The 121,896-nt window shown below is 37.6% G+C and overlaps 6 protein-coding genes and 3 long non-coding RNA genes across 27 annotated transcripts in view; 4 read left to right on the top strand and 5 right to left on the bottom strand.

The window, feature by feature from the left end:
- Positions 1–275: 275 nt before the first annotated feature.
- Positions 276–62,168, bottom strand: lrp5 (low density lipoprotein receptor-related protein 5). Of its 2 annotated transcripts, none has more exons than XM_082159501.1 (24): positions 61,951–62,168; positions 53,289–53,489; positions 51,813–52,032; positions 46,509–46,706; positions 43,194–43,390; positions 41,327–41,458; positions 38,530–38,926; positions 38,271–38,442; positions 20,488–20,704; positions 18,366–18,655; positions 16,282–16,508; positions 14,648–14,832; positions 14,219–14,542; positions 13,056–13,279; positions 12,202–12,404; positions 9,626–9,816; positions 7,981–8,190; positions 5,841–5,966; positions 5,482–5,718; positions 4,660–4,770; positions 4,312–4,545; positions 4,066–4,208; positions 3,788–3,885; positions 276–2,511 (listed from the first exon to the last, which is right to left on the bottom strand). In XM_082159501.1, exons 1-24 carry the CDS (start codon positions 62,030–62,032, stop codon positions 2,250–2,252), a joined length of 4,881 nt encoding a protein of 1,626 aa, XP_082015627.1. In that variant the 5' UTR covers positions 62,033–62,168; the 3' UTR covers positions 276–2,249. The 2 variants fall into 2 exon arrangements, with proteins under 2 accessions (XP_082015627.1, XP_082015628.1); XM_082159502.1 differs by having other exon boundaries at positions 13,083–13,279.
- Positions 62,169–67,532: 5,364 nt separating this feature from the next.
- On the bottom strand, positions 67,533–74,862 carry cUnh11orf24 (chromosome Un C11orf24 homolog). Its single transcript, XM_082160342.1, has 5 exons — positions 74,615–74,862; positions 74,043–74,083; positions 73,294–73,470; positions 69,576–69,710; positions 67,533–69,071 (listed from the first exon to the last, which is right to left on the bottom strand). The coding sequence occupies exons 3-5, from the start codon at positions 73,439–73,441 to the stop codon at positions 68,224–68,226; spliced, it is 1,131 nt and encodes a 376-aa protein (XP_082016468.1). The 5' UTR covers positions 73,442–73,470; positions 74,043–74,083; positions 74,615–74,862; the 3' UTR covers positions 67,533–68,223.
- Positions 74,863–75,190: 328 nt separating this feature from the next.
- ap3s2 (adaptor related protein complex 3 subunit sigma 2) lies at positions 75,191–79,997 on the top strand. Its single transcript, XM_082160241.1, has 6 exons — positions 75,191–75,358; positions 75,833–75,924; positions 76,073–76,184; positions 76,555–76,626; positions 77,439–77,546; positions 79,491–79,997. Exons 1-6 carry the CDS (start codon positions 75,290–75,292, stop codon positions 79,614–79,616), a joined length of 579 nt encoding a protein of 192 aa, XP_082016367.1. The 5' UTR covers positions 75,191–75,289; the 3' UTR covers positions 79,617–79,997.
- A 1,974-nt stretch (positions 79,998–81,971) lies between these two features.
- LOC309490019 (aminopeptidase N-like) lies at positions 81,972–97,009 on the top strand. Its single transcript, XM_082158965.1, has 40 exons — positions 81,972–82,599; positions 82,682–82,824; positions 83,684–83,820; positions 83,940–84,066; positions 84,261–84,415; positions 84,530–84,643; positions 84,746–84,889; positions 84,989–85,054; positions 85,147–85,212; positions 85,302–85,477; positions 85,641–85,717; positions 86,274–86,407; positions 86,535–86,590; positions 86,675–86,822; positions 86,911–86,999; positions 87,105–87,215; positions 87,887–88,054; positions 88,138–88,278; positions 88,376–88,457; positions 88,549–88,689; positions 90,112–90,659; positions 91,110–91,252; positions 91,658–91,791; positions 91,929–92,055; positions 92,144–92,298; positions 92,393–92,506; positions 93,287–93,430; positions 93,523–93,588; positions 93,694–93,759; positions 93,921–94,093; positions 94,191–94,267; positions 94,406–94,539; positions 94,708–94,763; positions 94,919–95,066; positions 95,165–95,256; positions 95,405–95,515; positions 95,659–95,826; positions 95,902–96,042; positions 96,151–96,232; positions 96,365–97,009. Exons 1-40 carry the CDS (start codon positions 82,010–82,012, stop codon positions 96,515–96,517), a joined length of 5,697 nt encoding a protein of 1,898 aa, XP_082015091.1. The 5' UTR covers positions 81,972–82,009; the 3' UTR covers positions 96,518–97,009.
- LOC309490914 lies at positions 88,762–89,833 on the bottom strand. The gene is made up of 2 exons (XR_014202878.1): positions 89,773–89,833; positions 88,762–89,476 (listed from the first exon to the last, which is right to left on the bottom strand). It is a non-coding gene; the product is annotated as an uncharacterized lncRNA (long non-coding RNA).
- A 908-nt stretch (positions 97,010–97,917) lies between the features above and the next one.
- Positions 97,918–121,896, top strand: part of LOC309490893 (major histocompatibility complex class I-related gene protein-like) — a 66,469-nt gene continuing 42,490 nt past the window's right edge. The window contains exons 1-6 of one of the 6 annotated variants that reach the window (XM_082160229.1): positions 98,007–99,026; positions 100,528–100,776; positions 101,454–101,732; positions 102,099–102,377; positions 115,807–115,908; positions 116,165–116,639. In XM_082160229.1, coding sequence (XP_082016355.1) covers positions 98,957–99,026; positions 100,528–100,776; positions 101,454–101,732; positions 102,099–102,377; positions 115,807–115,908; positions 116,165–116,214 — 1,029 coding nt within the window. In that variant the 5' untranslated portion in view covers positions 98,007–98,956 and the 3' untranslated portion in view covers positions 116,215–116,639. Of the gene's footprint in view, positions 99,027–100,527; positions 100,777–101,453; positions 101,733–102,098; positions 102,378–102,457; positions 103,515–115,806; positions 115,909–116,164; positions 116,640–121,896 lie in introns of those variants that run through there. The other 5 variants (XM_082160234.1, XM_082160232.1, XM_082160231.1 and 2 more) reach the window with 5 other exon arrangements.
- On the bottom strand, positions 102,981–105,050 carry LOC309490913. The gene is made up of 2 exons (XR_014202877.1): positions 104,640–105,050; positions 102,981–104,554 (listed from the first exon to the last, which is right to left on the bottom strand). It is a non-coding gene; the product is annotated as an uncharacterized lncRNA (long non-coding RNA).
- The window catches only part of LOC309490890 (class I histocompatibility antigen, F10 alpha chain-like), a 69,172-nt gene continuing 66,147 nt past the window's right edge, over positions 118,872–121,896 (top strand). For 4 of the 13 annotated variants that reach the window (XM_082160208.1, XM_082160204.1, XM_082160202.1 and 1 more), the window contains exons 1-2: positions 119,076–119,248; positions 120,700–120,939. In XM_082160208.1, the coding sequence (XP_082016334.1) occupies positions 119,125–119,248; positions 120,700–120,939 (364 nt within the window). In that variant the 5' untranslated portion in view covers positions 119,076–119,124. Of the gene's footprint in view, positions 119,249–120,699; positions 120,940–121,896 lie in introns of all 13 variants that reach the window. The other 9 variants (XM_082160217.1, XM_082160203.1, XM_082160207.1 and 6 more) reach the window with 7 other exon arrangements.
- The window catches only part of LOC309490910, a 9,181-nt gene continuing 8,231 nt past the window's right edge, over positions 120,947–121,896 (bottom strand). The window contains exon 3 of the long non-coding RNA XR_014202874.1: positions 120,947–121,869. This is a non-coding gene — a long non-coding RNA (uncharacterized lncRNA). The remainder of the gene's footprint in view (positions 121,870–121,896) is intronic.

Here is a 121,896-nt window from a genome sequence, read left to right as displayed (position 1 = left end):
TACACTGCAAAATGTTATATGATCAATAAGGTATGACAACATATGTTGTTACACTGCTTGCTCATCAAAATAAGTTAAGCAATCTTTTTAAACTTTTTTTATGTTATACAAGATTCAACTAATAAAAATAAAAAAAGTCAGTTTAAGTTAAAATGACTCAAACATCCAAGTTGATTGTACTTAATTTAAGGCAGCAACTTTTTTTTTTTTTTTTTACAGCTTATGAGACATAATACTGCATTAACAATCACCATGTTAAAGAAGACAATATTGCATTTCTTAAAATAGAACCTTTATTATATATAAAAATGCTTTTGATACAAAAATTGTCACAAGTGTGCATTATATGAGGCATTTTTGTACACAAAACAAAGACATTGGTGGTGCACCGATGAGCAAAAAGCTCTTCGAGAGTGGATGGTACGATCTAGACAGATTCAGTCAAAGCGCTGACCTGCCAAAGTGGTATAAAAATCCTAATAATCTCCATTCAGTCACATTCACAATGAATAGTGTTAACTTGAGGGCAATTTAATGAGATCCATAACTCTGGAAAATAATTTGCATCACCTGTTAAACTGGTCTTTGCTGAGTTTTCTAGATTGACTATTTCCTTTCATCTAATATTTGCCTTAAAAGACATTGCTATAGGCCTATGTCTTTTTGTATGGCTATCTGTAAAAGCAACTAATGTAATCAGTCTGTGAAACTCATAATCTTGTAGTTTTTTCTAGATCTAGAATTCTAGTTATGCACATGTCATTTCATGTAAGTGCTCAATTTGGCAAAGAGAAAAAAGTACATTTTAAACACACATACATGGCATTTCAATGTGTGCTACAAGACGTTTTAACCTAAAAAACATTATCTCCATCGAATTAGCATTATAAAGAGGGAAATACAGTTTGATTCAACTTTACCATAAATCGGAAAATTGCATGTCATGAATTAAAAAAAAGCAGTTTGTTACCATAATATTACAGTAAAATTAACCACATATCCTTGTTCAAATCATAGCTTAGTTTTACTGTTGTATTATTATTACTATAATTATTATTTTTTAGTTTTTTACTAAACACCTACAATGAGTTCAGTCCATGAGATCTGATAAATCCATGTAGCTCACTACAAAGCAGGTGACTTTGCGCTTCTTTAAAGGAATAGTTCACTAAAACATGAACATTTTGTCATCATTTACTCACACTCATGCTGTCCCAAACCCTTACGACTTTCCTTCTTTTGTAGAAAACAAAATGAGATATTTATCAGAATGTCCAAGCTGCTCTTTTTCATATAATGAAAGTGAATGGTGACCACTGCTGCCAAAAAAAATAGTTAATAATTACTTAAATTTCACAAAGCTATCGTTTGGTATGATGCTTTTACGGTACTTCTTGGTCCCCATCCACTTTCATTATGGAAAAGAGCAGCTTGGACATTCTGCTAAACATCGTCTTTAATGTTTCACGGGGGGAAATATGTCACACAGGTTTGGAATGACAAGATTTTTAGTTGAACTATCCCTTTAAGACAAGACTTTTAAACAAGACTCCTTCAAAGCAAAGGCATTTCACATGTATGTTTTTCTATAAGAGATTAATAACAATTTTACAATGGTCTATGGTCAGTTCTCATTATATAAACAAAACATTTTAGCTGGCTTGTTTTCATTTGTCATTATTTACAGTAAAAGATTTATGTACAATAGCAGCAAACACACTTTTGGTAAACAGGACAAACCAAACATATGCTTGGAATAGTATCATATTCACATAGAACATAATCAAAACAACACCTCATTGCCATTACGAAAAACATTAATTATTTACTTAATTACACATATGTACAACTCCTCTGCAGCGGATGATTTTGGTGTTATATCGACGATTTGGTTCGCAATTAAATTTCTTTATAATTGGTATTATGAAAAAAAAGATGGTTAAATCATAACCATCCTGAAACAGTGACACGGTTGCATTTCAGTTCATATTCTTACATATTGAAGATCTTGTAGTGAATGGGGGGTGGGGGGATAAAAACAATGTCATAATATAATTAACTCGTGCAAGCCTCGTCCTGTCACGACCGCTGTTCACGTAACTCTGGGTGAAAATATCCGGAAAACGTTTCCTGTTCCTCCCAAAAAGCTGAAATGTTTCTTGAACAAAGCGTGTGGAAAATTAAATAAAATCTTTGTTTCTTCTTTAACTATTTAAAACTATGTACAGAGCGTGGCGGTTTGCCGGGTGTCATGAGGAGTCTGTGCAGGGCGAGGGGGGCGGGGGGCACAGGTGGAAGTAGCTGCGTTCGGTGGAGGGCGAGGGAGGGCAGCTCTCCTCCGCTGACATGTACTGGCTGCGGGGCGTGGGGGGCGGGGGGTAGGGGTCAGAGTCTGAATTGAGGTCCATGTAGTACTTATTGCTTTTCCAGCGGCTGGTGGTGTAGTCACTGTCACACACGTCTGTGCTGCAGGGGGTGGTGGGGGGCGCGACCCCTCGCATCAAATATGGCCTGTCAAGGGGAAAGATTCACAGATCAGTCACTGGAGGAGACGTTTGAGTTATGTGTCCATCAGCAGAGTCATCTATTCAGCCATCCTTTTATCTATCTATCTATCTATCTATCTATCTATCTAATAATTATGTCTGTCTATTTATCTAATAATTGTCTGTCTGTCTGTCTATCTATCCACATATCTACTCATCCATCCACTCATCTAATCATCCATGTACTCATCTACTCATCTCATCCATCCATCCATCCATCCATATATCTACTCATCCATCCACTCATCTATCCATCCATCCACTCATCTATCCATCCATCTACACATCTAATCAGCCATCCACTCATCCCATCCATCCACTCACTCACTCATCCATCCATCCACTCACTCACTCACTCACTCATCCATCCATCCATCCATCCACTCACTCACTCATCCATCCATCCATCCATCCACTCACTCACTCATCCATCCATCCATCCACTCACTCACTCACTCATCCATCCACTCACTCACTCATCCATCCATCCATCCACTCACTCATCCATCCATCCACTCACTCATCCATCCATCCACTCACTCATCCATCCATCCACTCACTCATCCATCCATCCACTCACTCATCCATCCATCCACTCACTCATCCATCCATCCACTCACTCATCCATCCATCCACTCACTCATCCATCCATCCACTCACTCATCCATCCATCCACTCACTCATCCATCCATCCATCCACTCATCCATCCATCCACTCACTCATCCATCCATCCACTCACTCATCCATCCATCCACTCACTCATCCATCCATCCACTCACTCATCCATCCATCCACTCACTCATCCATCCATCCACTCACTCATCCATCCATCCACTCACTCATCCATCCATCCACTCACTCATCCATCCATCCACTCACTCATCCATCCATCCATCCACTCACTCATCCATCCATCCATCCACTCACTCATCCATCCATCCATCCACTCACTCATCCATCCACTCACTCATCCATCCACTCACTCATCCATCCACTCACTCATCCATCCACTCACTCATCCATCCACTCACTCATCCATCCACTCACTCATCCATCCACTCACTCATCCATCCACTCACTCACTCATCCATCCACTCACTCACTCATCCATCCACTCACTCATCCATCCACTCACTCATCCATCCACTCACTCATCCATCCACTCACTCATCCATCCACTCACTCATCCATCCACTCACTCATCCATCCATCCATCCAGGATCTCTGTACTAAATCCCACCTGTAAGACCTGGTTGTGGAAGGGCTGTTGGACGAATAGAAGACTTCTGCGTTGTAAAGTGAGCGATCTGTTGCTGGTGATGGAGGAGGGTTGAGCATCTACACAGATCAGAAAAGAAAAGAAAAATCAATTTTCTGGCATTAACAACAATAAACCAGACAATATAAAATATATGAATGAGCATTTCATTTAAAATACATTTTTTTTTCCTAGATAGAATTAAATAAATAAACACTGGTCCTTTCTTATAAACAATAAACTGATGAATATTACAGTACCTGCGGATAGAAAGCTCCTTTTGTGCTGGAAGAGCTACTGGATGAAGCTCCTGTCACATGGTTTCTGTCGTAGAGAGGCGCCCCACTGCTGCTGCTGCCCATGAGACTCACTGAGCTCATCATGGACTTCCCACAGGAAATACCTGTGCCACAGCGAGACAGACTCGTCACCCACAAGACTCATCACAGGCAGAGAAACCATTCACCTTAAGAGACCGCAGAAGCTATCAAACAGTAGACCTTTACCTGTAAAAGTACCGTGCTGTGAATTTGTGGGTGCGATGAAGTTGAGGGGCACGTGAGGGGTCCCGCTGATGTACTCGTGGGGGAAGCCTCCGTTGGGGCCCTTGTAATGGCGACACACAACTCTCTGACACACAAAACACATGCCTCCCATCACAAAGACAGAGAGGATGATGCCGATGACGGGGCCGATGGTGCTGGTGTGACGCGGGAGGTCGTTGGGGGGCGGAGGGAAATCTGCGAATAAGCCAAACGGATGTTTTCGTCTTGCAGGAATCGTTTCAATCACCAAGTTATGCATGCATGGTCAAACACCATATGTTTTTTTTTGGTATGATATGGTCAACGTACCACAGAAAAGCTCATCAGATTTGTCTGTGCAGTCTGCGAAGGAGTCACACTGCTGTTTCTTCAGGATACACTGGTTGTTGCCACAACGGAACTGATTAGGCATACAAATGGCTGATGGGGGAAAAAAGGGAGAGGACAGATCAGAGACTGACAATTAAAACAGCTTCAGTGTATAAATAAAAAAACAGAGGCAGCATAAATGTATGAATGGAACAAATCAGTGTTTCCTATAGGAATTTGCAACAAAAGTCAAACTCTTTCTTTGACTATACATTGTCATATGAACAAGACAGTTATTTTTTTTTTTTTTACACTATCCCCGGTTTCACAGACAAGGCTTAAGCCTAGTTCCAGACCAGAATGCATGTTTGAGCTGTTTCAACTGAAAGCAACTTGCAGCGACATACCTTAAAATATGTCAGTGCCATTGTTTTGTCTCAAGATGCATAATGTTTTTCTAAGGCACATTTATAAAAGCTACTTAAATGTCCTAATTGAACAAAGGCCTAATCCTGGCTTAATCTGTGAAACCAGGCCTATAACGTTTTTTTCAACCCAAAATCGAGTTGGACATTAAAAAAATTCTGTTAATTAAATGACTCAAGTGAATCATTTGAGCCTCTCCAGTGATGATTCAGTGATTTGTTTTGACTGGTGAGTTGTTTCAGAATAACTGTAATGATTCACACAGCAAACTATTTATTTATATGACCTGATTTAATTTGAAAGTAATTCAAAAGGCAAGTTAAATTGTATTTGCACATCCCTTTGTAAAGGAGAGCTGCTTGTCTTGCTCTTTTGCTGCGGAAAAGTTGAACGTACTTTCGCAATCCAGTTCATCAGAGCCGTCTGCGCAGTCTGGCTCTCCGTTGCAGCGCAGCTGAGAGTCCACGCACTGGCCTTTGTCGCACTGGAACTGGAGTTCGGAGCAGATGGGGCAGTTCATCTCGTCGCTGTGGTCTGCGCACTCGGCGATGCCGTCGCAGCGCCACGCCATGGGGATGCAGTCGATCTCACCAGTAGCACAGGTGAACTGCTCGCTAGAGCACGTGGGAGGCTCTGATGGAGGTTGTGAGTAAAAATGCAATTAGCGCAGATACATAAAAACGATTTGTGCATTTTTGGTTTCATGCCACAGATATATGTGTGTGTGTATATGTATATATATATATAAAATGTACCTCCACAGCTGAGTAGATTTTGAAGCAGCACCAGGTGCATGGGACAAGAGCAGCGTGGTGTCCCGTCGCCCTTAGCGATGCAGATGTGGGAGCAGCCTCCGTTATCACGGGAACAAGGGTGGGATGCTGTTAAGGAGATTAAAGGACAAATTATACTCTTTAATAATAGGAACTCTGAAGTCATGTGGACATTAACCCTCTGGGGACCAAAAACGCGCCCACGCGTTTTGCTCGTTTTTTTTTTTAGCAATGAAAAATAAACACAAAATGCTCTGTTAATTTTGATCTTTCATTTTCGTGTAATACATCAATCGATCCTGTTCAGTTTCTATTTTTTTTCTGTATACTCACAATACAAATAAAGTGTTTTGCTTTTTGACAAATAAAGAAAAACTAACATGATGCTATTTCTGCCTTCTCTCTGTCAGTAAACTCCCATTTGAAACGCGTTCGAAAATTATCTATAACTCCGCGAAAATTCAGTCAAACAGGCAAACAGACCCACGGGCATAAAGCTTGAGATCGCAGCTTTTAAATGAAGTAATTTATATAAAAAACAAATATTATCAGCTTCTGTAATCTGTATAAAAAGAGAGCGACTCCAGTCGAGCTCATTAGGAGCCATTCAAAAGTAATGTGACCACTCCCCGGAGAGCGCGTGCTATTCAAACGCAAATTCTGAGAACCATTTCAGTCTGTGAAACGCCCCCACATCAGCTGTAAACAAAGAGGCATAATATAGCCTACCTTATGGAGAAAATTTTCCGTGCTGATATGAGGAGCAGATCCCGCTGAGGAGTGAGGTAGGCTAAGTTATCCTTTCTCAAGTGTTAATGTGGAATAACGTTATGGAATAACGTTGTAGGCTTATGTAAACAAAAAGATGAATCGCGTTTCTATAATATGAATCGCGCGTCTATTTGTAAAGAGTGTTTAGCCTAAATATGAATCGCGCGTCTGTGTGTGAAAGAATAAACTGCTTTTACAGTTACAGTTACTGCGTTACAGTCAGGCGAAGTATGAAAGACAACATTTTGTTGACTAGATTTGGGTACAGTTTTTACTGTAGAATATACTGTCACATCAAATAAGCTTTTCTGAATATATATAAAATACTATTTTGTCAAAAATAAAGTCATAGACTAAGATGTTCCAATGTTGGCTATATTCAAACTAATGAATACATATGATAAAATGTAGGCCTATAATCTTTTTTTTTTTTTTTTTTACAAAGAAAGAGTACTTTTTTGCAGAAATATTGCTGAAATTGTAATTATTGTTGTAATTGTAACCTTTTTAATAAAATAGCAAAACATATTTACAAGATAGATGTAAGCAAAATCTTAAATGGTCAATATAAGTCTTCTTCAAAATATATATTTTGTCTTTGCATTGTGGCTCAGTCAGTGTCACACCTGAATGAATGGCTAATTATGCAGAGTCATTATGCAGAGTGGGTGGGACTAAGGTGTAAACTACTCCTCCCCCTCGCATATTGGCTTTCCAAGCAAAACCTGTTTTACACCATTTAAATCAATGTATTTTTTTTTGTGAACGATAAAGCAAGACTATTTTCACATAATTTTGAAGCTAGAACTGAAAGGGACAACATCCATTAGTCAAAAGTCTTGTGGGCACATATTTTGTATGAGTTTTGTGGTCTTATTTCAGCAACTTTCATTTTTATTTTTTTAAATAACCACGCATAAACATTATTCTCTTAAAAATACAAACATCTACATACATGTTGCTCGCATATTATGGTAGGCCTGTTTGTGCTATATAGAGTGAATTTACACCTTTGCCATTAACATGTTTATAAATAACTGAAAAAAGCACAAATGTCAGAGCATGTCAGAACATCTCAAGGGCCCCAAAAACAGCTTGGTCCCCAGAGGGTTAACTACATAATTATAATGATTTTTGAAATGCAGGTTAAAACAATTACTTACACACACAAGTGTTTTGCTGGCATATGTGCATATATATACATATATATGATATGATAAAGTATGATGAATACTTTAATATTAATACAGCATTCTTAAATAATTCATATTTTAATGATCTAAATATTAAATTAATATATTAATACACATATACATATATATATATATATATATAGAAACTGTGAATTTACCAAACTCCTCTGGTTCCATGTACTCCACCGCATGGATGCTGGTCAGGTACTGGAGTCGCCCCTGAATGCGGGTCCTCTTCTCTCCGGTCAGCTTGTCCACGCGCTCGATCATCTGCTGCTGTTTGTCGATCCAGTACAGGTGATCGCCCAGCACTGTCAGACCGACAGGCTGAAGGATGTTGGAGTCCTGAAGAACGATCCGATTGGCCCCTGGAAAGCAAACAAAGAGATCCGCAGAGTCATAATTCAGGTTTTTCCCTGTGTCGCGCTATAAATCATATCTTTTCAGCCTTCGTGTTGGTCATTTGGCTGCAGAGGGATTCTGTTGCGCAAGGAGATTAGCCGTGGCTTAAGGTGTGATCATCTGTCTCATGCTAACATCAAACATCAGGGCTCAGCATCTGGAGAGACTTTGCTTACTGGCAGCTCATTGGAAATAAGTAAGAGAAATCAGACAAGTCAGTGATTTTCGGTGACGAACGCACTTAAATAACCTCAGAAGAATGAACTATGTTACAGTCCATCAAATTCTTTATTAGAGTTTTGTCAATGTATAGACCATGTTTAGACAACACAGACTATACTGTTTTGATTAGTTTAGACTAGGTGGTATTGAACATATACAGCGTAAATCTAGATTGAACCTGGCCTGTGCTCTCTGTCTGTATTTGTTTGGTTTCCATAGCTGTCATTTGACATGTTTAGAGGATCAAATCTGATTGGAGAGGTCAGAAACTTGTCCTTATTTCACATGGTGTTCCAGAATACTTCAGAACTGATCGCAATCAATTTGCCCGCGGGCATTGCAATAAAAGAAAGGAAACAAAAACATTCTGAGCCTGAGATTCAGTGACATGGTTACGTAGTGAGGGAAAAGACATACTTTTTCTGGCAACGCTCTGACATAAAAATAAATGACTAACATCGAGTTGTATGGGAACATTTCGTTTTTCAAGTCTTAAATCATGACATTTGGTACAATATTACAACCACGACAATGTTTGTTTTTTATAATTGTACAAAACTCAACTTTCACTCAAATGCTGATAATCAGGCACAATAAAGTGTTCATTTTGTATTATTATCTATACATTTTTATATATTTTGAATTGGCTTTTATTTTATTTTTTATATCCATGTTTATTTTTTCCCTTTTTTATTATTCTAAAATATTTAGCCATTTATATATTAGCTATATTTAGTTAAGTTTTAGTTTAATTAAATTTAAGTACTTAACCTTAAACCTTTTTTTATGTGATTTGATTTCAGCTTTATTTTAATATTTTAATAGTTCTAGTTTTAGTTACCAATAACAACACTGATTGTTACAACAGTTTATTGGCTGATTTTAGTGATTTTTTTATATTTATTGTACTGGCTGATATTAGACATTTACAGTAATTAGCTTATAAAAAAAAAATTCTGATAAAATAGTGTAGATATTTTAATATTGGATAATTATTTAATACAACATAAAATAATTAATGGCTTATCACTATTGGCCAGATTTGTTATATCAGTGCTTCCCTACTTACATTATATAAAAATTAATATAACTGTAAAAAAAAAAAAAATTATATATATAGTTTTTTTGTTTTATATTATAATTGTATTAGATAACTGTTCAAAATATAATCGTATTTACCAGACAGATCACTGCTCTCAATTCGTTTCAGGTCTGCATCCACCCAGAACAGCTTGCCCAGCTTGTTGTCCAAAGCCAGAGCCACGGGGCGGATCAAACCTGTCGTGAACAGGGATTCACGCTCAGTCCCATCCAAAGACGCACCTTCGATTTTAGCCGAACGATCCTGGACAGTAGTGAAATACATGTAGCTGTGGGAAAAAAAAAGGTTTGGAAGTTACATACCATTTTCCAAATAAAGAAAATGTAGTAAAGGCAAAGTGATTTTAATTGGATTCTATAAACAACATCTTTCAACATGTTTCAACATCTAATAAAAGTGTTTGTAGTAATTTATGTTATTGGATTGAATAACCAACATACGATCTGTAGGCTTGGATAAATGCTCATTTGTTGAACAGAAAGAACAACTTTGATAGGGCCATGTTGTTTTGACTGGGTGGGAGAATTGTATATCTTCACACTTCACAAAAGCCCTTTAGCCCTAATGTTATGTCTAGACGAGTTTGTGATAACTCTCAAAGGTGCGTTTGCTCCTTTGTTTTCAGTTGCTGTCTGAGAAACACAATTTGCATCTGTTAGCAATTTGGGTTCGGCTTAAAAAAAAACCTGAACAGCAATATCGATATCGACGCCAATTCAGTGTCTGAGTGTCATTACAAATGAGAAAATAGCACAGCTTAAAAAAAAACGTTACTTCTGGGAAAAGTTTGGGGGCGATATACATTTTATTTGATACATTTCCAATGCTAAGAAGGGGACAGAAGAAATGAATAAACCCCAACATTGGTTTGGCTGATGGATCTGAAGATGCCTTCTCTGAGTCAGAGCACTATGGAGTATACTGCACTCACTAAACATCTGCCAAAGCCTGACTTCAGTGTGGGGAATGTAGCATATCACATATTACATTTCCCACCTGCATGTTAAACAAAACCTTATGCTAACATCTTTGAAGATGTTTTGATCCTGAACGATCTGAAAAACTAGGTAAAACAATGCTTCATTAATTTTACGACATTTTGAGTCGTCATCGGATCTGGTTTTGACAGCATTTTGGATCCAGATCCACCGATTAACATTTCTTTAATCTGTGCTTTTAACACCAAGTTGATTATCAATTATATAAAACACAAAACAAACCATAAAAGGCCAGTATTAGCATTAGCTGAAATAAAAATATAAATTAGATTAAAAACTTGTTTTAATTATATATTATTTAACTATATATTAACTTAAATTTAATTATATATTAAAACAAAAATGTTACTTTTTTATACTGAAATAAGTTGAAGTACTAAAATAACTAGTGCTGGGCAAAGATTAATCGCATCCAAAATAAAAGTTTGTGTTTGCATAATATATGTGTGTGTACTGTGTATAATTATTTTGTATATATAAATACACACATATGCATGTATTTATTTAAGAAATATTTGCATGTATATACTGTATATGTATTTATACATAATTTATATTATATATAAATATAAATAATTTATATATAAATAAATAAAAATCTTAAATATATACATGCATATGTGTGTGTTTACATATACAAAATAATTATACACCGTACACACACATATATTATGCAAACACAAATAATTTTATTTTGGATGCGATTAATCTTTTGCACAGCACTAAAAAAAACTAAATCTTTACACGACACCGAACAAAACTGCGTTTTGGCTGTTCGTTTACATGACAACTGCATTTTAGGGGCCAGAAAACGGGTTTCAAAGTGCAAGTTTTTAAAACCATATCATTTTTGTCTCCTTGTAAACTAAAAAAAAGGATTTGTGAAAACGGTGACGTCATGCGTATGCATATTACGTGTTCAGTCTATAGTGTTCCTTTACAAAGTGACATCGCCAACTACTGGCCTGGCAGCAGAATACAGCTCTCGCGGATCCGTGTGAGCGGGGTTTGTCTGTACGCGAAAAACGCTAAGTATATCGTTGTCATGTAAACGTACGCTTAAAAATAAATGAAAACTAAATAGAAGTATATTTTTAAAAAAGGGGAAAAAAAGACAAAAGCACATCAAATTACTAAAACGTGAACTAAAATTAAAACACTAACAGGCATGACAAAACTCTCTATGGGAGAAGTCCCCTACACCCCACCAAGATGAGGTTGAGACATAAATAGAAAACCCACTGATGACGGTCACACTAACAATGGGACACACACAATTACAGTGCATGCAGCCAACGCCTGTGCTTGGTCGAGCCGCTAGCGAACGCCGCAGCACGAGGACCACAGAGGGCCATCTGTTCCACATATTTGGCTATTGGAGAGGCCTGGATGGAATCAAGAGTTTTCCGACAATACGAAAGCAATGGCAAAGTGCGCCGTCATTAGGGTATCCAGTTCTATGCTGTAATTTCAAGTCCGCCGGCCATATATCAATAAACAATTGATAAGGTGTTGTTATGTTTATGAAAAGGAGCCAAACCAAAGCTGAAAAACAAAATCTGGCCCTGAGGTTTTGGACTGGATGAGCAATTAAATTGAATGCAGGTTGTAATAATCATGCCCTATACTTTTATTCTGCTAATTAATAATCGCACCCTTTCTCAGCGTTCACCACAATAGCACGTGGCTTGTCCACATCATCCTTCAGGACCTCTCCGATAACGTCGCCGTCCATGCGATGGATGTTGATGGTGTTGGTGCTCTCGCAGGTCCAGTAGACGGTGCGACTGTAGGAGTCCAGACTCAGGTCATGAGGCTGCTTCGGGTGAAGATTGGTTGGGGTCATCACCGTGGACGTCTGATAAATCAGATGACATCTTTTTAAATTAGGACCGTCAACATATGGTGTGCCGATTAATTTAATTGATCACAAATAATTGCCTATCAGTATGGTAAAACAGAGTCGCAAAATGAAGATAATACAAAAGTGGATCAGATATTAAGAAATGGTTTTAAATTATAATAATAATAATGAATATATTATAAATAATTTTTTTAATCATTTTTATATTAAGAACAACAACATTTATTATCAGCATAATAATAATGAAAATATTTATCATTAAAAACTGATCCAAAAAGTGGATGAACGGTTTTAAATAGTAAATATTATTATCATCTATCACATAATAAGAATAGTTAATATATTTATATTATTAATAATATTTACATGATTAATAATAACATTTGTTATCATCAACAATTTTTTTAAAACTAATTTAATTAATTAATTAATTAATTCGATTTAAAAATGATACATTTTTGTATTATCTTCATTTTGGGACAGTGATGATAATGATGATGAAGATGATAATAATAATAATAAAAAAATTCTATAATAATTGTTTTAACTAAATGTTTTAATGTAAAAAAATATGTAAATAACATATTAAATAATAAATATTTGTTGCAATCAGAGCAGTTCAGGTGAGTATTATAATCAAGTTACATCAATGTTCTTTGATTGAACTGTCACCTGAGTGCCATCATCCCTGGCCCTGCGGATGTTTTGTCGGCCATCCACCCAGTAGACCAGGCGTTCCAAAGGGTCAAAGCTGATGGCTCGCAAATTCTTCATAACGTGGATTGGTAGAATCATGTCTGGACTCTGTTCTCCCAGTACCATTCGACTGATGGAGCTCTTCTGGCTGAAGAGCAGGAAGCTAGAGGGCGCTGGTGAGCAAAACAACAGGGAGGCGAGAATAAGGAATGAAACCTAAGTTTTAAGAGCACAGGTCAACAATGGACAATTCAAAGCCAGCTTCATTCCTCTGATCAGAAGGTCAGCTAAACGCAATCATACTAACTAAACGCAATCAGCCTTTCCCTCCAGGCAATGAAAGAATGAAGAAACAAGAGGGACTAAAAAAGTAGAAACACACTAGCATTGCCAAGACCTCTGCACTCTTGGCCAAATGCTCTCACCGGGCTCCCTGGCGTGCTTGTTTAATCCAAGTTCAGTCATTTTTAAGCTTATAAGGAATTAAATGCATATGACTGAGTTTTGCATGGCTGGGAGCCATTGTTTTCTAATGCCATTTCAATCTGCCAACTGCATCTTAAAACCCATGACTCACTTTAATGTCAAGTAAAACCTTGTGAACTTTATGGCTGAAAGACCATAGATTACTTAAGCCCTGATGGCTGCTAAAATATAAAACATATAAAAACAGTGCATTTTAATCAGGGTTCAATAATAAGGACAATATTATTAAATAATAATCAGTAGTACTAGTAGTATACATAAATATTTGATGAATAACAATGATATACAAATAATAACAATGTATACATAAAAACATTGTATAAATAAGAATAATCAATTATTATTATTTAATTATTTATTTAATAACATTTTCCTTATTGTTGAACCCTGATGAAAATGCATTGATTGGATTTTATGCAATAATATTTATATTAATTATAAAATATTGAATAATAAATAATTATTACTATTAATAATAATACATTTAGCAAAAAAATTGGCAAGGCAAAAAAAATCTTAATTACCTGCCCAAATTGTTGCAAAAATAATTAGAAGCCAAATTATTGATACAATGATACAAATCTAGCAACACTGAACACTTGATATGTCTCGTTTAAAAAACTCACAGCTGCAGTTGCGTCCGTTTGCCTCCAGGGTGTAGTGGGAAGCGCAGCGGCACTGGGCTCCAGAGGGGGATGCTAGGCAGAGGTGGGCGCACTGGCCGTTGTTCTGCGAGCACTCGTTGGCACCATCTTGTCTAGAGGAGTGGAAAACCAGAATGTCCATGACATACTCCAGGTGCCCCTGCACCACGGTTCGGTTCAAGCCACTGCGCTTGTCAGCCCGCTCAATACTGCGCAGGTTCCAGTCGGTCCAGTAGATGTAGTCGCGATACTGGGTCAAGCCAAAAGGATGAGGAAGATCGTCGGCCACTATCTCCCTCTGCAAACCTGAGGAGGACAATGCTTTAATAGTTTAATAAAGGAGGTAGGATGGTGTAATACGGTCTATGATTCAAGAGGCATTTATGGTTTTCAAAAGCTATGATTTGTCACCTTTCATGTTTGTAGACTCAATCATGCAGGTGTCCAGGTCTGTCCAGTAGAGACGCTGGTCGATGTAGTCAATCGTAAGCCCGTTGGCTCGGCCCACTTTGTCTACTAAAGTCACGATGTTACTACCGTCCATGTGAGCGCGGGCTATCCTGGGTCGACCTCCCCATTCAGTCCAGTACATGTACCTGCAAACCCAAATCATTTACTTGACTGCGTATCTGACAAAACTAGAATAAACTTCATCAGCCATCACACTGACAAATTTGATTTATTCTGATCAGCTGTCCCTGGGCAGGTTGATATTAACAAGAACATTACACATTATACACATTCTATAAATCATAAATATTACATATACTAAATATTACATATTACTAAATATAAAATAATAAATATATAAATAATGTTATTAATTTATTAGTCATAAATATAATTATAAATATATAAACAATATAAATAATATTATTTATTTATTTAAATTAAAAACACTTAACAAATCATTTTATTTAGCAAATAAAATTAAATATAAAATACAAAAATATGAGCACTATTAATTTATTAGTAATTTTTATTTGCTAAATAATAGTTAAATATATATATATTTAACATTTAAACATTAATAAAAATGATTAAATATTAATTAATTTTATTAAATATCATTATTAGATAATGAAGTTATTAATGTTTATTTATACATATTTAAAAATATTACTTATTTAATATAGAAATGTTTAATCTAGCTACAGATACAAATCAAATATAACATTAAAAAATATATAATAATAAAAAATAAATAAATAATATATACTATTAATTTGTTAGTCATTTTATTAGCTATATAATTATGAACTATATTTATTAACCATACCTTAATTAATAAACATTAACTTATTTATTAATTTAATAATTTATTTAAAAACTATAAATTAATAAACAATAAAATGAATAATATTGATCAAACAACTAAATAGATAAATATTGAATCTAACAAAAGCAAAGAAACGGAAAAGGAATAGCAGGGCTAATCTGCCTGCGTCAAACAACACAAATGTTACTTTCCCCTCAAAGGGTAAGTAAGCAGTGAAATGCACACGAGACCAATCCCTCAACCCACTCATTACACCACTGGGCTAAGAGTCAACTGAGTCAACACCTCTCAGTGTTAAGGTAAGAAGAGACAATGCTGAAGAATGTGTCGGCTAATAGAGGCAGTCGTGCCTCAGAAGCCACAGGAATGCCTGCTGGGCACTGGAAGACATGACTTCATTCCTCTGAGCCACACGCAGGGGCTGCGGCATGTTGGCACTTGTCTTCTGCCACACATACAACTTGATGCCCTGAGGAAGCACTGTAATACCAATAAGCGTGTCTGTGTTTGAGTATGAGAGTTAAATCAGATATTTAAGTAGTGGTAATTATCGATTAGCATACTTCCAGAGGGCAAAAAAAAATGTAGGAAGCCTATGGTTAACCATCACAGACGGATGGGTGAACACTGTGTATGCAGTGCAGTGAATGTGCAGGATGGCAGACACTAGGTTGAAAGAAGTACTAGGCAATGAATTTAAAGGGCACAATTGTAGCCACAAGAGTCCGAGTCAGAGCAGGACAGACTTTAAAGTCAGCGATCTTACCCATTGGCAGGGTCCAGAGCAAGAGAACGAGGGTTATCCAGGTCTTTGCAGACCAGCACTTGTCGGTACTGGCCGTCCAGACGGGCCACTTCAATTCGGTTGGTGCCGGTATCCGCCCAGTAGAGGTTTCGACCCATCCAGTCCACAGCCATTCCCTCAGGATAGTCCAGGCCAAACTCAATGACTGGTTCAACCAAACTGCCATTCATGAAGGCTCTGCTGATAGTCTGAAGAAGAAAAGTGACTAAAAGTGACTAAATGCTAAAGCTAAAAGCATTAATAACAGCCAATTCCTTATAAAACACGATGTTTTCAATTTCCACTCTATTGATTAGTGAGGTTTATGCTAGATTAGATGCATCTTCTATCAACAACCATATTCTATCATAAACATTCTTATGGTTTTTTTGTTACACAAGGCAAGTTTCTTAAATACATTTAAGAAAAAAATATTTGTTTAGTTAAAAATTAACTAAAAATCACAACAATATTCAAATAGAAACGACCAAAATAAAAAAACATATACATATATAAATAGGGGCTTTTGCACTGGAGGAACCTTTTCATAGTTCCTAGAACTATTGGCAGAAGTACCTAGCCTAGAAATCTAGACGCACCCTAGCGGTAGCACATTTTATTTTGCAGCCAGTGTCGTCTAGCAACTCTCCGTTGGCTTGCAAGCTGGAAAAAACAAACTCTAGTCAGGCCAATCACATCATGCATAACGACGCCAGAGTTGTGACGGTTCCGGGTGAATTCACGGCTACTTGAAAAAGAAGATGGCTGCTGCAGCTGGCGAACAGCGGTCTTTCGAATCGGCTTTGGCCGGGACTCTGGAAGACTTGGAGTTAAGCTTTTCTTTGAGAAAAGAACAAAGAACGGCACTGAAGTCTTTCTTAAAAAAGGAAGATGTGTTCGGAGTTTTGCCGACCGGATACGGCAAAAGTTTAATCTATCAACTAGCTCCGCTGGTGGGAAAACGCTCTGGTTGGTTGTAGCGCTATCCTATTGCGTGCAGAGGGAATTTGAAAGACAACCGTTTATCCCCCCCCTCGGATTGAGCCCTGCCTATGGTGTGTTCCCAGACCCAACACCTTGATGTGGGTCTGGCTTGTCAGGCTAAGAAGAACCCACTTTTAGGTGTGTGTGTTCACACCACAGGAACTGGGAAGGATTTTAGTTCTCGGAAATCCTTTTCAGGGGAACTAAATCAGCTCCTACTTCAGAGTAGAGTCTAACCCAGCACGATAGGAACTATCAGTGACGTAAGTGTATGCTGATGGGCTGAACTGAACGAAGACGAATAAATTAAAGGAGAATGTGAGCGCTGTGGGCTCTGGCATTCTCAGCACCGTCAAAACAAAAGTGAATCCAGAGTCACTTCAGAGTTCATACTGGCGGTGCGAATGCAACCAGGAAAAAGGCCCTAGGGGAACATTTAGTTATTGGGGAAGCACCCTGGTGGCTAATTCCTAGAAAAACCCGGTGCGAAAGCTCCTTATAACACAAGTGTAACATTCGAAAAACATTTAGTCCAACAGGCTGTAGTGCGGTTAGCTGCTAATGCTTTAATGCTGCATTATAAAAGACACTTTAAAACATTTTAAAAGGTTTTCTTGTCTCAACAGCCTAAAAATCCAGCTATAGAATTTCTATGCTGGTCCAACATTGTTTTTGTTTTCACCAGCACAACAATGTTTCTGAATATTTTCTTATATTCATTCTTATACAAGGATAGACAACAGCCTTTCTGAAAAACCGCAAAACAAATATAATATTCACAAAATTCAAAAAGACCGGCTTCTTAAGATCTTTTGAGGTGAAACACCTTGGACGTCTTTCCCTCTGACGCTTTATATCTGAGCTCAACAGCTGCTTTGGGTTAGAAGCTGATGAAATCGTTTTATCATCCTCCACTGATACAGAGAACTTTGTATAATCCTGGGTTTTAAAATGACTTTGATTTTAATGTACAATCACACGCTCAAAATGTCAGAATCACTCACTGCCACAACGTTCTGTTTTAAAACGAGATGAGGCACACTGAATTACCAAGTTAAAATCATGATGAAAGTAGTCCATACCTTGGTGCTGACATCAGTCCAGTAGATCCTATTTTCTAAAACATCAAAGTCCAGTGCGGAGGCCTCCTTGACCCCGGTGAGCGGGATGGGCACGTCATTGCTGTTGGTGCCCAGAGAGATGCTGCGTATGTCAGCGCGGTTGGTGAAGAGCAAGAAAGCTTCTGGAACCACACAAGTCCGCAGGTCACTCAGCAACTCCAAGCCCATGGGGCAGGCGCAGGTCAGACCCTGAGGCCGATGGAAGCACAGGTGACTGCAGCCGCCGTTGTTTTCCGCACAGCCGTTAGTGCCTGAACACACACAAATGGAGATCTACGCATCAGCTTGATGGACATGCATTGATCTCATAGTGATATACTGAAGCTGTTTGAAGCACTTCTGTTAGCTGAGGCAGGAAGTCTTTCTTTTTTAAATAGATTATATATAAATTAAATAAATATTACACAATATTGCCTTCAATATCAAATAATAAACAATTATATTTATTAAAATTAGTATTTATTAATGTTAGTATCATTTATATTTTAGTATTTATATTTTAGTATTATTCTGCAAAAAATTATACAAATTTTATTCATAAGTTTAAATTAAACAAATATTTTTATTGTTAATTATTTGAAAGTTTCTATATATATTAGGGATGGGAATTCGATAAAATTTTCTTAGTCGATCGTTGGGAGAATTAACGATCGACTATCGATTATTCATTAATATTTTTATATTGAAATTCATTATTTCTTTAACTTTTTATAAATTAAAAATGCAATGAAAATACAAAAATACAGTTTGTTTGTCCTCGATGAGATCTTTATTACAAGAAGATCAACTTGTGGCAGTGAAACTGGACGTTCGGTAGACTTGAAGATTCCTGCGGTGCTCTAAACCAGCGGAACCTGCAGCTGCGAGCCGGCGTTCTTAAACAGAGACCCATGGCCACTTCATCCGTTTTCTGTGATCGGATAGCTATCCGGTCGTGAAAAGACCAAATCTAAATGCCCTCCGAAACGCATTCGAGACGGATTTAAATCCGATCGCTCAAACCACTTTATACTTTATATCTGAGACGCATTCCAGACGAAACTGGACAAGAGTAAATGCATCTGGTTGTTGAAACCACATATGTAAATTTGACTTATCCCAAAAATGATAAGAAATAAACGTGTGAGAGCGTGTTATAGGCTATATGTCATGTTATATCCAGATATGACGACGCTACTTCAACACGCATCACCACAGATGAGCATCTATTCATCAAGCCAACGTGCAAACTATCGCAAATCAAAGTCAAACTCATTCATCAACACACAATCATCTTCATTAAAAGTAAAGAACCGAAATGATCTTACCAGGGCTGTTGCCGCAATATCTTGTTGCGGTCTTTGATTTAGAGATTTTCGCTGATGATCAATAAAATGCAGCTCATATCAGTTGCTTTCGATGACGTGCAACAATTTAAATATGCATATAGCGCGGGAATTCAAGATCGGATTTATATCCGTTTTGCAAAAACATATTTATGTGACCAGGTGTAAATGGAATTGTTTTGATAAATCAGATAGCTATCCGATCTGAGAAAACGCATGAAGTTCCCATAGAACTTCTGCACCAGTCTACTGATTTCTGTTGAGAAAGATAAGCATGTTGACATGATCTGGGATCAGACGCGACCGCAACCTGATGACAGCCAGTCCAGCCGCCGAAAACACCCGCTCTGAGGGGACTGACGTTGCCGGGATGCGCAGGTACCTCCGCGCTAAAATTAATTCCATTGCTTCAAGACTCACACTACGCAACCCAACCTGCATTAGTTTAATCGATAACAAATAAACGTGATCTACGAAATTCTTAACGATCAATTATCGATCGTCGATTAATCATGCCCATCCCTAATATATATATATATATATATATATATATTATATACACACACGCGCATACAAAATACTGAAATATAAACATTCAAATAATAAACAAAAATATTATTATATATATTTTTTTTTTTTTTACTTTATTATATAAAGAATATTATTAATATAATCACTGTCCTGAATTTCCATGTACCTTTCAGGAAGACCATTAAACCATTTCAAGTCAGCATATTTTTAAAAGCGAGAGATCTTACCAGAGGTCTCTGAGACTTTTGTGGCTTTGAGACCCATGAGGTCAGGAAGTTGCTCGACGATGACCTCACGGGTGGAGTTGGCAATGTGAACTCTTTCGATGCTCCTCCGCTGCCAGTCAGTCCAGTAGATATACTCTCCCAGCAGCGTAAAACCAAAGATATGAGGTAGTTTGTCCTCTAGAATGGTCATCCTATTAGTGCCATCTACATTTATGACCTGTGAATAAAAAAAAAAGAATACATTTGGTTTCGTCACCTGTCACCATTCACTTTCACTGTACTATCCCTTTAAAAACATTGACAGTTGTATGTGTGGTCAGATCAAACGATTTCAATTAACAGCACAAAACAGGAAACAAACTAACAAATCAGCCTGAATCTGTTTACGCTCGCCAAACAGCTGTACACCACATGCAGCATTGGACAGATCTCCAAATACTCAGATATTTGAACTGCCATAATTGCAGTATCCTAATCCAAACCAGCTAGGATTTCCCAATTGTGGAAAAAAAAAAATCCCCAACCAAATATGTAACTGCCAAAAGAGTAGCTATTTTAAGTCATTACAGAGTACGCAAGCTTGAGCATGACTCTTTGAATCTCTACATTTAGTGCGTGTTTTTTTTTTCACTAAAGAAAGGCTACACAATCATTCCTATTCCAGTGAATGTGACAAAATAAGATTCTAGTCACAAGGGTTGCATTACAGCGAGGAAAATAACGCAAACTGATATAGGGAGTGGAGCCAGGACATGCCTGAATCTTTAAAAAAAAAAAAAAAAAAAAAAGAGAGAGAGAGAGAAAGCAAGAGAAAGTGACAGATGGGAGGTTGAAACCAAGTGGGTTGCTGGGAATTGGGTTTGTTTCTGAAAAGGTTGCAATTACTGTTTCTGGAAACAGTCCTGACATTACTACTTCTCAAAATAGACGGCTTTCCATTTTTCACATTTAGCAAACGGGTGTCAGTTGCAGTAAATGCTACCCACCTAATCAAATGCATTCTGGAAAAAACTGTCGAAAACTGAAACGAGAAAAACCTCGAAAGCTACCGACTTTCTCCAGGCTTATTACGAAGGATCTGAGTTCAAACACTTGCAATGTCTTTTTCCAATAACCGAAACCACCATTTCACCACTTCACTGAACTAATATTATGAGTTGATAAAAGCGTTCATTTTTGATAATACATATAATGCACTCAATATGAAGTCATTACTGGAAAGCATCCATGCTTTTTATGTTGCAAAAGTTGTTGGGAGTTTTTGACATCCTATACCTGTGCAATCAGACACTAAGAAATGCTAAGTTTTTTTTGTTTTTTTTTACTATTTTAAAACCGCCTGCAGCCAGATGTCTTTGTTTGCAGAATGAAACCCATGACAGTTTACTCTATCATGTCTTCTCCCTGAATGATGAATGAGATTATAAACGCTCAAACGAGCAGGTCAAGATTGAGTGACGGGCGTATTAATGCAGCATATTGTTCCTGGGTAAAGTAGCTCTTCGAACAAAGACTTCCTGTGCGCTGTCTTTCCCAACCCAGAGTTCTTCCTGTGAGGACCGGTGGAGGGGGTTTTGGGATTGGGGCGGTTGCCAGCGGCTGCCAGGGAGGGGTGTCCACCTGATTTATTTCTGTAATGCAGGCCTGCGGAGTGGCTGCCTTTCCTCCGTGAAGAAAGTAAGAAGAGAGATGGAAAAGAAATAAGTGCACATTATTTTAAATTAGCACCTTCCTTTCTTAGTAATTTTGGCAATATGGTGGAATCTCGTGGGGGTTGGAAGGGAAGCTAGTACATTTGCCACCCCCGAGAAGGCAAATACCATGTTGGAAGTAGCATAAGAACTCAGTACAAGTATTATTTTAGCAGAAGGAAGTATGTATTCTCAGGGCTTGACAGTGCAAGAGTTTCACTCACTTGTGAAACTTCATGTAAAATGCATTTACCTTAAAAAGTTTATGAAATTTTAATTTATATAAATATAAACTTAAATATCTTAAATGGTATAACAAGCATCTTAATGAACACATTGTAGATTGCAGCCGGAGAAAGTAAAGCATAGACATACCAAAATAAGAGCCTCTTTGGGCTTGTTTATAATTAATAGTCCTGCATTATTAATAAAGTTTGTTTGTTTGTTATATTCCCTAAAATTGTTAACTTGGGAGAACGTGCTACTTGGAAAAAAAGCAAGCATGAAGCTCTGATATTGTGCAAAATCCAGATAACCTATTACATTTACAAATTTTTTAATTTAGAGCAGAGCGAACTACATTAAGTACTGTGTAACCCAGAGAGGCGCTACAACTGTATCCCATGATGCAACACACTTCCATTTCGAGAGTGACAAATGCACGGAAAATAAAATTCTCTCTCTTTACTTAAAGGGTGAGTTCACCCAAAAATTCAAATGATCTCAAAATGTACTCACCCTCAAGCCATGCTAGGTATATAGGACTTTCTTCTTTCAGCCAAACACAATCAGAGTTATATGGCTCTTCCAAGCTTTATAATGGGAGTGGATAGTAACTGAGATTTTGAAGCCCAAAAAAACACATCCATCCATCATAAAAGTAATCCATACATCATAAAAGTAATCCATACAGCTCCAGGGGATTAATAAAGGCCTTCTGAAGCAAAGCGATGTGTTTTTGTAAGAAAAATATCCATATTTATAACTTTAAAAACTATAAATCACTGGCTTCCGGTAACAGCCGTACGCGAGTCTAGTTCCGGCAGAAGAGTGACCTATGACCCGACGCATGACGTATTGACGAACACGGAAGTGCAGAGGATAGGATGGCTTGAGGGTGAGTAAATTCTGCGATAATTTTCTTGTTTGGGTGAATTAACCCTTTAAACATTCTTAAAACATTTTTAAACAATACCAGATTTGAAATGTAAAATAGTCATATTTATTTCTGAGATATGTAATGAGGTCAAGCAGAATCAAAAGAAAAAACATGAAACGTAAAATTGTTATGTGAAACATTTGTTCCACAATGAATACTACTTTTTAAATAAAAAGTAATGGTAGACAGTCTATTCTGAACAGTATGCAGCATGCACTATGAACACTCTGTCTCGGTCAGAGAAGGTGGTCTTGTGGATGGATTGAGGTGTTTTAATACTTGGAAAAGTCAAACTTATTGTGAAAACCTCCTCTTTCCTCACAGTTTGAGACAGCGGAGGCACTGACACTCTGGAGGAATGCTAACAGACACAGACAGTGGGCTGAAACCACAATGGTGCATTTTTCTTACACTCCTCCTAACACATAGACGTCTCGAGGGTTTAAACCGGGCGCCTTCCTGCGGGATGCAGACTTTTCTCAACCCTGGAGAAAGGTTAAAGGCCTACAGCAGTTCATGAAGGAGAGAAGCACGAGGTGATGGGCCAGGCGCGGGACTTTTGACGCATCTTAAGAGTTGCATCTGATACTAGAACTATAACACAGTACCACCACAATACTTTTTTTTCCCAAAGGAGGTGATATGAACATGCATTTCAAGCTGCCTCCTGTCTTCTGAAAAGGCCACGACAGGGTTTTCAACGGAGGAGGGGCCCCAGACTACAAAAGTGTTTGGTTTTTCCCACCTCCTTCACAAAGCCGTCGACACATGACGTGACAAAATGGTGTTTCTATGGCACCAATGCAGAGCGGAGACACAAAACACACCCATGGACCTTCATGGAGGCCCATCAGGCATCTTGTGTGGTTCACTAAATTACTGTTTTTACTGTATTTTAGATCAAATAAATGCAGCCTTGGTGAGACTTCTTTCAAAAAGAAATTGTAACAAATCGAAATGGATACACAATCTTATTCAGTTTATATGGTCTTAAACACGTAACATATTCGTTTCTTAAGCTTGAGAACAAAAAAAAAAAAAGAGGCTTGGTCCAGTTTTCCCATGGCTGCCTTAGAGTGAGGTAGGAATTCTTTCCACTTGTGTAATCAGGAGTTTTATTGGATGGCATACCTTGCCGACATCTGTTTCCCCTTTGCTGCGCGGCATTGGACATTGTTCCTCTTGCACTGACCCCTCCTGTCCAGTCCACCACTGCATCCCAGCAGCATTCCTCAAATCCCGTTCTATGAAATCAAACTTGCTCACTTGTTTCAGCGGGAGTTGAGTGAAAGGGAAAGGGTGGAGTGCTACAAAACTAATTCGCTGATCTCTGGCAAAACCATATATGTTCGCTCAAGAGATCAAGTTTGCAGCTGATCGATCTGGAACCCCAGAAAAGTTCCTGGAGTATTTAAAGGGGGATGGTAGAGTGAAATGAGGGGAAACCGTCGGGGGGAAGGTGAGGCCTATAGAAACGCATGGCTGCCAGTGCACACAGAGGCTGTGTGTGTTTAAGGAGCGGCCAGCTGCCGAACCCCCTTTAGACCCCAGCAAACCCAGGAAGGTCTCTGAGGTCACACAAACACACAAAAGCAAATGCTGAGGGGACTGAAGGCTTTAGATACAATGAAAACTAGTAGTACACAGAACACTTACAGAGAAGCTAAATGTGCTTGTGGTGTAGGATATAAACTAAAGCAAAAATAATGAACATATTGGCAATAATACTGTTTTTACTGTATTTTTGATAAAATAAATGCAGCACTGGTGAGCATGAGACTTCTTTCAAAACATAAAAATAAAATCCCCCCCAAAATGACAATTTTTTTTACTTTTGAACGGTAGTGTATACATATATGCTCAAATTAATTCTATTATAATAAAATTAAACAAAAATAAATGTGGTAGTTAAAAAATATTCCGTTTTTCACATTACTAATTTCATGGCCTGGCTAATAAATTGTACCACAAAAACTTGCACTTTGATGGTCCTCCCATCAGCGGGAGTCTTTCTTTTTGCTTACAAAAATGCTATTCAATTTTCAGAGACAATTAGACATGGCCATCAAAACTGAAAGAAGGGTGTGTCTTTTTTTTTTCTTTGACGGCCTTTTTTCCACTTCACTGAGAATTATGCACCAAGGATAGAGAGTGCGAACCCTAATTTTGATGAAGGAAAACAAAGCGTACACAACAAAGCCCCCCAAAAATCTCATCAATAACGACAAAAAGTCAAGATGCTGGGGTTTGTTTCTTCAAAGCCAGATTGTAAAAAGTGTCCTGGCACCAGGGTGCCAAGCAAATTCAATATGAAGGCGAGTGAGGTGACAGCATGGCCTCCGAAAACACAGAGCTATTGAAAGAGAGAGAGAGAGAGAGAGAGAGAGAGAGAGAGAGAGAGAGAGAGAGAGAGAGAGAGAGAGAGAGAGAGAGAGAGAGAGAGAGAGAGAGAGAGAGAGAGAGAGAGAGAGAGAGAGAGACGAGAGAGAGAGAGGGAGAGAGAGAGAGAGAGAGAGAGAGAGAGAGAGGGGAGAGAGAGAGAGAGAGAGAGAGAGAGAGAAACACAGATAGACAGACAGATATAGAGAAACAGACAGTAAGAGACAGGCCTCCAAAAACACAGAGCTATTGAGAGAGAGAGAGAGAGAGAGAGAGAGAGAGAGAGGCAGAGAGAGAGAGAGAGAGAGAGAGAGAGAGAGAGAGAGAGAGAGAGAGAGAGAGAGAGAGAGAGAGAAACACAGATAGACAGACAGATATAGAGAAACAGACAGTAAGATAGACAGATAGATAGATAGATAGATAGATACACAGACAGACAGACAGATAGATAAATAGACAGATAGATAGAAATAGAGAGACAGACACAGACAGACAGACAGACAGATATAGAGAAACACGGACAGACAGACAGATAGAGAGAGAAACAGACAGTAAGATAGACAGATAGATAGATAGATAGATACACAGACAGACAGACAGATAGATAAATAGACAGATAGATAGAAATAGAGAGACAGACACAGACAGACAGACAGACAGATAGATATAGAGAAACAGACAGACAGATATAGAGAAACACGGACAGACAGACAGATAGAGAGAGAAACAGACAGACAGATAGACAGATAGATAGATAGATAGATAGATAGATAGATAGATAGAAATAGAGAAACAGACAGATAGACAGACAGACAGGATAGATAGAGAAACACGGACGGACAGACAGACATACAGACAGAAAGAAATAGAGAAATAGAGAGACAGACACAGACAGACCGATAGATAAATAGACAGAGATAGAAATAGAGAGACAGACACAGACAGACAGACAGATAGATAGGTATAGAGAAACAGACAGACAGATAGACAGATATAGAGAAACACGGACAGACAGACAGACAGACAGATAGAGAGAAACGGACAGACAGACAGATAGATAGAAAGAAATAGAGAAATAGAGAGACAGACCGATAGATAAATAGACAGATAGATAGAAATAGAGAGACAAAAACTCGTATTCCAAAATATTCCATTGGAGGGGGAAAGAAAATGATGATTTCTTGATAAACTCAATTTTGACAAGAGAGAGACATCTGTTTTCTTTGTTGTGTAAAGGACTAAAGTGCGTGTTCATGCATCAAAACGATCGGACGCTGAATGTGAAACCTTGTAACAGAACATACACATCTGCACTTGGATGCCAAACCCTGAGGAGTCACCTGCCAGATTTTTTCAATTACCCAGTCAAGAATAAAATCCTGCAAAATAACCTCCCCTTTCTGCGTGAGCTTTGAAACATCATACGATTTCACCTGAGGTTTGGCGGCTCTTCTGACAGGCCGACTCAGCTGTGGATGATATTATCTTTTTATCTGTTGTTTGCTTGTCTGGGCCAAGGACAGCACTGCCTTAATTCAAACAGAATGATCGGCCACTCTGCTTCTCTCTCTTTTAAAAAAAAAAACAAACAAAAAAAGAGAAAAAAAGTCTCGCCATTCTGCTCGGCGCTGCGTCTGCACTTCCTCCGACTTTGAATGAGCTCGGGGAGACAAGCGCTGAGAAAGTTCCTGATGAGAAATGCTGGCGGATCAAAAAGTGAATGAAAGATGCGACTTGACGGTTATGAAATTGCAAAAATATTGACTCATGTTCCTGCAGGTCATCCGCTTACTGGCGACTCCCACGGGCTACTGGAGTCCTGAGAGGGACGTTATCATTCCCATGGCCTTAACTGACAGCATTCAACAGAAACCAGCATGTTAAACAGTTGGTCTCGGATATTTATTATAAGAGCCACATTTGAGACATCGTCTTGAGAGATAAAAGTGATATTAAAATGATATTCTAAATACTTTTTCTTGCCATATAAGATGTTCTAACAGTCTGGAGACAAAAACAAAAAGACAAATGTAAATAATAAATATATGCACATACTCTATATATACACACAGTATATACTGTATATACACACACACACACACGCACATATACACACATATATATAATACAGAAGTTTAAATAAATTAACATCCTATTTTTATTGAGTGTGTGACACTTTCCAATTTGGGCTTCATGTTTTTAAATCTTGCAGGCACCATCTCCGAATTTAAGGAGACACGTAGACCAACCTCACAAAATTGTTTGTATCCTGTTTACACGATTCATAAACAGGCCAACATAAGTAAATGCTATTATTTTCAGATGCCTAACGCTTCTTTGAGAGAAAAAAAAAAACCCTCACACACCCAGACTCGGGGAGTGGAGCTCTTATGTTTTGACAAAGAGCAGTAAGATGAGAAGGTCAGACAGTCGAGAGGAAAGTATTCGTCTTACCAAAACTGTCACAAATGCGACATTTAAGTTCATAGACCGCAATAAGGCCGTTGAAACAATAAAAGTGACTCATTCTCTTTGGCGAAAATAAATTGGTAACACTTTAGTTTAGGGTCAGATTCTCAATATTAACTAGTTGCTTAGTTATTAGCATGCATATTACTAGGATATTGACTGTTCATTAGTACTTATAAAGCACATATTAATGCCTTATTCTGCATGACCTTATTCTACATCCCTAATCCTACCCAATACCTAAACTTTCTAATTATTAATAACCAGTAATTAGGATTTTAAGGAGGCAAAAGTTATAGTTACTAGTGAGAATTGGACACTAATTTAAAGTGTGACCAATAAATTATATGAATATAAAGATCAAATTTACGTGTTACAGTGAACATGGTGTAAAGCATCGATCCATCTCAATATGAAAATTAACACACCAAAAAATACATACACACAATATTCTTTTATTAATATAGTATTAATATTAATTTGCATTGCATATGATTTTATATTAAAATATATGATATATTATTAGTTAGTATAATTATTACTTATATACATAAATTACATATTAATTTATCATATATTTATAATATCATTATTAGATTATATGCAACACAAATTAATTTGTTATCCAACATACAATTCCTGTCTGTAAACTTAAAGCCTGACGTAGCAGTGTGTGTTTCGGAGATGGTTTGGTCACGTGACTCAGCATCATTTCCACAAACTCCCGCTGAAATCAATGGATTCATAATGTTCTTTGACTCGTGTAAACTTTAAATGTTCCCATGCTGATTTTTCTACAGTAGTACGCCGTTCTGCCTGGGACAGCCAAAGGTTTGTCTAACCCGAGCAGAAAGCTACAAGTCTCAATTGGCTGTAAATTCAGAAACAATGTGTTTTCTCTGGGGTACATATGGGATGCATTGTGAGCAGACAGCAGAGTCGACAGCTGCCGGTGACTGCTTACCACAACACTGCTGCTGCTGTGTTTTTGGGACTGCTGCTGTATTATGTTAATAATCCGTGAACATCTCCAGAACAGGAGCGGAGAGCTGGGCGACTTCCCCCTTCACCACCCTCCCGCTGACAGATGTTGGACAGTGGCGAACATCCCTCAGGAAATGAGATGGATTGCGGTGACAATAACCAAGCTACAGGACAGGAATGACTAGGACAGCTGAGTGAAACCAGGCCAAGGGTGGCAGACGTTACACTTTCACAAGTCTCACTTGTAATGTGAGAGACAGGGAAAGAGTAACCGGTTATATGAAGCACCCATATAACATTTCTAGGCAAATAATGATAACTGACAATAAACAGCATTTTATGGTCAGTAAGACAACTGATTCATGCCATACTTTTTGCATTTGAACCCTTTTAGTGTTTTGCCTGAAAGCTCAGAAACTGGACTTTACAATGCTTACAAGCAAAGCAATCTGACCAAATCTAAAATACTGCTTTTAATTGTGAATTTCCTATTACAAAATATGATAATCATAACATCAAAGAATTGCAATTGTATATTGTTAGAAAGGGCCTATCTAGTATACAATATAAGCATATTGAAAAGTCAAAAAGTGCATGTTTACAGGTGGATTTATGCAACACACTGTAATGCAATAGTTAATAAGTTAATATGATAATCCCACCCCATGATACATCTGATTGGTCCAGTGTTTTAAAACTGACAATAAATTGTTTGCTCTAATTGTATCAAAAATTATTTCTTAAGCTGCAAACAATTTTTTGACAAGATACGCCATACGGACGAAACACAAAAAAATCATCCTGCTCCAAATATTTTGTGTTTTTCCTTATTACTACATGAAACAAACAGAATATTGGAAATCGCATATTGTAGAACAGATGATTCAGAAGCCAAAACACAATGCAATGTGCATAGATATGGGAATAAATATCAAATGTTATGTTTTTTAAAACTATTTAAGCACACATAAAACACTATATATGCAGACACAATTTATTCATTTACATCATAATGAATAAGAGCCATCTCAAGCTTTTCTGCAGGCTGTCAAAGCCCTGGTCGCCTGTAAAAAAATATTACATTTGAGCGTTTTTGTTTTCTCAAACCATTTCTAAAAAAAATTGCATTAGTGAAAGAATTGCTGGATTGTGTGCGCAGAGCTGGCCACAGGAGATGGAAAATATTACGAAAGTCAGGTGTCTTTTATACCCCTATAATTCAAGTGAAACCGTGTATCCTTGGAGCCTGGAACATCAAAGTTTAAGACCTCATGGTGAAACAGCCAGCAACAGCAACAAACTGTTACCAGGCAATTAACTATAGTGCTGTTTGGCTTGGACTACCACTGGCTGGATTTGCAATTCTGTTACATTTGAGCAGATTCTAGCGAGAAAACGAAAGCAGAGACCACTCATCGTACCTACATGGTGGGCATCGATTCCATGTTACGGTTTTGTGGGCAATATTCAATTACAGACTAAGTTAAAGACATACACACAAGGTCAATATAGTGCCAAGTTACAATCCTAGTTAAATCCTTTTTACAATCCTAGTTAAATCATCATTTATACTAATATATATTTATTTATTATTATTATTATTATTATTTTAGGGCTGTTCACGTTAACGCATGCAATTAATTCAATCCTTATCACGTGAAATTAATCTAATGCAAATAAATAACTGAAGCACGTGTAATTGCGTCATTAACGTATTTACAAGCAGTTACAAAGGTGCACTCACCTGTAACCCTGGTAGGTGGAGATTTCTATTCTAACCCTTTAACCCGATTTTGCTTCTCCGTTTGCGATCAGATCATTTTAAACCGCTAAACTCCGGGAAAGTTTTCAATCCAATGATCCAGTAAGCGAATTAATTTAAACAATCAGTCCAAAACAGTGCAAATGTAAAGAAAATTGTCATAGTGTGTGATTACTTCTGAAGCCTAACGCGTAGCACTGTGTGAAATACAGACTAAACAGAACATCAAAACACAGCTGTATAGCCAGATGATACGCTAACTACGTTGCTCGGCTGGATAAAGCAAACCAGCGTCTCACTAGTAAAGTATTGATGGATGAGGATTGCAATCAAAGCAAAGATGACTGCAGTGACGTACATACATCCACATACATACATATACATATGTTATCATTAACTAAAACTATTAGAAATTGTGTTTGGTAACGTTTTTTTCTGAAAAACATACGCTTAAATGTTGCCTGGGCAAGTTTAAGTTGAAATCCTAAAATTACTAAAACTGAAAAAAATGACTAAAAAGCACACAACAATATTACTAAAACTTAATGTGAATTTAAAAAAAATGCTAAAACAGTACACAGTGTACTACTAATAACAACTATATGACTACTTCGGTTTCTTACATCTGAAATGAGCTATAAAATCGCTTATTTCGGATGTAGTATAATAATATAGTATACAAATATAACATGTCAACTTCCTGCCTGGGAAGGAAGTTCTCTGGCAGTCTGCCAGACCTGTGTGGGACATCCATCACCTGTACGAACTCCATGTAAACGGAGATGCATTTGAAGCTCACAGCCTCTTCAAAACAGCTTATTCTACCACTACCGTCCAAATCAAAACAGCCCTCACTCTGATGGGCCTTGGATGTGCCGCTAACTCAGACAAAAGAACTATCATTAGCATGGCCAATGTTTTAGCGAGAGGCCCCTCGCTGGAAAAACCCTGTGCAAATCAAGTTTCACGGCTCCCGCCGGCCACAATGTGCCAGGGCCATTGGAGCAAACGCTTTGGGGGACTTTAGAGAAAAGCATTATTGATCCTCTTCACACTTATGTTTTTTTGCCAGCATCCATCAGTAGACGAGCCCTCGGCCACCTCACATCGTTCTGCTGCAAATAAAAGCCCTCTTTCAAGCTGTTGCTTTTCATTGTCACGGTGTTGCCATACTGAAGGGCCATCAAAATGCACTTCAAGATCCATTGTAGTCAAATAGCTTTATTGAGAGGAAAATTAAGACTTTTAGGGAAGAGAAAAGGGGGAAAACGTAGCTATTAAGACTTAACAGGCTATTTAAGCAAGGCAAATAGACAATACAGAACTGAATAAAAGTGTTTTGCAAAGGAACTAGTATACAATAATTTCATTTATCATTATAGACTGCAAAAGAAATGGACAACACATTTTAGGTTTAGGTATGTGCAAAACTACATAGTTTCCTTAAGACTGATCAGTCCACTAGCCGTTTTAGGCAACTCACCGACTAGTTGACAGATATAAGAGTTTTAGGCTCACCTGATACCATTAAAAATGTATATTAAAATAAATAAACTAATCGAACCTACTCTCTGATATCCTCTTCAAACAGTTTTCCTCAACAATCTCTGTCTCCTCGCATCTCTGCTTGAGACGACCCTAAAAAAAAGCCCTCCTGTTTTGCGCAAGTTCTGCTTCACTCTGTTCTACATATTTGCCTTTATGGGAACCCAGAAGGCACCCATGGCACTGCACAATCAGGGTCACAAAAGACTCTGTGAAAGCAGAATCTACATAACTGCCCCACAAAGCAAGGAACTTACTAAACCGAGGACGGCACATCAGTCAAATGAGTTATCTTAAACATCTCTGCACCGAGGGGGTGAATTGAGGGGGTCTGCGGCGACATCTAAAGGGTTCAAAGGGGTGGGGTGAAGAAGGGGGAGAGTTTGACTGCACAGTAAATAGGCGAAAACACACGGAGAGAGCGACAGAAATGAAAGCCCCACAATTCCCATACGGTTTAAGAAAAAACCTTCCAGTGCAAAGTGCCAATAATCAAGCCTCCTTTTCAGGCTTGCAGGACCTGAGATGAAAGAGGATGCTCTTGGCACACAAAATGATCCTTCGGTCGTTAAAGAGAACATGCCATGAACCTGAAACACCAGTTGGAGATCTGTATCGTGAAGGTGAGGATATTACAGGTGGTCGACTGCGAACGCAAAGGTCCCTGGATGTGCTTCAGTGTAGTCAAACGTAAGGATAAAAACCTTTTTATCAAAAGCATCATACCTTCAAAAGCATCATAAAAGTGGTTCATAATACTAATGCGTTACATACCAAGTCTTCTGTAGTCAATAGCTTTGTGTGAGGATATTTAAGTCAATATTATTTGCCGACTATCTTCAGTGAGCTGTTAACTGCTGGGTGATCGGGTCACTGAGTGAAGTGAAGATAGATTTGAAGATAGCTGCATTCATGAACACACAAGGAGAAGCTCGGATGTCCGTTTGAAAGTGTATGATTGTAGCAGTGACGCTTTAAAAGGGGATGAATCACCAAAAATAAAACCAAAAATAAAATAAATAAATAATGGATTCAATCCTAATTGATTCAATAGTTTCAGTTAATTGTAATGCAAATATAAGTCTGTTTCCCACACACAGATATCAAATGGTTTGAAGACGAGTGCACGAGTCATATGGACTACTTTTATGGTGCTTTTGCATCTTTTTCGATGCTCTATAGATTGAATGGCAAATGCATGGAAAAGAGTGACTGTCAAGTGTATTCTGTTATGTTTTTTTGTAATAAATATATACATTTTTGTATTCTCACCATTATTTCAGAAAAAGGAAGAAAACGGGAAGAAGAGACTAAAAAGAATGACATGAGGGTAAATGATGACAGAATACACATTTTTGGGGGGAATTATCCCTATAAGGCCAATTATGGCAGCCATATATTACAGAAAAACATAACACTATTTTAACAGAAACATTACTCTGTCAAACCTAAAAACCATGTCCCGAAAACAGGTTGAAGAAACTGCTACATTGTCCTTTCACAATCATGAAAAATTAACAATGGAAATGTCCCTAGCCCCAAATGCAATTCAACTTTTCATGGAGGAAGAAAAAAAAAAAAGGCCTTTTCAGACATGGCCTATCACCAGCCGTGTTAAAGGGGGGGGAAAAAGCAAGAAGGCAAGAGGGAGGGAGGAGGGCCCGAAAGCCTCCATTCCTCTATTTATAACCATTCAGGCAGTGAACAGCCACATTCCAAATGCCAGAAGGCACTTTTCAAAACTCCTCATTTAAAACTTAATGTTGTTTTCAGCTCCTAAAAAAGAACCGCCCTCCCTCATACCCACCATCAACCAAAAGGAGCCAAGCGGGTAAAAAAAAAAGAAAAAAAAAAGGCAAACAGTAACATGTAAATGTGACTCTGTTCGGAGGCAGTCCAGAATCGGCCCTTTCAAAACAAAAAGGGCAGCTGAAATGAGGTAAGCGAGCATCAGTATGCAAAAAAGATAATCTTTAATGAGAAATTACTGATGGCCGGGCTGTCCTGCAACTCTGGCGATTAGCACTTCAAGGGCTTTTCTTCCTTTCAGAGGGTAAGTGGGCCAGCTAAAGAATGGCCTCCGCCTCCATTAAGGTGAATCTGAAGAACCCTTGTGAGAAAAGAGAACAGAACACACTTGTCAGCTGCTAGGAGCCTGGGGAATGTGGCGCAGCCACCCAAAAAGTGCATCTGGTGCAGGGGTGGGGTGGCGTGCGTGGATTGAGGAGGACCTCCGCGAGGTTTTGCGTCTATTCTGTGCGGCTTTTGTTCTGGAGTAGGCAGGGGGTCAGTTCTGAACACATGACCACAGGGCTTCCCTCCTCAGCCAGACAGGAGAAAGAGTGTGTCCCGAATCTCCCTTCAAAACACTTTCAAAGGAACATAAAAATCCTGAATGAGGACTCTTTAATATCTCAATTGTTTCTCCTACACGTTAATGACATTAAATGGGGAGCAAATGAATGAAGTCTTCTGCTAAACAGATTTTTCTCCTCAGAAAACAACCCTGTCCCCTCTAGAGTATCACTAGAACAGTGTCTCAAACTGTGCTCAGACCTGCCAAGATATTGAAGTCTGCAAACAAAAGTCAGAAATATCAGTATGACCTCAAACAATTTAAATTAAACTTAAATTAACTGAGAAGAAACATTTGAGGAAAAGTTGATCCTCAAATGATAAATAACTGAGCAATAAAGAGCAACAAACGAGCAATAATAATGCTCCTCTGGGGTGACGATCCCAAAAGGAAAGAACAATCACAAATGAGATTTATTTAATGTCTCAACTGTTTCTCAGTTACAGCAATGAGATTAAACAGACTTTTACTCCTCAGTCCCCAGGAATCTCAACAATGTCTCATGCAGCACTCTGTAAAAATTCTCTGCTAAATTCTGTACAATTGTCTCATTTGTTTAAAAAAAAAGTTTTTTGATATTTATCTTGAGTAACATTTAAGAAAAAGTTGATAATGAAATGCTTATGCATAACAAATTAATAAAAGAGTAACGTGAGCAATAACAGCGCTCCCCTGGGTGACTGTGCTCATTAATATCTCAATCGTTTTTTCATAATTTACAGCGATGAGATTAAATGGAGACATTTGCTTGCATCTCCTACTTCAAAGAAGAAAGGCCACAGTAATCTTACAAGTCTCCTCTAGAGTTTCAGAGAAGATCTCAACAATGTCTCACACTGCAATCAGATCTACCAAGATACCTGCATTTATTTAAGTAAATAAATATCGTATTTGTGTTTATTTTTATTTCTCCCAAAAAAGCAAGGAAGAAACATCCGAGACAAGATTGTAACTTCAATGAAATATAACTCAACTCTTCATTAAATCTGAGCAACACAATGTTCCCGGGGTGATGGGGAGTGACCAATCCATCTGAATTTCAAATTCATCCAAATGTCGATTCTCAAAAAAAGGGCTTTCTGTTGCTCAATGGCGGAACTGATTATAAAACCTAGGCTGCAAATTAACAAAAAACACCTACTACTCTCTTTCCTGTGGAGAATACGATGAAACTGTCAGTCAAGTATACAAGCTTCAGCTAAAACAGCGTGTTTTAAAAAAAATAAGATTTATTTTTGCCTTTGATATGGGAGAGTGTAGAAGTCTGACATGGAAGTGAATTGGGAGAGAGAGAGAGAGAGAGAGAGAGAGAGAGAGGGGGACGGGATCCGGAAAGGACCAAGACTCAAACCTGGGCTGCCCGAAGCGCAACCATGCTATATGTTGCCTACGAGGCTATGGGCTCCGAAAAAAATATAAACCACTGGATAGGGAAAAATATTTGTTTTTTTATAGGACACAGATTTAAAGAGTGCCAGTGCTCAGTAGTCCTTCATTGGGATGATTTGGAGAGGATTATTCTAGAAGGTGTTGCACGTGGACTTCAATGAGCATCTGGCCTTTTACCGAACTCGATCTGTCAGCAGGAGTGCCCTAATCCTCAACTCATTCAGCTTAGCTTTAACACAGGAAAACACCACCTAGCTCCTCCCTTAGACGGCCACAGAAAACACCTCCGCATCTCAAAGAGAGTAAAGCAGAGTGCACGCAAACAGGGACTCGCGCAGTGTCTGTGGTGGTTTTTAGGCCACCCTTGCCCTGCTGTTCACCCTCGGCCCGCCTGTCCTACTGCCCCTTCTCTTTAAACGCCACAGCAGGGAACCTGGCAGACTGAAAAAAGCCCTGGGTTACGAACAGGTTAGCTGTGATGGCATTTTGCTAGCTGTGACAGTCAGCAAAACGTCCAAAGCAGGCTGCTCGCTGGGAGTTCAGTGTATCAATAAATAATACCTACCCTTTAAAGGCACAGTTTGAGTGCGCTTACATAAACTTGCCACACACCTAGGTTAACAGGTTTATGGGCTTACATAACATGTAATTGACTGTACTGTTATTGAATGGCAAATTCCAGATTGATTTATAATGCACTCCATTTGTTAAATTTGTTAATGTGAGTTAATACATTAGGTTTCCTCAACTAACAAACAACAATTTTATTAATCTAGGTTATTATTAACTTCACATTCAAACACATTTTTAACATTTCAAATTGTAAAAAAAATAACATTAGATATATTATGAATATTATGAAAATTTTAAAATATAAATTAACAGTGAACAATAGATTATTTATAAATTAGCACTAAATAAATGCTGTAAAATTGTTAATTGTAAGTTTATGATACCTAATGCATTAACTATTGTTAATAAATTAAATATTAATGGAATCCATAAGAGAATATTAGTCCAAGTATAGAAATATATTGAGAGGTAGGTTTGCAAAGATCGTTGAGAGTCAGCGTGAGAAGAAAAAGCAAAAGAGCACGAGAAAAATAAGAGGGGGATGTTTCCTTAGCTTCTTTTGTGTTTACAAGACAGGCTTTCAGGCATATTGACTGCATGAAAAAAACTCTGTATTATGACACCCAGGGACCTGTGCCTACAGGTAGCTGACTAATTACACAATGCCAAAACCATGAAAACGCCCAAACCAAGAAGCCTGTGCCACAAAAGAACAGACACTGAGGAAACAAAAACAGACAGAGAGAAATTATGACAGAATAAATCAAGATGTTTGGTCAGAGGCCTGAGTTAGAATGCTAAAACAGAAAAAAAATCCATCTAAATATGAAACCTTACACAGGAAATCCTTTCAAATATACTTGAGGTTTCACAATGGTTGGGTTTTCGAACAAAAACAAAAGTTCGGGAACTGACCGGATGTCTGGTGTCCCTCTTTTTTGAGATATTACACAACTAGTCTGAGATTCCAAAACCATTCCACATTGAAACAGCTTAATAAACTGACAGTGTCAATGGAGAATGTGCACTTAATGCACTCTCAAGTCTCACATATGTCTCAAGACTCTCTCTTTAGAATCTTCCTGCAATTTCACTTACAGCAGGATAGGGGTGGAATTCAAATGTTAGTTTCGAATAAACAACTGGATGTTTTCAAGAAAGAGCCTTCGACAAGGCCATTACGATGATCACTTCAAGGAAGTACTTAAAGGACTAGCTGCTCACTTTCGACAAAGAATTTGCCCTTGGATTCTCTGCCAGTTGTCAGGTCCCCTCTCATTACTCCACATATTCAGACTATTCAATCAGCACCAAAGCAAGAGTCTCAATTCACCTTGTTGAGCATGGAACACCATCAAATTTAATTGCTACTCATATATGCTTTTAGTAAAGGGAAATCTAATGAGTAAACCACGCAACAATGTGATACCACAGCACAGCAATTCTCCTTTAAAAGTAAAACTTTAGCTGACTTACCTCAATTTTGTCTGTTTTGGCGTCGCCCCAGTAAAGCTTTCCTGCGACATAGTCTACGGCCAAACCATTGGGCCAACCAAGAGAGGTGTTTAGCAGCACGACACGGTCAGTGCCATCCAGGTTTGCTCGTTCGATCTTGGCCATCTCCCCCCAGTCAGTCCAATACATGTATCTGCAAAACAGAATCAAGAGGTATTTCAAAGGGAATCTCCTTAGAGATCTCAGAAATGACCTTAAATTAAGTGCATATCATTAGTACCCATTTATTGGATCCAACACGATGGCTCGTGGCTCGTCCAGGTTCTCAGATATGAGGACGCGTCGAGAAGTGCCATTGAGTCTGGTCACCTCAATGCGATCGGTGCCAGTGTCCGTCCAGTAGAGGTTGCGTGCCACCCAATCCACCGCAATTCCATCTGGATGATTAATCTCGTTGGTGACCAGAGTCTGGGCGTCGCTTCCATCAATTCGGGAGCGGCGGATGGCCCTAACCTCATCGTCCGTCCAGTAGACATATCCTTCAACCGGGTCATAGTCAATGGCGATTGCGTGCCGGATGTCGCTGACTTGTAAGACTATGTCCGTGAAGTCAGGTAAGTCCAGGGATATCCGCCGAAGGTCCGTACGGCGAGCCAGTAGAAGCACCTGTTCTGCCCCTGGGAATAAGATAGAGATTTGCTCATACGGTTGAGCATGAGAACAATGAAGACTTCTGTTCTTTTGTCCATCCTGCAAAAGATTCAAGTACCAGAGATGCTGTGGCCTTTGACCTACACTGTCTACATTAATTAGGATGACAGGAACTAGTGAAACATCATGCAAAAAGGTCTACAAAGATGTATATTAAGACTACTACCATGCCTAGGGCATAAATTCAACTCGTCAAAGAAAACTAAGGCTGACAATAGCAATTAGTAGCATGAATTGCAGAGTTGTCCCTGCAGACGTTGCACTGCGAGATCGCATTGCTCCATTACAAAAACCACATGCCAGGTTTAAATACCAATAGTAGAATCTGTCTAGACCCAATCTGTGGAAGCAATTAGGTCCAACCTTGTCCTTATTTAATCTCTCTTTGTAACCGAGTACGCTTCAGTACCCACAACACCAGCTGCGGTCCACGGCACCCAATAAGTAGTGACATCCATCAGCGCTGACACCAATAAGAAGAGGGAAAACAGCTCCTCTAGGGTTTCTTGTGCTTTTTTTGCTGCTTTTGGTTTTAATTTGTCCTTCGTTCTGCCTTGCATGTTATCAAAGTGAGTTGACGTCTGACAAAACCAAAACAAATGCCTTCAATTTAGCCAACCAAGCTAAACAAGTACAAGGTTTGGACGTTTGCTCATGCTAATCCTTTGTCCTACTGGACCCGCTTGTGCCCTTGCCTTGCCGCTAATCAAGGTCCAGTACAATGAGGTATTGTTTGAGTTCTGATTAGTTGTCTAACTTTTCAGGAGGGTTGCTTAATCCTGAGGTCAGTGGGAATATGTTTCATTTGGCCAGACAACCTCCCCTGTCCTCCACTAACGCAATTCTGGACAGCTACATGTTTCACTTGCACCACTGGAATGAGGACTTAAAGAATACATCTTATTGTTTCCTGGCCTGGGAATACACTACCTCCAATTTGAAGGAGTTATAAATTCAAGTAGAAAGGCAGAGCAACTTGGGAAGGGGCGAATGTAACTTTCTAATAAAAGAGCAGTCTGTTGTTAACAGGCTGGGTGCACAGATACAATGGATGAGTCTGTTCTGTAGAGGCTGGGAAAAAAAACCTTAAGCAAGCCAGGGGTGACGCCTGATTTTAGAGTAGTCCTTAATGCTAAAATGTACATCCTCATCAAGAACAAAATAACAATTGCATTCATTTTAAATTGCAAACAGTCAAATGCATTTCACTTTTGTGGAAAAAGTCCTTTTTGGGCATACAAATACAACTCGATCTTTCTGCTGTCCCCAGTTTACTTTGTTATAATTACTATATTTCACAAGTCAAGTCAAGTCAAGTTTATTTGTATAGCGCATTTCACAATACAGATTGTATCAAAGCAGCTTCACAGTATTAAATTAAAATAATACAACAAAGTTTGTTTATACAACAAAGTTTGTTTATTTATTTCACTAATGAAATAAGGTTTTTTCATTAAAAGTTAATTTTTTTTTTTCTTTTTTTTTTCACAAGGACAATTTTAACAGATAAATCCCATGATTTTATCTATTTCAACGATTTTTGCAGATCAGGAAAATGTCATTTTAAAATTCCCTTTACTTTCAAGCACCCCATGACTTTATCAACTATTAACAGGGTGTTTCAAAAAGATCTCACCATCTTACAAACAACTGAGGCTAGAGGCTGTTGATGCGCTGGGAGAGGTATCTAGCGGCGGCCAATTAAACTCTATGCCCCGCCCTTTCAAGTGGTGAGAGTTTCATTCATGGGCGGTTCGTGGTTGCAGAGATGTAGCGATTTCAAATCGGGTCCATCTTTTTGAAACGTGCTGTACAATGAGCAAAGGGGCACTCCTTAAGAAGTGTGGAGACGTGGGAATGTATACAAACCCCTGAGTAATTCAATCAAACAGATTTCCTGAACTGGACCTAAATGCATAAAACCTTGGTCTAACCTGGTCAGCCCCTAAATGGTTACCTTGACACAGGACTACCAAAACCCCAAACTAGGTTTACTAGCTCTTCCTCTAGGCTAAAACTCTTGTGAGAATGAGAAAACTGAGGGAAATTGTTCAGATGTTATGGAACAAGGTTATGATTCATGATTGCTGAATCAGAGGAGAGTGATTTTGAGTTGTGAACTCAAAGGGGCCACCATCTGTCAAACATTAGTCTCTGTCATGGTTTTCTGCACGGGACAGGATGCAAATGTTTTATAGATGCAAAGTATGCCAATCCTCATCCCAAAACCAGCCCATGAAAGGCAACAGTTCATAAAAATCTAATTTTACGCTCGAGAGCAGAGACATCATAATAAAATTATAAATGCAACACAACCCTTCCATTCTCCTCAAAGAAAAGGAGATCTATCTATCTGTCTTTTTTACCTGGTCGACAAGTCTTTCCATCCTCTTGGAGTTTAACCCCTGTTGGACAAGCACAGCTGTAGAAGGGCGGCACGGGAGAGAGGAGACACAGGTGGGAACAGCCTCCGTTTCTTTCACTGCATGGAGTTTGAACTGTGGAGCAAAGACAGGGAACGAGGAAAGCTATAAAACGGTTGTTTATTAGACATTACTGCAAAGAGCAATGACCTCTAGGTTAAAAAATTACCAGAAAACAAAGCAAACTAAAGAGTGTGTGAATGTTTCACCACATCAACACCTTCATTTGAGAAAGTTTATCAGATCGGGCGATTAATGTTTTAGAGCAGTGAATTATGTTGTAAATACAGGTCTGGTATTTAAATAACCATGGCTTGAACAGATTAACCCTACTCAAAGGTTGCTCAGGAGACTTAATGGAGTTCTTAGTAATGTTTTGCTTAATTTAGATATCAACTGGTTGTTATCACGGCAAATCTGAAAAATATGGTGAAGATGATTTAAGGAACAGTCTAAGTTTAATTACATTTATGTCTAGGAGAATCCATTAAGATAATAAAGAGATCTAATTTGTGATTTCCCTTTCCTACAGTAGGATTTGCTTGAAAAATTGTGTTATTTTTGGGAAACTCTTGAGATTTTCCTCATATGATGGAGTATTTGTTATCAAACGGCCATGAACTTCCTTTTCACCTGTGATTCGAAAAAGCAGCATTGCTCAGTTCCTAAACAAAACTGCAACCCTTGAACAATAGCAGGTGGCAGCAAAAACATTTTATTTCCTGTAACAGGTTTTTCCATTTCCACCAGGTCACGCTCTGCTCGCCATACCCTCTCAGAAAATGCATCTGCTCCAATCAGGAAAACACATGCGGCCCTGACCCAACACTTGTCATCCCCCCTCTTCTCAGTGTTGCTTGCAGATGTGGTGTCTGCCCAGCATATTGACTGATGACTGGTCCACAGTTCAGGGACATGTGAGGAAATTCACAAAATTTTGATACTGGCACATTTTTAAGGACAAAGAATAATGATTGACTATGCATCTGTGTATTTAGTAATACAAATAATTAGTAAGAAAAGTAATACAAAAAAAAATAAAATATATATATATATATATATATATACACAGTATGAATTAGTGCGGTCAAATCGTTTGACAAAAGTTTGTTTTTACATAATATGTGTGTGTATATATATATTATTAAATTCATATATACTGTATGTATGTCTGTGTATATACTTTATATATATCAACCTTCACTGGTCTAGATCTTCATCCTTTATATGCATGATGGTTGCTACATCCTTTCTTTATTATCTTACCTCCAACACAACAAACATTATAGTTGGGCTTTTTGCAGGCTGTTAAATGTTCCGGAGCAATCCACACCCACATCCTCACACACAGACTAAGGTGGGGGTGGGATCGTGCTGGGACTGTTCCCTGTCTCCACTGAGGAGCTGTGTTTATTTGTTCAGAGTGGAATGCAGGACACTTGAAAAATTTCAGTCCCTGAGAACTATTCTACCCAGATTGCCTCATGGGCCAAAAGGCCGAAACTTTTACAAAGAGACTGTACAGTAAGTGCTGAAAGAAGGACAAAAAAATTAAACATGGAATGTGAAGGATCTCTTGAGGGAACCTGACCTGAGCGCAACACTGAACATTTCTGTTCCTTCGCAATCATGATTTTGAAAATTTGATGTGCATTAGAGCTTCAAAACATTCTGAATCTCAGGGCCAGCACTTAACTCATGAGCCCTGGGATCAAAATTTTGTATTTTCTTCTGGTTTGACAAAAAAAGAAAGAAAAAAAATGACCATCTATCAACAAGTGTTGTGAGTTTTTGTGACGTGTAGACTCACTGTTGGGCTGCCGCTCTTGGCCCAGCACTTGGATGTCCATCGGTGAATAAATGCCATTAAGAATTTCTCTCCGTTTCTCTCCGGTGTGTTTGTTGCAAGCGTGGATGGATCGGGTCTGCCAGTCGGTCCAGTAGAGCGTCTCGTCATAAAGAGTAAGGGCGAATGGGTGGGTGAGAGAACCCTCCACGACGGCCTCTCTGCAAGCGTCAACAGATATATGTAAATAGACAGCCCGCTCGAATGGCCAACATTTGGACGTTTAAAGCTTTTATCTTTATCACACCATTTAAAAGTTTGGGTCTCTTTTTTTTTTCAGCAAGGATGCATCAAATTGATCATAAATGAGAGCAAAACCTTCATAAATAAAATTTTTAATTATGTTAAAATAGATGTTATTTTATTTTATAAAAATATTTTACAATATTACTGTTTTACTGTATTTGTGGTCAAATAAATGCTGCCTTGGTGACCAAAAGAGACTGTCAAAAATGTCATTTAAAAAAATTAATCAATTTTATAATATATATTTTTACCCAGAAATGAAAATTCCATTGTTTTGGACCCCATTGACATTGACGGTATAAACAAAAACATTATTCATAACATCTTCAGTTCCACAGAAGACAAAGTCATCCAAGTTTCAAACAACATGAGGTTCAGTAAATTATGACAGAATTTATTTGTGTGTGTGTGTGTGTGTGTGTGTGTGTGTGTGTGTGTGTGTGTGTGTGTGTGTGTGGTACCCTTTAACTCATGTAAACTGCAATTCCAGGTTTCATGTGTTCAGAACCATGCTGGTCAACCAGAATTCACCAGTTATACCAGCACTAATGTGTATAAACTAGCCTGGACCAGCTTGGAATGTCATGCTCTAAGCTGGTTTTTTCAGCAGGGAACACACATTCCAAGCCAGCATGCTTTATGAATCCAGTCGGAATTCTTTATATTGGAAATAATTCCAGTAAATGTAAGTTAGGGACTCCGGTTGTCCTACATGTCTCAATTTCAAAGACATAAGAGGCCTAAAGGTATTACCCTTTCCAAAAAGGCATATAGAACGTGAATTTAAGACCACAACAAGAAGCCAACAACATTTTGGACTGAAGTCTTTTTTAGACCCTTCAGGAAATCTAGAGCTCATGCGAAACCGAAACCCCCCATAGGACTTCTTTTCCAAGAAGAGGGGGGAATTAAACAAATCAGGCTGTCATCGACCTGTAAGAACACATCTGTTTCGGTCGTTAGTAGGGAGTCATCCCCGTTCTCGAACTGTACAGCTGCCCTTATTAAGTGAAGTTCCCTTCGGAGTCCATCGGAGCGCCGCTTGTCGCGCTTGTCCGGCTGAACGACGGCCTTCTGAACCACCCGACATAAATAAGTGGATGCGGATCAAAGCAACAAGTGTTCAGAACCATAATTCCGCCATTCCAACAAATGGCGTTCATCAATCATCAAGCTGGAGTGGATCGAGAGTGGATACATTTTCCTGGTTAGGTCGGGGGAGTCAGTGTGCGTGCATGGAAGAGTTAGACTTGACATGTTGTTCACCCTCCCGATTTTAATAGTGTGTGACGAACAGCAGAATGAGGGGAGGGGTGGTGGTGGTGTGGGGGTCAGTGTTCTCAAACGTAATTACAACCAGATTTTTCACAGCTTTTGACGCACTCTTGGTAGTAATGGGAACGTTTGAAGCAAGCAATCTGAAACACCTACTAAATAAAGGTGTTCGAAGGGCTTTTTATTTTAAAAACAAACGAGGCTAAACGTTTAAAGAGAAGCGCTAACCATTTTAAATTAAGATGTGACAGTAAGCAGTATCCCTACAAAGTGTCTGTTCTCCAGCCAATTCTGTGTGAGGATTGTGTGTCATTAAGAAAGCTGGAATAAAGAGCGCACCACTGATCCACAGCTGTAAGACAACTGCACTCACTCAAATCTGATTCAGTCGAAAAGACCTTTTAAAGAATGACACTAGATGCTCTCTGTTTTTTTCCAGGTTACACAACAAATGTGGGCAAAGAACAACCAAGCAGAGTAAATTATTACTTGAAAGTAAACATGACACAGTAGGGATAGATAGAAAAAAACATGCAATAAACAGAAGGAAAAAAAAATATATACATAAATTATGGAATACGATTTAAAAAGAAAGAAGGAATCAATTAGCAATTTAATAATTAAAAAATAATTTAAATCAATCAATATTTTTAGACTGACAACAACTCTATGACTAGGAACGGCATTTAAAAATGAATCAACTATTATTTATTGAAATTATAAAATAATAAATGATATATTTGTCTAATTGATTTGTCTTTTTTGGCATTTAAGGAATTCACTTAAATGAGGGAGCCAGCTATTAATTTAATAATTCAAAAATAACTTTTCAGATTGATAAATATAAGACTGGGTATGGCATTAAAAAAAAAAAAAAAAAAAAACGAATAAATTATAATAATTTATAAATAATTGATAGAATAAAAATGACATTTTGTAATCCACATTGAAAATTAAATCACTAAATTGATTTGTATTTTATAAGAATAGAAACACCACTTAAAAAAGAAAAATATATATAAATATTTCAAAAATAAAAATGTATTTGCATAATGCATACTAGGAAAACCACCTAATTTATTCATAAATTTAAATTACATTTTTTTTCAATATTGTAGGAATACTACGAATGCCAAAGTTTTATTAATGTATTTAAAAACATTTTATTAAATTACAATTATTAGGTTATTATTATTAAATAATTAGGTTTTTAATGAAAGATGGAAGGCCACTTAAAAAAAAAAAAAGGAATCAATGATCATATAATCAATTATCATATATAAAATCACATACATCTCTATGATACTCTGGTCTCCAGATATAGGTCAGCTTCCTCTTTCAATGACGTCTGCTGAACTACAGGCCTAGTCAGACCATACGACTCTGGCAGATCGACTAGCAATGCAAATCTCAACATAGCAGAGGGTCCGACATACCTTTCTTTATTGAAGTTGCTACAAAATCCTACATACACAAAAGGAAATGTAACCCCTTTGGCTTTGGGGCCCAAATCATACCCATAATGCCAAGCAGGATCGGGTTACAGTGGTATATGGCACGGAGGTCATCTCAAGTTAAGAGTGGGCGGAAGTGGTGGTGGTTGGGGTGGGGGTGGGGGGTCCCGAGCAGGGCCTACGTGCAAAGAGTGTTTGGATTGGGCCACAGACTCCATACCATTCAGCTTCAAACCGGATGGTAAAGGGGGAGAAATACAAGGAGATGAATTGAGAATAAGAGAGAAAGAATAAGGGAACTGACCGAGCCGTTCCGTCCAAGTTGGCCTTGTGGATGAAGCTGAGCTTGGCGTCTGCCCAGTAGAGCTTCTGCTCCTCGAGGTCGATGGTCAGTCCGTTGGGCCAATAGATTTGGTTGTGAACGATGATTTGTCGATTGGTGCCATCCATTCCCGCCCTCTCTATTCTCGGCTCCTCCCCCCAGTCGGTCCAATACATGTACCTGAGAAGAAAAGAGGTCAGTCAGCTGGATTCCATTATCCGAGAGAAAACAAAGTCAAAAGTAGTCAACCGGTCATTCAGACAACCCACCGACAAGACGATGAAAATATGTAGTTTTCACATCCCCATTTGCAAGGAGTATAACATGCAATCAGAACAAACACACTCAAGTATGGTCGGACATTGGAGTTTGCAACGGTTTACATATTGACTGGAAGCTGCTCAAGGTTAGGCAACATGGATTTGGAGTTAGACTAAACAAACGTTTCAAGAGCAGGCTGTTTTCAAAGCAAATCATATCAGCGTTATATTTGCCAGAGCCTGTCTCGCTTGAAACACTTCATATGAGGGAAACACAACACAGCAACCAAACCCAAGCACATGCTCAACAACTCTAATCTTCTTTGCTGGCAGAAAGCCTTTTTATGTCTTCAGGAAATGCTAGCAGCCAATTCAAACGTGCATGGAAAACAAAAAGGATCGTAAACTAGCTATACTAACCTGACAAATATCAAATTTATACCAAAAAAAGGGCAGCTCGGTTTGCACATGCTGCTCCTTACGTGAAATATTACAATACGAATATTTATTATTTTGATTAATATTTATTTAGTAATAATAATAATAATAATAATTTTGACATATTGATAAATAAATCACAATTTTTTCCACCAAATTGTACAGCCCTACAAAGCAGCACAGCATTTTTTTTTAAAACATCGGAAATTAAAATTACACACACACAAAAAAAATCCAATCCAATTTTCCCCCCCAAATCGTACAACCCTACATAAAATACACAGCCATAATTTATAAGATGCGAAAACCAATGTCATTTGGTATCACTGACGACAAACGTGTGCGCAATGATCACTTGCCAAGTCATAAAATAGAGATTTTCAATGCATTTCAACTTAAATTTCAGTCTTTTTCTCACAAAAAGCCATTTTTTTTACTTCAGAACACTTGGAATACAGTGTACGAGTCGTATGGACCACTTTTATGTTACTTCTTTCTCATTATTTCAGTTTAAAAACACTGTTATCATTGACTTTCACTATATGGAAGAGATCAGCAATAACACTGTACTAAATACCTCCATTTGTGTTTCTCAGAAAATAGAAAATGACGGCGAGCAAATGACAATTCTAATTTGAGTAAAGTGTTCTTTTATGAATATCACTCCTATCAAAGGTAAAGCCACACTACACCTCTCAAATGGTATTATGCATAGCTCATGTTACAATACGTTGTATTGTAACTGAAGTACAGTTCAGGAACTGTTCTTGTCTTGACGTCATATCAGCAAATTGTTACACGTTGTCGACTAACTTAACTATGCAGGTAAGTTGTTTTATGCCTTCCTTAAACAGAACAATGCCCTGTTCATGTCGCTTAGGATAAAAGCGTCTGCTAAATGAATAAATATAAAATATAAATATATTGTAAAGAATCGTGTGTATGAGTCTAGCCATTTTTGTAGGTCAAGTATACCCTATTAGCCTATTATACCCAGGAAATCTGATTATGTTATGTTACAGTTGTGTGGCTAAACTAAATCCATAATATGTGTCAAAATGTAATGTAAGCCAACACAAAAAAAGCCAATGGAGAAAAGAGAATGAAGACAAGGAGGAATGAGGGGGAATAAAAAAAATAAAAAAAGACAACTGACAAGAAGAAAAAAAATAAAAATGCATAAAGGGAAGCATTCGCCCAGAGAAGCCGTGATTACTTGTGGCGTACAAGCTACGACAGCGAGCGTGTCGCCAACGGAAACACTTATCAAGCCTCATGCCAGCAGGGAGACCAAGCATGAAAACTCAACCAGCCCTTCCTCCCCTGAGATGCATCCTATTAGCCTGCCTGTGGCTCCAACGGTTGTGCTGTATTTTTCTCAATTAGGAACTTTAGCATTACACCACTGCCGAAATCTGACGGCTGACAGAACAAAGAGCCGGTTGAACAATGGTTTTGCAGAAGGCAGTAACAAGGACAATAAACTCTTCGAATGTCAATCTATAGTGAGGTTTATAACTGGGACTTTGGCTTCAAATTTAGCAACTTAGCCTATTAGCAAGGGATGAGTCACAATGGTAGGCTAAATGACTAGCCATCTAAGAAACCTCTGAGAAATTAAATATTTCAGCCTTCAAACACCATTGCTACAGCTATCAAATAAGATAAATGATGTGGTCTGATTCAGTTGCGAAACGTGGTCCCATTTACTGTTGCTTGACAAATTTGTGTTTTCAAATTCCAGTCATTTCGATAGGAATCCATGTGATCTGGAATTCAAAAGATTTCCTCACGTGGACCTTGCCAAGGTTACTAACAGAAAGTTTGAAAGTAACTTTCAATCCGTGCTTCATACATCGCTACACTATTAAGTATAGACAACCTTTTTTGCGTGATTTCTCGAACATGTCCTTAAGTCTGGCAGAAGTTAGTGTAACGGCTATAGGAATATGATCATGTTACTATGGTTATAAGCACTTTTTTTTATTTTTTATCTACAGATTTCACCTGCTTAAAACCAGATAAGAACTCCTCAGAAAGCTAATTCGCTAATGTGTCTAGCAACCACAGGGAGTGCAGTACTCAAATGTCCATTTAACATATTTTACCATATTTATAACCACAATTCTAGAGATTTTACTCTACAGAAGGTAAAGTACCATAACAACGCTGAGTCTCTTTGTGCTGTTGCTACCAAAACCAGATATCACATAAAGAAACACTCTCTGACAAACAACCAGCGTCTGTATCTTTGGAGTGCGTGCGAGCGAGTTTGTTTTGATTTTGTCTGTGTTATACACAGATATAAACCTGATGCTTGGCCACGCAACAGAGAACATCAACTGGAGCCACCCAATGAACTGATGAACAATGGCTCCAAACGGTAAATAACCGGTACCTTATCGCTATATAACTCCAAATGAAACACTTCTGTTAGATATTTGGATGTGCCATGTCTGTCTGGCAATAAAAACTATTTTTTTGGTCATACTTTAAAATTCAAGACGAGTCAGCAAATTTAGCATGGCAATAAAAAAAATTAAAAAACATTCTTTTCATCTGATGGCAATTCATCTTTTCACTCCTCCCAAGCCTCTTTTGGAGAATGTGAAAACAATGAATGTGTCTTGAGAACAGACAAACATAATTCAGGGGCCCCTGCGTGCGGTTGCTCTCACTCTGAGGGGGTTGTAAAAAGCATAGCCCCCTTTCAGTGATCTGAAGCAGGGCCCCGACAGAGGTCTTGGATCGCCACGGTAAATCTCAACTCAAAGCTCTCGGGCGGTGACAATAAGAAAATAGAAGTGCACGAAGCTTATATTAAATATGTCTGCTCAAAAATGCCAGACGTTAACTTTTTGAATTGCAAAGTAACGGGATCTTTTGCGCTGGAGAACAACAGATCTCTCACTTGTTCTTTCAAATGCAATGAACTTCACAAAACAGGCAACTAATGTTTTGATAAAAAGCAAGCGGTATGGAGGTGTTTCTTTAGGCTACAGGCCAGGAAAAGTGTCTGGCTCCATTTTTAATGTCTTCATCATACACCGTACAAAGTGAAATGCATTCTGGGAAAAATGTCCTAGCTCTTGGGTGTCATAAATACACAATGAGCTAAAAGCCTTGTGCTCGCAACTAGATGGATGATAAAATTGTGAAAAGCACAGTTCAGCAGCAGTGCATTTCGTTTTTTTAACCTAGACTCGAGCTGTCATGATTAAAATGACCTTGATATTTAATCGGCAGAAAACAGCCCAGAGTCTCTCTCTCACTCTATATAAATATATATCTCTCCAACATACATTTTAATTTAAAATAATAATTATGTAACATACATATGCGGGTTACTGATGTTCGTGGTGACAACTTGACAGAAATATATAAAGACCAAAAGTAATTAATATTATGGGTGGGCTAAAATATCATATGATTTTTTTCAGGAAAATCACGATTCACAATTAAATTTTTTATGTTGGTTTTAATATTTTCCAGTTGACTGAGCAGTACAGCCAAACTAATTTCCCTATTTTGAAATAAACAGTGCTTTATTTTTTCACAGTAGGTGTATTTAACAGTAGTATTCAAGTAAGAAATGAAGTGTAAAAATCAAGCACAACCAACTTTACAGTATAAATTATATATACACTGATTCTTAATAAAGCTACTGAAGTTATGCAGTGAAAAGCAAAAAGTGATTTTCTCTTTGTCTTTTGTTTGATTAACATTAATGACAAGCGGCAGTAGGTTTATTAGGCTGCTGTCACTTTATAACCTCATGCACGGATCCAATATACAGACACACATCTGGTTTTCTCCCAACTGTTTACATTCACTTAAGACATAACCGACTGCGTTTATGTAAACCTTGTGTGTATTTGACAGTTTAAGCACAATAATACGCAAAATATAACTTGGTTTAAGTACTCACGTGCTGTTTGACAGGCTTTTAGTGTGCACATGCAGAACAGCATGCAAATAAAATGTTTAACCGGCAAGGTTTAATACACATGCAAATAATAAACTTTCATGATTGTGAATAACTCCCATGTGAGCATAACCCGACCTCTGCGTTAACATGTGATGTGAATGTACGTTGTGTTGTTTTAGCAAGCCCCCCCCCCCCAATCCTCCAACTATAAGACATGGCACAGACTGTGACTCACATTACCGAACATGTCTCAAGCCAAGTACGTGCGTACATGCTAAGCCAGGGCTTAAGTAATGTAAGTGAGAGCGATCTCTCTGAACTCAAGTTACATGTTGCATATAAACAAACCAACTCGCCAGCTAAGTCAGAGTGGACACACAAGTGGAATCTACTTCGGGGCGAACAAACGGCACCAGAAGAGTGAAGGTTTGTCATGCAGGATCTACACGCCACACAACAACAGGAAACAGCCAGAACGCTACGTTGCATCCCAATCTCCCTTTAGGGGAGAAGTTCTAATGGCCTATAAATAAACAACTAGGGCACATATTAATGAATGCTGGGGGGTCAAGGGTGGAAGGACGCATGCAAAGACCACCCACTGAATGGAGAATGGGGACGAGAAAAAGAGGAAATGAGACCAGAGAGGGAGGAACTCACCTATGAGCAGGGTTTAGCGCTATTGCCCTGGGCTGGTCAAGATCTTGCCAGAAGAGCACCTTACGAGAGGTTCCGTCCAAGTTGGCTACTTCGATGCGGTTCGTCTCTGAGTCGGTCCAGTAGAGTTTGCGTCCGAGCCAGTCGCAGGCTAAGCCATCGGGAGAATCCAGACCTGATACCACCACCGTCTGCCCTTTGCCCAGTGTGGCCTCCTTCATAGCTGAAAAACAAGGCGTCCATTCAGTTCCATAACAGTATTATCAGTTTAAGCATTCCTCAAATGTTTTATTCTGCCTCCAGATAATGATCCAACATTTTTGCTGTGCTATAGCAGGGTTGCAGCCAGCAAAAATGTATTCATATTCAAATAATGTCCTAATTGACTGAGAAATGATGCCAAATGGCATTGATTCTCGGTTGTCTCAAAACTGATCACATGCATTTTTGAATATGTGGAACCATAAATGAGATTATATTGCAGTTATTGGCCTTTTTTAAAATTTAAATTATTTTAAAATTGTCTTTATTAGTAACTGCTTTTCACATTACTTTTGTCATCATCTACGGCTAACTTAAAGCACTAGATTATGGCAAATATTTAACTCCAAAACAGTCCTATTTCTTAAAGAGAGCTTTTCTATAACACCACCACTTATATAATAATGTCATTTCAATATTATTAGACATCCATTACCATTTGAATGTTTGGGGTAGGATTTTTTTTTTTTTAAAGGAATTAATACTTGTCTTCAGCAAGGATGCACTAAATTAATCAAAAGAGACAATAAAGACTTTTCTAAAGTTTATAAAAAAATCAATTTCAAATAAAAGCTGTTATTTTTGACATTTGAAAAAAATGAGTCATGCTTCCACAAAAATATTAAGCAGCAAAAACTTTGATAATAAGAGCACCAAAAATCTGCATATTAGATTGATTTATAAAGGATCATGTGACACTGAAGACTGGAGTAATGATGCTGAAAATTCCACTTTGCATCACGTTATATTTCAACATATATTAAAATAGAAAACCTATTTCACAATATTACTGTTTTTACTGCATTTTTGAACACAAATGCAGCCAAACTTTTGAACAGTAGTGTATGTTGTGATGTCTATATTCACTTAAGCATCACAACTTTGCTTTATTACTTTTATCTTTTGATTATTTAATGCATTTTATTTTTTAGAAAAATGGTATAGATTTTTAATAATTAACCATTTCTATTCATCAGCTTATCGGTATCATCCAGATTCCAGAATTTTAGTATCAGTGCATAACTAGTAGTATGGAAAACAGCATTGTGCTAAAAAAAATTAAATGTTCAAAAACAGCAATATCTACATTGCCATCTACAGTAATTTTATTACAGACAGGAGATAAAATTGACAAACGTTCCGGCTCTTTGCCTTCGTCAGTGTGAGTGTGTTGATTGGCATCTACAGTAATTCCAAATAAAAAAACAATGATCTTACAGATAGTAGTGAGGTTGTAGTGGGTCTGTTTGATGGCCTCCTCACTGACATCCGTCCAGAATATCAGGCCCTCAGAGAAAAGAAAGTCCACTGCGGCCGCATCCTCAAGTTCACTGACGACCACAGCGGACTCCGACCGGCCCGCATCCGCGTCCACCAGACGAACATCCCGCCGGTTGGCGAAGAGCAGCAAAGGAGAACCTGGTGGCGAAAGTTCAGATGTGACCAGAGAGATGGGCAAGGTTTCATTTCATTGGGTTAAATCATCATACAAAATATTGGAGCAACAGACAATAACATTTTCGTTACAAATTATGACTCTGCGTTTTTGCTACCAAGGAATTTGCCCTTTCAAAAAACGTGCTTGGTAATCCACTCCGTCTGTCTGCAGCAATCCAGGCTCCCGGTCTCTAAATAATCAGTGTTTTTCATGAACTCATTGAGTTAAATGAGAGGCACATGTGACGCTCTCTAGGGAAAGGATAGCAGAGGAAACAACGGAAATGTCTGCCCTTCGTTTTGGCACCCAGATATCTCCACGGGGACTGCCAGTTGGCACCTCGCACCCGTCCGCATGTGCCAGCAAGTGCCACTCACGTCGCAGTCAATAACTTCTAGGGGGTGGGGGGGAGGACATATGATGTCATTAGTTGCAGACACAATGGCTATGGTGAGTGCACTGAGGGTTGGGACGTCCTGCTGTGGTTTACCAGCATGCCGCTTTACTAAGAACCATGTCACCATCGGCAAGCAATTGCGGGTTTCTGATGTCTGTGGTAATGCTATTAATAATAACACTTCAAACTCCTCAAGGAGTAATATTAACCCTATAAAGCCAACTGTATCATATTTGATACGCAAATTTCGAAGGCTTCTAAATTAGCAACATGAAAAACCTGTTGTACACAATCTATTACACGCCTTCTGTCGTCTGATTGATAGTTTATCCTTTTTTAGCAAGTAAAAGGCATTTTAGTATAATTGTAAAGTAAATGTAATAATAACTTTTATATTGTTAACTAGTAATATTTCATGTTGAACACTGACTGAAATAAGGCAAATTAGGTTTAGTTGATTATCCACACATAATTTTTTTAGAAATATCATGTTAAACTGAGTATCAAATATGATACATCAGGCTTTTGAGTAACATTTTGTACAGCTCTCATATGTATTGCATTACATTACATGCTTTGCCCTTTGTTCAATAAAAAGTTATATTATTTTACATGTTTTGCTTTAGAGGGTTAAAATCTGTGAGGAGAGCCATTGAATGGAAGTTTTTGCAGGTTTTTTCCTCATAAAAACGAAGTCTGATCGCTTAATAGCCTCTCCTCAACAAACTGCATGATTTCAGATAGTTATCACTCAAGACTGTAGCAAAACTTTGCAGGATGAGTTACATGCCAAACTTTAATTCCTGTGATTAGAGGTTTGTTTAGATGCCAACCTAAAGTACGAGCAAAAGCAATAGCAATTTGTTACTTACTTCAAGATTTCAATGGTCCTTAAAGTGGCATTTTCCATCACGTGATCTCAGCTTTCTGCCCAGGCTTCTATCCACTAAGCAAGCAGTCTTACGATACTAAACAGTGCACGATGTGTGATTTGGTGCTATCTAAAAGCAAACACCGCAGCAATTTTGGGCTTGAGGGTTATTTTTTCACAAGTCAGCAGGGATAACGTAACAAGGTCTTTTAAATTATAGGCAACTATAAATAAGCCATTCATAGGTTGATTGTATTCAAAAGTGTGGCACCAAACATTGACGATATACGTATAGACAATTATATAAAATGCTCTTAAAATTAAATATAAAAATGGTGTTCTTTTTATAAAATGTATACTAAATTGATGTTAAATTGTTAATTACCTATTGCCTAATTGGAATTAAAAACCCTGAATCTAAAGTATATACTTATGACTTGTTGTTTAACTTTGAAAAACCAACGTTGAGCAAACAAAAGAAAAAAAACGTGATAGTACTGAATGATGCAAAGTCCAAAACAACACCTTTAAGCTGACCTTTCCATACAGTTTTTCACAAACTTGTGTGCCCGGCATCGACCACAGGAAGTGTCTTGCAATTATTTGGCAAGTGTAAACGCAACTTTAGCATGATTTACCATTGTATACACTTCATACAAACACAGCACTTCGTCTACTAAACAGTGACAGAGGCGTGAAGTATACAGGCTGTAAGCAACAACAGACCCCAGACATCAAACAAAAAAACCCTGTCCTCACTTCGCCTGGCCCACAGATTGCTCCTTCAGTCATTTGGTCCACTTCTTTAACTTCTTTCTTCCAGCTTTCCAACTACATCAAAGACAGAGACCAACCAACTCGAATCACTCTGAAAAGGAGATGCAGGTCTATTCTTTCTTCTTATCAGTTAGTTTCTTCAAGCCTTTACATATTACACAGTTTGGTGTCGAGCTGGGCGATATGGACAAAAAGGTTGTCACGATAAAATGTTCCTTATCAGTCGATATCGTATAATTAACACGATAAATGTCAAATCTTTATTTATTTCAAGTTTTTTCGACTGAGTGAAAGATGTAGAAACCAGACAGTTAATTGTGGTTTAATCACCAGAACATGACAAACACTTGCCAAACAGCCAAGTGAACATTTCAAAAATTTATATTACATATTTTCTCTCTTAAAATGGCACATTTGACAGTAGCTTGAGTTGACAGTAGCAGTTGCTTTAGGTGGGATGAGAAGTCAATTTATGTTCATTAACAAAAACAGGAAAAATACGTAAAAATTACACTAACCTCATTTTAAAGGGCAAGTAAAACTGTGAAATCTGACAACAACTGCTTCATAGATTTTGTTTCTAAATGCTCAAATCATGACCAAAAACCATGCGCATGCCCAGTCCTAAGCGCACATCTCAGAACACTGACTGTTTCTATAGGAACCGGAGCTTCTAAAGACAGCTGGAGTAATGCGATGACTTTACCATTCGCCGATTGGCTCTTTTCTTTAGAAGGCGGGACTTATTACGCAATATTTCACATTGCACTTTCTCCCATTCATAGTAATAGGAGTGCACTGTCTTTCTGAATATAAATACTTTTAATTATATTACACTACTCATTTAATGTCTACATTAATAATTTAATTAAAATTTGGTATTTTTCCCACAGTTCTGCCACAATCTCGTTGTTTCAGTTAGTGTTACTATAGTAAATCATGGTAAAAGTTGGCGACTTGTCGATTTAAGCGGCTTCTATCGCTTTTGGCTCATTGTTTCTCCTGTTTTCAGTGTCAGTATTGTTCAGAAAGTAAGCGCCATGCTGTTAACTGGTCGACCCATTTTCAGTTGTGTTATAATTTATAGAGGAAAACTATATCGCGATAATCATCACTATCGTTTTAATCGCCAGCCCTAGTTTGGTGGGACTATTGGCAATGCATATTCAAGCAGTATAATTGCAGCACATGCTTCCATCTGCACAGAAAAAGCCTTTGGAATGGTCCACCAGAGCCTGGGAGGATTCGGACACCTCCTTCCCCGGCGAGCACAGAGCAGTGGGGATTAAAAAGATAACCTCGTCCCAACAGCTGCACTGTTTTATGAGATCACACAGACCTCTGCGGCCCAAATGTGCAAGAAAATACACCACCAGCATGATGCATATAACAACCACCACTACCCTTACCCAGCACAATCTCCTACCCAAACAGACGAGATTACACACCGTGTCGTTTCCTTCAGTTATGGACAAAACCAAACACATTAGTTGAAGGATAGCTAGGCTTTATTTAAAGATAATTAGATTCTCAGCCCTTGTGACTAACCTTTATTACAAAATATAAAGGTTGTTCAATGGTACAGTATAACTAGGGATTTTGTGTGTATACATATTTGATTTATCTCATATAGGATGCATTTAGTTAAGAATTAACGCGGTAGTAAAGCGTGCCGGTGATCATCTTTAGCTTCAGCGGATGCTGCAATGCACATTAATAACTATGATTGGGACTGTCATATTACATAACATTATAATGAGAGCACTATTGTAATAAAAATGTTGTGTATTCTTTGGGTTAGTTAGTTGCTGTGTTTCAGTGCATTGAAGAGCGCATCCACAACAGGAGTTACACATTCTAACTAACACGTAGCCTAACTTAGTTCAAGTTCACTTTTGCATTTGTGCCATTTTGTGCAGACATAATTGTAATATTATGTTTATTTTGTATAAATATATGGTTAATCTCATATAGGATGCGTTTGGTTAATTAACCCGCTAACAAAGCACTTCAGTTTCCCGGTGTTCATTCAGCTTTTATTTTTCTCACATCATTTTCATAAACAATATGGTGAAATTAAAATCATTTCATTATTGTCCGCACAGAGGCTATTCATTTTTTTTTTATATATATATATGGCACATTTTGCTTCTTTATACGCAAGTAATGTTGTCCAATGACTTGTTTGCATTATTTAGGCATCATTTTATTTATTTGTAAGGCAACTGATTTCATTTTTTTAATCTTTTTCTTTTTTTGATGATAAAGAAAGTTAGCCATAGGAGAATAAAATTAATTTTAGACAGTCAGACACACAGATATAGACAGATAGTTAGACAAAGATAGACAGATAGAACATAATTAGAAGCCACTCAAAGATTTGTTTAAGGAGTTTCTACAAGTTCAGAACTTCTGTGGACACAAATCTTTCTCCCAGTGCACATCTGAGGTGCACTATGAGAAAGAAAAGGGAAAACAGATGAACTCAAGAAACTTCGCAATGGTTTTAGAGTCAACGGGACAGATATCTAAAGGACAAAAGCAAAGCGAGCTTCGTTTCAACGGATATTTAAACGATGCGGCTTACTAGAGGAAACAAAATCCAGCAAAAGTCCAGCAAAAAATGTCAGCCACAGCGTGAAGATCGCTAATCTCTCTAAACAGACGTCCCTAGGAGAACTCATTTCCACTCTATAACCAAACACCCATATGACTTAGGAACTTCCGCTCTTCTCCGACTTTTGTAGTGCCAGGAGGGGTAGTTTGAGAGCACCTGGGCCCACCGGGCTCCTCCTTTGTAGAGGAACAGCACAAAGAAACAGCTGAAGGAGTCTGAGCTTGTCACCAGAATTAACCGTCTACAGAAGGGAGGAGCACAAAGGAGGCTAGAGGTTTACGAACACGTGAAGAGTCCTGGAAAGTGGGTAAAAGAGCTTGAAAGGCTGCTCAGCTCATTCACTATATCTGTTTTCTTCCTCTGTCCTCAATCTCCTTTTACCTACCTGATCTGTCTGATTACGATCAAAACCGGTCGCTCACTTCCTCCAACCCATATCAGCAAGAGACCATACAGTAAAGCCAAGAGACTGTGTAAAGGAAAACATGCAAGTATGCAAACACGCAAAGCGTTTAAAAAAACTAAAAACAAGGTGAACTCTGTGACACCTTCTTCTTATGATCCTAATCAAATAATTCACACTTAAAGACATGTTTAAATTCTCAAAATGCATTTTTAAAAATATATCTATCTATCTATCTTACATAGTCTACAAAATTAAATAAAAAATTAAACTACATAAAAATAACAATAAAACACAAAAGTCCTGCAAAGTCACATAAGAGGATAAAAACAGGGACTAAGATGCTACATTTCCTTAATTTTCCCCCCATAAATCATTTTATTCATATGCAAACTTGTTTAATTAGCTTAAGGAGTGATTGGCATTGGCAGTAGGAGCTTAACAACTGCATCAAAAGTTTTGTGGTTATTGTTATGCTAAAATTGAACGAGGCCTTTTGTTGTTCACGCATGTTAAATTAGCAATACATGCAACAGATTTTCCTCAATCGCTTTTATCTTAGAATACACAAAAAAAGAAATCACATACTGGGTTACTACTACTTATTAAATCTGAATTAATACTACAGAGATGAGGCTCTGACATTTGCAGTGATGCTTGCTGGCAGACATTACCAACCTTACATAGTGGCGTGTCAACAAATGAACCACTTGCTATTGACGTGACTTGAATAAATCAGGTTTTCCTCCAAACATTTAAGAACACCGAGCCCACACTCTAAAAGAACAAATAACATGACGGTCTGTTCTCATAATTGCAATATAATAGCTTGTAATAATGCAACAACAGCTGCATACAATACAAACAAAGTAGCCTGCAATAATTTAGGTACATTTCGGCCAAGAAGAAGGAGGATTTGTCTCACTCTTGACAGTTAAAGGTTCTGCAATGGTACTTTGTTCAAATTCTTGATATTACAAGCTTTTTATTATAATCTTGGTTTATGGGTTCTTTAAAGGGATAGGCTAGCTCACACAAAAGATTGTCATAAATTACTCACCCTCATGTTGTTACAAACCTGTATGAGTTTCTGTCTTCTGTTGAACACTAAAGAAGATATTTTAAAGAATGTTGGTAACCAGACAATTGACGGCACCCATTGACTTCCATAGTATTTTTTTCCTACTATGGAAGTCAATGGGTGCCGTCAACTGTTTGGTTACCAACATTCTTTAAAATATCTTCTTTAGTGTTCAACAGAAGAAATAAACTCATACAGGTTTGGAACATGAGGGTGAGTAAGTGATGACAAATCTTTCATTTTTGGGTGAACCATCCCTTTAAAGCACACTTATATCAATGGTGTTCTTATAGTACAATAAAGACAATTTAAGCAAATTGTTCTTTGTGGAACTTAAAGGTTTTCCAATGGAATCAGGTTGTAAAACCTTTTTAGATATGTATCTTTACCTTTTTATAGGATTGGAATGGACTGGATTCATGTTGTTTTGACAACTTGGTAACACTACATTATAACTTTTAATAAGAAGTCTTTCGTAAACCCTTTTGCTCAAATGTTCATGTACAATCAAATCTGAATATCTTACAATATATAAAATCAAAGCATTTCTAACTGTTCCAATGTATATTAACTGATCATCTTAAGCATTTAAGCAAGTCTAATATAAAAGGACTATGTGAAGTGGCTGGTAAATGTTAAGAAAGTTTGAGTGCAATATAAATAGACGAGTTGTTGCATTGCGTATAATGACTCAATGAAACTGAATTAAAATATTCACACGGTTCTGCTTGCTTCTCCCAGAAAAAAAACCCAACCAGAGTTCAATCTCTCGCTCTTGCTAGGAGTGAATATAAACATCCCAGCAAACCAATAATGAGTACATGGTGCTAAAACTATAAATATTTAAGCACAGGCCTGTTTGAACGCCCATTTCTCACCAGCAACTTTAACAGCAAAGTTTCCAGCAATGCTGCTCAATAACATTATGAAACTTTCTAATATTAATCATATGTGCCCAGGTTTTTTTTAAATAGACATTTAATTAATAGTTTTTGTTCCAATAGCCTAAATAGGGAGTTGACATGTATATTCAAAAAGGGAGTTGACATTCAAAAATGTGATATACTTCACCAAAAACTATTTTGCTTATTCTTTTATACTGTTAAAAAGTTGCTGCCTTAAAGATTTAAGTACAGTAAACTCGAATGTTAAGTGATGTCAACTTAAATTACATTAAACTGACATAAAAAAAGTTGATTCTTGCATAACTTCAACTAAAAAGTTGAAAACTGTTTAACTTATTTTGATGAGTATGCAATGTAATGTAAAAACATGTTTTCATACCTTATTGATCATATAATTTTGTACAGTGTATAATTACTATTCATGTAGCTTAAGATATTGAAAGACTATAGGTTACTTCTAAAAATGTATTTATTACCCTGCAGGTCCATTTTAAACGAACTAGTTAAGTAAATAAAATTAAAAAACTAGAAATGGAGACTAGTTACAGACAGACATAATATTTATACATAATATTTATATACGTTCAACTAAAAAATTTATGAACACACCAACTAGGTCCATTTTAGACGTAGCCTAACTATTTAACTTTCACACGAATTGCCTGCTATGAACAAGTAATGTTAAGTAAGGTTATGAATTTACTAAAAATGTGTTAGAAAACAAATCTGGCTCTTTATATTGGAGGTATCTTGGGCTTGCTGAGAGTCTCTTTTTACTCTTGAACTTCAGCGGTGTTTCCGTTGAAACTATAACGCTAGTTTATCCGCTAAATAGCCAATAGTAGTATTCAGATGAAGGTCAGGTAAAACAACAGGCTTTTAAAAAGTTTTAAAAGCTTGTTTAATAACTTTACACTGTTTTCTCGCTGTTTGACATCCGACACCACCGAGGCCTCCATAACACACAACCAGAGCAGTTTACTCGTCCTGGGAGCTAAAAAAACTCCAATCAAACATGTCAAATCCTTACAGCAGTCATCACAAAATGCTGATTTTAGTTTATAAGCTTCAACTCAACTTCCAGAAGTGCACATCTGGGTTAACAGACCCGCCGCAGACTATAGTTTAGACCAAATCAGCTCAACTTTACGCAGACTTAACTCACTAAAGTTACTTCTCAAACTATTGTTGCACTACTACATTTCTTCTGTAAAATACACGCTCGTGCGAAACTAAACAAAATAGGCAAAAACCTGCACGAGACCAACCGTGCCCTAGTTTGTTTCGCGCTCGTGCGTTTTACTTTGTATCACATTGTTCTCGGTGATATAATGACTTCAACACCTCAGAGCCGTAGGAAAAAAAAACTTAACAAAAACTATTTTACTCACCACGAATCACCGTCAGACTACAACAAAGCAGCAGTTCCAGCAATAAAATCTCCATCGCAAGCTCTCCGGGCTTTAATTCCATAATCCCAGCTCCATTTCTTCGAGGTATTTGTGTTAGGAGAAAGTTTGTAGTCCGTAGGTCGATGAGTCGGACTTTTTTTTCGCCCGAGCGACTCTTCTAGCGATAGTAGAGGAGGCACGAGGAGGGAATGACTGACAGCGGAAACTGATCGACGTCATCAAGTGGGATTGTGCTGCGCTGTGGCGCGTTCGCCTCGCCAGAATAGTAGAACCGAAGACACACACTGTAAACTGTTAGTCATTTAGAAAAACGTACAATACTACAGTAAAATGGATAAGTGTAAAGATAAATGTATAGTCATCAGTTTGGAAACATTTCTATTTTTTATGTTTTTAAAAGCAGTCTCTTATGCTCAATTAGGCTGCATTTATTTGATAAAAAATACAGAAAAATATTATATTATATTATAATATTGTGAAATATTATTACAATTTAAAATAATGGTTTTCTAATTTTATATACTTTTAGAATATAATTTATTTCTGTGATGCAAAGCTGAATTGGGCTCATTCCTCCAGGTTTCAGTGTCACGTGATCCTTCAGAAATCATTCCAATATGCTGATTTATTATCAACGTTGAAAACAGATGTGCTGCTTAATATATATATGAACCTATTATACTTTTTTTTAGGATTCATTGATAAATAAAAAGTTTAAAAGAACTGCATTTATCCAAAATAGAAATCTTTACTAACAATATAAGTTTTTTTTTCTATCACTTTTTGTCAATTTAACACATCCTTTCTGAATAAAAGTATTCATTTTTTTCAACCAAAAAAAACCTTTTTTAAAACTTTTTATTAATCAAAGAATCCTGAAAAAAACTATCACAGGTTATAAAAAAATGATCAACACAACTGTTTCCAACACTGATAATAAATCAGCATATTAGAATGATTTCTGAAGGACCATGCACTGAAGATGGAGTAATGGCTGATGGAAATTAATCTTTGCAGAAGTAAATTATATTTTAAAGTAGCCTATATTAAAATAGAATACCATTATTTTAAATTATAATAATATTTCACAATTTTTTTCTGTATTTTTGATCAAATAAATGCAGGCTTGATGCGCATAAAGAGACTTCTTTTAAAAACATTAAAAACAGTAATGGTTCCAAACCTTTGACAGGTACTGTATATTAGAGTAAAATATTATGCTTTTGTATTATTTTGTATTAATATTTAAAAAGCAGTTTCTTATTTTGTCCATTGGAGTTTTTTATGTTGCATTCGTTTTTTTAAGGTAATGTTTACTGTTTTATCATGATGTCGTGTGTTACCATGATGGTGTTTTATGTTTGTGTGTGTGTATCACAGTGATCTTTCGTTATGTTATCATGTGGGTGTCCAAATAAGTTATCAGTACAAACAGTAACAAACAGATTTTAATCACTCAAATAGGCTGGTATATTAACATTATGATTTATTGACATATATACAGTTACAAAATATAGTCAACAAACATCAACACTGTGAAATAATGATCTAAAAGTTTTTAGGTGTGTCTAAACAGAAATAGACTTTCAGAAATAAATCCAGAAGCTTTAATGTAAAAAGAGCAGAACAGAACAGAAACTCAATTCTAATGTATTCAAAATATTGTAAAGTCTTCAAAAATGCACGCTGACTTTAAATCAGTGCATTTAACTTTTTATTAGTTATATTTAATAGTAAAGACGTACAATGACTAATTGTGATGTTTAAAATCATAGGACTATCTATATATACACACTATAGCCAGGGTTGTCAACAGGGAAGGACAATGGGATCTCTTGTTCTGGGCCCTGATGAAGGGGGCCCACTATAGGTCCACTATGGTATAGCCTACACATCAAGCCTTGGGGCAAAGTCATGACTACGGTAATTTAATTTAAGTTTCATTTCTGTTTTTATGGGGGGGGGTTTTAAAGGGGAAAATATAAAAATTTTGTGTCATTTCAGTGGAAGGGAAGTGATGTTAGACCTTCCATTGCATACACTGATCTCACGCGGCTTCTGGTATCTCAGGGGATTTCAATTTTTTTGTAGAAGGAACATCAGTGTTTGATGCAGAATTATAAAAATCTTTTAGGGAAATAAAAAAAGACCCAAATGATTCCATATACCGTATGGCGCTTCTGGTATTAGCAATTGACTCATTTTAGTCTCTTTTTATTTCCCTGAATGATTTTTATTATTCTGTATAGAAGTATCTAGAATTTGGTAGAAGTTGATGAGACATATTTGAGTTCTCTGACTGCAGATTTTGAAATATGTGACCCTGGACCACAAAACCAGTCACATGGGTCATTTTTTTGAAATTGAGATTTATACATCATCTGAAAGCTGAATAAAGAAGCTTTCCATTGATGTATGGTTTGTTAGTATAAGACAATATTTTGACGAGATACAACTATTTGAAAATCTGGAATCTGAGGGTGCAAAAAAATCGAAACATTGAGAAAATCGCCTTTAAAGTTGTCCATTTATGCTTGCGATTGTGCTGCATTCACTCACAAAAATAAATGTTTTATATAATTATGGTAGGAAATTTAAAAAAATGATCTTCATGGAACATTATCTTTACTTAATATCCTCATGATTTTTGGCATAAAAGAAAAATCGATAATTTTGACCCATACAATGCATTCTTGGCATTGCCACTGTGCAACTTGTGACTGGTTTTGTGATCCAGGGTCACATATGAGTTCTGAAACATTAGGAGACAAATGTGAGATTAGTGTCTTCTGGAGTCATTTTCTCTGGAGAACAATCTGAAAAACAAATGAGATGTTAAAGAGATCTCATTTTGCTTTCCACAGGGAGAGATGGAAGTTTTAAAATGCATAAAACATGCTTTGTAAGTGAGTGACACATCAATTCTTCTCTGTACTTTAGAAAACAGCAGCTTAAACATGCCAAGCTTGGCACAGCCTTTTAGTTGCTAGCCTGTTATGTTTCTTTATGCTCATATGAAAGCTCATTTTATAAAAGGGTAAAATACAATGATGCAAATTTATTTCGGCCTCTTTCATGAGTCCTGAGGTGCTGTAAACATCAAGGATCAAACTGAACCCCTGGCAGACTGAAAGCCCTCATTGAGTTGAATGGTAAAGTTCTGCAACCGACTCCAAATCCAAAGTGAAAGCATATGTGCGCGGTAGTGCGTGTGAGCGAAGCAGGCAGTAATTCCCGGGCCTAGAGAAATATGCTGTAATGAAACCTGCCTTTACAGTCACCTGTGCAATAGCTCTCGGCGTTCTCTTTGATCCGCCGAGCACTGCGCGTAAATAAAAAATCACTTTCTCCACTGCCCGTTTACTTTTGAATATTAGACTTTGCATTAATGCATCCAAGACTTAATGCAAGACATATTTCGCGCGTAACAGATGCCATCTGGAACAAGTCCTCTTAAAACAAAGGGTTTATAGAGGCATCATGTCAATGTGCTTTGCACTAACCCTGTTGCTTGCTACCTATACTTTTCACTGGAAACTCATAGTCAGGATTTCATAGTCGGCCTGAAGCCGTGCTGAAATATGTGTCTGCCACTTACTTACACAACCATGGAAAACAGCAATATTGTGCTGAAAATTGTAGCAAATAAACGGCTAATAGCGGAGTATCAATACCAAACCATCAAAACAAATGAGAGGCCCACTGTTTTGTTTGGAGAGCGAGGTTAACATTTTTATTGGACATTCATCAGTATTGTTTCTCTTTTGGCGTGAAGTAAAAATGTAGGATTTATAAATGCCAAAAGAAAGCGAGAGATTGGGAAATTTTGAGGCCTGAGACGATTCCTTTGAGAATTACGAAAATGCAGCGCTCGACAAGAAATGTGGTAATCATAGGTTGTGAAAAGATGTTTTTTTAAGGCCAGATCAGGTCAGCAACTAGTCACACAACCGCTTGGAGAAGATAACAACGGACTCCATGCTCTATCCCGTGCTTCTCTAATAAAATCCACATTTCAAGGAACTGTTGTTGTGCTCCCCCCCCCCCCAAAACTAAACCGTCCCCTGGTGAGCTTGTTGTAAAGGTGTCAGCCCACCTTCCTTTCAACTTGTTATTTTCTTCCTTGCCAATTAAACTTCCAGACCTTTAAAATTAAACAATGTGCATTGCACATATCCAAGGTGCAATTATTGGCTGACAGATGTGGCTTGTTTATGTGTGGCATCCTGTTTACTCCAAAGGCTGATTGATATAAGTAGTCTTCTACTCATAAAACACTATGAAACCATGGGAAACTTGGGCCACACTGGCTCCAAAAGCAAGGAGACCCCTTGAACTTATGCGTCCTATTCTGCTTGGTCATCAACCAGAATGAAGGCAGAATCATTATGAAAACATGAAAACATGCTAAAATGTGTTAAAAAGAATAGTTCACACAAAAAAAGAAAATTCTGTCATCATCTACTCATCCTCAAGTTGCTCCAAACCTGAATGAATTTCTTTCTTCTGTTGAACCCAAAAGAAGATATTTTGAAGAATGTCAGAAACCAAACAGTTGATGGGCCCCATTGACCTCCATAGTATGTTTTCCCCTTCTCCATACAGTGGAAGTAAATGGGGCCCATCAACTGTCTGGTTTCTGACATTCTTCAAAATATCTTCTTTTGGGTTCAACAGAAGAGAGAAATTCATTCAGGTTTGGATCAACTTGAGGGTGAGTAAATGATGACCGAATTTTGGATTAACTATCCCTTTAAGCAGTGCTTAGAGGATTGTTTTTATTGGCAGCAATGAGTTAACCAAAAATAGTTCAATAGCAAATTAAACTTTGTGTGCGCCATGTGCGATTTCGTAAGATACCGTGACAACAAATAACCACATGTGAGCTGTGATGTCTGATTCAAGACCAAATTACTCTTATGAACTAGTTCTTTTTAATGAGTAAAGTTAAAGAATAAAAAAATAAATAAAAAAAAACAGCCCGGAAATCAGCTGGAATCAGATGCACCAAGTCTGTGAATCATTTTAGAGTTGTTACTGAGTTTATATCTGATTCTTCACTGAACCGAGTCATTTGTCGGTTGTGTCCAATTCAAAATGAGCCGGGAATCGTTAGATACTGTATACGTTGTTCATGACAACATGTAACTAAAGAGACATATTTCCAACATGCAATCTATCAATAATAGTATTCTAAAATACATTACATTTTTTACCAATATATTATTTGTTTTGTTTTTTAGCATACAAGGCTGTAGCCTACAGTTAGTTAGTCTAAAATTTTCATTTTAGTGTGCTTTTTTTTTAATGAAGAGCCCGGTCATGTGTTATAGACTGTAAAAAAAAAAAAAAAAGGTTAATGTGCTACTCAAATGGTGACCATTTAAATTTTGGGGGGGGGGGGGGGGGGGGGGGGGGGGGGTGAACCATCTCTTTAATATATTAAGTGCAGGGAAATACATAGGAGCTCCATGATGAAAGTTCTTTTTTTTTTGTGGAAACTGGTGCACAGATTTCAGGTATACATGGATCACGGATTTCACACAATAAAAAAGACAGAGTGCAAAGTAAGTTCTTTATTATACATCTTTTTTAACAGTGCAGCTATTAAGACTTACAAAATCAATTTGGCACATATCAAACTATCATACTTCATACCATCCTCTGATCCCCAACTAACGCGATCATCATCTGTTCTTTGTTCCAGACACTAAATAAACAATGGCTGAGTTATTCCCTTGGCTTTACAATAATGTGCTTCTGTGCCACAATTCCTGGTTTGGCATTTATTCCTTACTCTCACATACAAAAAAAAAAAAAAAAAAAAAAAAAAGGCATTAATTCATAATTCTTTAAATGTTCCTGAACCGTTCCGACAAACATAAAAAGGCAATTATTGCAACCAACTCATCAGCTGCAGATGAAACACTGAACATGACAGATTAGACAAAACATATCCAAATATTGCACTATGAATCCCTTATAATGACATTCGTTGAACGAAGGTTGAGGGCTAAGTTAATACTAAGGCTTCAGCCCCGTGTGCCAAGAATTATGTGGAAGCTAAATCTGCATAGAAACAAAAGATATGTCATACCAACTCACTCGAGCACCAGCTAGATTCCCATAGCTAGAAGTCGTACAGGGCTTTCGAGCGTTTGAAATGCGAGCGAGTGCTACCAAGGGGCCTCAAACCAAAGTCAATCTGCTACCAAACGGAAATACACTGAAATGTAAACCACAAAATCCCGGTCAGACCCCCGAATCGGAGTACATTCCATTGATGAGATAGTCGACCTGAGTGTAGTCCTTTCGCTTGTAGCTCTCGTACGCTTGTTTGAGAAACAGCGCCACCGTGACCACGAAAAAGAGGAGGCCAAACAGAAGAACGGCCAGCAGAGAGCTTGTGTTCAACAGGTGGTTGGTCAATGAGTCTCCGGCCACCTCAACAATGGCTTGGTCCCTTTTGGGAATGTCCTTAGGCAGTTTGGATGTCACTACTGAGGGGCTCATTGAGGTTTTTGGCATGGTTGGCATTGGCTTCTCATCTGAGGATGTTGGAATGGGAGAAGTTTGTACTGGTTTAGAGGAAGAATTGGATGAAATTGTTGTAGGCACTAATGGTGAGATGTTGACAGACGATTTGGTCCCTGATGGTGAAGGTGAAGAAGGGTGTTTTGGAATTATGGTTTGTGCAACTGTTTTGTTGGTTGTGGTGCTGGTAGTTGCTGAAGAGGGTTTAGGGCTGGTCGTGCTTGGTTTGAGAGTAGTTGTGGTGGTAGATGTCATGGCTGGTGTTGTTGGAATGGTAGATGTCATGGCTGGTGTCATTGGAATGGTTGCTGTCATCGCTGATTTTGGCACTGCATCAGCTGTGGTGGATTTCTCTGTTGAATTTGCCAGCATGTTGGTAGTCGCTTTAGTTGTCAAGTTGTTTTGTAAAGTTGTTTTTGTAATATTGGAAGTCGTGGAGATGGAGACGTTAGCTTCAGAGGCCGATGGTAGAGTGGTATTAGATGAAGAACTGTCTGGAGAAGATTGGGAAGAGCTGGTGCCAGAAGACGCTTCTCTAGTCGGATTATTGTCCACATCGTCAGACTCTGCAAAAACAAAGATTGAGTTGGTGAACGGTTGACATGGCTGATTTTCTGGAAAAGATGAGATGAGATGAAATGTGATGAGGAAATCGTAAGAAAACATATTCTGTTGAGTTGGATCAGTGTAGTCTGACTCACAAATTACTCTTGCCATTCTTTTTAAATACATAAAAAATATATAGTGCAACCAGTGTAGTCTGATTCATAAAACAAAATACTCTTAAGAGTCATTTGTTTGTGAATTGGACAACATTGGTTGTGGTGTGTAAGATTCTTTAAAAAGAACCTGCACATAAATGATTCAACAAAAAAAAAAAGTCAATTCTGTTGATGAATCAATTAGAAAGACTCACAATTGACTGTTTTGAAACAGTGTAATGAATCATTCCAAAATAAGAGGTAAAGTTCCTGAAGAAAAATCAAATACTTACAAAAGATGAAAGAACAAATATATAAAACACAAATGCAGAAAAACCAAAGTAAAGGTATTAGCATTTGTGGTCACACCTGTCTCTGCTAACAGCTCGCTGATGTTCGTGACATTTCCACAAGAAGAGTTCTGGGTATTATTTGGGCAGTTGATCAGAAAACACGATTTTTCTTCATTAAAAATAGCCCTCGAACAAGATTCATCTTTAGGACCTGAAAAATGAAGAACAAACAAAATCAACAAGACTTCCTCTTCAAAGAAGCTGTTGCTTAAAAATAAAGCTTGTTTGCAGTCAATTTCGATTGCCTTCAAAACTACGTAAGATTGCTGAATTGTTACTGCTGAGTAAATTAATCAGTGCCACAGCCAAAAAAAAAAACCCAAACCCCCCCCCCCAAAAAAACCACACACAACCTGTGATTGCGAGTTTACATTCTGAATTGAATGATGTGCTAAAAAAAACCCACAAAAAACACCAGTGCAGTCAAATTCACATAAAATCTGAACAAATTATTGTTATCAGTTTGAATATCAGTCTGAATCCTTCCAAAATAGGAGGTAAAGTTGCTGAATGAAACGCATCATATGCAAATATATGCACAAGAGATGAAAAACTGAAACATACAGTACATTACACAAATATGGACGTTCCCAGAATAGCATCTTCAACATTTCCAATATGAAAAAAAAAAAAAAAAGACACTTTGTGCTACCAATAATCCAAATTTAAGAGGACAAATAACCTAAACTAAGTTTCTAAAGGCTGTTTTTAGAGTGTCAAGGCCAAATATATTTTACAGCCTGCTCTAAAATGACCAGTGCAATCTGTGACTCATTAACCTCAGTTGTTTTCATTGGGACAGAGACATTCCCTGAATGCTCATTACTGGATGTCAAACTGCATATCCTGAGCTCTGCAGTCTTCGGGAACGAGCAACGTCTGGGAAGAAAAACAGGCCTTGCCGCACCTCTCTTTGATCCCCTCCCAGCAGCCATGTGTGTGTTAGGTACTGCACACCTCAACCTCCACATCCGTCTCCACTCTTTCCCTTATTCCCACTTCCCCTGATTACTTAACCAGGTGGCTGCAGCACGGCAGGACCAACGGGGCTGGAAAGAAATTGCTTGCACTGGCACTGCAGAATGCTCCAAAATGCCCCCCCGTTTCCCTTTTCAGACACTCATCCAGCATTTAAAGCTCCAGGTGAATCAATAGTAAACCTCGGTGAGGTGAAAAATGGCAGTTGAATCATCTCTTGGTCAGCGTTGACGCACTAAATTGATGGGCCAGCTGCATCGTGTGCATTTTTTTCCCCTTTTAAACACTTCTCCAGCTGTTTAAAGCAGAAAACGCACGAAAGCAAAAGCGAATGGAGTCCGGTGTGAAATCGTAGAGGACCCGTCAAGACTTCAGCAGTCGCCACCGGTCGCTACATGGTACGTTTGGTCTTTGACGTGTCGAAAAAACACACCGTTCCCTGAGCTGGAATGTGGAATGCTTATGTATTTATAGCTCCCCATCATTCCAAACATTTCAGACTTCCAGATGGCGGTGGTGATTCTGACCTTGCTTTCGATCTCCATACGGTTAACGTGACGGAAACTCAATACCGAATGTGTACGTGCGTGGTGTCGGGCGGGGCAGGGCCAGCCGATCTACCCACAAACACAAAGCCAGCGTGCCCCGGGGTCATTTTGGCTGTCTGCGTGTTTACAGAGGTGGCGGGATAGTCAAGTTCAACGTGTGTGGCCAAAGCAAGAGGAGAGGAAAAGTGATTTACAAAAAAAAAAAAAAAAAAAACCTGTAGAAGGGTACGGCCCACTGAAGCAGCGCCTGGCGCATAAGCAGAACAGCCAGCCCAGGCCGCTCTTTCATCTTAAATGCGAAACATATGGCCCTCTTTGAAAGTGCACGTTCTTCAAGGGAAAGACGTGATGTATAAAAAGACAAAACAAAACATATGGCTTTACTTTAAGAAAAATATGATATTCTGCAGGTACCCTGTTTTATCTCTGAAGGTAGCACAGAGACTGCATTTTATTCTCAAGCCCTTAAAGAAACAAAGAAAAAGAAAAACGGCTGATTTAACTCTTGGAAATAGTGGAAAAGAATCAAACAAATCTGGCATTTACATTTTCCGCCTGTCTTATATTATTTGCAGGGGTCAACAATAAGGATGGCCACAGGAATGTCACTTGCCTTATCAAGACAGAACTTAGCTGATCATGCACACGCATCATGTTGCAAACTTACAGGGATTGCTCACTCAAAAATGCTAATTCGGTCATCACTTACTCACTCACATGTTGTTCCAAAACATGCATGACTGACTGACTTCTGCAGAACACAAAAGATGATATTTTAAAAGTGATCCATACAATGAAAGTCAATGAGGTCAAATGTTGTTTGGTTCCCAGGGTTCTTTAAAATATTTTCTTTTGCGTTCCACAGAAGAAAGCCATACAGGTTTGGTGACTGAATGTTTATTTTTGGGTGAAAATTGTTTTCTCTGACATTGAAATTCTAGCTGACACTGTTCTAGCAGATTCTGCTGATGTAGATATTATGACACCATGGTAAAGTTCTCAAAATGGCTTGCATCATTGAGGTTTTGTGTGAAAAACTGTATCCATGTAATATTATATATGTATTTTAGGTTATATAAATGGGTCATTGACATTTATAAAAAAATAAAAATAACAACTGAACAATGTTTAAACAAGTTTTACTTGTTAAAGAACATTTAAAAGTGTTTACATTTTTTTTTTAAATCTGTTTCTATGTCAGACAGTAAAACCAAATAGTTATATGTATATATATGTAGTTGTACCACCTGACATGGAAAGTCTGCACCAACCTACCCGTACTTGAAATTAGAATCAGAGCATTAGCATTAGATCAACAGACCTTTTCACTCACGCACAAGGATCAGTTGGTGTCCTCTGGATGATGCATTATCATGTTTACTGGTTATTACCTTGTCATAATAAAATATTCATAATAAAAGAGTCATGTTTGCAGTTGTGCCACCCTGACATTTGAGAGTATATAACTTGGACATAAGTTTTTCAATTATCTCAACAATTGTTTTTCATTTTTTATTAAGCAACCATTTAAAATAGTTTTCTTAGTCTGTTCATTTGTTCTGACAGTTGCCTGACATTTGGGGAGGTTAAGATAAAAATGATATATAATATGATATGTATATATATATATATATATATATATATATATATATATATATATATATATATATATATATATATATATATATATATATATATATATATATATATATATATATAAATAATTTAAATGTACTACATTTATTGAAACTAAATAGGTTTTATAGAATAAAGTGAAATATGTCAAGAATTCATATAATATATTTAAATATACAAAATTATTTAAATTATTATTTTAAAAGGAAATAATGCACTTGGACACAAAAATATGCACATCATGCCATTGACCCAAATATATGTTTTTAAATGGTTTCTTTTTGTTAATAAAGCTTGACAATAAAATTAAATATATCAGTATAAATTATTAATATAATAATAAAATATAAATAGTAAAAACAAATTGTTGTGTCTCATGTATTTCTGGCAAATGCTACCTTAAATAAATGGGGAAAAAAACGTAATAATAATGGTGGTTTCTAAAGTTGTAATTATTGTTATCCCAACATACTATCAGTTAATACTTGAATGAAAACAGAAGAATATCTATTCAGAAATAATTAATGTATAAAAATCAAGAGGATATCTCAGATGCCCTAGAAATAGACTTACAAAGTTTCAAGTCACAATCCTCTGGTCTTTCCACAGTCACATTAGCCACTATCTTGAAGCCGTTCTTCAAGTGCATGGGCGCACATGGAAGCACAAAGAGCCCAAGGATGGGCAGCAGCACCAGGACGGGGTGGACAGTCATGATCATAATGAGAGAGAAGGTCACATCCCCAACATCTGTGGGATATACAAAAGCAAGGATTTATAAAACTGTACCTCAACCCTATTTTTCTTAAATACATTAGATAGATAGATAATCAATTGTATCAGAGAAGTGAGTGAGAATAAACATAAATGTGATCCAATTGCGCCATCTAGTACACATTCCAAAACACTACTAGAACAAATTTTGAAATCTCTTCAGGTCTCTGCAAAACGGCTGTTTCACAATCCTATTCAACTAAGACTAGACCATAAGTACAATGAAAACACATAAGCATAATATACAGTTACCTTTTTATATTACTTTTCAGATTATAAAATCCAATTTTAAAGTAGCGTAAGGTCTAATCTCTTGTCTGTGCTAGAAAATGTGATTTGCTGCACTGATACAGGCTGTTTTAGGTATAAGGAAGTTTCAGAAGTGAATAAATAGGTCTCGGGCGCAGCACATAAATCTCTGCCACACCCCTCAGAACGCCTGGTTACTGCCACCACTGCAAACAGCACTGAAGGGCTCACTAAACCCGTTCCAGGATGTGCAGATCATATGACTTCCATCCAGGCTTGAACAAAGGAATGAAACTCACTCAGAGATGAAGTAGATTATTCACGGATGGTCCGTCCTGAGCTGGAGTAAAACACAGAAAAGAAATAAAGCAGTCTGTAGCTATTGAAAAAGAGAAGGGTTAAATAACTCCCAAAGAACTATCAGCAAAGAATCCTCAAACTTTATCGCATCCATTTTTCTTAAACTATAAAGGGTTAAGACACACATTTCTAGAGGGTTAATATACAATTGCATGCTGGTACAAAATCACAAATTCTTATCTGTGTGTGTATTATTATGGTTACTAACACCTTAAGAGTCAGTACTAGGGCAATGTAGGTCAGCTAAGAAGAGAGACCAGACACAAACAACACCATTGTTTGTTGTTTACAATGGAACACGTGTTTTCTAACTCTTTACATCTAGATATATTTTTCTTAAAGACACAACCGCCTTTCTACAATAAATATATAAATATTAATTACATTAATGACAAAATGGCTTAATTACACATGCATTTGAATGACCACAAGAAAATTAGAATACAAAATCGGTGTTAGCTATTAAAGCAATCTTGACAAATATAAAGAAAGCTCACGAGGATGCACTTACCATACAAATACAAAGCTTCTTTTCACAATACAAATATCAGTTTGTATAGATGTAAACAGCAGCGTTACCAAAACACTCTTTTTACCGTAGAAAGCAAGCAAATGAATACCGTCTCATTCCACATACAGGGTGTTTAATGTCACTCTCCAGTCAAATGCTTCATATTTTAATTCTGGCTGTTTATGTAAGTAGCAGATAGCTGACAGACACGACACACGGCTGATGCGACAAGAGGAAATGCAGGACTTCCGGGTCACGTTGCGGTCCGTGAGCGTGTCAAAATAAAGGTACTCAGCTCATAATTAAATTTGAGTTTATTGTACGTAGGTGGACATTGATTAACGGAAGATTAAATTACATATTAGCAAATAACGCTAACTAAATTTAAGTATTATAATATACAATTAACAAAGTAAAGATGAAAGAAAGCCACTTAGCTCATCTACCAATGTCATCATATCTACCAGATATATATGATGATATTGGTATTGGTAGATAAGCTAAGCGGTAAAGTGAACACACAAGCTGCTTTTCCAGCTTGAGTTTTAAATCCAAGGACTTTTATAATGGAAAAACTTAAGTCACGTGACACGGAAGTACTCAAGAGTCATTTTATTGACAAGCAGAAGCTTAGCTAAAAACGAGTAACCACATAAAAATAAACAAAAAACAAGGATGATCAAGGCTATTCTCATTTTTAACAACCATGGGAAACCCAGGCTCATCAGATTCTACCAATATTTTGTAAGATAAGCGCATAAAGACACTGAAACTGCATTTGCCAACTAATGCCATTCGTTACCATTGAGACACTATATCAGCAGATTAATTTAATTAATTGATATTTATTAAATGTTTCGTAGTTAACCATGCAGTATTAGCTTAAGCTAAATGATGTGTGTCAAATATGTTTCTTGGTAAGGAATATTTATTGTCGTATCTGATTGTTTTCCCAGCTTCTCATTGTAAAGTCAGTTCCTCATTTTTTAATGCTTTTTATATGTAGCCTAGACAATCTCCACTCTATGAATGTAATAATCTATAACTATATAATATGTTCATAATCGTCATTTTTATATAATATTAAACAATTTTTTTTGTGGTGTATACTACTAGTGTTTGCTTTTCTCCTCTGTATATTTTTATATATGTAATGAGTTTATGTGAAAATCCAGGATAAGACGAATTTTAAATCAATTTATCATGTTTCTTTCACAGGCAGAAGACATGCAGCAACAGATCATTAGGGAGACCTTTCATCTGGTGTCCAAAAGAGACGATAATGTCTGCAATTTTCTGGAGGGCGGAAGGTGACAGAAGGGTTTTTACATTATAGCTTGTACATAAGGGCTTGCTGATATGATTTTCATCTATACCGGTATTTCACTATCCATGACTGTATAAAGATGGATGCTCTCAAATGTAATTTACTGTAGTTTTGCTCCTCCTTTTGCTTAGTTTGATTGGCGGCTCCGACTACAAGCTGATCTACAGACACTATGCCACTCTGTACTTTGTGTTTTGTGTGGACTCATCAGAGAGTGAGCTGGGGATCCTAGATCTCATACAGGTGAACATACTGCCATTCTCTTGTTGTAGTAAAGGCTTACAGCCACAAGGGGGATTATGTTTCTCATATTGCCTACATATATTTTTTGAAGGCATACATAAAGACAAGGCAAAGTTTACAACCCTTGTTTTAATACAATTGTTCATTGAAATATCAGGTTGCATTAATGCTCCCTGAACAATACTAATATTACCTTTAAGTACTATTTAAATACCAGTCATTCAGTATATAATACTGCCATCTGATACCATGGTACTGCCACAGTACTTTTTTGCATGATTGGTTGATTCGCTCCTTTTTGTTTTGTGCAACACAAACTCTTTGAAAGAACATGTTGTTATTCACTATTGTACATTATTTTATCACGCAGGTCTTTGTGGAAACCCTGGACAAGTGCTTTGAGAATGTGTGTGAACTGGACTTAATCTTTCACATGGATAAGGTCAGTTTTCAGGTGTATGATGTTCACTTCATAATGACTCGTGCAACTTTTTACCTCCTTGGTTACCTAAAAAGTGTTCTTTGGTGCTGTTAAATGTTCATTAGGGCATGAATAAATGGATCATAATTCGATCCATCATGTAAGAGAAAGGTTTTATGTATGTCAGTCAGTATATACTTTCTGATAATGACCTGTTGGATTATGGCACCATTGTAAAAAATATTCACGATAGAAGTGTGCACTACGCTGGCTTCTTTAGTTATCTAATCAATAATATTGTTTTATGAGTTTAAGGAATAACTGGGAAATGATAATGTATGGCTTTACTGTAACTTGATGGATTCGTTTCTGAATTCGCCATTTAGGATTATGGTTTAGTCCCGTTTCATGCTCCGGTTCAGTCAGTTGAATGGTTTATGGCGCTGTGTGAAAGTATTGATTTTAAATAAGTCAAGTTTACAGTCCAAATTGAATGTGATTTGATTAAAAAATCCATACTACACAATAATAGGTGTTTTCATCTCGAAGCAGAACCATGTGCTCTCTAATCGCTCTCATGGTACTGTATTTCGATTCCCCAACAAGTGACTCTTACGAACCAGTTCTTTTTAATTATCAAAAACATGAGCTGTGTCCCAATTCATAGGCTGCATCCTTCGAAGGCTGCGAAGGTTGGACTGAGCGTTGTTAAATAGGATGGTCTAGCCTAGCTGTTTAATCATTTATCATTATTGTATTAACTTATGAAAAACAAAGGCAGAACCGGATTCTCATAGTCTTGTAGGTTTAAGTTTTTGTTGTTTATTTTCCAGGTCCATTACATTCTCCAGGAAGTTGTCATGGGCGGGATGGTTCTGGAAACTAACATGAATGAAATAGTCGGCCAAGTGGAGCTGCAGAATAGAATGGAGAAATCGGAGGTGAGTTCACATTTACATTACCTGAAGTCACTCCAGGTCAGCTGACATAAGTTCATGCACACATCTTTGATGTTGAAACAGGAAGGAGAATTTTAAATAGTTTAATGTGACGCATACTATATGATAATTTTTAACAAAAACGTAAAATAAAATAAAAATCAGTTTAAATCGTATTTCAAGTCACCTTTATTTATATAGCGCTTTATACAGATTGTTTCAAAGCAGCTTTACAGGGATATCAGACAAATTATGATATCAGACAAATGATGTTGTTCAGCTGAAGTTTGTTCAGTGTCGATTCAGTTCCGTTGTAAAGATCATCAATTATTAAACTACTAGTTAATTTCATCTATAAAGAAGTTCTGCAAAAAATAAAAAAAATAATGTCATCGTCCAGCTCAGTTAAGTTCTAATACAACAAGGTTAGTACAGTCAGATGACTAGTATTGTTGAATATTATGTGTTGTACACATTAATTTTGTTTTTTACTGCATGTTTTACACAGAGCCATTGGGATGTCTGTGAAACGCTAGAAATATGAACGATATCTCAAAATATAAAGACATTTCGTCTTGTTTAGTATCACTTTGTTTTTCCTGAAACAGTACATCATGTGAATGAACTAAAATGATATCATGTAATAGTGAAAGATGTCTGGGCAGTGGGCAGATATCAGTGATTCATGGTCACCTGATATCCTATCTGGGGTCGAGGCGATCAATAATGTTTGACAACATTTGACGCACTCTTGTGTATACGTAGAAGAGGTTAAAATGAGGAAATGTTACACAAGACAATAAAGCGCACATGGCTGAGAACAAAGGAACATCCATACATGATGTTTAGGTAAAGACACTAGAAACGTGATGGTGGCACTTCATGACTTCCACTATGTACTTTGACCTGGTCTGTCAAGCTGGGTCAGGTTTTCTTGTATAACTTCTGGTTAGTGTTTGAAATTTCTGAAAAAGAAGAAAATTACTATTTCTAAATACAATGTTATATATTATAATAACAATATTTGTTTATTTTATTTGTATTATATCTTGTATTGTGCTGGGTTTTGCCCTATAGGGATAGTTCACCCAAAAATTGATTGCTCATCCTCATGTCTTTCCTCAAGACTTTCGTTCATCTTCAGAACACAAATGCAGATACTTTGATTAAATCTGAGAGATTTCTGTCCCTCCATTGACAGCTACGCAACCGACACTGATGCTTCAAAAAGTTCATACAGAGATTGTGAAACTAATTCATATAAATTGAGTGGTTATGTAAACATTTTATTTGAATGCTTTTATTCACGTTTAAATGTTGTTCAGCGAACATAAACAGAAGCTCAGCCGAACCTGAACAAACCTCTTGCAGAAGCTCAAACGTGCTGCGTAACACAAGAATGAACCTCATTGGTTCTCGTACGACAAGCAAACATGCTTGGGCTTGAGCCACAACTGATATGTTTATATGTGAACAAAAGCCTACGCTAAATCTGTTCATCATATAAAGCGATCGAGTCTCTTCAGAAAATTTGGACTAAGCTCCTCAATTCATATGGATTAGTTTTACAATCTCTTTATGAACTTTTTGAAGCGTAAAAGTGGTAGTTGCGTAGCTGTCAATGGAGGGACAGAAAACTCTTAGATTTCATCAAAAAGATCTTCATCTGTGTTCCGAAGATGAACGAAAGTCTAATGGATTTTGGCACGACATGAGGGTGAGTAACTGATAACAGAATTTTCCGTTTTGGGTGAACAATTTCCACTGGACTGATTGTATTGGGTCACAGGATTTTGTTTATGGGCCGAGTTTTTTGAGGTTTTAAATAAATGTTTAGGTTATTAGTTAAAAACATTCAGAATCTGACAAAAGACTAAAAATTTAAATTATTATAGACAGATCTGTTCATCTGCTCTAAATAAAAGTATTTTTTGTGTGTTTTGGCAGGGTGGTCTGTCTGCAGCACCAGCACGAGCTGTTTCTGCTGTGAAAAATATGAACCTTCCTGAAATACCCCGTAACATCAATATCGGGGACATCAATATAAAAGTGCCCAGTCTCTCCCCGTTTTGAGTTTGCATGTCTGATATTTGTGTTTTTTCGTTGTCATTGTGTGTTGACATTCATTGCCATAGATGCTGTCTCCCTAATGCCATTTATGGACTCATGACTGACCGTCACATGAGGACTCTTTACAAGTCCAAAGCACATTACAGTGTCCAACAATTTACAATGTACCTTTCATTTCAGACTTTGGTTTGTAGACAGACCGGTGTTCGAATTTTGATTATAGTGTTGTTTTGTATGTTGTCTGTAATGTAGCAACATTCCACAATACTAACGTGTGATTTTTTGCCACCAGACTAACTACTAAAAACTCTAAATGTTACACATGAATAATTTATATTGAATGTTATACTGTACTATATCATTAAAATTATGTTTTTGTCCAGATTCAGGTCTCGTTTTTCTCAAAATTTGGCTCTTTTTTTTATTTACTATTATTGAGAGGTTCTTTTTGATTTACAGAATGTACATCACAGAATGCATCAGCAGTGTCACCAATTCTAAACTTAGAATAAAATGTGATCATTTATTGTCTCCAAAAATATGACAATCATGGGGCAAGGTCTGTTTCATGTATGACAGAATGTCAGCATATTTTTGACAAATCATGGTTGTGTTGATGGTTTCACCATGAGTTTGCAGTGTTATAAAATCAACTTTATTGCATTGGAAACTGAGGTCCTTAAAGGTGTGGTCAACAAAATGAGTTCAAAGATACCATTTGCATCATACAGCCAAAAAAGCAAATGATAGCATATCTAGAAATCTCTGATGTCATGTACAGTTATCTTTAAAGGCTGTGGCCTATCAAAGGTCAAGAGCCATCAGATGATATCTGAAGTCATCAACTCAGTCTTATCTGACTTATGCACAAGTTTTCTTTGGAAATTCAGAATGTTTAAAAGCAAGTCTAGATTTCATGTTTATCAATAATAATAAAACATTTTAAAAAAGATTTTCAAAGAACGGAATTTATCGCTGAGGTACGAGCCTTTTCATTTAATGATAAAAATATTTCACACAATAAATGATATATTTATTGCATTTAGGAAATTACAAAATGAAGACTTGGGCCTATTTAACAAAACAATTACAATTGAAAAAACGTTTAGATTAGATAACGAAGCTTTGAGATTGCTAAGGTGAGTTTTATGGAGTCTGCTGACTTTGTTGAATACCTCATTTATAGCTGATATAGGTTAATATAATGGGGAGATATCATAAAGACTGATAATCATTACACCCGTGCATTTACAAATGAAAAGTCCAACTAGTGTTATTGGCTATTGAGATACTAATCTTAATAATAAACACCATCCCTGGAACAATGTTCCACCATAAAAATAAAAAAAAACGAGAAAAAAACAAACATTATTCCAAAGGCCAAATTCATATTTTATTTTACAGTTTTGGGAAAGTGCAGTTTAAAGTCCAGGCTGACGACCACTGAGGGATGTATTTTTATAAGTTCATTTGTTACTAATCCCGTCCTTTGCTCCTGTAAACATAAGGTAATTTAACTAAACTAAAGTTAAACTGTATTTTTTCCACTTAAACAGTATAGTTGTATTGCAGTGACATGTAGTTATCCTTTAACAGTTACACCAGCAATTGTCTACCAGCAGTTACACAAGCCTGTGTACAGATGCTTCTGAGGACATTGTCTTTTTTGTAAAGTGCAGGTTTATGTCAGCAAATTAAATTCAGCTTTAATGGATTTACAACAGTGCACTTAGACGCTTGGTTCACTATGACCTGCCATAACAGTATAATGTGTGATTCTGTGTGGGGGATCTTATTTAAAATCAAAAGAAACAATAGATTTCAAGAGCGGTCTGCACTAATATTATGTTTAAATCTAGAATATATGTTTAATATGCAACTTTTGTTTATTTATGTTTTTATATCATATATCAAGAAAATATATTTATATTAATGTTTTTTGAATATATTTTAGTGATTTGTTTTTCCATATTTTTTCAACCAATTTTTCCATATTATTAAAAGAATGTTTTTAGAAATATAGTTGCACAGTAGAAATATATATATATAAAATACTTTATTCCAGTGTTTTAAATGTTTTGCTTGTCTCTTTTGTAATATATTTAGGGTAATTTTGGTAAATTTGCTAAATATATTTACAATATGCCAATTATTTTTAACCATTAGAATGTTATCACATCACTGAAAAAGTGTGGAACAGTGAGTAACAGCAACATTTTGATAACACATCAGGCATCAATGACTTTCTAAACCCCTCTGATATTTCAAACGCCCTCTCGTACACTGTGTTAATGGATGACCCATTAATTCATGTGGGAGGAGAGACTTCCCATTCTTTAAATAAAAAAGTTGTGCAGATGTCAGTTTCACTCCTCTCATCCTGTCATTCCTCAAGCATGGGAAAGGGTTTCTTCCTAAGTAAAACTGTCGGGATAGTACTGATTGTGGTAGGTGCTGCGGCAGTAGCCACAATCATCGCCCTCTCTGTGGTCTACTCCCAAGAGAAGTCCAGGAACAATGAAGTTAAACCCACAGCTAATGTAACCACATCAGTTCCACTTCCACCAACAACAGCACCATCCAATGAACCATGGGACCAGTGGCGCCTTCCTAAAACTCTAAGTCCAGAAACCTACAATGTGACTCTGTGGCCACGGCTCACACCGGATCAAACCGGACTCTACATCTTCACAGGGATGTCCAGCGTGATCTTCAAATGTGTGGAAAAGACAGACCTCATCCTCATTCACTCCAACAAGCTGAACATGACAAAGCCAGTCACCTTGACAGCACGTGGAAGCAAGCCAGCTCCTTCCATTGACTCAACAGAGATGTACCCAAAAACACAGTATATGGTGATTAGACTGAAAGAAAGTTTGACTGCTGGGGAAAGCTATGAGCTCTACACAGAATTTGTGGGTGAGCTTGCGGATGACTTGGGCGGCTTCTACCGAAGTGAATATTTTGATGAGAATGGAGTAAAAAAGTAAGAAGTTGATCTGTCCTATATGTTCCTTCTGTTCTGAAAGACATTTCGTATATAGTTAAATCTCTTTGTTCTTCTTCAGAGTGGTCGCAACAACCCAGATGCAGGCAACAGATGCCAGGAAGGCGTTCCCTTGCTTTGATGAACCCGCAATGAAAGCGGTATTCCACATCACTATTCTCCATGATCCAGCAACCAGAGCCCTCTCCAATGGTGTTGTGATAGGTAAATTAACACTTTATTCTGTATAGGAATATATTCTGTATATTGTGTTGGGGAGGCTGCTTTAAAAATACAGCTTGCCAAGCTTATTTAGAATTTGAAAAAGTTAAACTACAGTGAAGTCACTGCTTTAAGAAAGTAGTTACCTTGATGATACTGTTGAGAGAGAGGAAAATTAATCAGACTTTCCTATGCTAGGTATGGGAGAGGTCTGTTCAGGACAATCCGGTTCACTAGAATGAATCAGACTTTCTATTATAACACTATATAAGAAGACTGTGCGAGTTAACATGTTTGATTATTCCTATAGCTTAAAAACAGTGATGTAGTGTTTGATCGCACTACACAGATACTCGTTTGATAAGGTGTTTTTTTACTGGAAAAAAAACGATGGACTCTTTTCACAGACTGTGATGACGCCTTTCCAGTTATCAACATCGCAAATCTAGTAAAGTTTTTTTATATTTTCATGTTAAAAAACATAAGAGCAAGTGGTCTTTCTCTCTTCTGACCAATGTAATATATCTCTTGATATTTTTTCCCCGGTGGAAAGACGTGGAAATGCTATCTTGGATTTTTTTTTTCTTTTGATGTTGGAGCAAAGGGGAATACAAAACTTTATATTTGCTGTCATCTCCAATTCACCCCTTTATATGTTTACCCAACTATGACGACTTGCGCTTCTGAGAACCCCAGAAATGTGAAAAGGGTTCATATTGTTGTAACTATAAAAACTATTAACTATACTATAGAGAAGTGTGATTAATTAGTTTCCTTTATTCATTCAAACTGATTTCAAGAAATTGTTATGAAAATCCATCTGATTGAGTTTTATCAGTCAATATCTCTTTTTGACTTTCAGACAAGGTTCAGATGACCGTGGATGGCATTCTTGTAAACAAAACAGCATTTGCAGCCACAGAAGTAATGTCAACATATTTGTTGGCATTTATTGTCAGCGATTTCGATTTCATTGAACAAATAGATAATGATCTACAGGTAATTATCTTTTCACAAGGTCTACAGAGAAAACTAAGTTATCTTGCCCACCAAGATCATTTAGAAAACAGCATGTGTTTATTTACAAAAAAATTCCATACTGTCGTTTATACAAACAGATTCGAATTTTTGCCCGCAAAGAAGCCATAGATGCAGGACAAGGACAGTATGCACTCAATAAGACAGGACCGATTCTCCGATTCTTTGAGGAGTATTACAATGTCTCCTATCCGCTGCCTAAATCAGGTAAGAAGAGCCTATGAGCAAGAAATTATAAAAAAAAAGGGTTATTTAGTTTGTTTATTGTGTTATAACCTATATTTTATGAGGCAATGAAATAGTTTTATTGTTGAAATGACAGTTTAAGTAAGATTATGTTACTACTTAAACTTTTTAGACGGTTTTTAGAAGTTTAACTCATTCCTCAAAATGTTGCACAGATCAAATCGCCCTGCCGGACTTCAATGCCGGTGCAATGGAAAACTGGGGCTTAATCACATACAGAGAGACGGCCCTGCTGTACGATGAAAAAATATCCTCAAATGGAAACAAAGAGAGGATTGCTACTATTATTGCCCACGAACTTGCCCATCAGGTATGATCAGGAGTCCTTTTTTCCAATTTGAATCTCTAAATGGAAAACGATTTAGAGTAGTTTTTTTTTAAACCTGTAAAGTTTACTTTCGGTATCTTCCTGTTTCTTTTTTAGTGGTTTGGAAACCTCGTGACTATCAGGTGGTGGAATGACCTGTGGCTCAATGAAGGTTTCGCATCTTACGTAGAATATCTTGGGGCGGATGAAGCTGAGCCGGAATGGAACATTGTGAGTGTTTGAAGCTAAAGCCAGGGCAATAATGCTTGATGCTAAAAGTTATCTCTAAGAGCAGATGAAATCATAACTGACTCCTCTATTTCTATCCCGCAGAAAGATCTGATCGTTCTTAATGATGTCCACCGAGTTTTCGCCATAGATGCCCTGGCCTCGTCTCACCCTTTGTCATCTAAAGAAGAGGAGGTCCAAAGACCGGAGCAAATTAGTGAAGTGTTCGATACCATCTCCTACAGTAAGGTAGTGTGGGAACTGTTTGCTAAGTTGACTAATATTTCATAATCAAGAACATGCTGATTACATGTGGTTGGTCTGATAACATGCAGTCTCTTCCTCTAGGGGGCATCAGTACTTAGGATGCTATCTGATTTTCTGACTGAGCCAGTGTTTAAGCAAGGCCTCCAAGTAAGCTTCCTTTGAACGCTTTTCCTTAGTGTGCCGTACAATAAAAATTTAATATGTTTTTGTACATTCACAACAGATTTGTTTTTTAACAGACCTATCTGGATCATTTCAAATTCAACAACACGGTGTACACAGACCTTTGGTACCATCTTCAAGCGGTATGTTGTAATTCAACAAGAATGATCAGCAGTATAATAATCAGATTTGTTGGCACAAAACACAATCGCTTATATTTGAAATGTTGTAGGCTGTGGACAAGACTGTGGACAACAAACCACCCAAACCTGTGCAAGAAATTATGGACCGCTGGGTTCTTCAAATGGGCTTCCCTGTGGTCACTTTTAACACAACAGCTGGCGAAATCACACAGGAGCATTTCCTCCTAGACCCTAACAGTAAACCAGCCAGGACATCAGAGTTTAAGTATGTAAAAAAAAAAGCTTTTTTTCTAAAAGCACCTATTACTGATTTTAATTATGGCACCATTCACTAGATACTTTAAGAATTAGATATACTATACTTAAAAATTCACCACCAGGTTTTGTTGAAATTACTATATCAGAATATTCTTTATTTAATTTTTTAGCTATGAGTGGTTTGTACCACTTACATGGACAAAGACAGGAACAGAACAACCCATGAGATGGCTGCTAAAGAAAGATGGTGAGTTTAAAGATGACACTCACATTCACAATTATATTTGTTGTGATAGTGATAGTTCACACAAAAATGAAAATTCTGTCATTATTTATTTACCTTCATGTTGTTCTAAACCTGTATGACTTTATGTGGGACTCCAAAAGAGAAGTTTAGCAGAATGCCACAATTGCTCTGTTTCATACAGTGACAGTGGATGAAGACCTAGGGCTTTCAAAGCTGCAAAAAAAGAAAAAAAGAAAAGAAAGAAGAAGCAGCAAAATAAAAGTATTATATACCATTTGTATTCTATATTCCAAATCCTCTGAAGGCATATGATAACTTTGGCAGCTGTGGTCAACATCCACTTTCATTAAATGAAATTAAACAGCTTGGACATTCTGCTAAATATCTTTCTCCTTTTTCCCACTGAGAAAAGAAAGCCATGATAATAACGATGACAGATTTTTCAAGTTTGTGTGAACATTGCACTCAATTATATTTGCAAATTATCATTGGATGTTAATAAAGGACAATATTGTATGCTTTAACATAAATCTATGTATTTCCTTTTCTAAATTAGATAAAGTAGATGACCTGAAAACAAATGAAAATGAGTGGGTTCTGGCCAACATCAACGTGACAGGATACTACAGGGTTAACTATGATCAAACAAACTGGGAACGCCTACTTAATGTTCTCCGGACATCCAGACAGGTAAGAATAAATAAATGTATTAAAAACAAAGGGAATATTGTTAAAGATGCTTTAATTTGAACTTGCTTTAAAATTTTGATTGTTTATTATTCAGCATAATAATTGACAGCAATCTTTTTCAATTTAGAACATTCCAGTTATTAACCGGGCACAGTTAATTGATGATGCTTTTAACCTGGCCAAGTAAGATCCAAACTTCATTCTTCAAACTTAGGAGTGTAATTTCCAGTCAGTCCTAAAGCTAAAACGTATCTCCGCCCTTTACAGAGCAGGAATTATACCAACAACATTGGCTCTAAGAACCACCCTGTTCCTCTCCGATGAAACTGAGTACATGCCTTGGGAGTCTGCTCTCGACAACCTGGACTACTTTTATCTCATGTTTGATCGCACAGAGCTGTACGGCCCTATGCAGGTAAGCTTCGACTCTGGATATTTCAGAACATCAACTGAACTAAGCTTCTAACATCTAATTCAAACATCACATTATTTCAAACCTGCAGGCGTATGTTGGAGAAAAGGTGGCACCTTTGTTTCAACACTTTACAGATCTTACAGATTGGAAGGATGTGCCAAAAGGACATACTGACCAGTAAGTCCAGCACATATAGAGACAAATGCTTGATTTATATTGAGATAAATGCTTAGATTTGCTCTCAAGCCTTTATTCACGGTGTCCATGCCTTTGTATCTGCAGATATAATCAAGTAAATGCGCTCAGGGTTGCCTGCAGTACTGGGCTGGAAAACTGTACGACTCTAGTAAAAGACTGGTTCCAACAGTGGATGGAAAATCGAGATGTCAACCCGTGAGTTTCAATCAGGAGTGAATAGAAATCTTAGAGAGTGTCTGATTATCTTTCCTGAGTGCATCATAGTTCAAATGTATACTGATGCAGATATACTTCTTAGTTTCAAAATATTATTATCATTATAAATGTTTCTAATGTTTATAATAAACACCGATATTATATTTTATACATGTATCCTTATGCATTTAAAGTTGCCCCAAAAAAGTATTTGGATATTTTAGTTACACTAAAAAATGTTTGAATGTCATTGCATTAGAAAATAATATATAACATTTCACAAAACGAAAGTATAAAGCAATAAATATGTTTCAAATGTTTTTAAAAGATATTTAAAAAAACATTTTGGTTGTCAAACATTTTTAGAACATGTCTGTAAATGTAATAAATTATTCATAAAAAATTAATGGCTTAGAAAAGTTAGTTTTTAGAAACGGTTTAGAATCATTTGACACCTGGTATATATACATAAATTATGTTATTTTATACATACCCAAAGACTCAAAATATATATGTTTTTTGGGGGGCACTGTATTCTGTTTCATGAGTCTTTGCAGTATGTCAGTACTTTATAGATTGTAAAAACATCAGCTGATTAGCTTGAATTAATAGATTGCCATTTAACCGTCATTTTTAATAATCTGTCACTCTAATTTTTTTCTCTGCATCAGTATTCACGCCAACTTGAGGTCGACAGTGTACTGCAGTGCCATTGCTGCAGGTGGTGAAAAGGAGTGGGAATTTGCTTGGGAAATGTTTGAAAAAACCAGTGTTGCTTCAGAGAAAGATAAACTGAGAGCTGCAATGGCATGTGCCACCAAGCCCTGGTTACTGAACAGGTGAGCTCACAGGTTAATGCTGACAATCACAAGCATCTCTCATTGTATTTAGCTAAATACATGTGCTTTGATTGATGTTGTAGGTATCTCAGTTACACTTTGAATGCAACGAAAATTCGGAAGCAAGATGCCACCTCTACCATCATCAGCATTGCAAGCAATGTGGTCGGCCAATCGTTGGCTTGGGATTTTGTTAGGGCCAACTGGGAGTACATTTTCAATCAGTAAGAAAAAAATACTGGGGGACTATGCTATTACTTGCTTAAAAATACAGATAGCAGTTTTCTATAGCTACAATATCCACTGTTCATTCTTCATTAGGTATGGAGGTGGATCTTTCTCTTTCTCCAATCTGATCAATGGTGTCACAAAGAGATTCTCAACTCATTTTGAACTGAAACAGGTATGTGATCTTCCCCTTTATTTATTGTCATCTTGTACAACAGATACTTATATCTGAATGTTTCTGAATCTGTTTTGTTTTAAAAACACAGCTGGAACAGTTCAGGGATGACAACGCCGACATAGGTTTCGGTTCAGGAACCCTTGCCATTCAGCAATCCATCGAGAGGACTAACGCCAACATCAAATGGGTCGAGCAGAACAAAGATGCAGTCTCAGAATGGTTCAACAATTCATGAAAGATGAACATACTGTAGTTTGCTTGCTCTGAGGATGACAGTAACACTGGGACATTGTTTTGCCTGGCCTAGAGGGTTTTAGCATGAAAGAAAATGATTATTTATTATTCAGGATGTTCTAAATTACAATATTTTCCAGAGTTACTTTCTTCCTATGATGATGTACAGTATATACATTTTTCTTTAAAGTGTGCCTCATTGTTCTAATTGTTATTTCCTTCGATTATTTTTTTTGTAAAAAAGAACAAAGTAACTTTGTAGAATGAATAAAAATGAACTGAATATGCAAATAGTTGAAATCTTTGGTATTCATCATTTTCATATTTTGTCTAATGAAAATAAACACATAAATCCATGACCTATCTTGTACTTTTCTAGCCAATTTTCAAACTTTTGTATTGTGGTACTTCAAATGTTGCTGTGTCCTTCAGATGGTAAACAATAACCATTATTTTTTGTAGAATATAAACGTATTTTATATGAATATTTTACAACTTACACTGACTCATCAAAAAAGTTAAATTAAATGAAAACATTTTAGATTATATCAGATTATACCATGGTCTGGGTGAATACTCGATTCTGATTGGCTGCAGGGTGTCTGTTAAAAAGTGATAATGTACACCTGATGACAGTTCTAAATGATTGCGCTGGCTCAAACACTAGCATTTAATTTTAAATAGTGTGTAAGTTACGTCTGGCATAGGCCTACTGCCATTGCCTGTCTTTCTGTCTTGCTTGCTTTCCTTTCAACACGTGAGTGAATGGTTGACAATATTTGCTGTAGGCCTAATAAAAACGATTTATGAAACTATCTGTGAGTTTTGACTCTTTGAAACAAAGTTTCGCATCGCTGCGGTCGGGTCGCTGTGGCCACGTTGCTTGGCAACGCCTGTATACGGGAGATATTAAATAGTGCGCTCGACTTAATAAATAAAAACCCTCACGATTTTTACTAATTTTTAATTGATTAAATATTTCTTTCTTTTGTAAGTGACCATGGTATAAGCGGGTTAATGCCCTTCGAGGTGTCCATTGTCAAGTATTAATGGACTTCGGCGGAGGCAACCGTCCGACGCCTCGCCGTCGTCCATTAATACCTGATAATGGACACCTCGTCGGGCATTAACCCTTACTTATTTCACAGCTGTGACGCTGCCATGCTTGTTTTTCTAAGCTTCTTAGTTCCCACGATTTTCTGCATCACATTTTACTAAAGAGTAATGGCTGCATAAACATGTCAGGGAAGACACATGCCATAATATATTATCTTAGTGCACCTCAACTTATCAGGTTACCAGATTCTTTCACTGGCTAGTCTCAGTGTTAATGGATGAGCCATTATTCCCCTTTGGGAGGAGAGAAGGTGGGAAGAATAAATAAAATGCCATCACAGTTAGGTCTGATCTTTGCTGACCTGTGGTGACAGTGAACATGGTGGGAATCAATTTTAGTCCAATGTGTGTTGGATGCACTTTACTGGGAATGGCATCGTTGGCCACCATTGTTGGGTTGTGGACCATTCAACTCCTTCCTTTAACACAACCTCCTGCTGAGCCCTGGAAAGAGTATCGTCTACCAGACACGCTGGTTCCAGACTACTACAACATCACTCTCTGGCCTCGACTTCAGCCGAACATTTATGGCCTCTTTGTGTTCACTGGAAAGTCCACTGTGATCTTCAAATGTCTGAGGGAGACCGATCTCATCCTCATTCACTCCAATAAGCTAAACCTGACCTCAACAGACGGATATCTGGCCAAACTCTCTGCGCTTGGTACTGTGGTAGCGCCATCAATACAGAAAACATGGATGCAGGAGACGACGCAGTACCTTGTCATACAGTTGAAGGGAAAACTGAAGGCTGGAGAGCTCTATGAGCTTTACACAGAGTTTGTGGGAGAACTTGCAGATGACCTGGCAGGGTTCTACCGGAGTGAATATGATGAGAATGGAGAGAAAAAGTAAGTCCAACTATAATTTTTGAGATCTGAACACAGATCTGAAATACTACCAGTCAGGAACTCTAAAATGTGCAATAAACTCTGATGAAAAAAGACACCTGAGATATCAAGATCAGCATCAAGGCTATTGCAGTTGGCAGGTCACATGTTTGTTTGATGAGTCTCTTGGCCGCTTTATTTCTGTTAAACCTTTGTACCTTCATATAAAAGGGGAAGATTACTTACTAGATCCATAAAGCAGCTTTTTTATGTGTTTGAGCATTACATAACATCCAGAAGGATTTTTCATGTGTGGGCGATTCAATCATCATGTACACATTGTTTGGACACAGAAAATACTGTTTCCCAAAATGGTATACTAATAACCCAGAGCTTATTTTATGGTCTGTACCTACCTCTGGTGTTAGGAACACTTTATCTTAGCGACATAATGATAATTATTTCCTCCAGGATAGTTGCCACCAGCCAGATGCATCCCACACATGCTCGCAAGACCTTCCCGTGTTTCGATGAGCCTGCAATGAGAGCAGTTTTCTACATCACTCTCATCCATGACAGAGGAACTGTGGCCCTGTCCAATGGAATGGAAATTGGTCAGTTTTTACTAAAGCCAGATTCACACTCTTTTTGACTATGTTAACTACCATATCAAGGTGCAAGGGCAAACATGGAAAACATTTACTGAAATTTACAGTATTACATTTGCAATCTGCTTTCTAAAGACCGGTTAAAAATTATGAGATTAATCATAATTATTTCGTTCTATTGGCAGCCCTATTTTTTAAAGTGTAATAAAAATGAATGTAGTTGTGCATAGTTTAATTTATTTATTTTGCTTTAGGTACTGTAATAGCGTGCAGAAAATGATACAATATCAAACTTTGAAGTATTGTCTAAAGAAATTAACAGTTTAAAAAGCCTTGAAAAGCCAAAAATGCAGATAGATAGATATATGGATAGATAGATGATCTAATTTACTGCTTGTTTTCCTCATTCAGAGAAAGCGGACACCGTTCTTGATGGACAACCTGTTACTGTGACAACATTTGAACCCACAAAGAACATGTCCTCGTATCTACTGGCACTTGTTGTCAGTGACTACACAAATATTACATCAGCGAATGACACCTTGGTATGGCCATCAGTCGCCTTTTATGAGCAGTATAGCCGCTTTAAAAGATAAAAATCGTACATTTATTGACCACAAGATGAGCTTTACAGCATATCTGCTCGTGTTGCATATTACTAAATTATGTTTGCTGTGAACAGATACGAATATGGGCTCGTAAGAAAGCCATTGAGGATGGCCATGGTGATTATGCTCTGAATATAACTGGGCCAATCCTCAAGTTTTTTGAAAACTATTACAGTGTGCCATATCCACTCTCTAAATCAGGTATGTTTAAGCATCTAAAATCATCTCATGAAGATTATTGCTTTGGGAAAAAAAAATATGTAAGGATTTTTAATTCTCTACCTTGAAGACCAGATTGCCCTGCCTGATTTTTACTTTGGGGCGATGGAGAATTGGGGGCTGGTGACATACAGGGAGACAAACCTTCTATATGATCCAGTCATCTCCTCTAATGCAAACAAAGAGAGAACGGCCACAATTATCGCCCATGAATTGGCTCACATGGTACTTGTATTTATAAAATTATGATATGAGAGGTTTTAAATGGCTATACTATGTGTTATATAATAATAATATGGCTTGTTTGTGTTATGGTCAGTGGTTTGGCAACCTTGTGACTCTAAAGTGGTGGAATGAAGTTTGGTTGAATGAAGGTTTCGCCTCTTATGTGTCGTATCTTGGTGCAGACTTTGCTGAACCGTCCTGGAATGTGGTGAGTGTTCACAACTTTCACACACTAACTAACTTCTAATCAGTCATAAACATTTATTTACATATTTTAAAGTGTATTTTGTATTACTGCATTAAACTAATTTCATGTTCAAAAATAGTAGTTTAGCAATTTGTCTTGGAAAATTTGAAGCAAACTAGGCCCTGTGTTCCTGTCGCTGAAATACGGCCCATTGTGACACTTCTTCTTTTAGGTGACCTGTGTGGAGACCATAGACTGTAAAAAAATAAGTAGAAACCTTTACAGTCTATGGTGGAAACATTGAGGGTTTTAAGAATGGGGAAAAAAAACCTTTGTTGAGGTAAAATTTAGAGGACACGTTAGTCGCGCCTTTTGTCATTTTCCTCAGGCGACCATTGGACTTTACACAGACTGTGATGACGCGTTTTAACGGACATCGACATCGTAAATACAAAAAAAAAAAATATATATATATATATATATATATAATTATTATTTTTTAATTACATTTTTTTTTTTAATGTAGCCTATGTATATTTATAACATTATTTGTATTATATTACCTTTGCATCAAGTAAAAAAAAAGAAAAAAAAAAGTTAACGCTGCTGTGGGGGTGATGGTAAAATTGTCTTTCTTCTGACTTGCGTTATCAGTGTCTCTATATTTTGTTCTTTTTTTTAAGTTGTGAAAACAATATTATGGATATGTTCTTAATTATGAGAACATTTATAATAGAAAAGAATCATTTGTTTCTTGCTTACCTAGATAGATATATTCTTTCCCCCTTAACGCTCCCACAGAAAGACTTGATCATCCTTAAAGAAGTACACCGTGTTTTTGCTGTGGATGCTCTGGCCTCCTCCCATCCCCTGTCTTCTGAGGAGAAAGATATTATAAAACCAGAGCAGATCAATGAGCAGTTTGATACGGTCTCCTACAGTAAGGTGCTGGGCGTATGATAGCCTTCACTTTGAAAAATGTATTGATTATTACTAGTATTAAACTCAGTGTTTTTTCTCTCTCTGTTAACCTGCAGGGGGCGTCGGTGTTGAGAATGCTGTCAGACTTCCTTACAGAGTCTGTGTTCGTACAAGGACTAAATGTGAGGAAATTACAATGCAGTTATGTTACATCAGATAATAATAATAATAAAAAAAAAATGTTCTTTTAATTTCTGATATCTGTGAACCCCTCCCCCCCAAAAAAGACATATCTGACCATGTTCGCCTATCAAAATACAGTCGGTGAGGATCTGTGGAATCACCTTCAAACTGTGAGTTGCATAAAAAAAGTAACCTCATACTTACATTATTTGACTAATATTTAAATATAATAAATAATATTAAAATTTACTCAGAAGGCCAAACTAACTCAAAACATTTATCAATACTGCCCTCTATTGGTTGAGTAATCACTCTCATTTAACATCTCTAGGCTGTTGATAAAACTGGAACAGTTCTTCCCCTAAGAGTCAAAGAAATCATGGACCGCTGGGTTCTTCAAATGGGCTTCCCGGTGGTCACAGTCAACACTACGACAGGCCAGGTCTCTCAGATGCACTTCCTTTTGGATCCTGAGTCTTTATTGGAGAGGTCATCTCCATTCAAGTAGGCCTAAACTCATCTCCAAAGCTATCTGAGCAGAAAGTGTTGTGTTTAGATCGGTTTTCTTTAGTGTTATGTCTATTTCTACTCATTCTTATAGTTATGAATGGATTGTACCCATCAACTGGATGAAGGCAGAGGTGGAGCAGTCACGCTTTTGGCTCTTGGAAAAAACTGGTATGAACAAAAATAGTTAGCCAATTATTTAGTTTTTATGGTGGCATTTTGTTCTTTCGCCAGGCTCTGAATGGGACAAACTCACTTTTTTTACCTATATAACATAATAAATGAACTAAAATAATAATCTATTCGTAGGTTTTCACAATGATATGAAGACGACTGGAAATGAGTGGGTGCTGGTGAATCTGAACATCACAGGATATTACAGAGTGAACTATGACACTGAGAACTGGGAGCGTCTCCTGAATCAACTGACTGAGAAACATGAGGTAAAGACAGAGACGTGTCGTTGAAATCACAGACCCAGTTCTAATTAATACATTTGACCACATTTATCTCTTTCTTTCTTTCTTTCTTTCTTTCTTTCTTTCTTTCTTTCTTTCTTTCTTTCTTTCTTTCTTTCTTTCTTTCTTTCTTTCTTTCTTTCTTCTTTAAAGGTCATCCCAGTCATAAACAGAGCTCAGATAGTGGATGATGCATTTAACCTTGCAAGGTAAAAATACATAGAGCAAAAAATATAGAGAATTAGGTGCAGTTTCTTGAGATGCAAAATATAATTGTTGAAAAATATAATATAGTGTAATAATTTTTTATTTGTGTATGCACATTTAAATTAAGTTCCATACTGAATCATAATTCTTTTTGAAGGGCGAAGATAGTTCCTGTCACTGTAGCGCTAAAAACTACAAAATACTTAATTAAAGAAAGGGAATATATGCCATGGCAGTCTGCTCTCAACAACCTGGATTATTTCTACCTCATGTTTACACAAACCGATGTCTATGAACTTTTACAGGTCTGTAAAATACTTCACATATATTGAAAAAACATTCTTCCTTAGAAAATGTGTATATTGATTCCAGATTAGTGTGAATTTTGAATTTCTTGTTGTAGAACTACACCAAGAAGCAGGTGACCCCACTTTTTGAGTATTTCAAGAGTATTACTGAAGATTGGTCACGCGTGCCCTCTAGCCATACAGACCAGTAAGAATCCAAAACTTTTTTAATGTAATCAATGATGACATTTTCATTTCATGTCAATATTTATTATTTTTTTGTCACTGAAATTATCTTTATTAAGGGAAATCATAAACTACTGGCACATATTTGTTATTCTTTTTCCACTGTGTAGGTACAATCAAGTTAATGCCATTAGATTTGCCTGCAGCACTGGTGTAAAGGAATGTCAAAATCTCACTACAGGCTGGTACAGACAGTGGATGGACCAACCAAACCATAACCCGTAAGTTTATCCGCTCTACAGGGAGGGCACTAAGTATTTTGATCCTCCAGTCAACAAAAATCCAATATTATACTGCAGGAGATATGTAAGACAAACAAATCTACATTAATTTCATAGATCTAATTCAGTTCTCTGTTTGAAAGGATTCACCCCAATTTGAGGTCTACAGTGTACTGCAGCGCTATCGCCACAGGGGGCGCTGAAGAGTGGGACTTTGGCTGGCAGATGTTTAAGAACGCCACCATCGCGATAGAAGCTGACAAACTCATGTCATCCCTGGCTTGTGCAAAAGATCACGTGCTTTTAAAAAGGTTTGCAAGATAGTATTTTTGGGAACATACAGAAAATGTTAAAAGGAATAACTTATTTTATTGTCATAAATATAGGTACCTTGAGTACACGCTTGATGCATCAATGATCCGTAAACAGGACGCTACCTCTATCATTGTGGATATTGCTGGCAACCCAGTTGGTCAGACATTGGCTTGGGACTTTGTGAGGAAGAACTGGGCGTATATGTTCACAGAGTGAGCGTTATGAACAACACACATACTGATACAGAAATGGTCATGGTCATTTTAATTCATTTGAAATGCAGTTTTAATGTGATGAACAAAATGAGTTTGTGTCCCTAGGTATGGTGTTGGGTCCTTTAACTTTGCCAGCCTTATAAGTGGTACAACCAAAACATTTTCAACTGAATCAGACCTTGAGCAGGTGTGTATTTTTTATTGGTACACAAATCAGTAACATTGTTAGAATTGAATTCAAACAACTGACTAAACTATTAAACTTTATTTATACATTTCTGGGTTTTTTTTTTCTCTTCATATCTCTACATGTGAAAAGCTTCTGCAGTTTAAGAGTGACAATTCAGCGATCGGCTTTGGATCAGGGACAGCGGCTCTGGAACAGGCCATTGAGAAGACTAAAGCAAATATAAAATGGGTGTCTGAAAACCAACGAGAAATCACAGACTGGCTGGTGGCTGAATCTGCTTAAAAATATATGACACTGTACAAATGATGTCAGTCTCCTGTGTATCTCTATGTGTGATGATATATAAAAAACATAAAACATTTTTGGTCAACCAAAAAGCATAACTAGGTGGACTGTGTATACTGAAAAAAAAACTGGAAAAAAAAAAAACTTTTAAAGTACTTCAATGTTTATCCAGTTAATTTGAATTGTTTGTTAAATAAAAAAATTGCTCTGTAATAAAATAAATACTGCGAGTAAAACATTATTGCAGAACCACAAAGAGATTATCATATAAGCTATTCTGCACATTCCTATTTGTGTGCATCATACTAGATTGTGCTTGCTGTTTTGCATAGGAGTTTTCATTTGAGAATCTGTCTGGATATATATTCAGTACATGTGCCTATTTCATATTTTTTTGTATTTTTATTGATTGCTTGTATGAGAAACAAGGCCATGGGATGACGGGGGGTACTGAGAGAGCAAATATACATTAAAGATTATTTGGTTTACTCTTTTGATTAATTATTGTAACATTTGAGGTGATAATCAACTGACCAATTCAATTCATTTATCAATTTAAAAGTGAGAAATCTGAGAACATGACAAATGTCCCAAAACAAAACCTGTTTGCACTTTCATCCATCTGAAATGTGACATATAGTCTGACTATTAATAAGTCAATATTAATAATTACAATGTGTAGCTTATACACTTTAAAAATACTAGTGTGCATGTAATAAATACTGATGTGCTTGTAAGCAAATATAGGCTATACATTAAAGATTTTGGAATAGTAGATATATAAAGTTTGGCAGAAAATCTGTATATCAAGAGGAATGGAAATCTAAAGGGATTTGGGCAGTTGCCCTTTTCTTGGATGATAATGGAAATTTGTTACTGAAATTCCAAATACAGTGTACCGTTAATTTTTTTAATAGAATGATCAGAGCCATACCTTTAAGATTAACTGTACTCCAAAATCTCCCCAGAACTGAGACAGCTCTCCTTAGAAGGTTATGATTTCTGTGATAAAAAATGCACAAATAGAGTCATCAAATTCACCTTATTTATTAATTTAATCATTCGTGTCTATATGGGCAAGGAGAAAGCTGGATAGATGAGTCTGGACAAACTATCCATTTTAGATAAAAGAACCCTTCCAAAAATTGTAAGATCCCTCTCCAGCCATCTATTTAGTATGGACTTACATTTATGTATGTTATTCAACACATTTTTATTCTCCATAACATCTTTATCTAGATCAATATCAATATTAACTCTGCAACCATATTTAATAATGGTGAGCTACCACATCCCTGACGAATCCCTCTTTTAATACTTTAATACTTTCAATCAACTCTTTTTTTTTCAATAGCCTAACTTCTTTTAGGGCACAGAATAATAGATTTCTCAAATCCCCCCTGATTTCTGATATCTTTCTGATTCAGTTTCAGTTTCTGATATCATATTAGAAATATTTTCTAATAATTTCTGGTTTTGAGCTGCATTGTTAAAGCCATAAATATTAATTCAAATGAAAAAACTACCATCAATTTTCAGTACCACCATCAACCAGTGACCACTTCCATCAGCTTTATGAACGACGACTTCCCCAGGACATTTGTTGAAGCATATTGCCACTCCTCCTGAACGGTTAGAACCACGGCTGAAAAAAATTCTTCTCCCCCCATTGATTATTCCAGAAAGATGCATCCGAGTCCGAAGAATGAGTATCTTGTAGAAACATACAATGAGCTTTCTGCCCTTTACAAAATAGAAAAACTGCTTTCCTTTTAACAATGTCCCTAACATTCATAGAACCAACAATTATTTTGTCCTTAATCATTACGCTAAAACAGAAAAAAAGAGACCTATAAAACCACAAATCGAACCACCACTTGTAAGCTCACTCAGTCACTATATGAACCGCGACTTTCAGATAGAGCTCTAGTATCCCATTGCAAAGTTTCCAACTACTTGATTGACACTTAGAAATGTATCATTTCACCCGTCAACGTCGATCCGTCGTCCTTCAATGAAGCCATATGGACCGTGAAAGAAAGCGAGCTTTCCTGCCCTCCTTGCTTGATCAAAGCTGTAGGCTTTAACCCCTTTTCCCGCAGGATTGGGAGTTGGAGGGAGGAAGCCCTCTCCGCGTTCTCTTTTTACTGCTTACAGACACCTCCATTGCGTAATCGTGCTCCATTTCTCTGGCCTCAATTTTCTTTTCAATATTAGGCGACAGAGCTTTCTCTTTGGGGTCTAGTTTTACTTTGGCAGGTTTAATCAATTTTTGTGAAGTCATCGCGTGACAAGTCAGTTGGAGTTACTCACTTCAAGCAAACTTTTAGGAACAACTATATCGAGCTTCAGAAAACACGGCTGCTCAACCCGAAATGTTCGTACCGCCCCAGACATATTCTAACTTGGTATGCACAATATTTGAAGACTAAAAGCATGCAGTGCAAATGGACACAATCGTATGTCGTTTTTTTACTCACACTTTCACTTCCATCTGCTTCATATGGTAAGTTGTTTACGTTTTTAAATATTATTAGAAGTTTAAAAACTAATCTTTTTCAACGAATTAATTCAAGATTAATGAAGGTTATGTATGTCCTCCGTACCTTTATAGAGCGTTGGGGTAGAGCGAGTCACAACCTAAACAGGGTTAGTTGTATTACACATGTGGTGACTTAACAAGAGAGATACAAGAAAGATACAAGAATGGAAACAAGAAAGATCACTAGCCAGATATAAATCCCAGGTGAGGTGGGGCATTCTGTTACAATGTGCCACGCTATTAGAACTATGCAATTCTTTGATGTTAGTGATGTTACTAACATATAACTTTTATGAATTCTATTGGCAAACCATGAGAAAGAGGCGACTGCGAGTAAAGACTGAGTTGAGTTCAAAATTCAGAAATTATTATTTCATGAAATGCAAAGCACTCTGTCTCGTCTATTTGTCTCTTGTTCCATGAGAGCGGTGTGTGGATGGGGTGTGTTGTGTTCAGCTTTGTGTTTTTCTGAATGTCTGAATGCTTTTCTTCATCTATTTTGCTTTTGCTCACATTGTTTTGAACTATGTTGTATATCTGTATTTGCCGTGTGTTCATTGTCAAACTCCAAAAGTTGTAAAGTTGTAAAAACAGCATTATTTTATTTGAAAAAGTTAATAATTGTATTTTATTTACAAAATATTTTTGTTTGTCTAATATATTTTTCTTATTAGATCAGACAACATTTTAAGCTGTCATATGGTGGTTACAATGTACCCCTCATGTTACAGTGTACCCTATGGGCATGTTGTCACTGTTCACTCATTAGCTTGTTTCATTAATACAGTGTATACTTTTTTCTTTTTTTATGAAGGTAAAATTTTGCCATAAAAAAAAAATCGCACGCGCAGGGTAAGACATACGTTTTTTTCATTCTAAGACATAAGATTGTAAGAGTAAATTAAATTGCATTAGCATGAAGCTGCAGTTTCACAATACATGAATTACACTTACGAATAGCAGTTAAATGCAAATATTTACACCTTCACAAATCTTCTTTGCACATGCAAATTTAATTTATATTATCTTATGTACACTTTCACAAATCTTACCCTGCACATGCGATTCTTTATGGCATCATTCTACCTTCATAAAATAAAGAAAAAAGTATACACTAGTGAAGCAAGACCACATATTTGTACTATACATGTGTGAAATTAATGTGTAAAAAACAAAAAAAACAAAAAAAAAAACACTGAATCTCAAGTGGATTTATATAAACTGAGAAAGTCAGAAAGTGTTAGGTTTTGCCCCGCTCTCCCCATATCATTTTCATTCTGAATGAAAGTATAAGTCATTGCCAAGATTCCAAGGCTTGTTTTAAATAAAAAATAAATAGGATGAAGCTTAAAAGTTTTATTGTATACAGTCTCATAGCCTACTATGGTAGAAATCAATCAAGAATCAAATAATCAATAATAAACAATAATCCATTGTAATCACCAATAATCAATCTGTTTTTCAGGTTCTCACTCTTTGTGGTTGCTTTCAACATACATTCGTGGAAAAACACAATTTCCTAAATTTAGTTACACAACAACTTTGGATGACATCACAGTTGGATACTATAATTCAAAGACATATATTCCAAGAGGGAATATGACGAATGAGGATGATGTGATAGGTTCAGATTACATAAAGGGTGTAAGTGACTACATGTATAACTCCTTTTTGAGAAGAGCTGCACTGTTAGGGCAAGACAACCAAAATGACAGTAAGTATCTGGCTCAATGACATCTATGAATCTATTTAAAAAAATGCATGAAAATGCTATTCATACTGTACATATTCTTTTGCTTAAATATTTTGTTTTGATGAGCTCATTTTAAATTTTTGATTTTAAATATATTGTTTTTTTAGGTGAAATCATTTGTGGTATCAGAATTAAAAGAATAACTTTTTAATAATTCTGCAAAATCTTATTTATTGTTTCTTTATAAAAAAAAAAAAAAAAAAAAAAAAAAATATATATATATATATATATATAAATATTCTTCTAATATTTTAAAAACATTGTCTGAAAAATAAAATGTAATGACAAGATAACAAGATGCGGAGACAATCAAGGGGTACCAATGATCAACAAACTGTAAAGGGACTACACAACTAGCACAGGAAACTTAGGGGAACAGGAATTAAAACAGGAAACACTATAAGAGTCAACACACTTAGGGGAAACCGTGACAATCAGATAATTTGATTTTGATAACTTTTTTACAAGGCAATGTTAGTTTAGGTTGTAAAATAGCATGTGGTTATTTACAATGACAATTTTAGAGTTATCAAATAGATTTTTTCTTAAAAATGGTTTGCTAAACAAAGAGTGTATGTTTAAGGAGGCCAATCCATGACAATCTCCCATAACAATTCTCCCTCATATTTCCCTCACAGGTCTTGATGTTTATCAGACACTGGTTGTGTGTGAGCTGCTGGACTCCGACAAGCCTGGAAAGATGATTATTGCAGATGCTGCCAGAGGCTCCACCACAGATGAACTGCATTACATTAACAACACATTTACTTATACTGTGACTGTAAATATTAAACAAGAACTGATCAAACCTCACCTGGAAGAATTTAAGCAAGATTTTGCAAAGACCTTTTACCCACTTTGTATAACAACTCTCAAGAATTACCTCAAAAAGAGAAGAGATCAAAGGAACAGAAAAGGTACGTACTCAAGGGCACATCTAAATTCCCTAAATTTCCAACACATTCTCACCCCAAATCGTCACTTTTTCGTCACTTTCAACCATGCTTCAATATCCGACGCACAAAGCACCCTTTAGCGTCCATATGTGACGCTTCGGTTATGGGTAGGTTTAGGTATGTGGTAGGGTTATGCGTCTCATATGGACGCTAAAGGGTGCTTTGTGCGTCGGATATTGAAGCATGGTTGAAAGTGACGAAAAAGTGACGTTTTGGGTATGAGAACGGGCTGAAATTTCTTACATGCATTTATTTTTACATGTATTTATACATGTAAAACGTTCTCTGAATCATCTCTCGTTTATTTTTTTCCTCCTTCTCCTACAGTAACACCCAATATCACACTCACACAAAAAGCAAACTCAGATTCTGGAGGGTCTCGTGTGAGTTGTTTGGCAACAGGATTTTACCCTCGTCACATCAACCTGACCCTGTTCAGAGATGGACAGCCTGAATCTGATCATGAGATCACTGGAGGAGATCTGCTGCCCAATGGTGACGGGACGTACCAGATGAGGAAGAGTCTGGAGATCAGTGCAGACAAACACAAATACAGCTGCTCTTTTACACACCTCAGTCTGGACAACAAACTGATCATTGAGTTAGGTAATGAGCTTTTACAAAAATAGGAAGTATCAGATAAAATCTTTACATGTTGATCTTATTCTGAATGCTTCCTCTTTTAGAAGATGAACCTTCCAGACGTCACATAGGAGTTGTTGTTGCTGTCCTGCTATTGGTATGTGCGATATCTGTGATTTTGGCAGTGGTTTGCATGAGAAAAGCATGATGACTTAATGATGTAGTATGTTTTTCTTAAAATATGAAAATATTATCTATTTGAATTTTTACAAAATAACTCTAAATGGAATATCTTTGTGTCACGTGCATCTGTTGTAGAGGTGTAACGATACACACATTTCTTGATGCGATACATAGCATTGTTAGTCAAATAAAAAAAACTGCAATGCTTCAATGTTTTTGGCATTTATTGTTGTTGCTGGTTTAATGAAAACCAAAATGTCTAATATGTGTGGGTAGGATTTTCTTCCTCTGGCTTAAGCCTGTCTTCTGTCTCTCAAATTGTCTTATTTTATTGTTTATTTGATCATTTCATTTGATTTAATTTTAAAGTATACCGTACACTTGTCTACCATATTGAAGATGTCAAAAGACAGTATTAAACTATCAGCAGTATCAAACAATACAATACCACCTATGTCTTATTTACATAGGCTATTACAGATTACAACTGTAAATGTAGTACAACTGTAAAAATTGTTGTCTAGTGGGGTAAAATGAATTCAGGTACGCTGAGCCAGATTTTCACACAAGGAGCACAATTTACCTTGATTCACTTTATACTTTTTGTGCAGTCTAATTCTTTGTCTATTTTATCATAAGTATACTATGTCTGCACTTTCTGGAGATAAAACACTTACATTTTTCTCCATTGATACAATGTCAATAAACCACTAATCTATATAAATCATTTCAGCGCTAACCAATATTTTTTAAATCATTTAATATGATTGAACGAACCACAGGATATTGCTATGCACAGGAGTTGTGTATATATTAAATCATATTTATGTAATTTTACATATTCATCTTGTTTTCTTTGGATTGGAAATTACATTTGAGAATCTGTATTCATGTTTTCATGTTTGACTGTCATGAAACTGCGGACGCATCATGAAAAGTCTTCAAAGAACTCTAAATTAAATGATTTTGTTGTCTAGACTTTCTTGTCCTTTATTTTGTTTTGTTTTTCTTTATCCCAACTTCATTAAAGAAAAGAAAAAGTTGACTTTTTTGTATACGTTGTTCATTCAACTCCAATTTTATTTTCAGCATCTGATGAAATCTGACAAATATATATTCTATTAAATTGTCATGTAAGGTCTAAAAGTTGTAGCAATACTTCTGTTTATATTTTATTTCTACCAGTGGTCAGTTCTGACTGTTATCAGACAAATGTGAAAGAGGAAGTCAAGGCCTGTTTATGGTGTAAAGGTTGCTTTCAAAGCATTTATTTTTTATGACTAGCAAAACATAACAGCTGAAGAGCTCATAAACACAATCACCAACTTAACTAACGGTTCTACAGTATTGCAGATAAGTGCTTACTGAAATCATACAGTATGTATGCCAACAACATTCTTCATCTTTTTCTGCTTTCACTTCCCATAGTTGCTCCAAAAGGTAAGATTTCAAAAGACTTGTGAACTTACAACTCTCGTTTTTTAAAAAGTTTAATTTTTTTACTTCATTTAAAAATTGCTTTCACTGAGAATATGTATTGATGTATCTTCTAAAATCAAGTTTCAGAATAGTGTAATGCTATCGATCACGAGCTATAGCATAAACAGAACAGCAGTGTGCTTCTAGTGGGCTAGTTGCAAGCCTGTGAAGCAAATACTAAATATATTTAAATAAAACAAAACAATATGATTTATCTATGTGAGCGTGCTTATAAACTTAAGAGGTTTTGATATTGGGTGTTATTTTTACCCATGTGATTGAGTTAAGTGTCTTTTAACCTTATTTTCAGTGTTTCCTCTTTTTTTGTGTGTGTGTGTGTGCAATTTTTTATATACACATTTGTCAGCCAAAGGCTTTGATTAATATATATATATAATATATGATACTACTATGTTTCTACATGGTTCACATTGCTGACTCGTGTTAATCCATGCATTTTAGCTTCATAATTTCTTGGTTGCATAGCAACTGTTGATTCCATGAAGCAATGAAGCAAAACTCAGATGGGAAGATCTTGCCTGCGTTTCCCTAAAGCATCGTAAACCTAAGTTGATCGTAGAACAATTGCCACCAAAATGGTCTCTATGATCAACTTAGGCTTACGATGCTTTTGGGAAACACAGCCCTGGTCAGTCTATGTCACGTCTGATTATGTCACGTATGATTAGGTTTTGTTTCATGTTCTCATTTTTATTTTTATTTTGGAATTTTCGAGAATCCCACCGTAAAACACATATACAACAGTTTTTATAGAATCGAGGTATGGCATAATGTCAGGCTGCATTACTTAATTTCCCCATTATTTGATTGGTTCTTCATATGCAAACCCCTCTGTTACTAAAGCTAAATTTGTTTTAATGATGACTTCATTCGTTAACCACACAATTCTAACAGACTGTCTAGTTTCATTTCCCAAACTTTGTTATTTTTACATATACATACGCACACAGTCAAAGTCACAAGTTTTCCATTGGTTTTGTCACAGTACATCCTGTTCCATTAAGGTTAGATGTTAGAAACGTACTCGGTTACTAACGTAACCTCGGTTCTCTCTAGAAGAGGGAACGAGTACTGCGTAAGATATCTTACGCTAGGGGAAAATCCTTTTCCGCGAGATATTGAAGCCAAAAATTATCCTTAATTTTGTAATAATGCAAAACGCGTTGCAGCAGCAATGCAGACATAGGCGAGACAGCTCGCGCGCCTATTGGCTGCTCTGCGGCAACTGCAGCAGCCTATCGAGCGAGGCCTGGCGTGACGTCAGACCCAATCAGGGCACTTCGCGCCCGCTGCGTCACGTCCCGCCGAAATGGGCGTGGTCTAGGCCTATAAATATCGCTCGCAGGCAGCTATTATCTGGTTTTTCATCATCGAAGCAACCAGAGCATGTGCATGCACGGCAAGATACGCAGTACTCGTTCCCTCTTCTAGAGAGAACCGAGGTTACGTTAGTAACCGAGTACGTTCTCTTACGAGAGGTCTCTCGTACTGCGTAAGATATCTTACGCTAGGGGACCCAATGTAAAACGCCGTGCATGCTGAGATCTGACACCAAAGACCCAAGGGCGAAAGCCCGGGGTACATATAGTGCACAATCACTCAGTGAACTCACAGAGAGTCCGGAAAGAAGGAGGGGTGCAGCCTCACTTTTCCACATAAAGTAGCGTCGATGGGACGCAAATTTCATCATACAGACAGGGCGGGGTACGGCCTGAACTGATGGGGAAAAATGTGGGTCTTACACAGTTTGCCCAGCTTTAAACTGTCGAACATTGAGCTGTGCTCAGCAAACGCAGCATTCTGAGCTGAACGCATCAGGTCAGATAATACTGGTAGTTTAGACCGACAGCAGCCTGGCCTGCAGGGCGGGAACCTCTAGGTTATAAAACCTTATAAATGTAGACGGGGAGGCCCAGCCTGCCGCCATACAAATATCTTGCAAGGCAATCCCACTTGACCAGGCCCACGAAGAGGCCATGCCTCTCGTGGAATGCGTTCTGACACCCAAAGGGCACTGCATGCCCTTGGAGGCGTATGCCAGCGCTATAGCATCAACTATCCATCTGGATAGGCTCTGTTTCGACGCGGCTAGTCCCTTAGAACGTCCGCTAAACGAAACAAAGAGCTGTTCCGTCTGTCTGAAAACAGACGAGCGAGACACATAAGCTCGTAATGCCCTGACTGGGCAAAGGAGGCTCGCGTCTCTTTCCTCATCAGGGACCGGTAGGGCTGACAGAGAGATAATCTGCGCCCTAAACGGTGTGTTGAGGGATTTTGGAACATAACCGTGCTTAGGTTTGAGTATAACTTTTGAGTCATTGGGCCCAAACTCCATGCACGCCGCGCTCACAGAGAGCGCGTGCAGATCCCCTATGCGCTTCACTGAAGCGAGAGCCAGCAAAAACACCGTTTTGAAAGACAGGTGTTTCAAATCGATTGACTGTAAAGGCTCAAATGGCGCACCTTTCATGGCTTCCAGAACCGTAGAAAGGTCCCATACGGGGACTGAGGGAGGTCTGGGAGGATTCAGTCTCTTAGCTCCTCTAAGGAAGCGGATGACTAAATCGTTCCTTCCTATTGACTGACCAAGCGTTGTTTCTGAGAACGCTGCTATAGCCGCCACATAAACTTTGAGCGTGGAGGGGGCCCTGCCCCCATCCAACAGCTCTTGTAGGAAGGAAAGCACCTCCGTCACATCACAGTTTGTGGGTGACACACCACGGGCTGTGCACCAGCCCGAAAACACTGACCATTTCGAAGAATAGAGTCGTCTTGTAGACGGAGCTCTAGCCTGCGTGATCGTGTTTAATACTCCTTTAGGGAGTCCAACATGTACCCGTTGATGGCCCAGACATGAAGGGACCATAGTTCCGGGTGAGGATGCCAGATCGAGCCGCGGGCCTGTGAGAGGAGATCTCTCCTCACTGGTACTGGCCACGGGGCAGTACTTGCTAACTGCATCACGGCTGGGAACCAAGGTTGGTTTTTCCAGAACGGTGCTACCAGCAGTACTGAGCATCCTTCTTCCCTGAACCGTTCTATCACCTGAGGCAGGAGAGAGACGGGGGGAAAAGCATAGAGCGGGCGGCGGGGCCACACATGGGCCAGCGCGCTCCTGCTCTTGGAGAAAAATTCTTGACAGTGAGCGTTTTCTTGAGACGCAAACAGGTCCACTTCCGCTCTGCCGAATTTCTTCCACAGCAGTTGGACTGTCTGTGGGTGTAGAGACCATTCGCCTGCCGGAACATTGTTCCTGGACAGTCTGTCTGGTCCTATATTCATGATCCCTGGCACGTGCGCTGCTCTGAGCGAGCGCAGGTTGCACTGAGCCCATACCAGGAGGCGTTCTGCCAGCCTGTACAGTTTCTCGGATCTGATGCCGCCCTGGCGATTTATGTAGGACACCACAGACATGTTGTCCGAACGGACCAAGACGTGGTGACCTTTTATTTGGGGACAAAAACGCGTCAGCGCGTTGTCTACTGCCAGCATTTCGAGGCAGTTTATGTGCAGGAGCTTCTCCCGTTCTGACCACTGGCCGAAGAACGGTCTGCCCTCGAGCAGCGCTCCCCATCCCGAGGTGGACGCGTCCGTGGACACCACTTTCACCCTCGAGGAAGTCCCCAGGCTTACACCTGATTGGTACCAGTCGTTCGCTTTCCAGGGTTTCAGAGCTGTAACGCATTTCTGATTGACCCTGAGGCGAAGCAAACCGGGTGCCCACGCTTCGCGTGGGACTCGCGCTTTCAGCCAAAACTGCAGCGGGCGCATGCGGAGCAGACCCAGCTGGAGCACTGACGATGCTGAGGCCATGAGACCTAGCATCTTCTGAAATCTCTTGAGCGGGACAGACGCGCCGCAGCGAAAAGAGTTCGCTGTGCGTCGAATGTCTACCGCGCGCTGTGGTGATAGTCGCGCTATCATGGATAGTGAGTCCAGTTCTGTGCCCAGGAAAGATATTTTCTGACTGGGTGACAGGGAGCTCTTCGCCCAATTGACACTCAGACCCAAATCCTCGAGGTGATCGAGTAAAATGGTCGTGTGTTCTATGAGCACTGCGCGAGATTGCGCTAGAATCAGCCAATCGTCCAAATAGTTCAGCACTCGCATGCCTCTCATTCTGAGGGGTGCGAGCGCCGCATCCATGCACTTCGTAAATGTACGGGGTGCTAGGGACAAACCGAACGGCAGGACTGTGTACTGATATGCCTGGCCCTCGAAGGCGAATCTCAAATATCGCCTGTGACGTGACGCTATCTGTATTTGAAAATACGCGTCTTTCAGATCTATTGACACAAACCAATCTCCTTGGCGAATCTGCACAAGGATTTGCCTGGTCGTGAGCATCCTGAACTGTCGCTTCACAAGCACTTTGTTCAGTTGCCTTAGATCTAGTATGGGTCTGAGACCCCCGTCTTTTTTCGGTACCAGGAAGTATCTGCTGTATAGCCCTCCCTCGCTCTGATCTTGAGAGAGAGGTTCTATGGCCCCTTTGCTCAATAGTTTCGTCACTTCGGCTCGAAGTAGATGTGCTACTTCTGTTTTTACCGTGGTCTCGACGCGCGCCACATAGCGGCGAGGGCGTCGGCGAAACTGCAGCGAATAGCCTCTTTCTATAATGTTCAGCACCCACTTCGAAAACCCCGGGTAGCTTTGCCAATGCGTCTGCATGGATAGCTAGGGGTCGAATACGAAGCGCGCTCCGCTCGCTCAGCGATGGAGAAGCTTCGGTGTGCTGTAACACAAGCGTGTCGCTCGTGACATTTGAGGCATGGGGCGCGCTGATGACAGCGGGCAGATTGCCCGCGCTCGACTCCTCTGCGGTGGTTAACCGCGAGGGGGAGGGCTGGGCGGTTCCCGTGGGAACTGTCATGTCTATGTGTGGATGTGGGCGCGGGACAGCGGGCACATTTATCACACCGAAAGCATCGTTCGCTTGCGTGAAGCGAGTGCACGTTGGTTTCGTTTTTACAGAAACCGTGAGACATGCATAACGTGGTGTTAGTGGGCACATTCACCATGTTTGAAGCGCAATCGGTCTGAGCCGATTCATGTGCGCGAGCCCTGTGTGACGGGCTGTGCTTGTGTGTAGAGATGGGCACTGGGCAGTGGGCATTCTTCTTACACATAAAGCACCATCGGCCGTGGCCGGGACACCAGAAAAAATTCACACTTATGGGATTTATCTGGGTAGCCGTAAAAACGGCGTTTGTGTGCAGGCAAGCGGGTGACAGAACCGACTTGTTTACTGCAGGATACACTGGAACAGTCACATTTACTGGAACTGAACGAGCGAGAAGTTGCCATAGAAACAGAGAGCGTCAACATGCTGGCGTTTATTGCAGGCCTGCGTGCATTACAACAGGCTTGTTCACTGCAATATTGACATTTCCAGTCGCCTGAATTCCAGAGGGGAATGGGAAATGTATAGGAAAAAGGAGGTTGGTCCGTCCGCAGCGGGACCAGAAAAACTCCCTTTTTTCCTTACGCCAGTAACGCACAGAACACCATAGAAACGGTGTTTGGGTGCAGGCGAGCGGGTTGTACAACGCGCTCGTTGGCTGCAAAATACACATCTGCAGTCACCTTTTCAGGGAACTGACAGAGCGAGCATTGACGGCATAAGAGAGCGTCAACGTGCTGGCGTTTGTTTGCAGGCATGCGTGTATTACAACAGGCTTGCTCACTGCAATACTGACATTTCCAGTCGCCCGAACTTCAGAGGGGAATGAGAAATGTACGAGAAAGAGGAGGTCGGTCCGTCCGCGGGGGGACCAGAAAACGCTCTTTTCTCCTTTCGCCAGTGACGCACGGAAACCATAGAAACGGTGTTTGGGTGCAGGCGAGCGGGTTGTGCAACGCGCTCGTTGGCTGCAAAATGCACGTCTGCAGTCGCTTTTCAGGGAACTGACAGAGCGAAGCATTGGCGGCATAATTTTAACTGCCGCTAGACCGGGATTCGAACTCCGGTCTCTCGTGAGAAAAACCAATGATTCCGCCACTGAGCCACAGGGGGGGAACGCAAAGGTTTTCGGATGCACGAGCATATAAGAGCGTCACATGCTTTCTTCGGCGTATGCTTGCAGGCGCGCTTGTATTAAAACAGGCTCGCCTGCTGCAATATTGATATTTCCAGTCGCATGATCAGGGAACTGGGAATATGTATGAGAAATTGAAGGTCAGTCCATCCTCAGAGGGACTAAAAACACACCTTTCTCCTTTCGCCGGTGAGTGACGCATGAATGGGGCGCAGAAGGCAGGGTAGCTTTCTTATAACGTAAAGAAAAACTAACCCCGACCGTCCGCTTCCAGCCTCCCTTGTGAGCGGCGCAGTTTGCGCGGCTTGAACAGAGGGAGAGAGAAAGCTAGCCCCGTGACCGCCCGCTCCTGACATCCTCTGTGAGCGGCGCGGTGTGCGCGGCTCGAACAGAGGGAGAACAGGTATCGTCCCCCAAGCAGGCAAGGCAAGCGGGCGAACCGGCAAGCTTTGCGGGTTGGGGGGGGGGGGGGGGCGGAGGAGCAGTCTCGGAGAAGGATGCCAGGTGAGTCCTCAGAGTCACCATAGGCAGTACCTAACTCGCAGTGAGGGCAGTCGCCGTCAGCGAGTGCGAGAGCTGCGTGATCAGGAAAAGGGGCGTCTTGAAAAAGACGCCCAGCTCTTTTAGTGCAATGGGAGTGTGTGTCGCGGCGGCGAGCACACACACATACATAAACACAGTAGCAGAGAAAGGATATAATGCCGGAAAGCGCAGCAGGAAGGCAAGGAAGGCGGCGCGGCCAGCGACTTCAGTGACTCGTCCCGCTGAAGGTGCTCTCTTTCAGACGGCGCGGCTTCTTATCCAGCTCCAGCGATGCGTGTGCTTCGCTTGAAGGATGAAAAATCAGATAATAGCTGCCTGCGAGCGATATTTATAGGCCTAGACCACGCCCATTTCGGCGGGACGTGACGCAGCGGGCGCGAAGTGCCCTGATTGGGTCTGACGTCACGCCAGGCCTCGCTCGATAGGCTGCTGCAGTTGCCGCAGAGCAGCCAATAGGCGCGCGAGCTGTCTCGCCTATGTCTGCATTGCTGCTGCAACGCGTTTTGCATTATTACAAAATTAAGGATAATTTTTGGCTTCAATATCTCGCGGAAAAGGATTTTCCCCTAGCGTAAGATATCTTACGCAGTACGAGAGACCTCTCGTAAGAGAACATGGTTAGTTTAATATACAGATTAAAATGTCCACGACAGTTTAATTATGTAATGCAGCCTGACATTATGCCATACCTCTTTAAAACCATGATTCTTTAAAAACTGTTGTATATGTGTTTTACGGTGGGATTCTCAATGGAATTTGTCTGAGATCCTCCGGCCTTGCTTCTTGGGAGAGATTCCCTGAGAACTGCTCGGGAAGATCTCCTGGCCGTTATTAATAGGGAAAGTTAACTTTGAAATTAAATTTTGGTATGTTTTAGCTTACCTCAAGGGCATCCAAGATGTAGGAAAAGGCATCCAAGATGTAGGTGTCTTTTTTTCCGCAGTAGTTTCAATTTTGATATTTTTAGGTCAAACCGTTCTTGTCTGTCAGTCATATAATGCAGGTCTGTGGTCACCACCTCAAAACACAAGCACAGAGTCCAAATTAAACAATTCCCCATCGTCCAAATTAAACAATTCCCCATCGTAAGTACACATTGATGGCCTAAGACACGAAACGATCGGTTTGTGTGAGAAAACGAACAGTATTTATATCGTTTTTACCTCTTGAACACAGCCACGTCCAAGTGATCTGAGGGTGCGCGCTTCCTAATGTGTGACGTGTGCGCAGACTAGTGCATAGATATATACACTAGATGTCGCCTTGGCTACTGCAGTTCATTGGAACGAAACCGTAGCCAAGGCGACATCATAAAGCATTTGACATTTGCTGATGTTTGTCTGTTAATTTCTGCTGCGCAGCAGGTCAGTTTAGGGAAGCAAGTAAGATAGAGTAAGAAACTCGGCCAGTTGTCGAATGAAGACGCAAGAGCAAGAGTATAAAGGTTATTAAGTGTCGATTTGTAGACGCTAGATAGTCGGGTTTAAAGTGAAAAATCCACTACAATTTGGCGGGCCAGATCCAGGAGTCCTCGGAATCTCCCTCTGTCGGATGGACGGGGATGACGAACCACGTTGTCTTCACTCTGCCAGACTGCAGAACACTGTTCGACAGAGGGAACCATTCCAGTCGGGCTAAAAGGACTTAAAGTATTAAGGTAGTATGACAGACCTCAGCACTTTTCCTTAAAAATGCTTCTAAATTAATTAAAAGGTTTAATTAAATTGTGGCTGTTCTGTTAAGTAAAATTTTGAAGAAAACTGGTAGGCCTAATCACATCTAAAAGATTTAAGGACTTTGAAAAAAAAATGTTCTTACCTTGTCTATTAAGAGCAATGAGCAATGATTATGGTTAAATGCAACCAAGGTATATGTTGAGTATTTTGTTTTTTCTATTAAGAATGCTTCAAAAAAGCTGTCAATAAAACTTCTGCAAAGCAACTTGTCATGCTGGAAACCAGATCCGGGAGGGGAAAATACCCCGAGATGCTGCAGCACTGAAACTTGCTTTTTGTTTGAAAAAGACTTTGATTTTGATTGAATTAAAGAAAGGTTAATAAAGAAAGATAAAGAAAGAAATGTGGAAACAAGATAAATAGATCAATATTGTTATCCTGAGATTTATGATTGTTTACATTTTGAAATCAATTAAACATTGCAGAAATTGTTAAAAGTATAAATCATTATAATAGGAATATGCACATGTGAAATACTCTGTGATAATTAGGACATTTTGAATCATAAAGAAACTTTTATGAGTTAGACTTTAATTATGTATTTATGTAGATGAGATATATAAAACTGAGCAATAGAATTTAAGCAATTCACTGCTTTTGAATTTAGGCAATCACTTAAAGTAATGAATAAATAATAAGATATTAACTGCACGTGTTTAAATATTATACTTTCTATTTGAAGGTGTCTAGAATTTGTATCTCGTTATCCCTGGGAGACAGTGTGGAAAAATGGTTTTGATCTATGAGATTTTAAGAGTCAATGGTTTATGTTTAACTGGGATAATTGTTGTGCATTATGCATAGTATGAGAATGAGATTGTGTGACCAATTTAAATATAAATTGTGATTTGAACATGCACATAACAGACATCTTACAGTCATTTTATTTTGGTTTCTTGTAAAAGAGAAAAGACAAAGAATTATTTTCGTTTACATTATACACTATTCTAAGAGTTGTTTTCCTGTTTTTCCTGCTCCTTTGCAAAGAAGAAACGCTTGCTTTTTTCCGCAATGAAGTACGCTTTTTAATAAAACGAGGAACTGCTGTGTTGATAACCAGATGAGATTTTTTGTTATTATTCTGTAGGTTTAATGTGAGTTTTGCGGTTCTCTGAGTGTTCAAGATTTCAGACACCTTGTTGAGTGGGGATGACTGCAGAAAAACAAAAGAGGAAGTGGGGCCTGCAGCTCCCCTCCTGAAAGAGGAAGTTGACACTTCTGAGAGGGGTGAGAATGGACTCAACTGAATGACAATCCACACGGAGAGACAATCCAATGTATCTTCAGTGTGGGCTAGGTGCTGCACTTTCAATGATCACTACAGAGACTGCTTCAAATTTGATTATTATTTAACTTGATTATTTTTTGATTATCCACTGGTTACAGCAATTTTTCATATTTCTTCAACTAACTCTTTGAATCTGTTTTCAAAAGGTAACATTAACAGCCCAACTGCAAGAAGTTCAATAGCAGAAGTGAGAGCATGACTCACCAATCTGGATATGGCAGTGAGGTTTATGTAAAAGCATGTATTGATGCAGAATTCTCTGGAAAAGACATTATGGCTATAAAAGCAACAATATTGGTCACTCCATTTCATTTAACTAATTTAGGTAATTTTCTAGATTCAATGAAAACAATGTTTTCTAATTCTAAACTTTTGAAAACACATGCTGTCATCACCAGGGGTACAAGATGGAAATGTTTTATTTGATTTGATTTTTGTCCATGGAGCGAAAATTGTGTGAAGATTTCCAAATCTTCTTTTAAATAGCTTAAGAGCAACAACAAAAAAGTTTTGAAAAATTGAAATTGTGCAATGAATGACAAATTGTATTTGAGAAATTACTGACATTCTTCTTAATATCTTCCTTTCTGTTCAGCAGAAGAAAGAAATTCATACAGGTTTGAAACAACATGAGGGTGAGTATATGATGACAGAATTTTCATTTTAAAGTGGAGTATCCCTTTAACTCCACTTTTAGACAAACTTCCCTAAGAACTTAGTCACGGGAGAATCCCCACCACCATTTTGAAGTGCGTTTAACTTCGTCAAGTTTATTTGGACTGAGCCTCGACCCCTTTACCTCCCGATTTTGACCTATAGGGAGAAATATCTACTCAATATGTACACTTCAGGCAGATCCATAGACCACAATGCAACATGATTTTGATGTCACTGCAGATAGCACTTCATTTACCCCAACCTCATTCAAATCTAGTGTAGAAAATATATTTTTTTCTGTTGTTTCTTACAGGTTCTCACTCTTTGCAGTTGCTTCTCACATACATTCAAGAAGAAACATAATTTCCTGTATTAAGTGCTTTATTTGTGTTGGATGACATCACAGTAGGATATTATAATTCAGAGACGAAGATCTATGTTTCAAGAGGAAATACTACAAATGAAGATGATGTAGTGGATCCAAATCACCTCAGCACTTTAAGTTACTATGTGCATCTTCATTTTAAGAGAAGATCAAATCACCTGAGACCCGTCAACAATACAGAAAGTAAGTTCGGTTGGCTAAATGATCAGCTTTGAGTCAGACATTACACAAATAGTTTATACAAAGTCATATTAATTAATTCTAAAGGGCTCCTGAGGCCAAATGTGTTAACACATCACTTTCTTTCCTAACAGGCCATGTAGTTTATCAGGCGATGAGTCTTTGTGAACAGAGAGACAATAAACCTACACAAATAATCACCAGAAATGCCTTTAGAGGCTCTACGACTGATGAACTGCGCTTTTTTGATGGCAAATTCACATATCGGGGTTCTTTAAATTACACGGCACTAGAAATAAAACCCTATCTAGAACTGTCCATGTGGCGTCTTGAGACGTTATACTACCCAGCCTGCATAAAAACCCTGAAGAGTTACCTTAAAAAGAGAGGAACTCAAGTAAACAGAAAAGGTATAATGCAATATATAAACAGTAACTATACACAAAATTTTTTTAGGTAATATTCTCTCTTTTATACATATTTTTCTTTGCCTTCCTTTATTTCCACAGTGAAACACAAAGTCAGGCTCCTCCAGAAAGAACTGTCTTCTGGGTCTCGTGTGAGTTGTTTGGCAACAGGATTTTACCCTCGTCACATTAGATTAGATTAGATTTTAGATTAGATTCAACTTTATTGTCATTACACAAGTACGGGTACAAGGCAACGAAATGCAGTCATCAACCTGACCCTGTTCAGAGATGGACAGCCTGTATCTGATCATGAGATCACTGGAGGAGATCTGCTGCCCAATGGTGACGGGACGTACCAGATGAGGAAGAGTCTGGAGATCAGTGCAGACAAACACACATACAGCTGCTCTGTTACACACCTCAGTCTGGACAACAAACTGATCATTGAGTTAGGTAATGAGCTTTTACAGAAATAGAAAGTATCAGATAAAATCTTAATGTTTTGATCTTATTCTAAATGCTTTCTCTTATAGAAGATGAACCTTCCAGTCACATAGAAGTTGCTATTGCTGTTGTTGTCCTGATGTTGGTGATATGTGTGATTGTGGCAGTCATAAGGATTAGAAGGTCAAGAGGTAGGCCAACTGAATATCCTGGTATGTTTTCCTTCAAGATAAAATGTGATCTATTTTAATATTTACAAGATCACTTTATGTATAATGGAATATTTGTGACAAATACTGAAATACCACAGTTTTCTGGAGCGTGATAAAATGACTACAAACCTCATTTTGACTTCGATATAAATTATTATTACTGTAAAATCCTCAGAATGGAATAACAGCTAGATTATTGTCTTATATATTAAATCACATTTATATCCATTTACAGATGAACATAATGTTATACAGATATCTGAAGATATCCATCCATTTGAATGAGGATCAAACCATCACATCTTCTGTTTTGTTCATTGGAGACCATCACAAATGGAGGAATAATAATCTGAGATTTCTTTACACCATCTGAGCCAATGCAATATTTGCTTTTAATAAACTGTGAGATTTACAATTGAGATTTATATTCTTAGATGGGAGAATAACACTGAATTAACAGCTGATTGTTTCTCCATATTATTTTTTTTTATGTTTACAAAGAATTTAAATGTATTTATAGACAAGAGGGCATAGTTTCTATATAAAGTATCTTTTTATGGTGTTGTAACAAGTGTGCTAAGCAAATCACAGGATACAGGTTTGTTAATGGATTTATATTTTACAAACACAAAACCAAAACAGAATGGCATAGCGTCATCCAAGATGTGGGAAACCCCAAAACAGAGGTTTCAATATACACACAGACCATTGCAGTATGCTGGGTCTAATATTGTTTGTGTGCAATCATACTAGATTGTGCTTGCTGTTTTGAATATGAGTTTTCATTTGAGAATCTGTCTGGTTACAGTATATATACGGTATACTGTGTGTGCCTGTTTCATATTTTTTTGTATTTTTATTGATTGCTTGCATGAGAAACAAGGCTATTGGATGATGAGGGGTACTGAGAGAGCAAATATACATTAAAGATTTTGGTATTTGGTTTAATCTTTTGTTTAATTATTGTAACGTTTGAGGTGATAATCAACTGACCAATTCAATTGATTTATCAATTTAATAGTGAGCAATCTGAGAACATGACAAATGTCCCAAAACAAAACCTGTTTGCGCATTCATCCATCTGAAATGTGACATATAGTCTGACTAATAATAAGTCAATATTAAGAATTACAATGTGTAGCTTATACTTTTTAAAAATACTATTGTGCATATAGCAAATATAGGCTACATTAAAGATTTTGGTCTTTTGTTTTATGCCATCTTTTATCACATATTAAAACATTATTTTAGTAATCTAACATGTGTTTCACACAGAGCCATATCCTCAGACACCATGTTAATCAATTATTTGTATACATTATTTGTATACATATTGTTTTTAAAATATCATTGTAAATGTCTGCACTCACTGCTGTTTCTTTCAAGGCATAGAATGTTGTCACCATATTTCGATTTATGATCAAATCAAGTAAGATTGTGCAGAAGTTCATGTCATTTCCTTCTTTTTAATGGGCATATTTTTAGATTTATTGCTTCATTGTCATCTTTCTGGAGTATATTAATGTGAAAATATGTTTGGCAAATTTTTATGCTTGTTTTAAATTATTTTGAGTCATATTGACCCTTAGAAGTTTGCAGAGGCCCCCGGCCCCCTTAGTTGAGAACATATTTCCTGTAAAACATCTGACAGTCATCCTGCTCTGATTGTTTAATGGTGCATCTTCTACATTACACAGTCAAATTCTTTATTTTTAAAATACTTTAATGTTTATCAATTCATTTGTATTGTTAATTATTTTTATTTTTTCTGTAATAAAATAAATAAAGATTGTGAGTAAAGCAGTCTATGATGAACCAATACACATCCCAAATGATCTGCAAATTTACTACTGACTCTCCTGATTCGGATGGTTGTACCGGAAGTCCCGTAGTTCGGATCATTTTACAGTTCATCAAAATAAACGAATCTTTATTCGTGTCATTTCGTTCATTTAAGTGTCTTTAAATATTATACTTTTTAACAGCCAAAACACATCCCCAAACACATCCACCTACGCAATATTTGTCATATTCTGAATTAAGAAATCATTATAATGCAGCCATGCAAAGATCATTTCCAGGGCACATAAATAATTACTTTAACTTCAGAGTCTTTCCTTTGTCACATGACAGATGCTATGAACGGATCGTGCATGGATGACCCATCACACAAGCCTACCATCACCCTGTTCAAATTTAAAGGGGTGGTATAATGCCCTTTTCACAAGATGTAAAATAAGTCTCTGATGTCCTCAGAGTGTGTATGTGAAGTTTTAGCTCACAATACCCCACAGATATTCTTATATAGCATGTTAAAAATGAGCTGCTGCTCCCGGCACAGAGGGCGGAGATACAACAAATTGTGTCCTGAAAACTTCAAAAAGTTTAGCCTTTTATGTTCAAACCGGATTCAGAGAAAGATGGAGAGACTCAAGAAGAAGTGACAACATGTTGACAACATTTCTGAATGGTTAGTTGATGAATTTATGCATCTTATGTATAGTTATCTTCTAGTCATTGATTAGCATATTCTGTCATGATAATCTATAAATTGTGTTCCTGGGGACAGGGTTTATGTACATTTTAGGGTTAGTGATGTCACTAACCCGGGAGGAATGTTGTGTAGTCCCTACCAGACGTTTGTTGTAGTCCTTAAAAAGCAAAATATCTCCCTTTGCTTTGAACTTTGTGTGTCGTAACTTTGCAGATGTTGTTTATGCTGAAACAGCAACATTACACACTAACTAAAGTTAGAAAAGTGAAATCATAATCAATCACCCCTTTAATGAAAAAACTAAACATAGGCTGAGACGCAGCCAAATGGGCACTGTGGGTTAAATTATTCTTTGTGCATTGTAGGAAAGCATGTTTCTGGCGTGTGTGAATGTGGGAGTCTTGAGACAGTAGGGCATGTTTTCCTAGAATGCAGAAAGTAGCCTATAGGGCAGAAATAAATATATTCTTTGTTAAACTGGCAGGACTTGGAGTTAAGGCTTTTTCTGTTTTATCTTTGTTTGGACACTGACGAGCATAAAATGATCTCCAAGGCAGTTCTTCAGTTCTTGCATGACACAGGACTGTATGTAAGAATTTAGTTCAAGCTTTGACCAGTGGAGGGCAGTAATACACTCAGCAGCGTCTACACTGCCGGAATCCTACAAGAAGAAGAAGGAGAAGACGCAGCCATGTTCTAACATGGTACCTGTGCAGGTAGCCAAAATGTTTGCAAAATATTTGAAGACTAAAAGCATGCAGTGCAAGTGGACACAATCGTATGTCGTTTTTTTACTCACACTTTCACTTCCATCTGCTTCATATGGTAAGTTGTTTACGTTTTTAAATATTATTAGAATTTTAAAACCTAGTTGTTGGCATAAAAAAAGATATGGCAGAACAAATATTTAATAATAGCAAGTACATTTCTTACTAAAGTTATTTTTTCATCTCAGTTTTTCTAAAACAAGAAAGATCACTAGCTAGATATAAATCCCAGTTGAGGTGGTGGGGCACGTAATTCTGTTACAATGTGCCACGCTATTAGAACTATTCTTTGATGTTTGTGATGTTACGAACATATAACTTTTATGAATTCTATTGGCAAACCATGAGAAAGAGGCGACTGCGAGTAAAGACTGTGAGTTGAGTTCAAAATTCAGAAATTATTATTTCATGAAATGCAAAGCTGGCCCGTCTATTTGTCTCTTGTTCCATGAGAGTGGTGTGTGTATGGGGTGTGTTGTGTTCAGCTTTGTGTTTTTCTGAATGTCTGAATGCGTTTCTTCTTCTATTTGCTTTTCCTCACATTGTTTTGAACTATGCTGTATATCTGTATTTGCAGTGTGTTCATCCAAAAGTTGTTTATTTTAATTATTAAAAAATCGCATTATTTTATTTGAAAAAGTTAATAATTGTATTTTATTTACAAAATCATTTTGTTTTTCTAGTATATTTTTTTGATTAGATCAGACAACATTTTAAGCTGTCATATGGTCGTTACAATGTGCCCCTCATGTTACAGTGTACCCTATGGGCATGTTGTCACTGTTCACTCATAAGCTTGTTTCATTAATACAGTGTATACTTTTTTCTTTATTTTATGAAGGTAAAATTTTGCCATAAAAAAATCACATGCGCAGGGTAAGATTTATGAAAGTGTACATAAGATTGTAAGTGTAAATTAAATTGCATTAGGATGAAGCTGCAGTTTCACAATGCATGAATTACACTTACGAATAACAGTAAAATGATGCAAATATTTTTTATTACGCTTGAAAGGCGATTTACACCTTCACAAATCTTCTTGCGCATGCAAATTTAATTTATATTATCTTATGTACACTTTCACAGATCTTACCCTGCACATGTGATTTATGGCATTATTCTACCTTCATAAAATAAAGAAAAAAGTATACACTAGTCTGTATTAATGAAACAAGACCACATATTTGTACTATACATGTGTGAAATTAATGCGTAAAAAACAACAAAAAACACTGAATCTCAAGTGGATTTATATAAACTGAGAAAGTCAAAAAGTGTTAGGTTTTGCCCCGCTCTCCCCATCTCATATCATTTTCATTCTGAATGAATAAGTCATTGCCAAGATTCCAAGGCTTATGTTTTAAATTAAAAATAAAAAGGATGAAGCTTAAAAGTTGTATTGTATACAGTCTCATAGCCTACTATGGTAGAAATCAATCAATCAAGAATCAAATAATCAAAAATGAACAATAATCCATTGTAATCACCAATAATCAATTTGTTTTTCAGGTTCTCACTCTTTGTGGTTGCTTTCAACTTACATTAAGGGAGAAACACAATTTCCTAAATTTAGTAGCACAACAATTTTGGATGACATCACAGTTGGATACTATAATTCAAAGACATATATTCCAAGAAGGAATACAACAAACGAGGATGATGTGATTGATTCAGTTTACATTAAGGATATAAGTGACTACATGTATGAGTCCTTTTTTAGAAGAGCTGCACTGTTAAGCCAAAATGACAGTAAGTATCTGGCTCAATGACATCTATTAATCTATTTAAAAATGCATGAAATGCTATTCATACTGTACATATTAAATTTCTTAAACATCTTTTTGATGAGCATATTTTTAATGTTTGATTTAAAATGTTTAGTTTTTTAGGTGAAATCATTTGTGGTATCAGAATTAAAAGAATAACTTTATAATAATTTCTGCAAAGTCTTCTATTATTGTTTTTTATAAAAAATATAAATATGCTTCTTATATTTTTAAAACATTGTCTGAAAAATAAAATGTAATGTGGTATTAGCCTTTGAGCTGTGTTTATGATTGCTACGATATAGTGGGTTTTGATTTTGCATTTAGAGTGACCGTAAAGTATGAACGGGTGAGTTATAAGGTATGTGATTGGAATGTTTTGATATTTGGGATATGGTCATTGGGCTACTTTTGGGCTATTTTGTTAAGCTGGCCTGGCGACCCTGCTACAAGATCACATTGTTAGGGGTTAACAGTTTAGGATCCAAGGACCAGATGTTTGAAAGAAGACCCGGAGTCAGAATTATAATAAATTGAAGAAAAGTTTTACTGAAGACAGTCTGCAGTTTCATCAGCAGAAGTCAGCTTCAAGACTCACACAGGAGTTCGTAGGCCGCCCCGCTTACAGTTACAAAGATCACAGCAGTTATACCATTTCCAAGGTCTAAGCTACGTCATTGCTTACAGATTCTGATTGGCTAAGAAATGGATAAACATAGTAATTTTCCACACATATACAGATAGACTGAAGCATATCTCCATAGATTATGCGGCTGACACTCGGACCCTGAAGTTAGACACGTCATGACCTTCCAGTTCTCAGATTTGGGTTGCTGGGTGACAGCATGTTTCGAACAACAACTCAGTCAATCTCCAATAATGCCAGTGGTTCCTTAACCTGTAACCAAGAAGACTAACACACACACCAACACACACAAGG

Source organism: Leuciscus leuciscus (genome assembly GCF_965113295.1).
Source record: "Leuciscus leuciscus genome assembly, chromosome: 25".
Classification (NCBI taxonomy): Eukaryota; Metazoa; Chordata; class Actinopteri; order Cypriniformes; family Leuciscidae; genus Leuciscus; species Leuciscus leuciscus.
This window is presented reverse-complemented; position numbering and strand designations above follow the sequence as displayed.

Excerpts from the sequence above, each read along its gene's own strand:
- lrp5 (XM_082159501.1), bottom strand. The coding sequence starts at position 62,032 with ATGGAATTAAAGCCCGGAGAGCTTGCGATGGAGATTTTATTGCTGGAA. Across the intron at positions 53,490-61,950 it reads TAGTCTGACGGTGATTCGTG|GTTCTCCTTTGCTGCTCTTC; the intron begins GTGAGTAAAATA and ends TTTCGCCACCAG. Across the intron at positions 52,033-53,288 it reads CTACAACCTCACTACTATCT|CTATGAAGGAGGCCACACTG; the intron begins GTAAGATCATTG and ends CTTGTTTTTCAG.
- cUnh11orf24 (XM_082160342.1), bottom strand. The coding sequence starts at position 73,441 with ATGATCATGACTGTCCACCCCGTCCTGGTGCTGCTGCCCATCCTTGGG. Across the intron at positions 69,711-73,293 it reads GGATTGTGACTTGAAACTTT|GTCCTAAAGATGAATCTTGT; the intron begins GTAAGTCTATTT and ends TTCATTTTTCAG. Across the intron at positions 69,072-69,575 it reads CGAGCTGTTAGCAGAGACAG|AGTCTGACGATGTGGACAAT; the intron begins GTGTGACCACAA and ends TTGTTTTTGCAG.
- ap3s2 (XM_082160241.1), top strand. The coding sequence starts at position 75,290 with ATGATCAAGGCTATTCTCATTTTTAACAACCATGGGAAACCCAGGCTC. Across the intron at positions 76,185-76,554 it reads GGATCCTAGATCTCATACAG|GTCTTTGTGGAAACCCTGGA; the intron begins GTGAACATACTG and ends TTTATCACGCAG. Across the intron at positions 77,547-79,490 it reads ATAGAATGGAGAAATCGGAG|GGTGGTCTGTCTGCAGCACC; the intron begins GTGAGTTCACAT and ends GTGTTTTGGCAG.
- LOC309490019 (XM_082158965.1), top strand. The coding sequence starts at position 82,010 with ATGGGAAAGGGTTTCTTCCTAAGTAAAACTGTCGGGATAGTACTGATT. Across the intron at positions 95,257-95,404 it reads CCCTCTAGCCATACAGACCA|GTACAATCAAGTTAATGCCA; the intron begins GTAAGAATCCAA and ends TCCACTGTGTAG. Across the intron at positions 95,516-95,658 it reads GACCAACCAAACCATAACCC|GATTCACCCCAATTTGAGGT; the intron begins GTAAGTTTATCC and ends TCTGTTTGAAAG.